This window comes from Phyllostomus discolor, chromosome 12 (genome assembly GCF_004126475.2).
Source record: "Phyllostomus discolor isolate MPI-MPIP mPhyDis1 chromosome 12, mPhyDis1.pri.v3, whole genome shotgun sequence".
NCBI classification, from domain to species: domain Eukaryota; kingdom Metazoa; phylum Chordata; class Mammalia; order Chiroptera; family Phyllostomidae; genus Phyllostomus; species Phyllostomus discolor.
This window is the reverse complement of record NC_040914.2, coordinates 73,462,499-73,579,400: the sequence shown is the minus strand read 5'-3', so window position 1 is coordinate 73,579,400 and position 116,902 is coordinate 73,462,499. Positions and strand designations below refer to the sequence as shown.

Genomic DNA, 116,902 nt, shown 5'->3' with positions numbered 1-116,902 from the left:
AAGACACCCGAATGTCCCATTGGATTTAATCTCTCCACTTTTGAGAGAAACTTGGGTGATCTTTCAAAGTAAGTTTCTCAGTATCTGTCATTTCCCATGCATTTTGGGCTGGACAATTTAAAGATTATGGAGAAACACCTGAATGGGATCTGACGGAAACACTTCTCATCTAAAGATGCTGGATGTGCTTTAAAGACTTGGAAGCAGGTCAGGGTACCAACGACAGCACTGCCTGGCCTCTCTCCCGATTCCCGTGAGAGGCACTCGGGAACGGAGGGCCTTGTTGCTGAGAGAGTGCGAGACTGACCCACAGGAGACACTTGAATAACTTTAAATAATAAAGAGCTAGGACAGCAAACTCACAATTATTAACAACCACACCTAAAGCAAAACCGAAAGAAACTAAGTAAACAACTAGAATAGGAACAGAACCACAGAAATAGAGGGCACATGGGGGGGCTAGCAGTAGGGGTGGGAGGAGGAGAGAGGGGGAAAAGGTATAGAGAATAAGTAGCATAGAATGTAGGTTGAAAATAGGGGGAGGGCAAGGATAGTACGGGAAATGTAGAAGCTAAAGAACTCATAAGTATGACACATGGACATGGACTAAAGGGGGGGAACGTGGGTGGGAGAGGGGGCACAGGGTGGAGGGGAGTGAAGGGGGAAATGGGACAACTGTAATAGCATAATCAATAAAATATATTAAAAAAAAAAAAAAGAGCCACTTGATCCTGCTGGGTGCCAATGACCCACACCAGTTCCGGAGGCCGAGTACACACTCAGGACCGAGAAGCCATGCCCAGCGGAAGAGGCAGGACAGGGCTCACTGCATGACAGCCCTGAGCTCAGTGCAGCGCTTCAGAACAGGGTTTCACTTCACCTTCAGCCGGGTTACTGCTGGGGTGGGCTGCTTCCTCCAAAGTTAGTTCGGCTTCCAAGCACCACATCTTCCGTAAGAATCGTACGTAATTCTAATGAGAAACTAACTGTAACACGACTGGTAAGCCGGGCAAGTGAATCGGAGTAGGGTAACAACAGAATGAGCAGGGTAAGGGACAGGAGGACGGTGATTTAAAAGCGAGCTCTGAGCGTAGAGGTGGGGGAGAGAGGGCTGGCAGTGGCAGGTACGGGGTACGACTGGAACACCGGGTGGGAAGGGGAAGAGCTCAGGAGACAGACTCGGACCGTGTACAGCTGCCTCTCTGGGGGTCCAAGGACATTTCTATGAATCGTCTGCATGGGGCCCAGTGGCACAAGAGCCACTGGGGGTGGCCTGACCCGAGTGTGCCTGCATCTCCTCCCCACCTCTTCTGTCTAGGAAGGCTTCCTTTCCACAACCCGAGGGCGGCGTCCCGTGCTGCTGAGATGCCCCAGCGGCACACAATGAAAAGGTGCTAGAGATGGAAACAACACAGGGAGACTTGATCTCCCGTCCCACTAGCTGAAGACTCAGACAAACCCGCTTACCCAAATCACCATAGCTGTAACTATAGGAACATTAAACGAGCATAGCCCGAGTCTCTCCAGGCAGATCCAGGGGCCTGAGTTCTGGTCGAGGGGAAAGGTGCTTGCAGTCAAAGAAACACTAAGCACAGTGTTAAACCAACTTTGTGATTTTTATTGATGGGCGACAACTTTATATCCTAGGTATCACTAAACTGTGTACAACTGGAGACGTGGCATTGTAGAAGAGCAGGCAGAAGTGAACAGAGCGGACTTGAGGAAAGATCGATCTTCGTTATTTTGCCCGTGTTTCACTATGTGTACACAGAAGCATGAATGCAATTTGAAATCTTTTACTGGCAATAAAGTTACAATCACCCATCGACGTGACTAACACCTTAACTCCGAATATTTGATCTGTAATGTGTACGTAAGCAGTTTCTCATCACACAATTATTAAAATGTATTTTTAGGAACCAGCAACTGATTTTTTGTGTTTATTTTTGTTTTGAAGAACTGTTTCTTCTCTGACAACTGGCTCATTTTTATCATTTATCAAAAACTAAAGGGTGGGGGAGGAAAGTGTGATGGACTAAAAAATTCATTTTTTAAGGAAAGATAAAATTCATTTTCACAAATTTACAAGTGTTGCTGGTGCAGAATTTATTCTAAGCAATCAGACTAGGAATCAAATACAAGTTCTCCTTCTTACTCAGGAATCACCATTATTTCAGAATTATGGATTTTTGTGTATTTTCTTAAATCAAGCGAGAGTCTGTTTCGACCAAATGATTTTGATTTGGAAGTTGGAAGTCAACATACACTATGTTGCGCACGAACTGCAAGGCATCTCCTTTTCACCGGAGCCCGTTTCTGCCAGAGGGAGGGGGCTCTCTCCAGAGCGCCACCGGAGAGAGGGAGGGAGTCAGTGGGAGTGGTGCTCTACAAGCGGGCGTGGGCACACAGCGCAGCGGCGGTCACAGCAGGTCCACTCGGCGGTAATAGAGGAGGTAGGCTGTGCGGTCTGCAGTGGGCTTCACCACCTGGTACTGGTTGATCACCTTGACCGTCTGGTCGTCGATGCGTAGCCAGCCGTTCAGACCGATCTGGAAGACGTCTGTAGTGTAATGACCACCCGTCGCACTGCTGCCGTGATGGTAGACCACTGGAAGAGAGGGGAGGGGACCCAGTGAGACAGGCACCCGTCTGACGACCTCCAAAACCCCGTCCTTCTTGTGAAACGCTGCACCAGGACAGGTGGGAGAGGGAAATGTAAGCACACAAAGCAACTTACTCAAACACAAAGCCTTAAACAATTTACAAAAAGTTACATGTATACACCTGAATAACATATTTAAGTGTTCAACACGTCACCAACAATGAAGCCAATGCCTGCTGAAGAGGCCGCGCCATTTCTCAGCCCGCCGACAAGGGCCATCACCCATCTGAACGCTCACTGCTTGAGAGAGAAGCCTGGGAACCAGAGCACAGACGACACTCGTCCGACCAACAGCGGCAGCAACTAACCGTCACCTGAAACTCATGCAGACGCCTGATCTAGCCACGTCCACTTGGAGACTGTTCTAAAGAGAGTATCTGAGTCTTAGACAAAGACTTTATGACAATGAAAAAAATGAACAAAACCTAAATACGCACTAGAGAATGACTAGTGAATGGTATTAAATAAAATGCATTCTCATTGAAGTTCTTGTTTGTGATGTAGAAATAGGCTACACTACATGCAAAAATGAGAATTCTAGGTTTCCTGTGAATTGTCTGCTACGATGACTCACAGTACCCACCCCAGAGGGGACGCAAGGGCTGCCGGCCAGGCCGTCTGAGTGTGCGCCTGTGGACAGCCCTGGCCCTGGCCGGCCTCGGGTAATCAGACAGGCCGCACAGGACAGCAAGACTGTAGGACTATCAGGTGAGACACCAACAACGGCACCAACACAGGGTCACGGCCTAACCACATGCAGGCCCAGTGACCGAGGCTGCCCCTGGGCAGGGAAGACACCGACGCCAAATCTGGTTTGGGGTGCTCGTCCTGGGTCTCCACCGCCACAACCTACCTGACTGGGGCAAGAGCTCTTTAACAGTGACGGAGTCAGTAGGATTTAAAGGACATGTGGGCTTAACTGATTTGTATTTTCTATTAAGACACTCCCACTCTAAAAATTCAGAACAGAATAGCAGGCTACATGCACTCAGGTTTCCTAAGCAGCAGGCTGGTAACTACCATGTCCACATGTCACAGACAGCTGGCCGGCCGCCTGGCAGGAACCAAACTGAGAACAGCCTTTCTTTTAAAAAGCTCGTCCATTTTACTCTTTCTTTGGTCCCACAATCAGAAATTTTTCAAAGTACCTCTTTACTTACATGTTATAGAAACTTCTGACTAATCCTGTGACCTTACTTCTGAGATCAGAAGGCTCAGGATGAGGATTCAGGAATGTAGGCAAGAGGACGCAGGTGCGAATCCTGGGCCATGGTGGGTGGGTGGGTGGCGCATGCACTCTCACTGGGGCCACTTGACCAGGAGACAAGGAATTCCTAAACCTTGGCCTTGACCATCAACCTTCCCCTACACAGGCCCCAAGGGAAACAGCTTACAGGCAGATGGCAAAGAAATACTTCATCACCCACTGAGACCTCGGTGCCAAACCCCAGAGAGCCAGACTGGACCCCGGGGACTCCTCTGGCAGCAGGGGTAGGCTGCAGAGCCCGCGTGTCAGCTGAGGCCTCAGGGCCTCCATCCCAAGGCAGGGCGAGGAAAGGCTGGAGACACCCATGAGGGCAAGGTGCCCACTGCCACCCTGTCTGGGCCCCAGCAGGCTGGGGCGGGGCTCTGATCAGCTGCCTTGGGGGAGAGGAGAAAGTCGAAGGGAATAGTGCCTGGTGGGGAGAAGGAGCCAACTGGGCCGAACACCTGCTAGCGCAGCACAGGGCCCCACCACTGACCCGGGGCCAGTCCAACATTTGACACCGTGGGGGCGGGCTGAGGGCAGAGGAGTTTAAAGCCCTGCTCGGCAGGTCAGAGTGGTGAATGAGCCTCTTAGGTAAAAGTTTCAGCTTATTCTTTTATAAAATGGGGACGCCGCCACTTACCTTTCAGGACAGTTGTCGAGAATAAATGAGTTATAGAAAAAGTAACAAAAAGACTAATATACATGTGAGGATCAAGTAGTGTTATTTTAAATCACAACCAGGCTCACGAAATGCAACACAAAAGGGTTAATAGAGAAGCTGGAAAATTTCAACAAAAACAGCCACAAAAGCAAACACAACTATTGGAAACAATAATTACCAAGAGACACGAAGCCCCCCCAGGCCTAGGAGACTCGGGCTATGTGAAAGGGAAAGACTGAAGGAAGGCCTGGAAGACAGGCTGGCCCTGCAGGAAGCTCCAGGCCGGGAGATCAGGGGTTTTAGGGCCCTGGCTCCATGACAGGCTGTGCCAGGGCCCCCCGCCCCCCATGGGGGGTTCCTGTGACTGACTGAGGAGCGTGTGAGGGCAGGCCACCCTCTTATGCACACGTGGCAATGCCATATGGAAGATGACACAGCGGGACGCCAGTTTGGGACTCGGCCTAGTTGGGTAGCTCCACGCCACAGCCATCCCTAGCACCCTGTACCACAGACACCAAAACGGCAGTGAGAAAAGGTCATGTCCTCTCATCGCCAGCCCGGCAACCGAAACCCACTCCTGTCTCAGAGACAGAAGCAACCGTGTCCAATGATGTCTTACGTTGAGTTCAGCTTAGACCTGAGAGGACATTCTGTCAAATTCCAAGCACCGAATTTCAGCTGAAAGACACATTTTCAAATGATATTCTGACTTACAAAGTCCACTGTGACACCAATAGTGAAATCTACTGTCTACGTTAAGTGGTATTACAGCAAAATTGTGCCTGGGTAGAAACTCTTTTATTATTGCTTTAATAGGGTAACAGTGTAAAACTTTACTTACCTGCAAATAGTCTATAGGTTCTGTGGCATTTAAAATTCTTATTTTTAACTCCTGGAGAAAGCAGTTCTGAAAAACAAAATATCAACAGCTCCAATCTACAAAAGCACTAACAGAAAGGCTCAGAATCACAGAAGCCAAGGGGTCACAGCAGTCTCCACTCACGGAAATCAGCTGGCGGACCCGAAAACGTAACAAAACTCCATCCCTCTATCTGCATAAAAAATGACCCATGAGGAAATTAGCTGGGCAGTGTAGTAACAGACATAACAGGCAACCAATCCATTAAAGAAATATGGGCAATACACTGAACCTATTAAACTCATGCTAGAAACCCTTTAAAAGCAAAAGGGTTTGCTTTTTTGGGGGGGCGGGGGGAGTTGCCCACCTAAAGGCAAAAAAAAAAAAAAAAGTCCTGGAAAACCTAAGAATTAAAAGGTTTTCATGTGAGTCAGACCACAAACCTTCTCTCACGCGGCAGTGAAACGGTCCCCCCACGGGGCACTAGTCTACCGCCCACAGCCCCCGGTGCAGAGGCACCGCTCGGACGCCAGGGAGCTCAGCTGGGGATGACCAGCTCCTTCCCTAGAAAGCACTCGAGGTGGCAGCTGATATAAAAATACAGATAATGAAGACAGTAAAACTAAATTATGACACACACGCAATGCATGTAACAAGAAAAGCTATGCGAATAAAATCAGTGTAGAAACCAGACAGGTCAGTCCATCTAGATAGTTAATTTGAGGATGAGGGAAGATGCAAGAACGGGTCCAAGGATGCCTGTTGGACCATTTGCAAGCTGTTTTCTGGAAGCCATGAGAATGGGACAGATGACCCAGCATGGTTCTCAGCTGCAGCCTTTCCCTTGTTCTGGTCCCAAGACAGGATCAGAGAAACACGCCTGTGAGTGAAGCAGCTCAGGGTGTGAGTGGGGAAGGACATGACCCGGTGCAGGAGTCCCACCTACCAACCGAAGGGGGCAACTCCCGAGAGCGGAGCTGAAGAGCCAGTGTCTGAATCCTACGCAGAAGGACGTAGAACATCGCTGGGGTGCAGGAGAAGCCGATCATGAACAGAGGGCAGCCACCCACCAGTTCCCACGTCACCTGGCCCAGAGGGCAAGGAGTGTGGGCACCGTGCCGTGAGGAGGGAAGGAAGAGGAAAATGACAGGGACCCAGGGGCTGTGTGAGACCTAGAGACACTGTCTGTCCCCTGTCCTGTTTCCTGACAGCCTGATCTTTTGAAAATCACCTAACCTGTTCCAAGCTTCAGTGTCACATGATACAGTTTTTCACAAATTCTGAAGCTTTCAAGGAATGCTTCCTTCAAGCTGTACTTTCGGCAGGACCACGTCCAGTTGGTGCTGTGGCCGGAGTGCACTGACGCTGCTGAGCCCAGCACAACTGACGGAGGCTTGTGGCTGACACGCGCCACCAGTCTGCCCCACGTGCTCCTGCAGCCAGGTCCGACGAACCCCGCGGTGGCCTGCGGGGAAGTCTCAGCTCCCTGGGAGATGTCTACTTAACCAGGCTGGCCCACACCGTTGTTAATGTGTCGTGTAAGAAAAATTACTTTGTACCATTAATCTATAAATTCTTTATAGAAAAATGACACTCATTTTGCCCTGGCTGGCGTGGCTCAGTGGATTGAGCGCGGACTGGGAACCAAAGTGTCCCAGGTTCGATTCCCAGCCAGGGTACATGCCTGGTTTGCAGGCCATAACCCCCAGCAACCGCACATTGATGTTTCTCTCTCTCTGTCTATCTCCCTCCCTTTCCCTCTAAAAATAAACAAATAAAATCTTTAAAAAAATTTATTCTTAAAAAAAAAATGACACTCATTTTAATGGATAAAACTAATTTTTCTAATCTAGTAAAATTTTATGGTTTGTTTTTTTCGAAGCCATTTTAATGAGAATTTTAATAGAAAAGGTCTATTAAGAGTCAATAAATTTGCAACAAAGAAGTCATCAAAAAATTCGTCCTGACATTCTAAAGACATGCTCGTGTGTCAAGCTCCCTGACGTCCAGGTGTACTGTCACCGTTAATGGCTTCTGCCTTATGGATTTATTACCTTTACTAATTTCCAGGTCCACAGGATACTCAATGTTTTTGATAAGCTTCTGACAGCCGCCGGTCTTCTCGTAGACAAAGCGTTTCAGGTGCAGCACGAGGACAGGAGGCAGTTTTTCCAGGGTCACTCTGCGGCTGATCTCAACCTGAGACGCAAGCACACAGGACACGCTGGCGCCGCACTCGGGCAGCAGAGCCTGCGCCGCCTCCCGCCCCGGCCTCGGTGGGGAGCGGGCTCCTCACGGGACGCTGCAGTGCCTCTCACCCTCACGGGGGCCTCGCGACCTCCGGAACAGCTTAGAAAGCTCCGGCGGTCTTCTCAGAAAAGGGCCCATGTCACCACTGCAGGGGGTACCTGGGCCCCTCTGTGAGCTCACGTTAAGAACCTCTGCTCTGTAGCACTAAGGACAAACTAACATAACTGCAAAAAAGCTAACTCAGTAGTACCTTGAGTTATATATTTATTAGCTTGTTTTTAATAACTTATAGTATTGATAAAACTGAGGCCAATGTGTTTCTTGAATTGGATGCTTTAAGTAATGCTAAAACTATTCATTCTAACCATTAATTTGATATACTCTTTCACAGATCTAATGAATGCTTTTTATTAAAATACAGCTTCACAAACATCACTTAATTCCTTTAATGCTCTCTGAACTTGTAAACTCCTTGATGCTTCCTGTATTTATACAGAGAACACTGTGGGTAGGAATAGTTGTTAAAGCAACCATCTGAAAGATAGCAGGATGCAGGAAGTGCTGGGAAAGCTTTTGGAGACTGTATGTGTACGTGGCTGAAGGCATCCTAGGGCCAGACTTTCAGAAAGCAAACTCCGTGGTTATCATTTCTTCGGTCTGGTGAGTCTGCAGACCCCTGCACGCCTACCTGCCCACCTGGACTAAGACCCCAGGTGTGAAAACCACCTTCTGTCTACCTGTGTGCCCATCGGGTCTTCGTATTCTAGTGTCTCTGTGTCTAACAGGAACTTGTGAGTGAATGAAAGTGTGACTACAGCTCAAGAGTTAAAACCAGGGGGGATGACTCCGGCTTCCTCACCTGTGAGTCAAAGAAGCTGGACTAAGGTATCTCTGGGATGCTTCTCAGTGTAGTGACCTAGGATTCTGACCTTAAACTTCAAGCACTTCTCTAGGTGGCTAATCTGAAATTCTTAAATGTGTTTACCAACTGGGTTTCCAGGCAAACTGAGGCACACTTTCTTATCACTCAATAAAAGCAGAGCTTTTCTATATACTAATGTTTTGTATAGTCATATTTTCCAATGGACCATAATCCTGTTTTCCACAGAAAAAAATACATTTGTTCTAAAAATATAATAAAATTAAATTCAGTATTTTAAAAAATAAATTAAAAAAAACCCCACACCCCAGGAAACGTGCTCTTTGCTCTTCCCAGACATCACAAGCTGTCCCAAACGCTCCTCCCTCGCACAGCTGCCCAGTGTGCTCACTCTTATCTGACAGCCACACGGCACCCTGGTCCCGGAGCTGGGACAGTCAGTCTTGTTCTTTTTCATGCTCAAGGCTCCACCAAAACGCCACTTCTTTCTTGAATCTTCCTCTAAACCGGCTATCTAGAATAAATCTTCTTTCCTTACCACTATGAGAACAAGCCAACAATCCCCTCTACTCCAACTCGCACTTCCTGCTCCACCCCTCCCCGAACTCCCAAGTGTCAGTGCAGCAGAAGCAAAAGAGGCGATAACAGACGTCACGTAGAGCTTTCGGGGCAGCCCAGGGTCAGCCAGGGCAGCCCGGGGTCAGCCGCGGCAACAGGAGGAGGAGGCAGACCCACACAACTGACTCAGAGGAAAGCAGGAAGAGTGGCACGGTGGCTGGGACGAGCGAGTCCGCCTTTGGAGTCACGGCTGCCACAGAACAAGCCAACTGGACAGTCCCCACAGCCACGTTCACAACCCTGCCACACAAACCAAGCTCCCTGCAACAGGTATCCACTATCTTTCTCTTCCTTTAAGTTCCACCACCAGAATCTTCTTAGCTTTCTCACGAAGCCAACTGCCAAATTTCTGTTATTGGCTCCTACCACTTTTATATTTTAAACAAAACTGCCTATGAGAAGTGATCAGAAAATATGGTGGAAGGTTAGGCATAACTTCTGCAAATCTGCCAACAGGCTGGCTTGACCAATCGAAGCAGGAGACCCCTGATGAACTGAAGACCCCAGAGGAGCACCTGCTGCTTCTGTCCTTCACTCAGGGCACCAGCTGCAAGGCAAGGGCACGTCCACCTCAGCCATGCAAGGGGCTGACAGGTGCTCTGCGCTGGGACGTCTTTCTTCACCCCGCAGGCACGACACACCACAAGGGGGGGCTCCAAACATACCAGAATGTATTTATTAAAACACTGCGTATGACTGTACTTACTCTTACATGTTTAACCTTTGGTCACCTTCAAAGTACGCTCCATTTGATGCAACACACCAATAGAGACTTTTTTCCATTGCTCAAAACAGTTTCTGGATTTGTCAATTTGGATGTTTAATGCTTCTGCCATTTTTTGTTTCACTTCTTCCACAACGGCAAAACATTTCCGTTTGAGAACTTTTTTTTCCGGAGAAACAAAAAAGGGATGCGAGGAGCGTAAGATCCACTGAAGAGGAGAGTGGGGCGTGGGGGTTACGCCAGCGCGGGTAGGTGTGCTTGCAAATCACCCACCATGAAACGGGCAGATGCGCTGAGTCTCCACTGAAGCCCAAAACACCCTCACACAACGCCAGCTGGTACACAGACATAGATGGGTTCCTGAACACTCACCTAGAGGGGAAGCCTGTACTACAAGAGGCCCGCCCTCTAGAAGATAATTTTGGTTGGTTTTGGGTCCCTCTCGTATTATTTAAATCAAGCTTCAGAGGAACACTAGAAACTGTTCAAAAAAAATCCCTACCCATAACTAGCCTGCACTCATCTCCCAACACACGTTTATGAATTCACTGCCACGATTTAGGATATACAATGGAGAAAACACCCTCAACTGTATGGGCGGAAACTGGCATAAGCTGGCACATCTGGACAGCTGGGAACTAATAAGCTCTCGAAAAGCAGACTCTTATCCATCTCCCTGACTAAGCTGACAAGTACACCACGCTAAGCTATCATCTGCTTCTCGATGCCTGAAGACGGATTTTTATCTTTATCAAATCAAAGAGCAACAGGCACCAGAACAATTACTTCCAGTATTTCAGTATCCTTGAAGATCTACAATCAAATGCAAAAACAGATGTGCTATGAACCTCTTTTCTGTTCTAACCTCATGACACTATGCTCTATGATATCTGGAATGGAAACGAGCCGTTAGGACTGACAGAACTGATTTTGTGGTATCACAGTTAGATTGCCAGACACGCAAATGTAGCTCAGGATAAATAATCTGCAAGAGCATTACCTTGTGCTACATGATTCAGAGCTAAAGGGAGCTGTTACAATCATCTGTTTAGACCATTTCATCAAAACATGTGAAAACTCAAGAGTCCAAAAAACTTAAACAACTGATTTAAGAGGCAGAACTCGAATCCACTTGTCCTCATTCCAGACTCTGTGTCCTCCCACCACACCCGAGTGCCCCGGGAGAAAGGTTCGAGACCAACCACGAATATACCTCTTGTTTGGTTTTCGTGGTGTAACCTTGGACGGATTCTCTCGCCACCAAGCTTTCCAGTGCGTCCTGGACTGTACGTATCTTGTCAGACTGGATATCCAACTGCAACGTGAAAAATGGCTGCAAAGTGGCAGATTCTTTTGAACTCTGCTGGTAAACCACAGATCTAAGAATTGAACACAAAAACAAAAATTGAAGAGACCACCCCTTCCCACTTTCTCTTAAGATTACCCAACAAGAGAAGAGGAATAAACACTGAAAATGAGACTGATACCATTTTCAGAAGATCAGAGAAAACAGAAAAGCCAAAAACATACTGAATTTAAAAATAGTTCTGCTGAATGCCACCTCCTAAGTATTTCTTGCAACTAGGTACAGCGGTTGATAATTCCCCAGTTCAGTGCTCTGAAGAAAACATATTTCGCCTTCAAATTCCTCCACCTCCACTCCACATTTAATGCACCAGTTAATAAATGTGACGATCTTGCCATAGTTTCAAAATGCTGACACTTTTCATTTTCTCAAGGTATCATAGCCTGCTCTAATAAAACAGAGGAAACCTCAAGATAAACAGAATATTTTTAATGGCATTTTCCTCTATAAAAATGACTTACAAAGAAGAGGAGCAGGGTGCGTATAATAAAAAACAAGTTAACATTCCAGGAAACAGGGCTACCTCCCTCAAGAAGGAGGCTGCCAATTCAACCTTGTTTTCTTAGCTGGTTTTTCATTTCATTTTTCTTTTTCTAAGTTTTTCTGAGTAAAAATTGTGTGTTCGGCCCATCTCTCACTTAGCCTCAGCAAGGAAACGTTTCCAAGAGTTCAACAAGGGATTCTATTTCTGCAGCCTAAGTGACCTAGTTTATAAACGGAATAAAACGGGTGTGGCCAGATATTCAGACTTTTCAGAGCAGATGCACGAAGAACGAGCTAAAAGCTTTTCTGCTGAGGGTTTAACTTTCATACGCTGTTTTCCCAACACCACCTTAGGAGGGATCTCCACGCTCCTTTTAAGTGTCAAGACTTGAGACGGACAACTACTCCCTTGGTTCCGAAGAGGAATGGTGGGAAAACCACTAATTAAACCTGGTGAAGAAATCATGAAGTGGTCCTCGTGGCTCAAAGGGCCTGATTTTATCAAAAGTGTCCCAGGGGGAAAAGGTGGAGAAAGATTCTGGTTTTTCTGGGAAAACTGAAAAGCCACCAGCAGAGGAAGAATTTTGGAAGAAAATCTTTCAACTGGTCTGAATAAAGAACCATACTTACGACAGCTACTGTACAAAGAAAAGGAGTTCCCAAAGTATAAGAAGCAACTCCTCTTTCCTTTACCATTTTCCAAACAGATGTATGGACAACAATCTCAACAAAAAGAGCCCACAGAGCCTGAGGCCACAAGGGACCATGGCAGAGCCAATTCAGGCCAAGTTAGAAAGGTCCCAAAGTGGATTCTGGCTTCTCCCAGTGGTCACTCTTGGACAACTGTGGTACCTTTGGGCATGCTGGCCATCAGTGGCATTGCAATGCTGACACTGTACCTGGGCAAAACTACGGTGCTCTCACTACATCCACTTGTTCTGTTCCCTCATCACCCCCTCCCATCCCTGGGTGCCCGAGAACGCTAACATCAGGCTGCTGGTCGGAGGAGAGCTCAGAGCACATTCGGCCTCCTCTCGCTGCTTCCTGCTCCCAGCTCGGCCCGACCCAAGGAGCCATACCTGGCAAAAACAAGTCACAACAGCAGCGATCGGAGGCTGAGCGTTCCCAGAGCACCACTGACCACAGGCTGACACAGAGACTCCAGAACAGAGAGGGGCCCTGGGAGTAACTCACAACGGAGGGCACACGATGACTTGTTCAAGGTCACATGGTGGCACGACTGGCTTCTAAATCCAGTCCTACAGCATCACTGACTAGCTTGCAAGGCAGTCCGGGCAGATTTCCTGAGGTTTTAATTAGCCTGTTGAGAGGTGCTCAACCCGTTGTTTCAGAGCAGGGAAGGATGGAACTAACCCTGGTTGCCTTGAAAGGGTGTTAGTTCCTGTGGATACACAGCACTCGGGACAGTGGGAGGCTGAGGTCTCACTGAAATGTGAGAGGCTCTGCTGAGAGGCCTTCAGAGAGGAACTGTGCTGTACTGAGGTCCTTTCACACTTGGGGAGTAAACCTCCCTGGAGATGGCATGAGTCTTAGTGAATTCCGCACCCCAATGGCACCAAATGGCTCTAATGTAAATAAATAAACCTTGGTGAGTACATGAAAAGCAGCTGGGCTAAGGGAACTGGGGCAGAGGAGGTGCCAGGTACTCCAGCCTAGGTGGCATGACCTCTGGGCAAAAGTCTCTCTCCTATATTCCCTTAACTTTCTGACTTGGTCCTAGTGCCTAAAATCCTCCCAGTCAGATACCTGGATTTCTTCTCATAACAAACATGTATTTCAGTTAACTTGTCTTTCCCTCCCTACCTAGCTGCGAACAGCAGAACTAAGGGAATGTCAGTGCTGATGGGGAAGCATGGAACTCACAGTGGCAGCCAGGCCCCTGGGGACAGCGCCCTCCACCCTCCACAGAGAGGCCACGGCTCGTGCTGTGAAAGCAGTGGGGACTGGCAAGGGAAGGCCTGGAAGTCCCAGAAAAGAGAGGGCACGGAGGTGCAAAGGTAAACCACCGAGCCAAAATTTTTAGGACAAGTCTTACATCCTCCCCCTTTAGCAAAATTTCAAAACCCTGAGAAAGGCAAACATGAAATTATTTCAGAAAAGCATAAACCTGATGTGTCCCCCGAAAATGCCGGTGATTGGAGTCTGAACGAAGTCTGCCTGGCGCGTGACTGAAGTCTTATTTCTGGGGCCCACTTGCTCCCACTCGTCCTCGCTTCCTTCGCCTGGTTCCTCCTGCTCTTCCTCGTTCTCCAAGTGGCTTTTGGGTCCATTGGAAACAGTAAGCTCTGAAAAGTAGACAGTCTGCTTAGGTTACTATTTACAACAAGAACAGCAAAAAATTAAAATATTAAAGTTAAAAAAAGAGAAAGTTCTACATGCATTACCTACACAGACCGGTCACTTATAGTTCGAAGACAAAACCAGGGTGTGTTCTACAGCGAGGGCAAACAGTGTGTGTGACTACCGAACCCCCGCTCGCTCACACAGCTTTACAAGCATTCTCGGGACAAGCGGGGAAACTTGAAGACGGACTAGAAAGTAGATATTATAGTGTAGTTACAGTTACTTTTCTAAATTTGCTAAGGATGCCAGACATGGAGAAAAATTCTCTTATCCTCAGGAGATGTACGCTTTAGCACTTAGGGGCGAACTCAACTGCTATCTGCAACTTAATGTTGAAGCATTCAGGAAAAACACGCACACACGCTCTGTGCGCGTGTGGAGAGAATGACGACACGTTAACAACCTCAGAATCCGGCAGTGACAGAGGCAGTCACTAAACTGTTTTTTCAGTTTGATCCCTTTCCTAATTAAAAATTGAAAGAAAAAAAGCAGAGATTTTTTTCAAATATATCCAATTTATCCAAATACACATATATGGATAAGCTTATCAGATTTGCCCAAATAAAACATTCTCAGTGGTACATGATGTGCAATGTAAAAATAACCAGTTATCTTAATGAGTACGGGATTTTGAAGGGCAAATGACGGGGGGAGGGGGGACTCCAGGGGAGAGAAGCAATTTAATATACGAGTATATAACATTTATTTAAAAATAATTCTTAAGAAAGTGTTCTCACACATTTTTGTAGCAAATAAGGCATAACCTACTTTCATTATTCGGCGAGAGAAGTTTCTTTAGGTTCAACATCTCCTCATGAAGCCCATTCAGAATAAAGCCCAAGTATTCCTCAGCATCTTCTTGTCGACCCTGAAAAGGTCAAACGCGATCACATTAACGTTAAGCACTTACTATCTAAGACCAGTGAGGAATGTGACACCCGCATATTCAAGCTATGTGCCTCTTAAATGGTCAACACATTTTCATATAAAGTGTTTCCCCCCCAAAACATGCTGAGTTTTTCTTTGGGCAGCTGAGACTGGGGGAGGGAGAGGGTGGAAGGAAGGAGGGGTACACTAAACACTTATCTTCAAGTGACAGAGCTAATAACAATTTTGATTATGCTTTTCTGTATTTCTGAAATCTTTTACAATAAATATACATTATCTTTATAAAAAAGTTATTTCAGAGTTGCTTTTTTTTTTTGTTAAATGAAACAGAAGACCAAGCCGTGATTGTGGAGGGCCACCTCGCTGCACAGCCCCAGGGTTCACACTAGCACCAGGGCCGTGAAAGTAGCAGCCCCAGATGTCCCCTTCAGCTCAGGGGCCCGAGGAGCAGCTAAAGCCTGTGAGTATGATGACAGCAGAGCCCCTCCTGATCGCAGCCACTACCCCCGGCCCAATCGCCCCACTCTGCCTCAAGGCAGTAGAGTACAGTGGTTAAGGAGCTGACTCTGAAACCATGCTCTGCCATTCATTAGCTGTGTGACCTTGAACAAGGACTTCACTTTTCTCAAATTTAACAAGGAGAGACTAATCCCACTTTACTCACAGGGTTAAGTCAATACATAAAAGAACTTGTAACAGTACTTGGTGCACACTGAATGATACGTGAGTTGGCTCTGATTATGACGATTACCACCATCCTCTTCCAATTCATCCAAGCTCCTGACTGTACAACAAGCCTAAATCTACCGAACACATCACCAACCACAGCACTTAAAGCAGAGAGCAAGCACTGAGTGAGCAAAGGTAAGGCACAAAATGGAACAAAAGGCAACACTTTCTACTGGCTACGACAGAGAAGTCCCAAACCTTTTCAGACAGGCTCGACTTGATGACTGTCAGAAGTCTATAAATATATGTGGGTTCAAAGGCAGCTCCAGGGCGGATATCCCTCACGATTTTATCCCCAAGAGCTGCAGTGGAAAGAGGACACAGATTTTTGTAACAAAAAGGACGTCTGAAAATGACAAAAATCAAAGTCATCCAAACTCCCTCCCACGCCCACCCATTGCTGAAAATAGCATAGGTATAGTAATCTACATTTAAAAAAAAATTTTCCCCCAATGAGGTTGAATTTATCAAATTCAGTCATTTGACCTCCCAACTCACAATACGTAGTAGCATCAGAAGACCTCACTTCCACTCACCTTGTCTGGGTTTTGGAGGTACTGGCATATTAGTAAACTCATTCATTAGCCGAACACTAAACATGGGAGAAGAAATGATTAGTCGTGCACTGTTTCAAAAACATGCTTTTACTAAAAAGCCTTGATGGCTAAGTAAAATATTAATTAGTATGAAGAGAGCAGATTTTAGGCAACCAATGCCATAACAGCTAGTGAGTTCCTAAATCTTTTCTACATAAAATTTTGGTAAATTGTAAGTGATAAACTGGTAAACACTGAAATTTAATTCCCTGGATCTAAGAAAATAAACAATGTTTCAACTGCATTTCTAGTTAACTTCTATGCAAAATCAAATACTAAATTAAAAAAACAGTACTACAGAACTCACTTGCAGGAAATTAAGAACTCTGCTAAACTACATGAGTTCCGATGATCGGAGGGGGAAACCCACTCCCTCACCACACTTTTAAGCACCTTACTTACAAGCTGTCTATCATGGGCGTGGACGTACAAGGTCTTTGCACTTTTGAATACAGAGGAATGAACTTCATCAGGTGATACATCGGAGGGCAAGCAACCAGTGCCTGCAGTGTCTGCACATCAGCAGGAAGGAAATGTAAAGGAAATCAAACGGGCGTGTAAATTTCCAAAAGGCACATCAAGCACGAGAACATACAAAATGAAGAAAGCCAAGGACACTGAACAACTTAGCTATGTCAGTGCAAAAAGGAATGAACCAAATAATCACCGGGGTGACTGCCTTCTGATACCCACATAAGGGTTTACTCTGCAATCAGCAGTTTACAGACAAGAACGGGACTCAGTCAAGATAACCAAATCAATGAAAACATAATTTCCTGTTGTAAATGGTCACTCTGCCCTATTATTCGGGACCACTCTACTGAGATTAAAATTTGCCTGATTCTGCCATTACCAGGTCAGCAAATCTTTTTTTTTGGGGGGGTGGGTACATTGGGAATAACACTTTTATAAGCAAGGTAGGCAGACTAAGTAAGGAACCAAGATTCTGGAACCAAAACTGAGGGGAGATGGCCCACGAGAGCTGCAGTGAGCCGGCGTGGGGACGGCGTCTAAGGATACGGCATTAATGTAGCACCAGTTTCCTTTGTTGATCAGTCCGCGGGGTTGCAGCGATACCGGTTTATGTATTAGTGTTACATTCTCCAGTAACTCTGGAAGAGTAAAGAAGCATATTTAAGAAGTTAATAACATCTAGTGAATAACATCATTTTTCCACTTTTTTCGGAGAGAGTATGTCAAGCCCTGCCAATACAGCACATATCCAAAGAAAAAGGCTTCTTTTAACATACAATGTTAAAGCTTCATTCTATTCAACATTATGTACGCTATTTAAGAATTAAATCTTCTTATCCTCAGCTGAGGATATGTTTTCACTGATTCCAGAGAAAGAGGAAGTGGGGGGAGAGAAACATCAATGTGAGAAACATCAATAGGTCGCCTGCCGTACGCACCCTGACCAGGGATCAAACCTGTAACCCAGGTATGTGCCCTGACATACCTATAACCCAGGTATGTGCCCTGAATTGAACCCTCAACTTTTTGGTGTATGGGACAACGCTCCAACCAACTGAACCTCCTGGCCAGGGTAATGATCGAAATTTTTAAAAAATTATTTCCCCTCAAGCACCAATATTTATTTGTCTTCTTGTGGGAATATACCTAGGGAGCATGAATAAGAAACAGAAAAGCTTAGAAAACAGTATGTCAGTATCAGAGAACAGATTTAAGAGATACAGACTTTTCCCTCAAACGCTGGCAGCAGGGCAGGCCTCGGTAACAGCGTGGCCCCCAAGACCCTTGCTACATAGATGTTTCCACACAAAACCTGACCCTCTCTCACGAAGTAGGTGCTGAATGCCCAGCACCTACTTCGGTGCCCAAAACATCACCGTGGGTGCTCGATGACTGTTCAAGTGGGTGACACTCCTTTTTGGGACCACTAGCTGCTACCAGCTAAATTGGATTTTTCATCAGGAGTTGAGTTTAGGGGTGGTTTCGGACACTGGGATTCCTTAATTCCAGCTAAAAACAAGCTTCCTATCCTCAGAATCACCCTTGGACATCACTCTTCTTCACAGTCGTAAGATAGCTGTAAATGCCATCTTTATACAATGCTTCAGTGACTTAAAAATAAGTGCTTTAAGTATTTTTTTTTCCAGAAATGTCCTGTTATGAGACTTATAACAGTGACAGCTACAATTTATGGACACCTTCTACACTTAGCGAGCGCTTTACAATGTACAGATGTTAACTGGCCATACTCAACCCTCAGCAACCCAGGAGTACCACCACTGCCCCCTCCCCCCAGTACGGAAACTGAGGCTCGCACAGGTTAAAGAGCTGCCTGTGATTACACAGGAGCAAGGTTGCACAGCCAGCACCTGAAATGCATGGTCTGTGTGTGGCCAACAGCCTCCCTTACTCTAAACTGTGCGTGAGGAAAGCACGTGGTGAGCATACGTTTGATGGTAGCGTCCATCGAAGTTATCAGTCACACAAAAGAAGCCTTTTCTAAAGCACAGTTGGACTGGCAGGTCCCACGCTTAAGCATTAAACGAAGGAATTAATTTGCAAAGTTCTAATGTCAACACACACTCAGTCATTCCCTCCTGTCAAGAGTAAATGCCCTCTCCCCCCTAAAATTATGCACAGGGCATAATTTTCCCACTTATAAGAAGTAAAACATTACAGGCTCAATGGGATCTGTTCAGTTAGACTGAGCTTGCAAAACTCCTCTGACCTCTCATGCTACAAGGAACAGTACCTGGCCTTCAGTGAGTACCAGACCAGTTACAGGGCTCACCACAAGCTCCATGCAACCATGTCCAGCACAGACAGTACTGGTCATGTGGCAGACGCTGTGCTAGGAGCTTTGTCTGTATTACTCATGATCATCCTCACAACCCTGTCAGACAGACCCCAGTACCATTCCTGTTTTACAGGTGTGAAAATGAAGTCCAAAGAGATAGGTAATTAATACAGGTCACATAACTGAGCTGACACGCAAACCTGGGTCGACCTGACTCCAGAGGCTAGGCTCTTTCTTCTCAGTAGACAACAGGTTCCATTTTAAAATCCTTTTACTCTAAGGCTTCAGATGCTAACTTTGCTCCACAGGTTTAAGATCTTCTACTTACGGTGCATTTTTACATATCTTTGAGTCACGTTATCACAACAGTCCCTAATTTCCAATGTGCGCCAGTTATTTGACATAAACACTACAAAAAAATGCATTTTCAAATACACACCAATCCCAAGTGAGTACCCAGCCATGATACCTCTAACGCTTTGCCAGAGATTATTTTTACATCTAGAACCTATTAAGTTTTTACAGGAATGTAAACCTCAAAATCAACTGTCTTCCAACACCACAACCTCTATTATACACAGCACTGCCATTGGTAGAGCCCTGCCTAGGCACCAGCTCCCCAAGGCACAGAGAAGACTAAGAGGTGGCCCCACTGCAGGAGAGCTTTCAGACGGTGAAGAAGGGACATCACAGGGCAAGCGAAGCTGAAAGGTCAGGGGAAGGGATGCTCCGCCCAATCCAAGGACTGGAGAAACCCTCAGGCAGCCAGGGGCCGAGGACAACAGATGGCAGCTGATACCAGAAGAACTTCTCCAGCTGGAGTAATGGTGCCTTCTACCCAGAGAAGAACTACAACAGGAAGAGTGGGTTATCTTTTGTTTTGTGCTGTGATGAGATAATGTGTTTACTTTTCAGAGGTGCTGATAAGGGGCAACCAGTTGACCCCAGTCAACAGTATACTTGTACTCACAGACCTGCGAGTAACATAGCTATACGTAACATCCCCACGGGCCCCTGCAATCTGGGGCTGGGGCTGAGACTGCATTCTGGCAGCACACACAGCAGCACACCTGAGAGACAGGCTGAGAGGAATCTGCAACAGTGGTCCAGATGCACGGGGCAGGCTGAATTGGTAATGGGGGCGGACGCAGGTTTCAGGGTCTTGAGGGCACAGGAGGCCAAGGCTTCTGGGGCAGGTTTGGGGTAAAGGCCCAAGGGGGAGGTGTGAAAGGGTCTTGATGACATTAATTCCTGTTCAATACAGACACTGGAGGAAATGGAAAGAAAATGGCCAGGAACAGGCATACAAGATCTATCTAAAACATCCCTTCCACGTTAACTGTTTTAACTGACAAAAAAAAAAAAAACCCCAAAGTTTATAGATGATCAATAGTACTTTAAATTCATATCTTGTTAAAAATCATTTATGTCAAGGCTAACTCCACTCTCAAAGGGGAAGCAGGTGCAAAAACATCAAGAATTAACTGCTGTAAGCTCCACTGAAAAGCATCTACTTTAATGTTCGTAACTAAGCTACATGCCCAGAATAATCTGCACACTTGCAGGATGGAACACTCAAACTTTATGGAATCAAGAGAATAAATCCAGCTTAAAATTGACTGTTAGCTGACTTCTTTCTGACATTCAGCTGGGAAACAGCCTGTGTTGGTTGGACAGAAACCTTTAGTTTCTACATCAACCCTTCCCTTGAATCAATGCCAGCTTCTGGCTATTACTGTTAGTTTGCTTATTTTCAAGGAGCTGGCAGGTAAAAAAAAAAAAAAAAAAAAAAAAAAAAAGGGCAGTTTCGCTGTTGGTTTTACACAATATGAAGTCTCTCAGCATCACCTAGTGGTTTGTTCAGTAACTGCAAGTAAAGAACATTCCAAGTAGACATGTCTGTCTACAAAATTAAAAAGGCAAAAACTCTGAAATGTAATGTAGAAACAGAAGATTTATTGGCGATTGTACAAAACTAGCTTCTTTTCAAGTCTTTAACATTCTTTGAAACGGCCTTCTGGTACAATATTTACAAATGTAGATTAGTAAGTCTTTTCAGACTTAAGAAATAGAGACACTGAACAATCTTATTTCCTTAATGATTATGCTGTTATTCTAGAAAAATCTTGTCTGCTGTGGCAAGTCTTCCATAGGCTAAAATGCAGAATCACTACCCTCAAAGTAAGACTAACGACTGGAAACGTCTCCCCTGAAGACATCTAGGAGGTGCACAGAGTGTATCTCCTCCACAGAAGACACCATCACAATCTGCCTTGTATTGGGTGCGCAGCGCCTTCCCCAGACAGGGAGCTCCTTACAGACGACACCCTCGCACCCTCACACCGCTGACTTCTCAGCTGAGTCTTCCCCTCCTCTGGTAACAGGTCTTCACAGCCTGTCCCTAGCCAGATAACGCCGTCCCTACTGGCTGCATCGAGTCTCTTCCTCGCCTCCTTTCTCCACACCCCCCGCAAATGATTACTTCTCTCTTTCTGCTAAGAGCTGCCATCTGTTCCTTTCCTATCTTATTCCATAAACAGCCCTCAAGGCAAGGCCAAGTGTTACTCACTGACCTAGATAGTGAATGGCACACTCTAAGTGCGTATCAGACAGTGACACAGGATGAACTGAACATCTGGATCCCAAAGCTGTTGCTTATGCTAAAGGACTGCATTCCAATTAGACAGAAATGACCCAGTGAACTTTAAAGGTCATTCTAGCACATAGTTCAGAAAGCCTCCAGACGCGCCCCTGTGGAAAAGCAGACAAGGGCAAGAGTCCAGGAAGACAAACCAGACACTCGGGTTCACACCCTGGCTCCACCACTTTATTCGTTTCGTGCCCTGGAGCAGATGACTGCCCCTCACCTGCACCAGAGACTGCACCAGAGACTGCACCGCGGTCGGCTCTGGGGAGGCTGCTGCGTGACACTGTAACTCGGGCACGGAAAGCTCCTTGCAGACACCCCACAATCGTTGTTAGAAAACAAAGAGCTAATACTAATTTATGGAAGAGTTTTAGAGAACCAACAATTTTCAGTACTCCAAGAAATGTTAATTCCTTAAAATTAAATTTTGTCAGTAAATATTAAAAAGTCCCACTTCAAAAGGACTGAAAGATCCTAAGAAATTAATTATCTTACTGTCTAGGATTTTCTCTTAAAACCAAATTCAGACAATTTAAAGGTTTGTTTTTGTAACATAATGTACAGTGAGCCTTTCCCCCCACCCAATAATTCCAATAATCACAAGCTGACTCTGGGCCGGACACTGGCTTCTGATGAGGTTCGTCGGCGCACTGCTGCTCTTCTCCCTCCGAGGAAAGCAGCACAGGTGCCGAGACCACTGTAATTCCTGCAGTCATCCGTCACTGTTACTGAATCCTGTTAAAATGAATGAATCCTGCTGCTGTAATCTGAAAGTCAATTATTTGCGACTTGCAGACAAGCCAGTATGAATACCGCTTTTAACTTTTTCATGTAACTCTTGGCTGTCTTTAATTAAGTTCTGTTTATAACAATATCACCATTTCCATGACTATTTTATTCCGAGCCTAAGGTTCAATAAGCACTATAATTACAGAAGTGAAAAGAATCAAAATCAGAAAGGATAGCCATAAAGGAGAGAAGGCAGGGTTACTCCCTGAGGATGAAACTTTAAATCTGACATGTGGTCAAAAGTCAGCATTGTTGGTAATTTATTTCCCCTTCTTTTAGGGCAAACAATCACAAGTTTACTGTAATAACAAACTTTTCCCTTTTCAATTCATCACTGTTGGTGTGATTTTACTACTTAGATCCATTCAGAGAGCAACTTTAGGAAGATGGCTTCCCCAATCCACCTCCCCTCCACCCAGGATTTGCTGGGTCTCCCCAAAACAATGTTATTGGGGTGGTACAAAGTGCCAGAAAGACTCCGTATCACATAAAAGATGAGAAATTGAAACTGATGGCTTCATTTTTGTAATAGCTCAAACACCAAATGGCTGGATGAAAGTTTAACTCCATGAAATCTCACATAACAAAAATTAAGTGATTAATATTCCTTCTTGTATTTTAAGACACACACAGTAGCTGCCATGTTACAACATACCATTCAAATGAAATCATTTATAATCTCAATGGCAATAACAGCACTGTAAATTTTTAAGTTGATGTAAGCTATGCTTATTCCTATACACATTTTACACATCAAATTTTGTTTTCCTACAATTAGGATTTAGAGGTCATACTACCATTTAAAAATCCATGAAAATGCAAGTTGCAGAACTTTCATTGATTCTTAAAGCTCAACAGCTGGTCCATGACTGACATTCTGGTATGTTGTGCTGACCTGCTTCTCTGTCATCTTCCTAATGATCCAGAACATTCTCCAACTGTTTTTCTTTTCCTCATTACATCACTTTGGAAGAACATACTATTTTGGTCACCTCATCACGTGGAGGACAGCAAAGCAACCCAAATGTACCATTATTCACTGATTACAGACCAACTTATGTTTTATTGAGTGAGGGGGTTTCAGTTTAGTTCTATAAAATAGAGACATGTTATAAATACCAGCAAGGACATACACATACTGAATCAGATATGGATTGAACTCTCAATCCACAAGGGTGGATTCTTGCCAACAGGCGCTACACCTCTTTTTAGCTTAGGGCATGCTACATTATCACTACTTTGGAGAATTTGAAGAGAAAATGCAAAATTGAGAAATCATTTCCCAAGCTGGAGGAGGGAGTATAAAAATGATTTATAAACCCCCAAAACAAAGATCAACAATAAGCTAAATTTTTGTTTACATTTCAACTAAATATGGGCACAGGAATTCATTTTCCTGAGTAGATCCAACTTGTAACGATTATGTTGTTCTCTCCATTAATGGTATTTCCTCTGAAGTGTTCTACCCTTCCATTGCTCTTTTTTTTTTTTAATCCTCACCTGAGGATATTTTTTTAAAATTGATTTTTAGGGAAAGAGAAAGAGAGAGAGAAACGCTGTTGTGAGACAAACATGGATCAGTTGCCATACATACCCTAACAGGGACCAAACCCACAACCTAGGCATGTGCCCTGACTGGGGATCGAACCCACAACCTTTTGGTGTACAGGACAACCCTTCAACCAACTGACCCACCTGGCCAGGGCTTCCATCTCCTTCTTAAACAGAATTTATACTTAAGAAGAAACAGCCAATGGAACACAATGTTGACAAATAATATACACTGTGAAGACGGCCCTGCCACCAAGAAGCTGAAAGCAGAAATCACTAATGCAATGTGTAAACAGTTTACAAGCAATCAAGAGCTGGTCATATTTCACTTCAAAATGCCTTATATGTGATTCGTATTCCATCACAGTTCATTTGTTGTCCTAATTTGTATCTCACTTGTGGTTACACAAAGATCAGTTGGCATTTTAAGTAGAGATTTACCGCAGGGCCGGTGATCTAGAAACTCGAACCTCCAAACAGCTGACAATGCCTGCACGGCTCCCTTCTCCCTCTTCCCCAAGAGCTAGCAAGTGTAATGATAAACAAAGAAACTGCTCTCTCAGTAGAACCAGTGAGACGCTGATGAAGGGCAAATGCTATAATAACCAAAATCGGTATCTTTTAATGGAGCTAGAATTTCAGTGACATGCTGCTTAAAATAAGTGGGCCTATGCCAAAAAGTATGCCCACTGAAGGGCAGTTTGTGGTAGTAGATCTGACATAATAAATTGAATATATCTTTATCATTTTTATGAAGCAAATCATAAAAATATGGAGAATTTGACAAAGAGAAAATAATTCCAACAATACTTTACCTAAACTCCGTATGATTCCAAGCGTTGTTCAGTGTGACTACTCTCACTGCATTATCTTACAGAAAGTGATATGAAAACTGTCAGCAACTACATCCTGTACTTCTGATGCTCCACAAACAGTCCCAAAAGAATAAAGTATTTTATGAGGAACTAAACTTCTGCTCAGATCATTTACTCATCTTTGTAACTGGCCTACTCAAAATAGGATTAAGAAAATAAACGTGTGGGGAGGATGAGGGAACACACTACATCAATTCAAAACTAATGACTTGGACTGGGGCCATGCTCTCCACTAGCACCGGTGACTAAGATCCCCCGAGTTCGTGTTTCACAAAGCAGGTTAACACCAGATCAAGCGGGTTAACTAGACTTTAACACAGGTGGAACAAAGCAAACTATGTATCAAACCATATTTAAAGTCATACAGCTAGAATGTTTTAAAACATTTAAAATGAAACTTTCTTATTGTAAATAAAGATTGAGAGAATTTCCCAGGAATAGAGGTTTTCCTTTGTGAAGTAATTTTTAGGGACAAAGGTTTAATTACATTACCTTCAAGACTTTCAACTCAGACTGTACATTTTTGAAAGCATCCCACCATGCATCTCTCATAGGTTAAAATAAGCTTTTAACTTAATGATTTATACAGAGACTTATAACTGTCTTATCCTGACTGTAACAGCATTCCTTGAGATGAATAGAATATATTCCAGAAGTCATAATAAAAAAATCACCTGGCTCTTAAAAATAGGTATGAAGCCCAGGATGATTGGCCTACCAATTACCTTCTCATTTTAAGAGAACTCCAGGTACCAAAAGTATTCAAAATAAGGTATTTTGTATATGGAATAAAATGCTCACTTAAAAAAAAAAGATTGCTTGCCGTCATCTTATTGCCATCAAAAGAATGTTTTCTATTTTATGGAATTCTGACCATTCATAAAAAAGAATATTTACAGTTGACGGAATTCTAACCATTCATAAAAGGTTATGGATTTTACAGCTTGCTACTGCATTTGCCCTCATCTGGGTAATGCTGTCAGGTGTTCCAAAATGTTAAATCAGAAAATGTCACATAAAGCCTACAGACAGCTTATTTTAATTCAGCTAATGGGGTAAGAATCCGAGGAGTAGGCTGCTAAACTTGTACAATGAAGCCTGAAGAAATGGCTGACTTCTTAGATACATATAAACATACTTGCTCCTCTATATTTCTGACTTTCTACTTCAACTTAAAAACAACTGCAAATTATGCAGCTTTATATTTTTATTGTGAATTAGTTCTACTTTTGAGTTTAGCACTTCGAAATAAAACATTGGAGTCAAACTGTTCCAGTTTTTCTTTTTGTGCCAAGAGCTGACCTTGACGTGCTAAAACTAAGTAAATCCATTTACTCAATCCAAAACAGGCATTAAAAAGAAAAACCCCAAATTCTTTCTTATATCTTAAGAAATATAGGAAAGAAACAGTGCAGAGTGAGGTCAAATCAGGGATTATCACACCAAAGTTGTACAATGGGTGTAACACACACAGGACAAGTCCATTATACAGTCACAACGGAGCAGAACTGATCAAAATGCAAGAAATAGAAATGTTGTTTGTCAATAGAAAAGAACTGGTAACAGACATAAAATTTGCACTTAACACAGAGGCATGACAACCCCCTCCCATTTTGCTTATATATTATTTTGCTTTTAGGACATTTAAGGCACAGGCATTCTTCAGAAATTTCTATTAACACACAGGTAATCTACTATTGCTTTGGGTAACAATCTATCACCACAGTTTATAAGCCCAGACTGTCTCAAACTTCTCACTCAACAGGTGATGAGATCTGCTCCCCTCTTCACTTTTGACCTGTATCTTTTGAACTATACCTGCAATCTTTATGGCTACGGGATCCTCTGAAACTGGAACAAGCCCTTCCTTGACTTCAGCCTGCTTTTCAGAGACCAGGGGAGACGTGGCAGGAGGGGAATACTTAGTTTCCACAGAAGCCACGGGCGAGGAGGAAGAGGGCTTAGAATCATGGAAAAGACTGGCCCATGACTTAGGCTGACTGACGGGAGTGGGGCCAGCCACAGAGGCCGGGGCATCGGCAGGAGGGGAAGTGCTCTCGGCTTTAGCTGGGTCCGAGTCCGTGCTTTCCACAGTGTGCGGCTCCACCCCATTGGCAGCTGAGCCCTCACACAAGGATTCAAGTATCTGTCCATTAGCAACTCCAAGGTTTTCAGTAGTATCAGTCCCAACATAAGGGTGGGCCACAGCTGTCCTCAACAGGCTGTCCCTGCCAGCCTCTGCAGGGAAGCAGGACTGTTCAAAGTCAGGCCCCTGGCAGCCCTCGGGCTGCCCTGCAGTCCTAACGTTGCTGTCCAGGGCTTGGGGGGAAGAGCCACCAGGCACATCGTCACTGACGAAGTCCATGGAGTCCTGAGGGCTGCTACAAGTCCTGGGTGTCCCCAGCAAGGGCATATCGCCCGTCAACTCTACATCCTCTGTGCCCACACTGTTCAGGACTACGGGATTGGCATGGCCATTGACCAGGGCTTCTGTAGAAATACTACCCTCGCTGCCATCTTTCAAGTAACTATAATATCCAGGGGGACGTTTTTTCTTCTTTTTACGCTCCCTTTGTCCAAGACCACCTGAGACGCCATCATTTTCCAAAATTTCCGCCTCCGCATTGGAACTGCCGTCCAGATCAAGGGCAGAGCCTGGGTACTGGCAGTCAACGGAGCTGCAGTTCGCTTCTTTGTCTATGTCATCAGGGGTGTTTTTGGAAGCTGTGCAACTAAGAAAAAATTCAGGGGCCTGAGGATTCAATGTGCTTGAAATACTGTAGTTGGGAGTTCTCTGCAATGTGTCACTGGGTTCAATCACTTCATTAACGCCGAACTCAATTCTCTGATATTCTTGTCCTATTTAGAAAAAAAAGTCAGTAAATATCCCATTAGTTAAGAATACAGTTATATAAACTATGAAAGTATCAATAATTATTCATTTTTCTCTTTGAAAAATAAAACATTAAAGTTTTCTAATTAACAAAGCTGACATTTTATTTCTGTGCTGAATAAATAATTTCCTAATATAACTATAAAACTGTATTTAATTTGGGGATTTAAAAAAAAAAGCCTGTATTTATATTCTACTCTCAGGGTAGCTAAAATGGAGACTTTCAGAAGGTAGAATTAAAACAAAATTACAATAAAAAGCAAATTAATATTTTGCCTGCCTGAAAACACCTGTCAATTAAATCTGACATTACTAGCTTACTTTTATGCCCAAGAGTAGGGCACAGGTTTTTCAGACAATTAAAAGAAAATCACAATGACAAACTGAGAGACTTAACCATTGCTCTATGTTATGGCTTCTCTAGTTAGTGTAATTTTAGTGTAATTTAGTGATTCAAAAAGTATAAACAACACCAAGAATTAACCTTCCACATAAAAGTATACTTCAGAAGCACTTCCTCCCAGCTGAGGACAATCTAGGTATTCCATCCATTCTAAGATGTGCATTTTTTCATATTTCTGACACTAGGTTGAGTTTTAGAATCCACTGTGTCCTTCAACAGACACCAAGCATCAATGTCAGCTTCTAACTAATACAACAAAGTTATAAATTTTGAAGTTAAGAAAAGAACACATGCATTATAATTCATTTTTAGTGCATAAGTGAAAATTTCTCCAAGTCTATCATAAAAGGCCAACTTTTTTTCAAGGCATGTATTTCAAGAAAAAAATCACAATACCAAAAGAATCGTGTTCCATTACAGAGAACTACCATAGATATATTTTACCTCAGAAGTCTTTTTATAAGCAGAAAAAAACAGCCCCAGAGAGAAGCCAATTAATTGTGTGCAAGTTAGTGGGAGGGCAAGGGCCTAGTCTAATCCTTCATTGCTTTGACAAAACACCCCTTCCTTGGGGTTGGGTCAGGTAGGGGAGGGACCTGCATAACAACAAAAAGTTCCTATTACACCTACCAGCTAGTTTACATGTAAAGCCACCAAGAGATCAATTTGAATCCTTTGGCCTCTGAGCACTGATTTTTTTTGTTTTTGTTGTTTCCTTATTTTAAAAAGAATCCCCCAAGAACAGTTACTTTCTCTATTATTACACCTAAAGGTGAACTGTGTGCAATGCTATTATATGAACTGAAACCGACGTATCTAAAGAAGTGAAGAACATTCCCCACATGGAGGCTACCCTTTGCAGACTGTGGTGTACCTTGTGAAGTAACATTAAAATCCAGTATGCATTGTGTCATGCAGCCTGCATGAGATTTTGATTATTTCCAATAGACACAGTGCCTTCCATATATCAACTGTTAATTGTACCACACTGTAAAACATTCTAGAATGTGATATGATGTTAATGGAACTATTCCAATATGCTACGGCTATTACCAAACACGTACCCAGTATAGCATCTGATGACACCACTGGGAGGCAGACTCCTACCCAGAACAGTTCCTTTTCTTACCCAGGAACACTTGTCATGGACACACGTGTCTACTGTGCTGCAAGGCAGAGAGGTCAGCCCAAAGCCCAATCTGTCAGGCTGGGAGACTGGTGCAAGTCCTGAAAACTCATGCTCTGAAGAACCCAATCAATGTAGTAGTACATAGGGAAATCAATGCTCAGGTCAGACAGGCACTGCCTTTGTTGGAAGAAGGAAAACCAGCTCAAATAAAACAATTATATCTTTGCACGGCATTTCCCAAAGTCTGCTCACTGCAGCACTGGCAGTGCAGCCTCCAATCTCTAGCCTACGCCACTGGGAAGATGGTGGGGCCATTAAATGAAATAAAGGAAACATGTAACAAGAAAGGAAAAATAATGAAATACTTTAAAGCACTGAGTAGACATCTGCAGCATGCTCACTATGTACACAAGTACATGGGCACAGAGAACTCTCCTGACCAGATAAAAAAGCTACTCCAGAGGCTGGGCAGCAGGGCGAGAGCCTTTAGGCCCCTCTAGCTTCACTTATTTATGCCCAACCTAAGCCATCATTAGAACTGCTCTTTCCCTTATGATTTCCTATATCACTGTTTCTCATAAAACTGCTAATAATTTTCGATACACTTTCTAATTTTATTATAAAGAGTTTGAGTAATCGTCTCAAGTTTTACATTTAAACCTAAACTATAATTAAAACCCCTTTCACAGGTCTGACCGTGTTAACACAAGGAACCAAATCCCAGACTCTCAAAGACCTAGCTTTTAGTTTTTCCATGGGCAGCAAGTGCCTTTGATATGCCTCAAACTGGAAAAAAATAATGATCTAGACAGATCTGACCGACTAATGGTGGCCTGCAGCAATCAAAGGCCCCTGCTGTTATTTAAACACTGGGCACTTAAATAACATGAAGTCATTGCATCTCAGCAAGCACCATCTCCAGGAACCAGGCCATCGTCTGTGACATAGATTAAAAAAAAAAAAATGTAACAAGGCAAGAGGTAAAGAGGTTACCTGAATTCCCAAGAGCATTAGTGAGGACGGGGTCATAAATGCAAAACTGCAGGAACAACAGATTCAAGCTGCCACCTAGCTGTGCAAAGAGCACACCTCAGATTCGCAGGCCCTGGGCCTAGCAGCCTCAGCCCCCAGACTGGAAGTTTACTTCAAAACTCTGACAAAAAGCATTGGCTGTGAGGAACACACCTGTGCGCTGAGAGTTGTTAAAGAAAACAAAGAACTGAACATCACTTCCTTAACTAAACCTTGAATGTCTGACACTATGAAGCACAGAATAAACTTTAATCCATTAGTCAAAGTGGTTCAGTGATTAAATCTACTATAGTTTACAGCCCAAACATCAAGCTGTAAGGGAATGTTATTCAAAAAGTACAACCGACCAGGAAAACACTGTTTGCAGGTGCCCTGCCCACCCAGCACATATGACCAGATGAAGGAGAGAAGCAGCTCACCATCGGGTAGCTCATCGGTAGCCTGTGTGCCACACAGAACAGTTCCATTGTATGGAGGAAGCTGCAAAGGGAATCAAAAGAATATTAATTCAGAAAATGGTAAAACCCAACATGTGCTACTTTATTAAAACAACATTTCATTAAAACTCTTTATCCGTGTAACTTCTCATGAAATTTCTACTAAAATAACACACATGGAGAGACAGTAAAATTAAATCTTCATTTAAGAAAAACTACCACAGGGATGCTTTTAAATATAGTTATTAAACAGATCCAAAAATGAGGCAAAAAAAAAAAAAAAAACTCTAATTGGCATGTAAATCAGCTGCAATAAAATGCTTATGACATATACTTTGCTTCACAGGATGTTAGTGACTCCCCATAAACCCCACAGCCACCTGGCTTTGTCCACCAGTAAAGATGACTCTTGGTGACCACCTGCACTCTGTGCTCATAATCAGTACAAGTCAGCACAGCCAGCAGAGGCCAGGACCCGGCCCATGAGCAGAGAGTGGAAAAAGCCCACTGGGAAGGAAAAGTCTGGGAATTGTGGCTCCCTTTTTAATACAATACCTTAAATAACAAAATTAAGGACTAGAAATCCCATTCCTTGTTTGGAAGAGATCAAGCAAAATGGCAAGTGTCTGACCTCTGTAAAAAGCAGAAAGGCATAATAAATACATCCAAGTTTTCTCCTTCCTAGCTATTCCATAATAGTTAAGAGTTGGAAATATTTAAAATGGGTATGTTTCAGATCAAGTTTAGGATGGGAAGGGAAGGGAAGCAGACAAATAATAGTCACCTGAAGGCAACAGTAGAACAAAAACCAGTATTTTTCAAAGTCTGCTCACTGCAGCACTGGCAGTACAATGGCCCCATGACTGCGTGGGGTCCCCAAGTCTGCAACATTCAGAGGTACCAGGTAATTCCCATGTCAACTATTATTAAGAATTTCTGCTTAAGTGGCTTCCTCAGCTGATTTCTCCAATTAACTCTTAGCAAGTCGATTCAATAATCAGAGATAAAAGCTTTTCATTCCAAGTAACCAAGTTCTCTCTCCAGAGAATTAATGACAAATAAGAAGCTATGCAGTGCTATTCAAAAGCAACTGACCGCATTCAGGACTTGAGAGCTGCACATATTTCCACCATGCAGGGGCACCCCAGTATTCTTCACACTGTCACAAAAGGAGAAAGCATTTTGTGTGTGGAGATGAACTACACTGGCCTTGCACATGAAGTGCAAAAACCACTCATTCCACACAGCACTCAAACACTCACACGGGGTGCTCCAGCATTTACCACTGGCGCAGACATATGAAGCAGAAAGGTGCATCTGAGGCAGCCACAAATTGCGGTCATGTCCCTCTGCAGTCAGAGTAGTTTAGCAGACTCCCATACACAGAATGCCTTCCCAAAATTTTCTATCAATGACACTGGGGTGCCCCCTGGTGATAGAAATCTATACAATTTTAAGGCACTAAAAGTTTTGGGGTGTTTTTAACTTCCCCATATTTCAAAATCTACTTAAGTGGTAGAAGCAAGGATCTGAAAAGAGACCACCCAGCAGTCTCCTTGGCAAAACTGCCATTTTCTGTTAGTGTGTTTAACACACTTATTTTGATATACTAATCTGGTAAGAGTGTAACTGTGGGAATTAATGTATGCTGGAATGAGTTCTGGCCCAGAGGAAGTGTGAGTGAGTGAGTAATCATCTTCTTCTTCTTCCTTTTTTTTTTCCCCTCTAGAGGCATATGTCACCTTAAATTGAACAAAACTTCTACCACTCCTAAGAAGCACTTTAGTCTATGGTAATTGGGTGTAATAAATACACAGCAGAATAAATTGTATTTATTGTTTAAAGTTTCCTATTTATGCAGCTATTTATAAGAATGCAAAATAGAAAGACCAAAGCAAGAACTTAAAATCACACACAAAGGTCAACCAAAAAATGTAAAAAACTGTAATCTAGTTATGTTAGACACAGTTAAATCACCTCATTCTGAAATACTGCTAACAGTCTTGTTAAGACTTGGGACCTTTGCCTTGGCCAGTGTGGCTCAGTTGGTTGGAGCATTGTCCAGTAAGACTGAAAGTTTGCAGGTTTGATTCCCAATCAGGGCACATACCCAGACTGCAGGTTTGATTCCGTAGCAGGGGTGCCTGCCTACAAGAAGGCAATCAATTGATGTTTCCTCTCTCTCTAAAACCAACAAAAATATGTCCTTGGGTAAGAATTTTAAAAAGAAATTGTTGGGACCTTTGATGTTTTAAAATCTTTTTAGTGCTGTCATAATTTGGTATCTCAAAGACCTTCGCAAACCCTAAATCTCTCCTCTGAAATCCCCAAACCACTGAGAATAACTGTCTTAATTCTGTCACTACACCACACACACACACACACACACACACCTGTGCATGTACTATGCTATCCTGGACTTGTTATTCAGTAGCAGGCTGTCTCCAATGATGAGAACCAGGGAGGTTTCCAGAACAATTTTCATTGTTTCCCTGTTTTTAACACCAATAACATGATAAAAGCCATGCTTTTATTGGGATTCAAAACACAGTTATGCATAAGTTGACTGAATTTTAAAGTTGGAGAAATTCATTTTTAAATCACCCTGGCTTCTAAACTAGAACACAGCTTTAGAAAAGATAGCAATTACCTTTTAAAAATGTATATAGGCATGCCTCACTTTATCGCACTTCATTTTACAAATGCTCTTTACAGAGAATTCAAAGAAAATACACCAACACCGAGGCAAGACCCTCCACCAACAAAAAAGATTATTACCTGTTGAAGTCTCAGATGCCGGTTAGCAGTTTTTAGCAATATAGTATTTTTAATTAAGGTATGTCCATTTTTTTAGACAATACTATTGCATACTTAACAGACTAGTACAAATTTTTATATGCAGTGGGAAATACCAAAATCTGTGAGACTCACTTTTTACTACAATATTTGCTTTGTGGTAGTGGTCTGAAAAGGAACCTGCAATATCTCCCAGGAATGTCTTAAAGATACACGAGCTCCATTTGTTTCTTCTGATTTTGTTAAATTACTGACCATCCTATCTTGCCAGCGACCAGAGCTTTCAAACAAGCAAACTAAAAGAGACAAAACCTCTCAGCTGAAAGGAATGATGCTTTTGTAGACAGTGTTTTTATATGTAAACATTTATGTTTTTTAGAAATTGTTTATATTTTTATAAAACTTTTTATAGTTTTCATTTCTCAAATTTTTGTGTTTCAGTTCTTGGCCCCAAGTAAAAGGGGGAAAATGCTTTATCCAGTTCTTAGCAGCCACAAAAAATACATGAGGAATAGTGTGAGATTCTAATTTATGCCACATGGTAGGAACAATGCAGGTAGGAGATGCAATTTTTTTACCTACAAGGTAAGAAGCCAAATGACTTTGCAGAAGTGAGATAACATCACTCACACACCCACCAGTCCAATCACACATCACCACATTAAACAGTCTGTGTTCTACATATTACTATAATCCAAACACCCAAATTGTAATAACTGAGGACAGGAACTTAGCCCTATCACATTATTTAGTCTGTACTTCCCTTTTGAGAGATACTGGACCACATGTAATTTTGATAGACAACACCTTTCATACCCTACCCTCATCCTCAACGTCGGTTTGACTCCCACTAAGGGCACATGCCTGGGTTGCAGGCCAGGTCCCCAGGAGAGGGTGTGTAAAGTGTATGGTGCTGACAGAGAGAAACCAACAGGCGCACAGAACAGGAGACGCAGAACCAACCAAGCACGTATGAAGATGCGACCTGACAGGGCGGTACTGCACTTGCGGGCCGAGTCCTCAGTAATGGTGCTGGGACAACTTCTACTGCCCACTTCACACATATGTAAAAACCAATACTTCAATTTCAGTTGCATTACATACTAAAGTAAAAACAAAAACCTGAAGACTTTTAGAAGAAAAAAAAGTCTTTATTACCTTAGGGAAGGGAAAAATTTCTTAAAGATATTTTTTTAAAACCAAAAATCCACAAACTATGAGGAAAAAAGTCAACACATTTGACATTAAAGTGAAAAGTGTACTCCCCTTACCCAGGGAAAAGTAAAAATACATCATATGTGAAGTTTAAAAGCCCTCATGCTAGGAAAAGATACCTTTAATATGCAAAACCAAAGATTATTAATCATTAAATTAATAAGAAAAAGACAAATCACTTGATAAAAAACAGGACAAGGGACAGAGATCAGGTAACTCACAGGATTGGAAATACATATTGCTAACAAACAGCACTCAATTTTTCCCCATCTGGGAAACGGCAATTAAAACAATGACCATCTCTTTATAACCCATGAGATTAACAAAAATTTTAAGTATGCCTATACTAAGAATTAGCAAGGTTTTTTTTTTTGTTTGTTTTTAAATGAGATAGAGAAAACGCAGATGCACTGCTGACGGGAAGGCAGACTGTGAAAACCACTGAGCAGATCAGCAGTCTCTAGTAAATCCACAGGTGTTTATCCCCTGCACAATCCAGCAGTTCCACTCCTAGAACATATCCTGGAATAGATCCTGGAGAAACCCACAGGAGCAAGAGAAGCCATGACAAATATGTTTTTTGCAACATTTCTGTAATAGTGGGAGAACTAAGACCTAAATGGTCCTCAATAGTAAAAAGGATAAATTGTGGTATGTTTAATCAATGGTATTAAGCAATTGAAATCAAAGAACAAAATGCAACAGTACAGGTAAATCTAAAGGACATTAGCTTAAGATAAACTACAAAACGATGAATATAGTATGAAACCATTTTGACATTTCATATCAAACAATACAATATGCTATCTATTGATACACACATATAATAAAAGGTGAAAACCACAGTCAGAAAACAATACTTAGCAATTTCAGCAGTCATTGCTTCTGGGGAAGGGGAAATGAAATGCAAAAGGGTGATGTATAATGGAAGTTTCAACTGTATCTGCAATGTTTTGCTATTTATAAACATAGTTGAGTGTTAGTATTAGCCAAGTCTGGCTGGTGGATTCAGACGTTCTCACATTAGTCTCTGAGCTTTTCTGTACAATGGAATTCCTTGTCAAAGAGCATAAATTAAAAAATCAAAATTAAAACATAAACATTAACTCTATTTATATACATACTCAATAAAACAAAGTTCTGTCTTACCTCAACTGAAGAGCGAGGAGTCACAAAGAACTGATTGAATTCATCAGGGCTAAAATCTCCAAAAATATACTGGAAAAAAAGAGAGAATCAATGATCACATAAACTATACATATTAATACTTTCAGGAAAAAACACCACATATTAAAATAATCACATGAAATATCTGGGTTAGAATCCCCACAACCCTTCCCTAATTAAATAAATCAAAGGTCTGCAAGGTGAGATTTCTAGGTGTTGTATTTTCCAATAACAAATAAGAAAATACTATTTAGCTTTCTCTACAAAACTGTCAAAGAACACTCTGAAATTGTTAAAGCTTATTTTGAAACAGGGCAAAGCAGGTTTGTACACCAAACTCATAAGCAGATTTCTGCTTACAGGAGGGTTTTTTGACTAACAAACATTTCCAGTTGTTCCGTTTACCTTTCTGCTGACTCATGCCACTACTTCCATTTCAGTTTTCTCTGCCATACATACTAAAGAGAAGCAGAAAATGCGGTTCAAATGGAAAGATAAATCCAAAAGAGGAAAATACTAATGATCTTAATGATCTTTAAAAATATGTAATTTTTATCTTAAAAATACACTGAAACCTGATGAACAGATAAACATATTACTTGATAGACATAAACCTAGTTGTGAACCCTAACTGCACAGAATTCTGAATATGACTTTCTGGAAAAACAACTGGTTAAACTACATGGAAGCAAGTTTAACAAGTGCCTGGCAATTCATACTCTCCCTCCAGGCTTCCAGAAATAAGTCCCTGACAAGAATCATTGACTACATTTCTACAAAAGAGAATCCCTCGCTAATTATTTATTCATTTAATCAATTAACTATTTAGCAACTACTAAGTGCTATGCACCATGATCGGTCCTAAGAATAAAGATGGTAGACAGAGTTGTGGTTCCTCTGCTAAAATGAAGCTGACAGTCTAGTAACCTGCAGGGGAATTTACAAGCACGTAATTCAAAAATAACCAGTAACTAAATATCACACGAATGGACGTTACCCATTATTACTGCAAATGTGAATAAGTTAACAACTTACTCTCACAACCTATTGATAAGAATGCACTGACATTCCGGGGGAAAACATTTCTGGATAGCTCTTTTGCAGAAGCTACCAAAATTGTAAATATACATTAAAAAACAAAAACATCTCGACATAGTATTTACATATACATGCCGAAGTCCACAAAGAAACCGTGCACTGAATGTAATGCTGTGAAGCTTTTCCTTTCCAACCAGGGCCCAGCAGGATGGCTGCCACAAGGGGCGCGGGGGGCAGATGGTGAGAAGAAGGGTCATTCTGCCATGAACAAGGTAGTTATCAGAGAATACATCGATGTTCACAAGTGCATCCATGGACTACGTTTCAACAAGTGTGACTCTTGGACACTTAGATCCAGAAATTTGCCATGAAGGAGATGGAAACTCCAAATGTGCCCACTGACAGTAGGCTCAATAAGCTGCCTAGTCCAAAGGGATAAGGATGCCCCATACTATACCCAGTGTGGCTGTCCAGAAAACATAATGAAGATGAAGAGCCACTGTATGAGCTCTGTAAACTGGTTTACCTACATACCTGTCACCGCTTTCAAAAAATCTACAGTTAATGTAGATTAGAACTGCTGATTGTTAAACAAAATTAACTAGGGGAAAAAGTAATGGTGAAAATAAGCAGAGTCACACAACGATTTAGAAATACTTCATTGTGAGCTCAGTGAGCTCTGAGGGTCTTTATCATCTTCAACACTGGGAAAAAGCTTATGTTGATTTCACTCAGGCAAGAGAAAGGTATCTTTGTGTGAAAATAAGGAAAAGAAAGGTGGAGGTGAGATGTAGGTAAAGAAACGATACTGCTGACTGCTATTCCTTTATAGTCCTACTACAGAGATCTTTAACTCTAAATACAAGCCTCAAAATTTGCTCAGGAGAAAATAGAAACACAAGCCACAGACCGGGAAAAAGTACTCTTCTTTTCTCACATCAATGTTTCTCTTTCTCTGTTTCCCCTCCTTTCCCTCTCTCTAAAAATAAATGAAATTATTTAAAAAAAAAAAAAAAAAGTCCTGACCGGTGTGGCTCAGTTGTTGGGCATTGTCCTGCAAACTATAAAAAGTCACCAGTTCGATTCCCAGTCAGGACACATGCCCGGGTTCCAGGTTCAGTCCCTGGTCAGGACACTTACAAGAGGCAACTGGTTTATGTTTCTCTCTCACTTTGATGTTTTTCTCCCTCTTCTCACTTTTCTCCTATCTAAAAATAAATAAATAAAATCCTAAAAATAAAATATTCCCAAGAATACTAACTGCTCATGCGGTGGAGCAACTGGACCGCTCTTCATGGCTGATACAGATGCAGAACGGTAGTCCCTTTGGAAGAGAGCTTGGCAGTTTCTTATAAAGTTACTAACTGCCAGGTTCTTCCCCAAGAGGAATGAAGAACTATGTCCATTTTTTAAAAAAATCCTTTATATTGATATTCACAGCAGCTCTATTCATAACCGCCAAAAACTATGAACAACACAAATGTCCACCAAGAGATGGATGTGGTACATCTATTCAATGAAATCACTACTCAATGGCTGTCAAAAGGATCGTGCTAAGTGAAAGCAGCCACACTTAAAATGCTACATGTTGTATGACTGCATTTGCATAATATTCTAGGGTAACACTATACAGACAGAAAGCAGATCAATGGCTGCCAAGGTCTGGGGAAAGACTGATTACAGAGGGGCACAAGGGAACTTTTTGGATTGATGAAAACATCCATCATAGGAAAAGCCTGGTGGAAAAACAATGACCTTTCTAACTGCCAAGAAAACACACACTCATTAAAATACTCATGATTTCAGTCCTCACATATGAATGGACACCAAAGTGAAGAAAAATCACCAGCAATAGAAATAATAAACATGAGGGGGAAAGCCCTGACCAGGCGGCTCAGTGGGTTGGAGCATCATCTCACACACCAAAATGTTGTGCATCCAATTTTCAGGCAGGGCACACACCTAGGTTGCAGATTCGATCAGAGTGTGTACGAGAGGCAACCCATCGATGTCTGTCTGTTTCTCCTCCCTTCCTCTCTCTCTCAAAGCAGTTAAAAAAAAATCCTCAAAGGAGGATTTTAAAAAAGTGATGGGAGAAATGAGTAAACCTAGCAAACACAAGAAACAGAACTTTTTAAAAAATCTGTATTCTTAAAGACATTATGGCAGATCAAACAAACACAGACTGCCAGAGAAAAGACCTACTAGAAAATAGAAAGTGTTGGAAATCAGAAAATTACTAACTTTAAACTACTAAATTTAAAAAGTCAACTAAGAATCACTCAAGTAGAATTGCACTGGTTTATTTAATATAAAGAGTAGAGATATTATGGTAAAGAGCTCCATTTTATCTTCCCTTATGAATAAGAACCCTGTGTACTTTAAGTCAGAATGTGGGAAAGACACATAAGGATGTTCTACAGGATAGCTAGGTTATTTTCTTTAGGCAAATTTTCTTCCTAGAAAACTGAAAATAAAAATGAAATGCTCATGTATCAAACTTCTAAGCACACCTTCTTATTTGAGTTCATATACAATCTAAAGTCTTTTTAGAAGAGTGATCTTGTCAATCCAGTAAGAGAACTAAAATTCCAAATAGTCTAATAAACGTGTCAGGGAAGATGGAGAAGAGGGTGAAGGAGGAGCAGAGGAAGAAACATGAGCCCAAGCTCCTGGCGCGCACAGACTTCCTGCACTAGCCGGCTGGGAGCAACCTCCCGGCCGACAGAACACTTAGAAAGGTTCCAGGGAAAGACTTTTCCCCCCGCATCACTTGCAATTGTACTATTTTTTACTTAATTCTTTATTTTTAAAGTATTATTTGAAAAAGTTTGCTACAGATTCTAAATGTACTTTTATTACAACTTCTATCAATAATTTCTCCACAGTTACATACCTTTAATCTGATTAAAAATTCACTGGGGGAGAAATGAGGAAGCATTTCATGTATGGGTAGTGAGAAATCTTGAAGATACTGTTAAATAAAGGAAGTATTTTGGGGGTAAAAAAGAGAGGAAGAAATAGCTACTGGTGTTTGCATAAAGAGATAGTGGGAAAAGAACCACAAAGGGAATGTAACCGTTACCTACATGGAGCTGCAGGGAAACCAAGCAAAGGTAGTGAAGAAGGGGTGAGTTCTTAGAGCAGGGGCGTCACACTCATTTTCACCAGGGGCCACATCAGCCTCACAGTTGCCTTCCAAGGGCCGAATGCAATTTTAGGACTGTATAAATGTAACTACTCTTTAAAAGTTCATTGAGAGCTCAGCGCTGCCACTGGGTAGAAACAAGATGCCCGGATGGATAAAACAAGGTGGAGGGCCAGATTTGGCCCGCAGGCCTTGTGTTTGCCACCTGTGCCTTAGTGTACATCTTTTCAGAGTTTTTAGTTCTGAATCACGTAAATACCTTATCTAGTCAAAAATTAAGCGTAAAAAGTCACCCTGGCCAGTGTGGCTCAGTATGTTGGAGCGTTGTCCCATAACCAAAAGGTTGCGGGTTCAATTCCCAGTCAGGGCACATACCTAGGTTGAGGGTTGATCCCTGTCCTGGGCATAGGCAACCTCAGTCCGGGTGCCGATACCAGTCTGGGTGTGTACAGGAGGCAACCAATCGATGCTTCTCTCTCTCTCCCTTCCTCTCCTTCTAAAAGCAATAAAAAAAAAGTCCTCAGGTGAGGATAAAAAAATTAATTGTAAAAAGTAAATGAACAAAAATCATTGTACAACTATACATATATACCCATTTTGCAGAGAAGTTGTTAAGTTTGCATCTGTGTTATCTTCAAGAACTGACTGACAAAAAATTAGAACTTGATGAAAATATTTATTACAAAAAAGACACCATAAACAACTGTTAACTACCAATTATGCGATGCTAAAATATTTTAACACTTGACAAATGGCTAAACCGGAGCTGTTTTAAACTCCAATGTAATTTCTTTTAACCTTGGCTCATGTAACAATAAACAAATCTATCAAAATATATATGAATCACATCCTCTTGTCACAGATTTATTTTCAATCCTTAAAATGCACAAGTTTATGAAAGTGAGCAGTTATTCTTCACCAATATAAGATACAGTTATTTCAATTTTATGACTGAGATAACAGGGGACTGAGAAGAAGCTGGTACCAATGGTCATCAGCATCTCTGCAAGGTGTTCACCACCTTGAGGAGTTTTGGTTGGGATTTCTACTTCCTGGAAGAGTGAGTATTCCCCACATGTCCATGGAAGAAATGAGGGATAAGGAGGTACTATTGTACTGTTTTTATTATTTTGTAACCTTTGTAAATTTGAAATTATTTCCAAAAAACAAGTTTTTAAAGCTAAAGCTGTAAACCGTTAAGAAAAACCTTTTACTCTCTCTCTTTTATGTAAGAGTGAAACATTCTACTTCTTCTAGAGGATTAACATATCTTATCAATTTTTAGTTTAAAAATATTGTTTGGGTAAAAAAAAAGATTCTGTGCTTGACCTCACAGGATTTATAGTCAGTGGGAAAAAAAAAATGCCACTGACCACAAGAATTACTTTGCCCTATAAGAGCCGAGTGAGATGAAACATATGACGGTTGCCATATTTTGCCCAAATGAGGGAAAAATAAGGGTGTGCATCATACACGAGTATGGCTGCATACCATGGTTATAATAATCCTGTGTAGAATGCACACAAAACATGTGCTTCTGTGTCATTAATACACAGGAGCACATTATACATGGAAAAATATGGTAAATTCGCATGGGAGATTAAACAATAGGAATTACAAGTATTGGGTTGACCAAAAAGTCTGTTTGGTTTTTTCTGTATGACAGCTCTCTAGTAGCACTTAGTTGTCTTTAACTTCATTCGAAACAATTTTGTTAGATTGTACTGTGATAGCTGTTATAACAGCTGTCTAACAAATGTAAACATCAGTGTGCATTTTTAAAAAAAATCTATCAAAATTGGTGAATTTTTGTGTAGCCATTTTAATATTGGAAGATGGAAGAAAATATGCAACATTTTTGGCACATTATGCTTTGTTATTTTAAAACGCAACTGAAACACATACAAATTCTGTGCAGCATATGGAGAAGGAGAAGGCACTGTGACTGATCAGATGTGTCAAAAGTGGTTTGCGAAGTTTTGTGCTGGAGATTTCTTGCTGGACGATGCTCCACGATGGGTAGACCAATTGAGGCTGACAGTGATCAAATCAAGACATTAATTGAAAACAACATTATACCACACAGGAGATAGCCAACACACTCAAAATATCCAAATCAATAAAATTATTGGTGAAAATGAAAAATGTGTCTTTTATTTCACAGAAAAAAATAAACTACCTTTTTGGCCAACCCAATAAATACATGCCTTTCCAAAGCCTGGTGGAGGGCTCAGCACACACAGATGATCAGTAAATGGGTGCTATGAGGATAGAACAAAACAAAGTGCCTGAAGTTCATTCCTCAGTCTGCCACAACGCCTTACAAAAATATTCATGTCGTTAATAACCCTACTCTTCTTCAAATACACAAGAAAGGCAAAGCTGGAAACTGACCTAGGTTTTAAGCAACCCTGCCAATGCCAGATGAAAAATGGAGTCAAGAAAGGTACATCAAGAGCTCCTTTCCCAGCTGCTTTGATGACGCCCACAGGAAAGGCCTGCAGTCAGGGAAACACACCACGAGGCCTTCCGACCTCCCCATACCCCTTACGGAAGCGAGCCTGAGCGGTAGAGTGGCTTTTCACCACCAGCAGGAACAAAGCTCAGTTCCCCCTCATCTGCAACTGACCCCAGCTCAGCCTTTCAGAACTCCCACTGTTCTTGTGTCTGATTATTCTCTCTGATCCTTTCTAGGAAGGACATGAAATATATACATGCAAGAAATACTTCAGGAAAAGGGGGGCATGCCCACAACACAGTTGGGATGGAAACAAGACACTGCAGTGAAGCACAGCCTCTGGGCGGAGCTGTGCTGGGTTTGTCTTCTGGAGGAGATCAGAGGCCAGAGTGTCAGAGGGCCTGGGTTAGTAAACCCTGGGGAAAGGGCTGGACAAAACTGTAAATACCAGTGTTTGTGCTAGAGGAAACGCAAAGATTTTCAGCCCAAAGAAGGTGAGAAGGAGGAGAGGTGTTTCTAGGCCCCCTGCAGGTTCCCCATAGATGGAAGGGCCACAGAAAACACCACTTTAGAGCACAGCACCAGGGGGCACTGGCGCATAGCATGCTGAGTCTTCAAACTTCCAAAACTTTGTGTCTAGAAGCAACAATACATTTGCAGGGTGCCACCAAATCAATGACCTCTGCTTTCAAAAGGACTCATGGAAACAGGAGAGCAGCCTCTAAGGTAAAAATGACAATGCAAAGGCAGTGATCAATACACTTTGCTGCATGTGCATTGTATGTACATTGCATGTTCCACGGTGGTCGGACAACTATGACCTCATATCCAGGAACAACTCCGTGTACAGACCTAAAGCCAAGCCTCACTGGGTGAGATGACAAAACCAAGTCACAGCTAAAAAGAAGCCAAGGAGAAACACAAAGCTGTCTCCTCCCTGGTTTCCCCACCCAAGGAAACGGAATTTGGGATATGAGAAACATTAAGGACTAGTAAACTGTTCTAAGTAATAAAAACCTTAAATTAATCTCATCTCTAAAATGAGGTTGCACTAGGCAACCTCCAAAGTTCTTCCCAGTTCCAAAAGGATCTCCTGGACCTAACAATGACTAAGAAACACAGGTTTAGAAATATTCTCAGACAAATTACAGGCTACCACATGGATCCCCCCCGGAAAACATGATGCTGAGTAAAAGAAGCCAGCCTCAAAGGGTCACAAGTTTGTATGATTCCATTCATATGAAACGTCCACAGGAGGCAAATCCCTAGAGACAGGTAGTAGATTGTGGTTGCCAGGGACGGGGGAAAGAGGGGAAATGGGGGGAGGGGCAGCACACTGCTAATAGGTATGAGGTTTTTGTAATGAAATGTTTCAAAACCGCACAACTCTTGTTATTTAAATGGATGAATTTTATGGTATGTGAATTATATGTCAATAAAATAAATGAAGTAAAAAATCAGGTCAATACTTGCATAAAAAACCATTTTAATTTCTTTACTAAATTCTATTGATCATGGTCCCATACTTAACAGATAACTAAACCTATCTACCGAACAATCACAGGGAGCTTTCAACTTTGGAAAATGTCTGAGTGGACATCTGAGGATAACACTGTGTAAACACTCAATGCACAGCAGAAATTTCGTTGATTTAACAATGTGCATTGAGCACCAACTATCCACAGTGAACTGTGCTACTTTATGAGAATAAACTGTGAATTAGACAAACACAGGGTTCAGGACACAGTGACATTTATAGTTTTGTACAGTGCAAGTGGACTGCAAGTTGCAATAACTGTTACAAATGGCAAAAAAAAAAAAAAAAAAAAGACAAAAGAAAGAGGGAGGCAGAGAAAGGCTTGTTCCTTGACTTGGGCTGTAGCAGAATTCTGCTTTACTCTCCTGGGGCACAGGGGTCCTGAAAATGGATAGACTGTGTAACAAGCCACTGCTACAAACAGCGTTTCTTCTTCTCAGGATTCAAAACTCAAAGTACTGCAAGTTAATGTCTATTTTTGTATAGTCTATGTAACTCATTCTGACTATTAAGGTCCTATCAAAAGGTAATCCTCTCCAGGTAGGTGGAAAAGGGTATGAGAGGGATACATGCTAATGGAAAAAATAAATAAATATAAAAAATTTTAAAAATACCCTCTCACCTTTCAAAGTAGGAATTTTAATAGGTTTGCTAGATATACGTTAGGTGCTTCATGGAGATTCTGAGCTAAACCTTGTTTTGATAGGCTACATTTCCAAATCGGAAAACATGATTCATTTAACAGAACACTAATTTTACCAACTGCCCACATCTGCATGAATTACATTACACAATGGCAGTTAAATTTTAACTTGATTTGCTCTAAACTAGTACTAAACAGCAAGATAAAAGACACAGCCCAATTACTCAATAACTTGCTATATAGAAATTTTATCACCTGGAACACAGCTGATAAATTAGGGAATGAATTCAGTGCAGGTTATCTGGTGCAGCCCTAGTGAAAGTTCAAGATTCCACCTATTTTCACATAGACATCTCGGTACTAATCAGGGGAGGGAAGGGAGGTGGGGAGAAGTGAGGGGAGGGGAGGGGAGAGAAGGGGAGGAAAGAAAAAGCAGAAGTCACTACAAAAGAACCTGAAAAAGTATGACCCTTGAACAACAGGGGTTCAAACTGCACAGGTCTACTTAACTTGATTTCTTTCCAATAAATACCTGTGCTGTTTTTGATCCGTGGCTGGGAGTCCTCAGACACTGAGGGCTGAGGCAACTTAAATTTTGGGGAGTCAAAAGTTATATGTGATTTTTGTCCTGGCTGATGTGATTCAGTGGATTGAGTGCCGGCTTGCAAAACAAGGGGTCACAGGTTCAATTCCCAGTCCAGGGCACATGCCTGGGTTGTGGACCAGGTTCCCCAGTCAGCGGCATTCAACAGACAACCAATGGATTTCTCTCTCACACACTGATCTTTCTCTCCCTGTCTTTCTCCCTGCTTTCCCCTCTCTCTAAGAAGTAAATAAATAAAAATCTTAAAAAAGTTATACACCACTTCTGACAATGGGAGTCAGAGCTCTAACCGCTGTGCTGTTCAAGGATCAACTGTAGTTCTATCTTTGAGGGGGCCAGGGATGAATGAGATGCCAGGTTGCAGGGGGGCACAAGGGAAACTTTGGGGAACTTCTGGGAGTGATGGAAATGGTAGAAACGATTATCTTGCCTGTGGAGGTGATGACAAAAATATATACATTTGTTAAATTCATCAAACGTTATGCATTTGAAATGGGTGAAATTCACTGTACATATACTATGTACGCCTCCAAAACAGGAACCAAGTTAAAGTCATTTTTATCACTAGCAGTTAACGCAGTACTCAGCACATAGTAGGTGTTTAAAATAGCTTTGCTCAACAAGTGAATTCAGGAAAATGAAAAGAGAAAAGCCACAACAAATAAAGTTCTCAGGATAAGAAACGATAATGTCCACATACAACAAAAATTTAACAGGACCGCCCTGACTGGTGTTTATTGTTTTTAACAATTACCCAAGAAGTTCCAGCCAGGAGTATGATTTTCATCTTTAAATACAATCTTTACATATAATCAAGATATAACACCTGACTTTTAAATATAATATTTAAATATCATCAGGGAAACTGAATTACGCTTTATAGAAAGCTTTACCTATTTTGATCACACAGTCTCCCTAACTAAGGAAAAGTCAACTTTTAAAATTTTAAATCTACGAGGAAAAAAAGGTGGCAGGAGGGGGCGGGTGGGCAAAGCAGATCATGGATGTGATCAGAAAGTATCGGGGCTGCTTAGACTTTTAAAAACCCATTTCTGCCCTAACAGCACAGCTCAGTTGGTGGAACATCTGTCGGGGTACACGCCTGGGCTGCAGTCCCGGTCCCCAGTGGGAGCCTGTGAGAGGCAACAGATCGATGTTTCTCTCCCGCTCTCCCTCCCTTCCCTCTCTCTAAAAATAAATAGGAAAGCATTTTCTTGCCCTCTCTTTTGTGGTTAAACTTAAAAAAAAAAAAAAAAAAAGACTGTATTTCATTAAGAACTACCTATTTGCACTTAGATTCACTTTTCTGTCATAAACATGGACTCATATCCTGGTGGACAAAAAATTATTTCCTTTTAAATTGGTGCACAATAGAGTGACAATACCAAGTATTGATGAGGGTGTGGAAAAAGGGGGAATCCTCATGCACGGCTGGTGCCATGTAAAATGATATAGCTGCCTCGGAAAAGTCTGGCAGTTTCTTGTAAAATAAAACATACTGTATGGTCCAAAAAGCCCACTTCTAGTTATCTTACCCATGAGAAATGAAAACATATGTCCACACAAAGACCTGTCCGTGAATGTAGTCAACCATTTCATTCACAGTAGTCAAATACTGGAATAATAAATGTCCACCAAGAGGTGAAGAGATACACAAATTGTGATGTGTCCCTATAATGGAATACTACTCAGCACTGAAAAGGAATAACTCTTACATACAACACGGATGAAATTAAAAAATGTGATGCCGAGAACAAGAAGCAAGATAGAAGAGTACACTGTATACGTCCACAGAAACGAAATTTTAGAAAGGAAAACAGCCTATAGTGACAAAAACCAGATTAGTAATTGCTTGGGTACAGGTGGGGATTCATGGCAAAGGGGCATAAGGGAACTTTTTGGGCAACTGAAACAGTCTGTATCTTGAATGTTGTGGTAATTACCCTGGTGTATACATTTGTCAAAAATCGACTGCAAACTTAAAATGGGTACATTTAATTAAATTATACCACAATACAGTTGATTTTTAAATTCATGCACAAATTAATTAACTGATGCACAACTATAAATAAGAGGGATGAAGCTGTACTCCAAAAATAGCCCTCGAAGGCCAAGGGCCATAGTAGTAATCTTCCACTTACGTAAGTAAAAGAGTATTCTTTAAAAGTATGAACACCCCCCCCCCCCAAAAAAGAAAAAAAAAAGTATGAACACCCACACTTTGGGTTTTGTTTTGTTTTGTTTTGTTTTAAGATTTCTGGTTCCTCAGTCCAAACACCCTTATGAGTGGTGCACAGCAAACACCCCCTAAACCACTGAGCACGGCGGTACCTGCGTTTCGTTCCGTTATAACTGTAAGGTGCCTGCCCGCACTGAAGCCTCTGTGCCATCATCCCCCGGTTACCACCTTGGACTGCTGGCCCCTGGCTCAGCCTCTATAACTGCCCTGACCACCTACTCGAACCCCACACTACACACAGACAACGACTGCCAACAACAATGAACCAAAATTCTGGCATTTCATTAAACAGAGTGCTACACAGGCAAAAACCTGAAAGTGCAACTCTTCTACAGGATTTTTCACTCAATGAAATATGCTGGAACCAAACCAACAAAAGCTTGGCTACTAAAGCCACCTACCAGAAAGGAAAGTGCATCACTAAATCAGAGCTTCCTCTTAAAAGACATTCAGGAAAAAAGAAGTGAGACTACATAAATGATTTTCTTCTAATTTGCTAGTCATTGTCAATGGTCTCTTCAAATACCTTAGAAAATCTATAGTACTAGTTAACAAGTACTTATGTTAGCTAGTATATAAACCCTGTCCTTCCAATTTTAAGGAGGAAATACAGAATGTTTCCCTTAATGAGTTGCTTCGGTTGTTAATGAAAACCAAAGTTACTTAGAACTGGTAGAAGCAGTAAAAGCTACAAAATTACTACCTGCTTAAAATAAAGCAGCGTAAAAGGGGTGCTGACAGCTAAGGATCTGCCCCGTCCACTGAGGAAGCAGTGTTTTAAATTAACAGTAATTATTTTCCCATATTACTTAGCAAAATATATCCCCCACTGTGCACCCAAATAATTAATGAATTAAAACCATTCATCTTTCAGTTTACTATGTTGTACTTTAATTAGCTCTAAGAGAATCAACCCACAATCAAAAACTTTAAAAATGGATCCATACACCTAAAATTAATACAAAATAATACTGAATGTAAACTGTAATTGGAAAAAAAATTAAAGAAAAATAAATAAAATTAAAAATGGGTCAAAAAATGCCAAACAATACTGTTTTCAGTATGCATAAAATACAGCTTGTGGCCCTGGCTGGTGTGGCTCTGTAGATTGAGCGCTGGCCCACGAACCAAAGCATCACTGGTTCAATTACCAGTCAGGGCACGTGCCTGGGCTGAGGGCCAGGTCCCCAGTGGGGGGTGTGCAGGAGGCAACCACACATTGATGTTTCTCTTCCTCTCTGCCACCCTTCCCCTCTGTCTAAAAATAAATAAATAAAAGCTTTAAAAAAATAGAGCTTGTGAATATTCTGCAGTACTTAAAAATAATACTGTAGAGAAACATTTAATTATGAAGAATATTCACAATACAAGGTGGTAAACACTTTACAAAATAACATAAGCCAATTTATTAACAAAGAAAATGCATTACTACAAATCCATTGCAATGAAGCTGCCTAGCTCCCCATGCATCCTGGTTATCCCAAAGCTTTCATTTCCTCTACCTGCTGCCACTGCCTGAGAGTTGAAGACCTTCTGCAGTTCTCAACTGGATCACTGCAGGTGCCTAACTGGTCTTCCTGCTTGGAGTCTCACCCTTTGGCCTCCAAACCAAAACCACATGAGGCCACCACAGAGCTTTCTCTAAAATGTGAATCTGATTATTTTGGTCCCTAGGAACAGCCTTTCAAGGCGCACAGGACCTCTTAAGGATAAAAGGCTCAAGCAGAGCATGCAAAAGCCTTAAGGACTTGGCTCCTTCCTTCTACCCTTCCAGACTCATCTGCCACATTCCCCCATACAGCCCTGTGCTGCAGCTGTCTCCATGCACTTCCACGCCACTGTGTACATGGGATCTCTTGTACTGAGTGCCTTCTCTCTGGCCCCTGCTGGCTGAGTGCTCCTCCCATGAGTCCCACGTTTGCAAACTATTTTCCTAAAAAAGCTACTGAGTTACTTGCTCTGGATTTAACAGATTAGCCTCTTCCACATTCAACTGTGGACTTCATGAATAGATAAACTGTGTTATACCTTTCATTAATTTAGTCATCAATAAATATTTACTGAACACTTACGTTCTAGGCCTTGGGAATGTATCAGCCAAAAAAAACATACAAATCTTTGCCCTAACTAAACTTACCTTCTGGTAAGGGAAACAGAAAATAGGTAAAATAACTATGTGAGAATAGTAGACACACAGGGTATCAGAAGGTGTAAGTGCTTTGGAGACAAAGCATGGCAAGAAGATGGCAAGAGGGAAGCAGGTTGTAACTTTAGAAAGTGGGCAGTAAAGCAGCCATCCCTGAGAAAATGTCGACAGAGTGATCGAAAACCACGAGATGCAAGCTGCTCGTGGGCAGAGGAAAGCAGCATGTCTAGAGCAGAGGGTCTCAGGCAGACATGACTTGTTCCTACTCATTTTGTATGCAGAGTGCATGACACATTGCTGAGTCCCCCCCAAAAACTAGAGGAATAAATGATGACAGTGGCTGGGATATCTAAGGTGATAAAGGTAGCAAATATCAAAAATAATGGAGGCAAGCCAACTGTAAAGTTCTCTTTCCAAGTTCATCGCTGACACACAGTTAGGCCCTACCTGAAAGCTGACGTCTCTGTGGCTCTCAAATTTGGGGGATACGGGCATATGCTCTGGCCGGATCAACAAAAGATCACTGCTGTGGCCCACCAACTGGGCATGGGAAAGCTATGGTGAAAGCGTTTTATTTGTATCAGTAATATCCTCTGATCTCGGGACTATTATTTCTTAAATAATGGCTCAAGGAATGAAACCAAACAAATCATCTGATACACAAGTCAGTCACCTGAATTTAAGAAACTATGTAACAGGGATAAAGAGAGCTATGAAAAACCTTACAGGAAGCTTAGAGATCATCCATGTTTTCTTAATGCAAAACCCATAATCAATCTGAATACTTCATGAGCAGCAGCCTAGCTCTTCTATGGAGAGCAAACCTATCCCTTATGGTTCTGTATGCTGTGGTCCTGTTCTTCACTGCCAGAACCAGAAACGCCAAAACAAACCCACACGCAGTCCTGAACCCACTGACAACCAGCTGTTCTCTTTATTTCCTTCAACTGGTCCCTCCTTCAATTAACTTATCCATTCAACACACAATTAAGGCAAGATGCTGTGCTGAGAGGTGGGGGCAATGGAGAACCACACCACATGATACTCAAAAAAACCTTCCTGAGCCAATCAGATCACTCCCAGGCCCCTGAACTGCTACTGGAGAGCACCTGCCAAGCTCTAGTTAGGCACCCATTTGCGTGGTGCTCCCCTTCGCCAAGCAGGGCCATGTCTTCCTTCCACCACTCTGGGCACAGGGCCCACACAGGCCCGGCAGGACGGAGGCCTCCTCCACCCGCCGACTGACCGTAGGAGAAAAGACGGAGTACCAACAGAACGAAGTCCACAGGGCCCTCAAAGCTCACCATGCACACCACACACACGGGATTCCTTTCCTTTTTCATACAGAAGTGATGAACTAATTAACAGAGCTGACTCAAATCTATCACCCAAGAAGAAATCAACGGCAAAGAAACAAAATAGCAATGTACTTTACTTTCTGTCCACCTTAAAAAGAAAAAAAAACTCATTTGTTTAACAACTGTGTCCAGTCTAGTCACTACTAGAATACTGCTACAGTATCATTGTATGTCAAGTTCAAGTTCAAGGTAAGCTTCCAGCCAAAACTGAAGAGCATGCTTTTTTAAGATTTTTTTAATGCTATTTCATCTCTTTCTCACTAAACAGAACTCTAGTCACATATGAAAAAGAAAGTTTAAGCTCTTGGCACTTAACTCACACTGTAGCTGCGGCATGGAAAAGCCACAAGTTCAGTAAGAACCAAGATGGAAACAAGAGTAATTATTTTAGCACCAGTTTATGAAAAATTGGAGGCAAGAATTTCTTAAGCTGATAAATCCATGACCAGCAACCAAAAAAAGGAGCAAAAACTTCTGATGTCAAATTGGCTGGCTGCGTGCATACATCCCTGAAGAGATTTTGACCACAACCAGGCTTCAAAAAGAATCAGAAAGTCAGTTCCAAGTCTCTGGGACACCAGAGAGTCCTGGTGAAAATGGGCTGTGGTGAATCTGTGCTGCTCCCATACTGTCCATTAAGGTCCTGCTTCATAACATGGAGCACAGCAGTCATCAGCAGAGCATCTCGTGGCTTTGGGAAACATTGTGTAGCTTCCTGTAATTGTGCTTTACAACTCCAACACAGGCCCTAGCATACAGCAAGAGGTGAATTAATGTTTGATGAAAGGGGACTGATCATTTAGTCAATGAACTTCAACAAACGGAAATCTCACTGTAAAGACCCAATATGGTGGATCTTAAAAACTTACAGGTTTTTCAGCTGCTTCTGTTTCTACAGTTCATGCCACTCAATGCCAAAATTTGATAATGTTACCTCTCAGAGTGACTGGTGTGGCTCAGTTGGTTGGAGCATCATCCCGTAACCGAAGGGTCTCGGGTTCAATTCCCGGTCAGGGCACATACCTGGGTTTCGGGTTTGGTCCCTGGGTCCAGGCACGTATGGGAAGCAACCCATCGATGTTTCTCTCTCACATCGATGTTTCTCTTGCTCCCTTTCTCTTTCCCTTCCTCCCTCTCTAAAAGCAATAAAAAAAATGTCCTCAGTTGAGGATAAAATTTTTTTTAATTTTGTCCAAAATATGATCTCATTAATCCCATTCATGGGAAAGTGATCAACAGATTATGTGAAAAAGGCTATAAACAAAACCACATGGAGTCTCTGAAACTTGAGTATGGCTAAGATAACCTATGGAAGTCATCAAACACACAGACCTGGGACCTGGTCACAAGAATCCCTACTCAACATGTGGAGAAGGCCATGACCAAGGATCATAACTTAAATACTATCATATAAAATGATCCCAAATGTCTAAAATTTACTACAAAAGACACTGAAGGGAAGCATTTCAAAATACAAGGGTGAGCAAGTTACAGTTATGAGTACACGGAACAACTTATTCTTGTATTATTATTTATTTACATTATTTGTCTTATTATTATTGTGCCATTCCTTTGAGTTAATAAAGCTACTGTAATAATGATAACCTGCACGTCTTTCTCCATACTAACTATAAACCTACTTTTGCCCACACTTGTACTAACAGTCATCTCAGAGTCGTGGGATATACTAGGTTATACATTTTTCCTATTTTCTTATTTTCTAGGCACATAATCAAGAAACAAATACTTGTTTTTAAAGATGGCTCCTCTAAAAAAATAAAGGAAATAATGTCCCCAAATGATCTTCCCTAAAGACTTTATCCAATTACCACTGATGACATTCAAGGGCTATATGTCTTGCATTAATCTGCCTCAGAGGTCCCCAAAAGAATGCCCTACCCTTCCCCCTCAAAGTTTTGGGGTTTAAGATGCTTGAGGTGCTGAGATGAGCAAAGAATACACTCCCAGATCTGGAGGAGAGCACAAAGAGTGATAACCCTGACAAGCCACAACTGCCCTGTACAATCATCTCATTCAGCAATGTTAATACAGCATGGTACTACCCACTTACCAAACCGTGTGGTTTCCCAGACACCCACCTCTTTACAAGATCAAACACAGTCTTTGGCTTAGACTATCAAGGTCCTTCACCTCTCCTCCGATTCCTGCCCATCACTTCACTCTGTACATCCATCAGCCACAATTCTATTCCAGTTCCCAAACATGCTGCAGGTTTTTAGACTGTTCCTTCCCATGTTCTTCCCAACATTCCCTTGTCCTCACGCCTCCCTCTAAATGTCACCTTTCTAGAAAACACATGTTCCCAGCTTCTCCTGACACTCAGTCTTCCTTCCCAATCCATCTTACATCTAAATATCTCTTGGACTGTGCCATATCTACCTACTACACACTCCCTAGTCAAAAGTCCAAGAACCCTCCCACCTCCAGCGCTGAGCTCAAGGCACGTGGGCTTTCTCTGATTCCATAAATGCTCCAAACTCCCTCCAGTCACAGGGCCACTGCACATGCTGTCCCCACTGTTTCATGCTCTCAGCTACGGCACCAATTCTGAGGGAACCTTTCTTTGACTTCCCCAGGCCATGCCCACAGACTGTTCCCTTCCTTCCAGACACATTTCTCAGTTTGGAGTAACAGATGCATTACTGTGACTGTCTGATTAGCAACAGTCTCCTCACTAGACAGCAAGCTCGCTGGTGGGAGGGATAACGACTGCTTTTGCTCCTGACTCCAATCCTCAGTGCCTGGTACACAGGAGCCACAAAATAACTATTTGCTGAATGAATGAATGTTTTTCATTACGTTGTTCACATCTCTGTTGCAGGAATTACCACCCTGAAACAGGACTCACCTGTCTCTCCCCACTACTCTGAACTTCTAAAGCACAGGAATTCTCTTTTCAGCTCCACATTGCTAATGTCCAGCCACCAAATATCTTTGAACAATCATGAAAGATACAAAGGCCTTTATATGTACTTTTCAGTAAGTGTCTGATGTCCTACAAATTCATTCCAAATGAAAAAGAAAGCTACCCTTAGAAGACCTAATTTTGCATTTTATTAGAAGTGGATGGTTGAATGTGGTTGTCTCTGGGGAGGTGGACCTGAAGTGGGGTGTGGGGTGAGAGTGCTTTCTTTTTACCTATTGCAGTATTTTGATAAAAACAAAGGGGGGGGATATACCACCAGATTTTGGAGAAGATACGGGATCAAACAGCCATGTTAATTGCCCAATTCCCCAATATTCACTCAGGCTGGTGACCTACCAACCTCTCCAACCAACAAAAGGTTTCTCCTCTCAGTAATTTTCTCTAGTGAAAAAGTGACTGATAGACAGTAATTTGAATTTGAATCAGACCTCTTTTACAATAGAAAAACGGGAAAGCATGACTGCTATAATTAAGGAGCTGAATGTCTTCAAAATATCATTTCTTTTAAAGAAAAAATCATTTGGACATTTTCTTTGGAGAAATTTCTTACTCAGGAATTTCTTACTCAGAAATTTCTACAGCACTTCCACAGTCCTCGGTATACTGGGTCCCAATGAACCACTTTAACTTCCAGTATATTTGCTCCATTCCCATGCAAAATTGGGTAAAAATAAGAAAACTTACTGTATTTGCATAGATGCCTTCAGTATTTTTTAAAACAAGACTTGCTCCAAAAAGTTCAGCTCAGTTAGAATAGACTGTATTACAATACAATAAAACAGCAACCCCAAAAATGCCCAAGAGAAAAAAGCACAGAAATATATATCAAACTGAAGATTAAGGATCTGAAAGGAAGAGAATGATGTATACTTTTTGACTACTTCTGTATTGTTTTCATGTCTTAGAAATGGCATGTCTTTATTTCGTATTTAGACACAAGAACTTATATCAAAATGTACTCCACACAATATTTAGTAATTAATTAGTACCACATTAGTAACACTTGGAAATAGTAACGTATTACTTCTTTAAACATTTTAATCTTTTTAAAAAAGATTTTATTTATTTAATTTCAGAGAGAAGGGAAGGGAAGGAGAGAGGGAGGGAAACATCAGTTGCCACTGGCATGCCCCTACTGAGGACCTGGCCTGCAACCCAGGCATGTGCCCTGACTGGAAATCAACCTGGTGACCCTTTGGTTCACAGGTCTGCCCTCAATCCACTGAACTATACCAGCCAGGGCTAAACATTTAAATTTTTATTTCTTTCATTTGTTCACCATAAACTTTCACTGAGGGCTTACTATGGGAAGTCACAAGACAAAACGTTATCCTTTTAACAATCAATTCTAGAAAAGCAGTTTGGCAAAGTAAAAAAGGCAAAGAATTTGGAAGTCCATAGGCCTTCCAAATTACTCACTGAAAAGCCATGTGACAAAGTGACAACCTTTCTGAGTCTTACTTTACTTGTATGAAATGGTAATAACAATGTTAGAGTTGCTGGAAGGATCAAACCAGCCATGGCCACTTTTATAACCATACAGTTTTTACACTGCACAACATTCTCCACGTGTCAACTACTGTAATGCTTAATGTCTTATAATAAAAATGTTCTTCCTTGTCCAATTATCAGATCTACCCAGAAGGTCTACTCCAGGTCTCAAATAAACATACACATCTTGGTAGCCATTGAATGGGAATTTCTATTTAAAATATCAACAGAAGTCTTTTGTTTGTTTTACCACACTGGGCAAGAATCTCCCAAAATTCTAGAATTAAACTTCATTTTCAAATTCTCTTCTATTTCCCCAAAGCCTGCACAATGTCCTATCAAAAGGAAAAAGATTGGTATTTTCAGAAATAGGGAGAGTATACATTTTAATGAGGTAAGATGAAAGTCTCTCAAGAGAGGCATTGCTTCCCTCATCTAGAGTTACAAACTGTCTAAACAGGAGAAATGCAAAAGAAAAAGAACACTAGAAATCCTAGTGTTCTTTTACAGTGTTCTCTTGACAGTTATCAGAACACCAAATAAATTCACAAGTTAATTGGTCATGACTAAATTTGCACGAATGTAACAAAAATTTAAATGTACTGCTTACATCCAGGGCAAAGGACACTATGCTTATGCGAAAACAATTATCACAGACAGTAACACCTCCTTAGACCAAAGGCACATCAAATCTTCCCGTGCAGAACCATATATCCAGTGCTCCTGGGCAGCTCCAGTTCACAAGGCCTGTGGCTTGCAAAATGTAATCAACCTTGTATACTGACACCCGGCTTTATTCAACACATTAAAACATAAAAATAGGTATTTTTGACACGTATTTGCAATAATGGTAAACTTCCATTTTTGCCAACAGTGAGGAGAGTAAGTTGAGGAAATAGTCCGAAAAGCCCTCCCCACTACTTCCAGCGCAACCAGTGGATCTCAGCTGAGGACTACAGCTGGGGTGGGGGGTGGGGGCTACACTGTGCATGGCACTCCCTGCCCCAGCCAGCCGTCCAGTGACAGGGGCAGTCTCAATTTCTGTTTTTTTCCTACATTCAGTCTCTTTACAGCCAGGCATACACGATATGTCTAACATTATTTGATTAATATTTAAACATGTATTTTTTTCACAGTAGCTCCACTGAGAATATAAGTTTGGAGCTATCACGTTGAATTTTTCGATACTTTTAAGACGGCTCTGCCAGGAGAGAGGAAGGGCACACCCTTTATGCATCCAGTAAACACAGATGAAAGGAGCAGAATAGCAGGGCCTCCAGTCCGTCTATTAGGATGCACTTTCATTTCTAGTGCACTGGTTGTGAGACACTTGAATATGAGAGGGCAGGCTTAGGAGATGGCCCTCGAGCTAATACTAAAAAAATAAATTGAGAAGTGATCTGAAGAACAATAACCAATAAAGCTGCAGACAAACACCACAAGAGCAGTCATTCCAAGTACGTGGACACCTGGTGGCGGGCACTGACCCAACACTCTATGTGTATACTGTCACCTAACAATTCTCAAGTGAGCCAGAAAGAAAAAACCTAGGAATACACACTTTAATTCTCTGCATTTCCTTTCTCTCACAGCCCCAAACCATGCTTCACTTACCTCCTATTCACAGGAGGGGGCAACCACAGTATAGCACGTTTTAAGACAGGGAGCAGAATGGAGTTAACTGGCTGACAGCTTCTGGTTTCTCAGGTCCTTTGCCAAAAATTGGGTCGTGGCTGAGGAGCTTTCAAGTAGAAAGTAGCCAGCTTTTGAAAAGTCTGTATTTTGAAGATTCCAAGTCTAGGTTTCTGATAGATTCTACAATTTCTGATTCTTGAAACAAATACTATGAACATATCCCATGAGCTACCTTTATTATGCCTACACAAATTTTTAATCCAGCCTGTATGGTGAGAAATGGTCACAGAAAGACTTTTTGGGAAATCACTTCAACAAACAGGAAAACTGCAGTCCAAGCACATGTAAGTCTTTGGAAATGAACATTTACACTGCTGAAGTAGCACTAAAGTGACAAACGACAGTAATCCAATGGCCTAAGGCCAGTAAATTCCATTGCAAACACATTTTGTTTTGTGCCAAAGTGATTCTTGCATGTGTGGCAGTAAATACAAATGCAACAGTCTAATTACAAGCTCAAAAGCAAAATTGTTCCTGTTTTTCATACTTAATATATTTTCGGTAAGAAGTGTCCTCAGCAGCCACCTTTAATGTGCCACTTGAAAAACCAGATCCATTATTAGCAAGTACTTACATGTCTGAAATCTGTAAAAACAAAAAATAACCCTGATGTAACTAATTCGAGTAGAGATGATACAACTTTTTTCCAATTACCTGAATACTATATTCTGAGCAATGTACAAAGTAAATGCGCCACTAGGCTTGGCATCAGATAATCATTAAGATTTGTGCCCTGGCCAGTGCGGCTCAGTTAGATGGAGTGTCATCCTATCCCAGGTCAGGGCGCATATGGGAGGAAACCAATCAATGCTTCTCTTCCTCTCCCTCCCTCCCTTTCCCTCTCTCTAAGATCAATGAGCATGTCCTTGGGTGAGGATTTAAAAAAAAAAAAAAATCATTAGGCTTTGTAATCCTTTCCTCCTCTAACTTTTCCTACAGGAACACTAGTAAATCATATCAGGTCCACATTTTTTTTTAAAAAAAAAGCAAGCCCTGGAACATATATCCTAACCTCTGCTCTAGAGAGGAATTTAGACCGAGGCAGGTCCACTTATTATTCACTGTACTCAGTACCCTCTGGTCCCAATGAGATGGGCTCCAGAGCATGAGGGTGAAGCCCTGGATTCAGCTCATCTGCACTGCTGGTCTGCAGAAACCAGAGGCAATAACCATTCACTCATAAACTTTAAATAGCACAATTAGTCTTAGGACATGTTTCAATAATTTGCTGTCACTATGCAAAGGAAACAAAGTATCTCCGACCATCCTGTATTCAAATAATTTTATTTACTTCAGTTACTCACTATGTGAGACTCCAATAAAAATGTGTCTTTTGAGCCCTGGCTGGTGTGGCTCAGTGGATTGAGGGCTGGCCTGTGAGCCAACAGGTCACTGGTTCAATTCCCGGTCTAGGGCACATGCCTGGGTTGCAGGCCAGGTCCCCAGTAGGGGGTGTGCCAGTGGCAACCACACACTTATGTTTCTCTCCCTCCCCTTCCCTCTGTCTAAAAATAGATAAAGTTTTTTTTTAAATGTCTCTTTTGAGACATTTTTGAGAATTACTAACACAACTGCCATATATAAAGATATTCAACAACAATGCAGTGACACTCCACCATATGCTGAAAACTGGATCCAAGAAGTTCCGTAGTTCAAAATGTGCAGGCCCTACTATTTCAAGGTAATGAAAAGACTGGGGTGAGGCTGCTGCAGAAGAGCAAGACAATAGCAGCCATATAATATCGAATCAGGGTACAGGGAACATTATTGTGGGGATTTCACTATAAATAACTGCAATGATCACAAAATGTCTTCCAGTTTAAGGCAGAGCTGGTCTGTTCAAATAAATTGCCCCAAATAATTTAATCAGAACCCTTGTAACAACAAATACTCATAAACTAAAGATGTACTTACATTTTGACTGTCAAAGCACATTAAAATATTGAAAGCTATTGGCATTAGAAATGTTCCTGAGTTTTGCATGTTTCACTGTTTCCTGTCAATCCCGGAAACAGGATTCAATCAACAGTAGGGAAATAAGATATAACCTACACAGAGTCTTAAAACTGTAACCTTAATTGGTTGTCATTCCCAATAGTAAACAAGCAATATGCATATTATGGCACTTGGCACAGGGTAAGTGTTCAATCAATATTTGTTGAATTAATGAATGAATGGCTCTTGAGGCTGAAAGAGCCTTAGGACAGCAGATAACTGAATAAAACAAACTTATTAAATTGCTCAACCTGACTCAAGTACAACCCAATCATTAAACCCTATTACATCTAACCTCATTACTATATTTTTTAAAAAATTGAGAAACCATACTATTCCTTTGCCAACCACTCCATGCAACAACTTAGTATCCTTTAAACCATACTTTAAAAGAGTAACCCCAAAGTGCTGCTACCTTTTATGTTCAGCTAACTTTTATCACTTCAACTTTATAAAGATGAGTATAGGCCATAGTGTTGTATAAAACATGAATACAGTAGGAGGACAGCGAATAAAAATAAAATTACAACAATTAAATTTACATATTATCATTGCTAATTAATATTCCAGTCAATTTTGCATTGATTGGTGCTTCTAATAATGAAAGTGAATTGTGCCTAAACATACTTTTTCATTTCAAAATCACTATGAATATTCTATTACACAATGACCCTGTATTGGTTCATGCTTATTTTTTAAAGCTATTTACATGAATATTTTAAGTTGAGGAAAAGAGAAATACCAAATCTCTTAAAATATTTTAATTACACATTTCTAAAACTTATTCAAATACGAAGCCCCTTTTCTGTGCAAAGGACTACACTAAATACTTAAAAGCAGACAACACATGAACAAAAGTTAAAGTGGCAAACTTCTAGTGCAAACTCAAGTACCAAAAGTTTAATGAAACTGAAATTCCCTGTAAAGATCTAATTTAAAAAAAATTAGGTTTCGCATTTTAAATTCCACAACACGCAATAATTAAAAGTTATTAAAATCGACTTCATTTCCAAAAGGGCAACAGAAACCAACAGATTAACAAAGGGTTAGGATTTACTGGCCACCGGTTTACCAACTAACTCCTTTGTTTCATTTCCCCGTATTTAATACAAAAACACACTGAGATGGTGTAAAAATGCAATAATTTCTACGGATTAGATGTCAACAAATCAGAGGTCTACAACAAGTTTGACAAATAATATCGCATATCGATTTTTACCCAGAGTATCTGTAATGGGGGTGGGGGGATAATACGAGCTAAACTCTACATATACATCTGTCTAAAATCGAAAGGTGCTTTCTATTTTCTTTCACTACGGAATTATTATAAACGTCCCCTAAACTTTAGATACTGTTGTAACAGGGTCTGTTAGTGTCAGCCAGGCTGAGATGGATTCGTGCAAAAGATGTCACATGCAAGTAAAAGTACAGTCCTGGCCGCTTGCTTCGAGTTTTCTTTGCAACAGTAACCTAAGGCTGCTCCTTAATGACTTGAATCTAAAAACCAGAAAACCAGCAAGCCCGCAGTGGTCAATCAGGCTGAGACAGCACCCTTTGCGGGCACGGGGAAAACAGGGCAACCCCAAATCTTGGTGGGTCGCTCCGGGCAGAGGCCATGGGAGTGCTTGAATGGATCTGCTGCCCCGGGGACTTCCCGAAGACCCCGGGCTGAATCTACGGACCGCACGGGCACGATTTCCACAGTCGGCACTGTCCAGCCCGGAGATTAACCCCTTCACTCCCCCCTACGCCCTCTCCGAGCTGTCCCGGCAGCCCTCTCTCCGCTGCTCCGTCGAGGCGAAGGAGCGGCGAGCTCTGGCGCGGGGCGGACCGCGGCTCGGGCAGGCGACGCGCGGAGACGGCGGCAGGCTCGGGGCCTAGTCCCGGGCAGCGTGTCCCGGCGCCCTCCCCCACTCCCACACGCTCGCTCAGGGCCGGGGTGCGGGAGCTCGCCCGCCTCCCGCCCTGGTGCCCACCTGCCCGTGGCTTGGGGCCCCTTCCCGCCAAGGGCACGGGCCGGCAGCTACCTGTGGGCCGCGGAGGGCCATGGCGGCCCGTTTCAATGAACCTCGTCGCTCGCCCGACTCCTCACGCTGCTTCCCCCGCTGCCGCCATCTTCTCGCCCGCACTTACACACTCGCATCGGCCGCCGCGCCTGCGCACTGGTGGCACACCGCGGGGCGCGGGTAGGCCGGGCGCGCCGGGCGCGCGCTGCGCACGCGCGTCCGACAGGTGGGCGTGCGCGGCGGGAGCTGGTCCCGGGTGGACTCTGAGCCCACGGTGCTTGGTCGGCTGTGTGTCTGCGGGGAGTGGACGAAGAGCCGCCCGAGCGCTGCTGCAGTGCCAGAAAGGGAAAGGACGGGAGACAGAGATAAAAACGTCAAAGCGCCTTGTGGCCCGGGCTTCTCACCTAGCCGGAGGCCACCTAGTGATGGGCGGGACTCGGGACGTCTGGTGCCGGGGAGCCGTAGCTTGAGGTCTGCCCCGGCCTCCCGAACCCCAGGCTCTCCCTAAGCCAAGGTCTCGGAAGTTAGCGGGGAAGATCTGGTGGAGTCCCCTGCTTTATGGAGATCACATTTCCATCCATTGGTTCACTTACTCACTTTTCATTCATTCCACAGACATTGACAGCCTACTCTGTGCCATGCCCTTTACACGGCAATCGGAGGATATTAAAAAACAAACTTATGCACTTGGGGCCTGGAGAAGAGAAGCACACCCAGTGTTAACCTATTACACGCATACTGCGTATATCCAGACAGACCAGCTTTGGGATCAGTGGTTCAAGAAAGTGAGCCCCCTTTCTGACTATGCAGTTTACCATCTGGTTTGGCCCCTCTTCTAGCCAAGTGATTTCAAGCAAGCTACTTCTCTTTCCTAAGCCATTGGTTTCCTCACCTATGAATGAGACTAATAAATGTCTTAGATATCTGTGAGGATCGAATTAGGATGAGTGTGAGTAGACTGGCTAAGAGAGCCAGCCCTCAATGAAAATTAACTACTGTGATTATTAATAACCATTATGAACGAACATGTACAGAGAGCCTACTATTGCCAGGCCCTGTGCAAAGCCTCAGAAAGATCTATTCCTACACTGGTAAGACATGTAGCCTGGTCTTTTTAAAAAATGGGTTGCTGTGCTCGCTTCAGCAGCATGTATACCAAAAAATGGGTTGCCATGAAAAATGTAAGTTGGGGGAGAGATTGTTCTAAAATAAAATAGCTAAAAAGACATATTCAAATACAATGTGTGGCCCTCAAATGGATCCTTGTGTGTGTGTGTGTGTGTGTGTGTGTGTGTTTTAGCCAGTAAATATTTTTCGACAACTGCAGAAATTTGAGCTAGTGTGGATATAGTTGATTTTAGTGAATTATTGGTAATTTTCCTAGTGTAATAATAGTATGTGCTCATGTGAGAGAATGTTCTTGTTGCTATGCTATGCATCTGAAGAACTTAGGGTGAGTGTCACAGCGCCTATGAGTTACTGTTTTTAATGGCTCAACAAAAAACCACATAAATACAAATGTACATGAACAGAAAGCAAATAATGCAAAATTTTAACAACTGTTGGATCTAAGGGATACTATCAACTTTGCTGTGTGTTTGAAATTTTTATAACAGAAAGCTGGGGAAACTGAATATAATATTGTATCCATGTCATGGTTACAACCACAAAAACATTACGTCTGTACATGGATAAGCACTGGGAGGGATCTGAAAGCCCACCGGTGACTTATGGTGGTTGGTACCTGATTTTTAGCATAACAGTGCTTCGATCAAAAATAAACATTGTGATAAATAAGACCGAGTTCTAACTTTTAAATTACTAACAGATATTAACACATGGTTTCAATACAAGGAGATAAATGCATTTAAAAGGAAGATACGAACAAGACTGTGGGCTCTGCAGTGCTGAGCAGGCCCTGGTGCTTCCAACGGGTCTAGGAACAGTAGAGGAATCCAGAGTCAAGAGACGTAAATTAAAATCCTGACTCCCCCACTCACTGACTGAGTGAACTTCATCAGGTTACTTGACCTTTCTGTGACTATATTGTAGAAGGAGATATGGTAGGCAAAATAATGGCACAGTACCCCCTACACCCCCAAAACATCCACATCTGAATCCCAGGAATTTGTGAATATGTTAACGGACATGTCAAAAGGGTCTTTGCAAGTATAATTAAATTAAAGATGTGGGGATGGGAAAATTATCTTTGGATTATCTCTTGGGCCCCATGTATACACAAAGTCCTTATAAGAGGGAGACAGGAGAGTCAGACAATGAGACAAAAAGATGACAGCAGAAGCAGATGGGAGAGAGAGTAAGAGAGAGAAAGGGAGAAGGAGGAGAGAGGGAGGGGGAGGAGAAAGAACAAAATGAAAATGCTTTGCTTCTGGCTTTGTAGATGGAGGTAGGGTCCGTGAGCAAGAAATGCAAGCAGCCTCCAGAAACTAGAAAAGGCAATGAAACAGAAAGAACGTAGTGAATCTTGGGGCCTAAAGATCTGTAAAATAAATAATTTGTGTTGGTTTAAGGCGGGAAATTTGTGATTGTTACAGTAGCCATAGGAAATTAATACAGGGGGTAATACCACCTACTTTGCAAGCATGTTGCCAGGAGGCTAGAGCACGTGGAATATTGTGCCTGCCACTTTTAACCACCATTTAACAAATGCTGAGAGATTTTTTATTATAGCCCAGGGAAGGTATAAGATTTCCCCAAAAAGGTAACATTTGAGCTAAGTCCTGATGAGTTTGTCTTTGTCAGGAGGGATTCATCTAAATCTAGGGGTGCATGATCTGACAAGCAGGAGTTAATTCCCAGCCCCAAACAGGCAGAACATTTCAATTAGGCCTGTCCTACATGGACAATTCTTCTCTGGAACTCTGATAGTACAGAGGAATACCACTCACTGTGTAACCTTGGGCCCCTACCTAACCTCTTTGGACCTCTTTTTCCTCATCTGTAAATTAATACCTGGCAGAGATGTAATGAAAACAAATTTATGTAATAACAAGATAACATTATGTAAATCACTTAGCAAGCTGTTGAGCATACAACAAGAGCTCACTAAATGGTAGAAATGATCATTATTATTCCCAGACTCCTTGGGAAGGAAGGTGATATTTGCACAGGAAGGGCTCAGAGCATTTGACAAAAGTTATTGTCCATGATGACATTCAAACTTTCAAACAAAAATTAGAATTCTTGGAAAATCACTTTCACTATTGTGATCTGGGCAGCTTCCCAACACTGAAAACTTTTCTGATGAGGTTGGTGGTGATAGTAACAAAATAATTTTTTTAACAATAACAAATCATGCAATGTTTCAACATTTGGAAAATCTTCATAACTTAGTGAATCAATATTTTCCAAATGACCCATCTGGGATGTTATAAAATCATGTGTAAGTAAAAGATGCATTCAAAATACAAGATAGACCAATGCACTTTGATCAAACAAGGTACAAAAAGTTCATTGACATGATTTTACATTCCACTTGGCAATTTTCCTTTAAGAAATTTGTCTTCTTTTGGCAGAGCAACAAAGGGAAACATCCACAATGACCTAAAGAGGCCACTCCTTTTGAGGAATAAACTTAAAAAAAAAAACACCTCCCTCCCTCCTTTCCCAACTATATTATCTGTGGGAAGCTGGATTTCTTCACCTGTTTCAAGTAAAACAACATATTACAACAGACTGGATTCAGTAGCCAATAGGAGGAACCATCTGTTTTCCAGACATTCAAGAGCTTTACCAAAATAATAATAATAATAATAACAATAACAACAACAATGGATGCCACACTTCTCACCAAATTTTTGTTTTGGAAAATAGTTATTTTTCATTAAAATATGTTTTATATGTTAATATATAGAATGAATTTATGATTAATAAATTATCATACATATTCTTAAATGTCTCAGTTTTCCTTCCTAAATGGTAAATAGCAAGAGATATCTCACAAAAACAAAACCTTTCATGGGGGCAGTCAGGAATAATTTTGAAAAATATCAAGAGGCCCCAGACCAAGTAGTTTGAGAGTGACAGCTCTAAGGCTCCAGGCAGGCTCGCAGCCGGACTCTGCAGGTGCCTTTCCACCTGCCTGGAACTTCTGTCCCCTCCCTGGCTCAGGTCTCTGATGGCCCTCTCCTCCGGAAGCACTTCCTTGACTGCTCTATCTGTGATGGCCACCCACCACCTTCCCTCCCGTTATCTGCTTTACTTTTCTCTGCAGAATGTGTCACTAGCTGATGGGCTGCAGTGTGGTTGCCTTACGTGGGCATTGCCTGTCTCCTCCACCAGACTCTAAGCTCCATGAAGCCAGGAGCTTGGCCCTTTTCACTGATATTTTTCCAGCACTTTTGACAGTTCCAGACATTTGGCAGCTGCTCAGTAAAGAGTTGTTGAATGAATGAATGTATGAACAAATGACCTCCCTGAATACTCACAAAACCCAGTCAGGTGGAGACTATTGGTTTCCACATCATAGGGCTGAGGAAACTGAAAGAAGATCACCTAAATCATGATTTGCCTGAAATTGCATCTCTTATAAGTGAGGCAGCAGATTAGGGTTTTAAATATTTTATTTATTTATTTATTTATTTATTTAGAGGGGAAGGAGGGAAAAGGTGAGGGAGAGAAATAGCACACTCCCAATGGGGGACCTGGCCTGCAAGCCATGCATGTGCTCTGACCAGGAATCGAACTGAGCCACACCAGCCAGGGCCAGGTTGAGATGTTAAAAATAAGTTTGCCAAATGTTGAAGTTGGGATCCTACTTGGAAATTGAGTCAAACCAAGTACCATAAAAAGACATCTTTTAAAGCAATCTTGGAGTCTAGATAAGGCCTGGAGGATAGCAAGGAATTTTTTACCTGTAAGTGTGTTAGATGTGCTAGTAGCATTGTGGTTATGCTAGAAAATACTGTTTCTTGTTTTAAGAAATGTATGCTGAAATACATAAAGGTAAAATGACATGCTGTATGGAATTTGCTTTAAAATATTTGAGGAAAAAAACAGGAGCCCTGGCTGGCATAGCTCAGTGGATTGAGTGCGGGCTGCGAACCAAGGTGTCGCAGGTTCAATTCCCAGTCAGGCCACATACCTGGGTTGCAGGCCACAGCCCCCAGCAACTGCACATTGATGTTTCTCTCTCTCTTTCTCCCTCCCTTCCCTCCTAAAAATAAATAAATAAAATCTTTAAAAAAAAACAGGAAATAAAGATAGGTGAAGTGAATGTGGGAAGATCTCGACAACCATTGAATCTGCCATATGGGGGTGTCAGTCCAAGTCCTCTGAGAAGCCACTTCTTTCCACCTGGGCAGGAAATGGAGAGGCAGCAGGTGGAGCCTTAAAGTGGGGCACAGGGCTGTCCCCTGTGGAAGACGAGGCAAGGAAGGAGGGCTGGATAAGAAGAGTCTTCAGATACATACAGCACAGTCTTTAAAAGTTTCGGCATGGCTGTCTGGGGGTCCTTGAGCCAAACTTACCCATCAGAGAAGTCCTGTGTTTCTCAGGAAAGGTTCTGCTGGATGAGGGTTCTGTGGCTGCTGTAACACATGACCACAAACTGGGGGGCTGGGGCAGAGGGCTTAAGACAATGCACACTTATTCTCTCATAGCTCTAGAGGCCAAAGGTCTGAAATCAAGGTGTCAGCGGCTTCTGGAAGCTCTGAGGGAGAACCTATTCCATGCCTATCTCCAGCATCTGGGGTTATTTGCGGTCCATAGCATTTGTCAGCTTGTAGCTTCACCACTCTGATCTCTGCCTCCATTGTCGCATGGACTTCTTCCCTGTGTGGCTCTGTCTCTGGGTCATGTAATAAAAACAACAAGGAGGGTTTTTTCATCCAGAGCAGAATCAAATCTCCAGCTGCAGCTGCCCCGTCGAGCCCCTAATTATGGCTTGCTCTGCAGGGCATGTTATCTGAAAAGTGTTTATCGATGAGCAGCCACATCAGACTCCGGCCAGCAGTGTGCCCTGGGAGGGAAGGGCGCAGGTGGGGGAGTACAGATCGCTGCCTCTCCTGTCGCCCTCCCTGAGATGCTGCCGCTCTCTGAACAGTGAGTCGTGTGGGCTCGCTTGCCCTTTTATTTCTTCCTGTTCTCTTTTTTATTTTTGGTGGCAGAACTCATGGAGCTGAAGTCTCTTCTTAAGTCAAATGTCTTCACAAGGCAGCGCCTCACTGATACACTGCACTTATCCCCTTGCGTCTGCCCTCCCCAGGGTCTGGCACTGACCCCAGGCGGCTCAGCAGCATGCAGATGTGACCATCTCAGAGGACGCAGGCCCGGGAGAACAACTGCCAGAGAACGGGAATAAAGAAAGTGAAGGAAGTACCATGGGGTTTTTTAAGACATTTTTAACCTGGCTGGCATAGCTCAGTGGATTGAGCACGGGCTGCAAACCAAAGTGTCCCAGGTTCGATTCCCAGTCAGGGTACAAGCCTGGGTTGCAGGCCATGACCCCCAGCAACTGCACATTGATGTTTCTCTCTCTCTCTCTCTATCTCCCTCCCTTCCCTCTCTGAAAATAAATAAATAAAATCTTAAAAAAAATAAAATATATTAAAAAAAATTTTTTAAATTTTACTTTTCATTGAGCACAGGCTGGGAACCAAAGTGTCCCAGGTTCGATTCCCAGCTAGGGTACATTCCTGGGTTGCAGGTCATAACCCCCAGCAACCGCACATTGATGTTTCTCTCTCTCTCTCTCTGTCTCTCTCTCTCTCTCTCTCTCCCCCTCTCTCTCTCTCTCCCTCCCTCCCTTCCCTCTCTAAAAATAAATACAATCTTTAAAAAAATTTTACTTTTCAATTTCAGTTGACGTTCAATATTATATTAATTTCAGGTGCACAGCCTAGTGATTATACATTTATATACATCATGAAGTGATTACTCCAATAAGTTTAGAGCCTATCTGACACCACACAAAATTATTAGAATACTGTTGACTATCCTCCCTGTGCTGTACTTGACATGTCTATTTCCACAACTGTCAGTTGAGAAGTACCTTGGGTCTTGATTTCTTTCATTCTTAATTCTGACTGCAAGTCACTCTGAGACCTTGGCAGACTCACTGATTTTCTGTCATTCGGCTTCTATATAGTGAGGAGAATCCAGTGCGCCCTGCCTGCCACACAGGGGAGACACCAAGACCAAGTGGGATGATGGATGTGACAGCAATTTAAACAACATAAAATGATTCATTGACTGCAATGCATTCACATTGTTAATGAGTTATAATGACAACATCGCTCCTTAATGCCCTTTCATTTTTCTTGATCTAGTCACCCCTACCAACCCTTCTTTTTCCCATTCATCCAAGAATTTCTTCTTTTTCACTGATGTTCATTTAATGTAGGTTTCTCTTTTGTGCCAGACAGCTCAGGGTGGGGGTGGGGTGGGAGCAGAAAGCATTCTTTTAATCATCTTTAGCCTATAAAAACAGGTATCTTTGCTATTCTAAAAGCAAGATTGATTATTATAACAAAATCAGGAGATTTTGAAGAAAAAAATAATCCATGGCTCCAGCACCCTGGCAGGAACATGATTATTTGAATCCCCACCCCCAAGCTTGTTAACACAGATGCGACTAGAATTGGCAAAATTGACTTTGAAGTCTGAGAGATCCACACTCAATTCTCAGCTTCCATGCACAGCAGCTGGCGAACCTGGGCAAGTCCAGTGCTGGAAGCCTTGGTTTCCTCATAACCTCCCCTCGGGGTCTCCTAGTGCCTTGAGAGCCAGACAACGCATGGCCAGACCTGAGGATGATGCTGTAGTAGTTTGGTGTGACGTTGAAGACCATTTGGTGTCCCCATTTGGGATAATTGTGTGCATTGGCATGGAAACCAGTGGTGGTGAGGTGGGAATGTGGTGAGGCTGAAGAAGCACAAAAAGACAGGAGGACATGGCTAATTAAGAGCCTGTAACTGAATCCCAAACTGGAAATAACTTGCAGACTCCTGGATACAGCCATGCCTGAAACCAAAGAAAATTCACAGATGTCCCAATGAAGTCATCCTGAATAGGATGCTGCAGAGGAAATGGTTAACAGGGAAAGAAGAAGATTTTGAGATAATGGAATTTGTCAGCTGACGTGAAAGGCGAGAGAGAGGCAATGTTAACCTAATGCCATATTTCTTCTGATTTGTCGAACTGGGTAGATGGGACGGTTCAGGAGGGGGTGTTTAACTACACGCAGAACCTCCCTGGTTGCTCTCAATCTGATGACAGAGAGAAGCAGAGCTGAGAGAATGGCAGTGCTCATTATTCTCTTCATTTGCACCAACACAGCTCTGTGAACATCACAGCAGAGCTTACAGACACAGCTCTGCCAGCAATGCAGCATGGCGATTCAGATCCTGCTCCTGAATTCAATGCTCCCAGGCTTGATTCTAGCTTTGCCCCCTTAACGCGTGACTTAATTTTTCTCAGTCTGTTTCTGCATCTGTCATCTGGTGGTAACAAGACAAACCTCTGGCACAGCAGCAAGGTATGCACACTGAGACATCAAACACAAAGTGCGTTGCACGATGCCTATACGTGGTAAGTGTTTTGTCAGGGGTGAGCGTGATGACGGTCATTCTGGGACCCCCAAACAGACAGATAGTTTTTGACTAACTGGCTTGTGATGTGGATTGTTTCTTTCCAATTTAAGATGCTTTCTTTTAATGGAAGTTTGAAAAATAATAAAAGTGTAATTACCATTTGATAGGTAATTACTATGCTGTGTGAACTCTACAATTAAATAAAAGTAATTTGCATAGAAGGTGATGTTGCTATTGATACATTAGTTATGCAGTAATTTCGAATTTAACTTCATCGGCAGGTTCTGGGGATGGTGGCCTTCCAGGAGAGGGAGAGGGACACCTCACCACCTGTCACAGGCTGCCCTCATTAGTACCATGAACACAAACAAATTGGATGAAGAGTCAGAGGCAGGAGATGGAGGCACATCCTACTTTTAAAAATCCAGTTTGTTTAAATTTTTCCCAACCATAAAGGCAGTAGAGGCTCAGTGTGGTAAAGCAAAAAAGAAAGAAGAAAAATCTCAAAAACTCAGTTCTCCTCAAAGACAAACACGGTTGGGTTTTTGGTGTATAGTCTCCAAGCATAGACAAGGTCTGTCTGGAAAAAGTCCAACAATTGTTAATGTAACAAGAATGGTTTGCAAGACATCCATGTAACCCGGCAGCCAAGGCTAGTGAACTAGAATGCGCATATCTGAACAATGATGACTTCACTGTACTAGTCAGTAGGGGCGGTAGAGGCTGTTGAGTGAATATGTGCGCTGTGTGGCCATCACATTCAAAATGACTGAGCGAGTAGAGCAATGAATCTGCATCAAATTTTGTGTTAAGCTTGAACATTCCTCTGCAGAAACTACTGGGATGATTCAGAAGGCCACAGCTATGGGCAAATGGTGACTTCATCACGACAACGCGCCCACTCATGCATCATGTTTACTGCAGAGATTTTTGGCAAAACATCAAATCACCCAGGTGACTCAGTCCCCTCTGCAGCCCAGATCTGGTGCCCTGTGGCTTCTGGCTTTTCCCAAAACTAAAATCATCTTTGAAAAGGAAGAGATCTCAGATTGTCAATGAGAGTCAGGAAAATATGACGGGGCAGCTGATGGTGATTGAGAGAACTGTGTGAGGTCCCAAGATATCTACTTGGAAGGGGACTGAGTCATCATTGTCCTATGTACACTGTTTCTTGTACCTTGTATCTTCTTCAATAAATGTCTCCATTTTTCATAGTACATGACTGGATGCCTTCTGGACAGACCTCGTAAACATTTAATGCTGAGAATTTCGTTTGGTTCAATGTTGCATATAAAACTGCCAAGGCAGTGTCTGGCACTAAGTTGCATGCTTAGGAATTGAGAGTGTTATTATTATTGATTCTACATTCTGGATTTTTCTATAACATTAATACCAGTGTTTTTCCATTTTATTAAACAGAAAAACTCATAAACAATATTTGTGTGACTGTGTCATATTCTGTCCTGTGCATGTTTCATGTACATAAATTGTTTCTAATTGTTTATTTTTAAGAATGTTAACGAACATCTTTGTGCATAAGGTCTTCTTCGCATTTGAGGTTATCACATTGTATTAGTCAGGGTTCTCCAGATAAACAGAGCTAATAGGATATAAGTATATACTGATACATTATAAGAAATTAGCTCATGTGCCCTGGCTGGTATGGCTCAGTGGACTGAACACTGGCCTGCAAACCAAGGGGTTGCTGGTTCGATTCCCAATCAGGGCACATGCCTGGGTTGAGGGCCAGGCCCTCAGTGGAGAACGTGTGAGAGGCAACCACACATTGATTTTTTTTCCCTCTTTTTCCCTCCCTTCCCTTCTCTGAAAATAAGTAAATAAAATCTTTAAAAAGAAACGAAATTAGCTCATGTGATTAGGGAGGCGGAGAAGCCCCACTATGTGTCATCTGCAAGCTGGAGACCCAGGAGAGCCAAGCGTACGTTCCAGTCCGAGCCTGAAGGCCTCATTCCAGGGGAGCCTATGGCCTAAGTTCCGTCTGAGAGCAGACCGAAGTGGTGAATGTATATCCTGACCCTGTGGGCAGAAAAGGCAAACTCACACCTGGAATATTGTTGATTCCAGTTCAGATGAATTGCTGCTGAGCCTTCTGGGATGGGAGGGGTCTAAGGTAACCAATCAGCCACCATGTGTTAGATGGGTGTCCTTGATGGATGGTGCCATATTGGCAGCTCAGCATTGGCCTTTGTCACTGGCAGTGGCAGCAGCTAGATGAGCCTTGGTGAGTGGGGCCCACTCACAGTCCCTGTCCCTGCCACCATAACTACTCTATTTGTGTGCCCATGTGCCAGTACTGGGGTGGCCGAGGACAAATTAGCTAGCATCTACTGGTGAAGACTTTCTGCTTACTTAGTTGTTTAATGCCTCTTGGGTTGTGAGTGCTCTCTAGTGACCATTACACGTGATACAAAGACCTGTACACTCTGTGCCCACGTGCATACACCCACCCACATGCCTAGTCAAGCCGGCTGCCACTGCCCATGACTCTGTACACATTCTTATCTCAGCCTACTCTTCTTTCTCCATAAAGTGATGAGCAGCTGTATCTGCCAAACTCTGCCTCTTGGGAGGAGTTCCCCTGAATGCTGTCTTTCAGAGCCTGGCTCTTGTGGTGACTCCCAGAGTCTGTTCTCTTGTGGATGCCCTATTAGTCAGGGTTCTCTATAGAAAGAAAGCCAATAGGGGGTGTGTGTGTGTGTGTGTGTGTGTGTGTGTGTGAGAGAGAGAGAGAGACAGAGAGAGACAGAGACAGAGACAGAGACAGAGAGACAGAGATTTTAAGGAACTGCCTCATGCTATTATAGAGCCTGGCAAGCCCAAAATTCATAGGGTGGGCCAACAGGCAGGGGACCCCAGGAAGAGATGATGTGGTTCAAGTATGAAGGCCATTTGCTGGAGAATTCCCTCTTGCTCAGGGAAGTTTACTCTTTGTTCTATTAAGGCCTTCACCTGATTAACTGAGGCCCACCCACATAATAGAGGGCAATCTGCTTTACGCAAAACCCACCAATTTAAATGTTAATCTCATCCAAAAAACAGTTTCACAGAAACACCCAGGGTATTGTTTGACCAAAAGTCTGGGCACTGTGGCCCAGCCAAGTTAACACATGAAATTAACCATCACAGATGCGTTAACCAAATCAGGAATCTTGATCTGCAAATTTGGAAGCCAGACCTTAAAACATAGTAACCATATCAAACCACTTTTCTTCACGGGGAACATATCCCCTAAAATCAGCTGACCATCTTACTTGATGTCACCGCGGCATCTTTCCCTGTGGGCGATGGGATAACCATTGTTATCTTTGACTGTCAGGGTTGATAGGATACAGGGATCTTTTAGCTTCCCTTTTCCCAAATGGCACTGTGTCTCACACTGTCTCTGTAGTTATTCATAGAAGGAGACAGGGAGGGACCAGGGACAAACAAGCTCGGGAGATGTAAATTTAAGCAAACTTCGACAGTTACCTTTGGCGAGGCTTTCCAAGGTTGTAATATACACGTGTGTACCCTCATGTAAATCTCCAGAAGGGAGGACACTGCGTACAGAGTTCCCCAAACGTTTCCTGACCAGAACTCCTGTAGGAAGCTGCTTAGCAGATGAAGGCTATGCAGGTCACACCCTGAGGGACACCAGTTGTCTCCAACCATCTCATTCCACAGCTTAAGAAACAGATTGAAGATGTGAGTGCCCTGCCCAGGTGGCACACAGCAAAGCCAAGGCTAAAATCCTTGTTCCCGACCCATAGCCCATGCTCTGTCCACGTCACAGAATTGTGATCCGGTCCCCGTTCTGAAAACAGGACACACTGAGAGAAGGTTTCGTCAAGGCAGTTGGGTATGAACACGGACTGGAATCCAGGTCTCTTAAATCTCAGTCTGGAACCAAAAAGACCCACAGCATCAGCACACTTCGCAGTTCAGAACTGCGTATAGGAATTACATATTTTCAGCGCCTTTAGATGACTGAAGGCGTGGAGCCGAGACTCCCAGGGAGGATGAATCACTGCTGTGGCTTGCCTGGTAAAAATGATTCCATTGAGCAGAGCATGAAGTTGCCCAACCAGCGGACGCTGGGGACAATTCAAAGGGTTGGGTCACGCCTTGAGGCTTCCTGCCCTGTCAACAGGAAGTCCACAGACATGGTTCACTTTCTCTGAGAAGCAGCAGGTGTGCGGCCCTGCAGAGATGGCTCCAAGGCCTTTCCTAGTCTTTTCAGGCTAGAAGTTTCAGCTTCCCCCTGGATTGGGTTGTGCTTAGCCAGAGAGAAGCCTGTAGTTCAGGTTTTGGTCAATGCCAACTGCAAACCCGGCACAGCTGTTTGGCAGACTCCTAGCCCAGGAAGGCCTGTGGGCAGAGGAAGAAGAACCCCCTAGTGAGCAGTGGTCCTTGATGGAGCATGCTTTACACTCACCAGGGGGCTCCTGAAAGCACATATTGCTTGGGGATGATTCAGCAGATCTGGGCGAGGCCTGCAAATCTGCTTGTCTGCCACGTTCCCTGTGGTGCTTATGCTGCTGTTTCTGGGACCACCTTTTAGGACCATTGCTCTAGGGTACCCCTGCAGGATCCCCTGCGGTCTGCACGCACAGAATTGCCCCTGGAAGGGGCCCAAATTTTTGCCCCCAGTTTTAGAAACCAAACAGGGAGATCCTGGCTCTCAGAGAATGGGGCGAATTATTGCTGTAATATTTTAGATAACTTTATTGAGGTATAATTCATATAACATACAGCTCACCCATTCAAAGTGTACAACTCCATGACTTTTTGTATAGTCACAGGTATGCACACCTGTCACCACAGTCAAGGTTAGGACATATTCATCATCACGAAGAGAAGCCCCATACCCATTAGCTACTGCTCCCCACCCCTCCTTATCCCTACCCCAGCCCTAAGCAACCACTATTCTACTCTGTGTTCCTATAAATTTGCCTATTCTGGCTGTTGCGTGTAAATGGAAGTGTACAGTAGGCGGCTCTGTGTGTCTGGCGTCTTTGACTTAGTGCAGTGTCCTCCAGGTTAGCCCGTGTCATCATATGTGTCTGTGCTTCATTCCTGTGTGTGGCTGAGCAATGGTCCATTGTAGGAATGGACCACACTTTGTTCCTCCATGCATCCATTGCTGAGCTTTTATTTTTGTAGTGAATAACGACCTGGCTATTTGTTAAATTTCACAGAACTGCACACACACAGAGTATACTTCACTGTATGCTAATTTTTAGAAAAAGGACATAGGCAGCTTTCACTTCCTGTGTCTTTGACCATTGTCTCGGGTTGCTCTGAGCTGCCAATTGAGAAGCCCTCAGGCTTCTCTGAGACTGCCGCGCGGGGAAGGCCAGGTGTCCACTCGGCCCCTGCGGGGGCCAGCATTCCCCCACCACAGCAGGCCTCTGAGCAAAGCTGTACTGCTGAGAGACCCCGGCCGGGGCAGTAGAATCTCCACCTCACCCTAACTGGGTCCCACCTCCTTAGTTAAATTGTTGTTGTTTTAAGCCACCGAGTCTGGGTGTAGTGTGTGACTGGGGCAGCTGTGGCGTGTTGCCTAGAGAGATTCATCAGGAAAGTCCCCGTCCCTGGCTGGCTTCATCCAGGGGCAGATGGAGGCAGAGGCCTGCTGATGCCTCCTGACAACGGGGTCCGCCCCACCCTCCACCCCACCCTTTCCCCTCACCACCCGCTCTTCGCTGCAGACAGCACTTGCCTTGAAAGATGGGAATCAGGTCCCTTCCCTCCTCAAATTGTCCCCAGCTCTCATTTTTCACCACTTTCTTATCCAGTGACTTTTGTTCCTCTCGCCTGCTATGCACACTCCCCAAAGACTTTTTTTAAAGCTTGTTGAGATACAGCTCACATATATAAAACTCATCCATTGAAAGTGTGCAGCTGGATGGGTTTCAGTCCGTTTGCATCACCTGCATCCCTACTTGCCCTGTGTCTGCAGGTCTCCCACGAGGGGTCAGCCCACAGGCGGGCACCTTGCTGCCTCGTTCCCCAGCGCATCCCCAGCATCTACAGCAGTGCCTGCCTGGCACACAGAGCAGACACTTGGTGAATATGTGTCACCTTCATAAACAGAAAGTTGGCAAGCTCCATGGAGAAGGTGATAGAGAGCTGGCTTTAATTCAAGGATATGGGCCTTGGGACAAGGGCCTTGGCCTCAGCCAACATGTGTGAGGCCTTTGTCTGTTCGGGGCTCTGTAGAGATGGGTTTCAGTCCTCTCTGCAGACCCAAGCCCCCTGCAGACTTGCCTGTCTTGTACCTGCTGCCTCTCTGCCACCTGAGTTAGGGGACAGCAATCCTGGCTGATGGTTAAGGATGAGTGCAAGTTAAGGACTCCCCCAGTTAACCTCACATATTTGCATCCTATAGGGGGCCTTCTGGGGACACCATAACCCACATGGGGACTTTAAACGGTGGTCATTTCCCAGTAGCTTACAGACAGGGATCTGAGCTGGCAGACTTGTATTAAAATCCAGCTCCCCGCAGAGCAGGTGCCTCTGGTGTCTGATACAGTCACGGCCACAGCCACAGCCACAGCCACAGCAGCAGTTCAGGGCAGGCTCAGCTGGCTGGACAGCACCATCATTCTGCCCCAAGGCCACTCAGACACTGAACAGCTGGCTGGGCACAGAGCAGCCCCGGAGCGGGGGCGCCTGGGCTTCTGGGAGAGCCGTGTCCAGGGAGGCAGGGGCCAGTAAATGCTTCCCCTCCTTCCTCTGGCAGACGACACAGGAACACACTGGCTGCCCCCATGTGTTGACACTCCTCCAGCAAGAGGTGCCATCTGTCTCCCCCACCCTAAACTTGGGGTACCTGTGTGATGGCCCCAAGGACTGGAATGCAGCAAGCACTGCGTGACTCCCCTGGGCCGTGTTAGAAGAAGCCGTGTGGCTGCTGCCAATCACACCTGCAACACTCGCTCTGGGAGAGGAGCTTACAAGTTTGGGTGAGGCCACCATGTGAGACCAAAGGAGTCGGGCGGGGTGGGGGCGGGGTGGGGGCAGACGGAGGGAGAGGGATTGGGAGTGAGGGACAGAGGGACCCTGAGGGGCCCCAGCTGTTTCCGAGCCCCACTCAGGCGTCATCTTGCCGTGAGCCGCCAGGAGCCGCAGCTATGCTGGAGCCGGGGGTGAGAACTGCTTAGCTGACCCAGTGAACCCTCAGATTTGTCAGCAAAAATAATTGAATATTAGGGTTTTAAGCCATTACTTGGGGATGGCTTATTATTTGGCAATAGATAAAGCACATTCGTATCAGCTTTTCCTTCTTCCATGTCTCTCTCTGGTTTTCTGGGGACCACCTTCCCCCCCCGCCCAAACCACCTGCCTTCAAGTCTTTGTCTAAGGTACTGCATTCAAGGGAACCTGGAGCAACTGTAGCATGGACCAGCTGGGTAGGTAAGCTCATTCAGCTTGGGTAAGATCATTTACCCTAGCCTTGCATTCATCATCCCGAAAACGGGAAAAGTATCATTTCTTTTAAAAAAATCATTTATTTATTTAGTTTTAGAGAGAGGGGAAGGGAGGAAGAGAGGGAGAGAAACATCAGTCAATTGCCTCTCCTATGCGCCTGGCCCAGGGACCAAACCCACAACTCAGGCAGGTGCCCTGACCAGGAATTGAACCTGCGATCTTTCTTTGCGTGTCGATGCTCAGCCAACTGAGCCATACCAGCCAGGGTGAAAAGTATCATTTCTAACCTAAGGTTCTTCTGAGGTTGAAATGAAAGAATCCCAGTGACTTTAGCATCTGGCAGCCAATGTCCCATTTGGAGCAGCTCACTGGCTCAGATGCAAATTTGAACCCAGTTTCCAGGTGTAACGGGCACAGCAGGTACCGTGCACCATCCTCCTGGGGCTGAACTGCTGGAGGTGCCCAGTTGTGACTGGGCTGGTCTGCTGGCCTTGGAAAACCAAAACAGGGTAGGCTGCCCTCTTCTTCCTGGGCCCCAAGGGAAGTAAAGTGAACTCTGTTCTTATAGAGATGATATTATATCCTTCTCATAAAGATAATAAATTGCTTGTCATAAACTATGTTTCCCTGGCTTCTGGTTTTCTTTTCTTCTCAAATTACCCCCACTGACACAAATTTGAGCAAACAGTTTCATTTCAGGTCAAAGGACTAGTGCTGCAATCAAGGATCTGAATTAAATTCCTGGCAAAATACAGTAATTAGAAGCACAATGAAAGCAGAATCAAAATGTCCCAGCATCCCACAACACTAAGAGGCAGTCTGGTTAATTTCCAAATTATATTTGGTCTCAACATGCAAGGGGTTCTTTTTTATTTGGGCAGAGAAAATAGGACTAAAGATCATTACAATAACCACACAAGACTAGGAATGTAATTATAAAATAAGCCATACCCTAACAGGCAAATCATTTTAATGTGTTTCAAGAATTGAGTACTCTGTATAGAATTAAAGAAAAAAAACATGCAGGAAATTAATTAAAAAGAAATAAGACACAGAAAAGCTCTGAGTGTCATAAAGTTACAAATACAAAGGCAGCAAATTAAAAAACAAAAACACAATTACAGATTTTGGTAACATTAGTAGCCAGAACATACCCAATGAATTACTTCTCAAATATCTTACTAATTTTGACAGAAGGCTGGTGGTGATGATTAACTTCAATCTATCCAAAGGACTTTATTCATCCTTCAATTGCAAGGAAACCTGTAAAGATGGCTTTAGGTAACTTTGAAAGGGTGGAGTTCTTTTTCTCAAAGAAAACTGACCTGCAAGGTTCTCCCCGCTGCCCTCCCCCCACCCCCCACCAGATTTGCACATTCATTCAACTCTTTTAACTAAGGCAACCAAAAACCAATTTGAGATCCCCAGAACATCATTAGAAGCCACCAATTATATCCATGTTAGGAAAAAAAAAAAAGAAAGAAATGAACAGCCTCCAACGCTGAGGGCAATACTTCTATAAAGTGCAGGATGGCTCATTCTTACAGATTTTGTGGACTTTGAATTAAAATTTCTTTAAAATAGGGTGGACGAGATTGGATCTGGACCCCAGCCATGCCCTGGGTTGAGAAATGACCCGTATGAGAAAGGTGATCTATGAATCTGTCCTCAGGCATCTTTTCAACTCTGCGTGCACTGCTGAGGTAGGAGCTTTGGAAGAAGTGCGGGACATCTATTTAGGGAGAATGCCACTTCTTGGCAAGTCAGTGTCCTCTTGCTCAGCTGGGAGCCCAAGACAGTCATGGTCATACTCAGGGGCCATGTGTGACCTTACAAAATTCAAGAGTTGTATCAGATCACAGCCACAGAGGAGAGCAAGATCCCAGACAAAGCCACATGGCAATATGCCAGCACTGACCACAGGACATTTGCTGTCTAGTGCAAGCTCAAGGGGGAGCAGGTAGGGGTGAGGTGGAAAACCCCGGCAGGCAACCTACAAAACGGTTATTAGCAAATGGTATCAAAAAGTATCAAAACATTTCAAAAAACTTTAAAAACTGCCAGGCTTGGCAAATGCACTCGGCAGGATCTCCAAGTACCTACGGAGCTGCCCTGTACTACAAAGGTTTGTCCTAAACTGCAAGACACCACGCCCTCCCCTCTGAAGACACTCAGAATCTGCAGGGACAGCGGGGATGTCCAGGCCACAGCTGGAACTGCCTGTCCAGGTTAGGGACCAGCAGTTTGAGAGTCTAGCCCAAAACTCCAAGAGCTAACGGGCCTGTGAGGTGCTGCTCAGGCTGGAGCTGGCCAAGCGCATGCCATGGAGGACCAGGGCAGAGAGAGGCTAGTAACTCTATAAGGGGGTGGGGGGACCCTCTCCCATCCAACATTGCTCACATTACCAAAATGTCCTTCACTCCTGGAGGTGGAGCCAGGTGCTTTGAACCACAGGTGAACTCACCTGAACTCACAGAGTGAGACCCTGGACCTCAGGGGAGGGACTCCACCCTCTTTTGGCATTTGGGTTCCCACCTTAAACTGAACACCCCTCAGGACTGGCTTCTGGGGTCTGCACTAAGTCACACTGAGGCCAGGTCGCCTTACCTGTCAGGGGCAGGGGCGGAACATTCAGTTTATAACACACACATGAAGTTCTCTGATCAGCTCAAGATCTAGAAGTCCTACCGGGTGGTCTATCTAAAAGGGCAGAATGTTAAAAATATTGACTGAGCCATCCGTGCAAGCAAGTTGCTGAGACAGCAGAGAGCCCACCGTGAGGGGTACGGGTTTCTCCAGCTTTTCTATCCCCGTCCATTACTCCATCTATGTCTTAAGCAATCAGGATTCTAACTGAGGATCAAACTCAAAACCTACAACTAATACGAAGTTAAAACTCTAGTACGTTAAAAGTGAGGGGAAAAAAAAACACCTGGATAAAAGTCCACCATCCTTATTTTGAAAGACTAAAAAACAAAACAAAACAACTGATCCAGATATTCTCAAAGTTCAGCTTGAAGCATCGACAGTTGGATGGGACGAGAGTGAATGCTGCTGTTTTTGTCTCTAGATGGTGGCCTGCAAGAATCCGGGTCTTTGTCACTTCGGTTGGAAACAACACCTTCAAGATTATGCAGTTCAAACGGCCATTGGCCTGAGCACACCCCCAAGCTCTGCCAAACGGAGTGAAAAGCCATTTTCTTCCATCCTTAGTTGGGCTGCACAGTGGAGTGATTTCCATCTGGAAACATGGACAACGAAAACCAGCACGGGGCCCGCCACGTAGCGTTCCCATGCCCAGGCTCATGGTCACGCTGCTCTTTTCCACTGACCCCGATGAGCTTGAAAATCTTTCTTAGTGTAAGTGGAGCCACCACCAACCATTTGATGTTGGTCCACGAGAGTCCACTTTTAAAGAAATGTCCCTTCAACCTCAATGTCAGCTTCTAAGCCACGTAGGTTACAAACTGCCTTTAGAGCAGAACGAGAGACATCGAAAAATACTCGGTGCAGGACACTGTGAGTGACGAAGGCACAAGTCAGAAAAGAGGCCAGAGGCCTGCATCCTGGGACACGTTCTGGCAGTCAGAAACGCAGCTGGCTTAAGCTAAAAACTGACAGCTGCCCTCTCCCCAAGGTCAAAGTCAGGTGTCTCCACGAAGCACAAACAGTCTTTCTATGAGTTCTTCCCCACCTGCCTCAGGGTTCTGGTTGACCACCACTTGGTTTATGACTTGGGCTAAGCAGGGGAGAAAAGACCATATTTTTTATGCCTTGTAGAGTGTTTTCAAGCAATGAAACCACTCCTGGAATAGGAAGGTGCTAAGCTACCCCAAAGTTGGTAGAAGTTCTGCAAAGCGTGTTTCGTGGAGGGCTGAGCCTAGGTACGGGACAAAAAAGGGTTTCAGGCTCAGTGAAGTCTGGAGGTGCTGGTTGATGGCAGGTTAGCAGTTAATGCAGGACTTCTCAGAGCCTTTACTACACAGAAGGGTTGTCAAGCCACAAGAGTGTAGTTTTTTGGTTGGTTTGTATGCATACCTTGTAGAACTTCTCAACAGTTTGTAAGCCTCCAGAGACTCCCACATACAAGGACTTAGCTAACTACGCAGGCTGCTTGCCCAACTAGCAATGGAGGGCACTGAGTGGGTACTGGAGGTTTTAAATGCCCAGTCACTCTCAGATCTCCTGGTTGTTCTCAAAATCACAGTAAACCTTGAAAGCAAGGAAAGGAAGTGCAGTAGAGGCAAAAAAATTAAATAAAGGAAACTGAGATCCATAGTCTAATATCAATGTTAACCACACACCTTCAAATTTTCCCCTCTCTGCAGTCAGATCGCTGCCAAGGTACAGATCATTAATGCTTCCTCTGGCTTGTGATTAAACCTGATCACATGCCTCTCCTCCCATCACGTTATATTTGTTACACAGCATCTTGGGCATTAGTCTCCAACTCTTCTTAAAGGGCATATACTCTGGCTGTTCTAGTGACTGCAGAAACCCAGGCACGGCGGTCACACATCTCAAAAGGAGGTGCCGAATATTTTAACAGCTTATGTAGACTGACACAGCTTAAACTCTGGGAGGAGCCTGGCCACGATGTCATCCAGCTCTGTCACTTAATGAGTGAGGAGACAGCTCAAGGCTTGTTCCAGAATTTGCCCAGCAGCACAAAACTGCTTGTACTTAGCAGCAGACAGCTGGGACCAGGGTCTGCCCCTTGAGTGGGTGAGTTGGGGAGACACTCAACCTTCTGAGGGATTAACGTGCGTTCACCCATGTAAAAGCCGCCGATGCCTCTAGGAGCCAGAGTCACAGAGGACAATGGCAAATTCAAGGGCGCTCCCTTTTCCTTTCCTGACAAATGAATGTAGACTGAGGGGCTCAGCACATCAGAAACAGTGAGTGCCAGGAAAAAGTTTTAAAAAGGGCAAATTACAGAATATTTATAAAGAGCTTCATGCCTTTTTCCCCCCTTCCTCCCTGTTTACCTATACCCTTTCAGCATTCAGGAAGAGTACCGACCAGGAAAACAGAGTATTCAGAAACAAGTTACCTGACGCCCCCCAGGTGAGAAGTTCCAAGACTCACTTGTTGTCTGTCGCTTCTCTACCCTCTCGGGGTCCCTGTGTCCCCACTCATAAAAATGACTACACTTGACCTTGCCAGTGATTCCCAAACAATGCTCAGTCATTCCAGGAACTGGTTAAAATAGTTTCCAGCCACTCCCCCCAACCACTCCTGGTAGTTTTAGACCCAATTATTCTGAGGCAGGGCCCAGGAATTTACATTTTTAAAAGATCAGCCAGGTTTGGGGAGGCAGAGACCAGAGGACCTGAAATGTCCCACCAAAGCCTCCAGTTTCACTCCAAAAATTTCCTCGTAACCCCTGCCCTAGCTACTCTCAGGGGGACGGCTGGGAGAACCCCCAGAGACTTGTACTGTGGGGAGAAGCCCTGAGCAGACATAAGGGGATATTTCCTGCCTGGGCCCAGGTTTAATTATTCAAGCAAGATAATATGTAAAGTTACGTAGAATATTTAATTGGTTACGGTGATATCATAGAAATACCAAGAATCATAAAAGTAAAAAAAAGCTGCTAAGTGGTGCATAATGGTTCCAGGGTTCTAGGAAGTTGCTGCTGGTCTACAGACACTCGGGAGGTGGCGGTGGGGACACAGCCCCAGCAGGCACGGGAGGGGTCACTGGCCCCGGTCCTGGTGCCTCTTGGTCTTGCCCTTCTTCTTCTTGTCCTCCAGCCGAGGCTTCAGGGCGCAGACGCAGGCAGACACCCCGGCAATGGCCTTGGGCAGGTCAGTGCCTTTGCTCCACTTGTCCTTCTCGCGGTCGTACACCTGGACCGTCTTGGAGAAGGCCGTGTTCTCCCAGCTGTAGCCGCCCAGGATGTAAATGCGGCCCTGCCACACGGCCACGCCGGACTCGCTGTTGGCGTGCAGCAGCGGGGCCACTCGGGTCCACTGGTTGCACTGCGGGCTGTAGGCCTCGACACTCAGCACGTCGAAGCGCTCCATGGACTCCACACTGTCGTCGCTGCCCCCGATGCAGTAGATGCGGTCCTCCAGGCTGCACATGCTGTGCCAGCCCCGCGCGGTGGTCATGGGCCGGCGCTCCTCCCACACGTCCGTCCGGTGGTCGTAGCACAGCAGGTTCTTGCGGTAGGGGCCGATCTGGTAGTCGTGGCCCCCCGAGATGTACACGAAGTCTTTGTAGATGGTGCCCGCGTGGCCATATGTGAACCTGTGGAGAGATGGACGGATGGGTGGACGGAGACAATGAGGGGTGCCGTGCCGCCCTGGGCTGGGCCTCCATTGCCAAGGCCTCAGTCTTTTCCTCTGCAAAAGGGGACAACCCGTCCTCTCAGGGGCCCGTGAGGATTTGAGGGGATAACACAGGGGCAGGCACCCTGTGATTACTCTGTGGATGGCAGCCGTCACGGCACAGGGAGTGGCAGAGCAGGGCGGGTAAACAGACAGCTTTGCAGTCAGACTGCCTGGGAGAGAATTCCCAGCTGTGCCCCCTCTCCACTTCCCCTCTGAGAAATGGGCACTAACTACAGACTGCTGGCCTTCTGGTAAGGGCCGAACACAGCAACAGCACGCCGTGGAGGGGACACACGCACCTGATCAACTACATAACAAACGGGGAAGGAAACAAAGTGCCAACCTTCAGGCACTCTGGAGGAGTCGAGATCACAGGGACAGAAAAGTGTCAGCGGCGGCCAGCAGCTCGGGGGAAGGGGAGGGACGAGGGAGTGGAGCACAAGGCATCTCAGGGCAGGGAAGCTCTTCTGTGCGGCTCTACAGGGGCGGTGGCCTGTGCCGTGCACTCGGGAAGTGACCAGACTCAGACACTAAGGGGTGTGTCTCAACAGCAGAGCCGACACTTGCACTCGAATGGCCTGGAACAGGAGCCCCAACCCGTCACCACCATGCCTCCTGCCTCTCATGGTCTACCCAGCTATTGACAAGCAAGGACATTCTCCCTGGAATTAGAGGCCAGAAAATCCAGAAAGTGAGGTGGACTGAATTGTAACCCCAAAGTCATCACCTTTGAAGTCTGCCACAAAATCCCCAATCACCTGGGCAAGCCGGCCACGTAGGACCAGGAGTCGGTCTTGGGACTGTAAGTCTCTACTGACGAGAGAGCTCCATTCTCATTCCGGCCACCGACGGCCACCAGCATGTCTTCGATGGAGGCAAGGTAGAAATCCACACGGCGCTGGTTCATGGAGGCCACCTGTGAAGGCACGACACCTGTACCTTCCCTTCCCCAAACCCCGGGCAGCGTCCACATCTAGCATCGCTTCCCACCCGTGTCCTGTGGAACACTCAAGGCCAGGAAGGGGAGGCAGCGACCAAGTGAGTTTGGGGAAAGGGAGTCAAACGTCCAGAAAGAAGGTTCTTTTAAGAGGCACTTCTCGGAGTTCCCAAGGACCCCTGAGACACTGCAAATCCCCAAGAAGGGTTTGGAGGACACAGCTCCCCAAACTTGGTTGGCCATGTGTCCAGCCTCGTGTACTTGAATTCTGTAGGACACGCAGTTCACAATTGCTAATTTAGTGATTCCCTGAAATAAAAGTTCACTTTTCCTCTTGCCACTCCCATCAGACAGTTTTTAAATTAATGCTGATCACCATCCGTGTTAACAGGCAAAAAGTGGCACTCAAGAGGAAATTAACAAGCGGAAGGCCCACCCTTTTTTTTTTTTTTTAATAATCCAAGCAGAACACACAAATCAACACAGTCCCATGGAGCCCATGCATTCAGGCTGCCATGGCTACGAAGCTTCCGAGGGCGGGCTCCAAAGCTGGGAGCCTCTTTCTTGTGGCAGCACTTACACCTTGGTGGGTGGGTTTAGATTTCTGAGAATTAAATCAAAAGATCACCAGAGTCCATTCTGAGTTCTGAGCTCAGAAAAACACCAAGGTAAGTAAAATCACTGAGGTGCAGGTATCAAGACTGAGACCGGCTTCAATGGATGTGGCCTGGAGAGGTGTTCGTGGAACAAAAGAACACCTTCCCTCCACCAGGCACTTGCCAATCCACGTGAGCTACTACCCCTGACACTGGAGGGTCAATGTCCCTCCGCCCATTCCAGAGGGAGAAGCTGAAATTTGCAGAGGGCAAGGGACAAGTCTGAACTTCCCAGCTAAAGGGAAGTAGCCAATCATTTGGCTACGATTTAGCCAAACTGGGATGTGAACTCAGGTCTGACGCCAAGACCTGTGCTCTTCCCGGAGTTAGCCGCCACACCTGCCCGAGGTGTGAGCCCTCACGACCTACTTAAACCAGCTCCAAACCCTTTTGAAAGTGGAGCTTGGCTGAGATTCTGAGCCACAGGGAAGAGTGTTTGAACTATGGGTCAACTCTCTAGATCGGTACTATCTGATAAGGTTGCCACCAGCCTCCTGTGGCCATGTACACGCAAATGTAAATGAGTTAAAGTGAAATCCAATAGAAAGTTCAGTTCTTCAGTCCCACTGGCTACATTTCAAGAGCCCAGTTGCCACAAATTGTTTGTGGCTACTACATCAGATACTGCAGATGTAGAATGTTTCTACTGGTGCAGAAAGTTGTAGGCTGACCCTGCAAAAGGTCAGCCCTCATGCGGGCACAGGGGAGGGTAGGAACTAGGTGGCTCATCATCACTTTATCGTCACACTTTATTCAGAAGCGGGAACTGGTCAAGGCCAGAGAGAAGGGAGGGGAAGTCAAGGCTAGGTTAGAGAGATCGAAAGTCCTCAAGAGTAAAGAAAGAATCTGGCTTTAATCTCACCTTGATCCACTGTTTACAGCGGGGGTCATACCTATAAAGAAGATTGGACGCTGCGTCCCCTCCATTGTCCCTCGAGAAGCTGCCACCAGCGATGAAGATGAACCCCCCCAGCACGGCAACACAGTGGTGGCTCCGCCGGGCTGGGAGGGGTGTCTCCTTGACCCACTGCTCGCTCTTGGCATCCAGGTAACAGGTGTCGTCACTGAGCTCCAGACACCGTTCGGAGACCTCGCCGCCCACAAACAGCAGGCACTCCTCGTTGGTGCGGAGCGCCGTGCGCTTGGTCTGCATGACCGGCTGGGCTGCCAGGCTGTTGTGGTAGCGCACGGCCTCCTCGATGAAGCCTTCACAGTTGGCCTCCCGGGGCAGCAGTGAGCACACAGCTGGCTTGACTCGGTGCAACAGGTCGTTCTTGGGGATGAGCGGGAAGTGGATGTGCTCCAGCACCTGGTAGGCGTGGGCCTCGCGCTCTGGCTGCTGCGTCAGCCACTGCAGGGCGGCCTGCAGCAGGTCATGCTCGCATTCCCGCTGCACCTCGCTGCTGCTCAGGTAGATGCACAGCTTCTGCATGGAGATGTTCTGCAGGAAGTCAGGTGTGAAGGACAGCGTGCCGAAGTGGCTCAGGATAAAGCCATCAATGAAGGCATCCAGCCGCTTGAGGCTGTAGATGGAGGCCAGCTCCTGCAGATACAGGTAGTTGTCCTCGCTCACCTCCTGCTCCAGGTACTCACAGCAGAAATCCACCACAGTCCAGATCTGCAGCAGGTGGGCCGTCTCCAGGATGTAATCAATGTTGCCGCCGTCCAACGCCAACTCTCCGCCATACAAGAAGTCCACCACGGCCTTGAGGCCAATGTAGGAGGCACCAATCAGCTCCACCTCCTTCTGGAAGGCCTCACGCATGCCCAGGGTGAACATGGAATTGAAGTAGTCGCTGCACACAGCCAGCAGGTTGCGGTGAGCTGGCACGCGCTGCTCGTCGGCCACCAGGACAATGTCACAGAAGAGGCCATGTAGACGCTGCTCATTCAGCCGCTGCAGCACTGTCGTCGAGTGCTCAGCCCAGCGGTACACCTGTGGAAGAACACCTGATTGCACCTGGGCCCAAAGGGAGGAGGCACACCAATTGCAACCCACCCACAGCTGCAGGAGTCCATCTGGGGGACACGACCAGCATTTTAAATACAGTGCACTGAAGGAGAACGAGGAACAAGAGTGCTTTGCAGGAAATAGTGTGTGTGTATATTATACATGTCCTTCCTTCCTTCTTCTCCTTCTTTAGAGTGAAAATTCCTAAAACCAACCTTCCTTCCTTCTTTCCTCTCTTCCTCATTTCTCTCTTTTCCTTCTTTATAAATAAGATTCCTAGAAGTTTTCTTTCTTTCTTCCTTCCCTCCCTCCCTTTCTTCCTGTGGGTCATGAGCAAACAGATTGGAAACATGCTGTCCTGTCAGGATGGAGAAGTGGCTCCAGACGTAGCCCCTAGAGTCAGACAGAATCATGGTTTGCACTCAGCCCTGCCCCTTCTAGCTGTGTGCTCTTGGTCGGGCCACGAGGAGGCTCTGAGCCTCCATTTCCTCATCTCACAAGTGAGGGTGAGGGGGAGTCACCACTTGGGATTGGGGGGAGGGGAGGCGAGGAGAGGGAGTTGTCAATGAGACAGTCATGGCAAAGAGCCTGCTCGAGGGAAGCTGTTGTGATTGTCAGCCCCCACTGAGGCTCTGTGCCGAAGGAAGACAGCTTTCTCTGTGCCTTAGAAAGGCACACGGTCATGCTAGAGAGACCCCCATTTCTAGTGATCCAAACTAAGGTGCTCTGGAGATCCTACTTCCAGAAACACGGCTTCACTGCCCATTGCCATGGTTAAAGAAACACAATGCATGTAAAATGTAAAAACACTACTGTATTTTCCCGAGGGCTTATATGCACCCTGCACTGTGCTGTGCACTTGACCTGCACTCTCATTCGAGCATCACAAAAACCCTCCAAGGGAACGTCTATTATTACAATGCCCATTTTCCGGATGAGGGAAAATGAGGTCAGAGAGACTGAGGAACTTGCCCAAGGCCCCACAGTGACTGCGGCAGGGCTGAGATTGGAACCTAGGTCTGATTCCAGAGCCCAAACCTGTAATTGCTACGCTACCCTGGAATTAAAAAATCAATTAATATGACTAATATGGATTAACTCCATAAATTTAAGTTAGGAGGCATTTACTGGGTGCTATATGCTTGGCATGTGCTTTTGAGGATACAAAAATGCGTCAGGCCTAGACAATCGTTTCAAAATCCATGGAGGACTAATTATGCTTTTGGCTTTCAGGATACCGAGCATTTCCTTATTTCCTCACTATAAAAACAACAAGAAAATTCGATATAGAGAAGAACAGGCCATTCAGGAATATCAACTAGGGAGCTGGTCGATTAGAAGGCAAGTGAGGCGAAGGGCTGGCTGGGCACTAAGCCTGACAAGGGGAGATGGTGGGAGAAAGGAATACGGGCGGAGGGCTTAGTGGCTGTGAGCAGCTGTGTGACTGGCTTACAAGCTGCCGAATTCTTACAGGTTACTTGTCCACATGTGTCCTAGGGCAGTGGGTCTCATTTCTTTCTTCCCCTCCAAATCCGCTCCTTACTGCTTCCGATACATCTGCAGCTGAGGTCCTTCATTTCCCTGTGGCTCCGCCTCATCTGGCTAATTCCAACATCAATTGCTCCATCTGCATTACGGGAGCGGACGATGACCTCACGCTCTGATGAGGACACCAGACAGATAACGCCTGAGGCTTCCTCCCCAGCCAAGTTTGGAGAGCCAGACTCGACTGCTTTTCTGTTACAGGGTGGTTTCTCCTCGGTCCGATACATGGATAACTCCGTTTATTCTGCTTGGTAGCAGAGAAAGCCAGGCTACCCTGGTTTTGGCTTCTAATTAAGCAGAAATGGCCTGGGCTCCAACACACGCTGGCTTGGGGCCCCTCTCGGGTATGGATTGAAGAAAGGAAATTAAAAAGCACTGCAGCAGTGGGCTGTCCTAGAAAAAAGCTCAGTGTCCAGAAAGAAGTGAGTGAGGGGCATCAGGTGGGCTGTCTGCCCACCCTGGGCCCCTGGTTGTCTCTAAGCTGATGGGGTGCTGGGACTCCACACTGAAATAGGGATATGCATGACCCCAGGCTGCTGTATAAAAAGAGAAACAGCCCCAAGGGGCAGGGATCAGGGAAAGCCCTGGATGACAGCTGCCAAGGGGAACCATCTGCTCCAGTGAGCCAGGGCAGGGAAAAGGGCAGGGATGCTTCTAAAGCTGGGTCTCCGTGCTAACTAGGCACACTTAATTCTGTACCTGGGTCTCGATTACAGCCCGTTTCTGATTATTTTAACGTGGCTGCAGAGATGAGAACTTTCCAAAAACAGACAAATACGATCTCCCAATTTTAAAAGGACATCAATAACAGATGTTCCTTTTACAGCAGCATTTCGCACAGTTTCAGAGCCCCCAGCATTCTCTGATGGCATTAACCCTATTTGCTCCTTCACTTCCTAGGTCAGTGACTTTATCAAAGGCAAGGCAAGGTGGGTGAACACAGGTACTCGGGAGCTAACAATGGACAGATGCAGCAGGAAGGGGGGATTTCGTATTAAAAAAGCACTTGGCATCTAAATGGATCAACACATTTTAGAGTAGGTAAAAGGACAGGGGTGGTCACACAACAGGACACTCTGCTGCATTGAGAAGGGACAATCGACCACTACACACAGCAACTGGGGCGAGTCTCAGATCATAACGCAGAGTGAAAGGAGCCAGGCACACAGGAGCCCCTGTCTTCTGACTCATTTACACAAAGTTCAAGGGCGAGCAGACCTGCAGTGTGGGAAGTTGGGAGAGTGGCAATGTACAGACTGGAGGGGTATGGCAATTATTATTATTATTTTTATTTTTATTCTGGGTACAGGCTACATGAGTGTGTTGATGGCTAGAAAATCAAGGTACGCTTATAGTTAGGAACATAAATACAGTCAACCAAGAGAACCCTGCTTCTAAAAGCTTCGATTCAGAAAGACAGCAACTCAGAATCTGGCTTTCAGGAACAAAGATTCCTAGCGCTATCAAACTTAGAAAGCTACACTGTCTCCTCAGCCAAGCTCTGAAACAAAGCCCCTTTGAGACAGCAGCGAGACCTTCCTGGGTTTTCACAGTAGATAAAGCCAGGCTTGGCAGCGCCTTCTCAGTGAGTGCAAATGGAAATAGGAGACCGTTTCTCCAGAGAACCAGCCTCTTCTGAAAATTACACCCTGTTTTTCTTTTATGCACATCTGTAGAACCTCTTCCATTTTTTCTCAAATCGATAGTCTGCTCACAACTCCCTTTATCTAATGAGGTCTTTCTCAACCTTCTTTTTCAGTCTTTTAAGGTATTTTTTTCTAATAGCCCCCATGAATTATTCACACCACATATATTCTGTTTACCTATGCATGTATTATATGCATAGCGTGCTTTAATCATAACAAGCAAAATTCTTTCCATATCCCAAGAAGCAATTCCACTACCTTGGGGGAAATATCGGTCTCCCTAAAAATGATGATCTAAGATAACCATAAAATTTAACCTCCAAAAGAAGAAAAGATGGTGTTATTGATATGTATAAAGAGGCAGGTGTAAGCGAGAACTGTCCTGAAGGTTGGTCCCCCAACCCTTGCTTATAGCAGCTGTGGGGGTGGGGGCTGCTGCCAGGCCCTGCAGGAGTTTGTTGAAGGTATGGATTCCCAGGTGCAGCTCTCGGATTTTAGCTGAGCAGGTCCGGGGTGGGGCCAGATACGCATTTCTAGTGAGACACCTTCCCCCTCACCTTTTCTCAGCATGATTTTGATACAGCCAGTGTAACACAGTTGGTAGCCCAGCCCTGGGAAGCCACCCTCATGCACTCCTGGGACCTCAGAAAGTCACAATAGGGGAAGATCCTGAGACCTTAACATCCACGTGTGCAATGTTCTGCCCCCTGCTGTAAGGTCGACACTGGCTTCTCAATGGACTTGCCCTTGGAGCTCTTGAGCCCCCAGAGGGGAATGGCAATCCCAGGTGTTCATCCTGCCCCACCCACCTCAGGGGTGAGGTGAAGAATGAATGAGGTCAGTCGTGTCTCTAACATCCCTCACACTCCCAGCTCTCTGATTTTATGGTTCCCCCACTCCTGGCTCGTGCTGCTTCTAAGGAGATTACCACCACCACCAAGAACAAAAAACTAGTGTGTCCGCTCAGAATGAGCTCATCAGAATAACGCCCCACTTCCTAGGCACTCTGCACAGGTGGTGAGCAACCATCCACAGACCTTTGAGGATTCGCTGATCTTGTAGGGTCGAGACACTCTTGTCTGCCGGCTTCCCTCCATCATAAAAGAGGTCACAGTCCTACAACAAGAACAGGATTTCTGAGCACACAGTGATAGTAACGACTCTAGGTCATTCATTAATTTCTGGCTCTGCTGGACAATAGCGACGACAAAGGTGAAAGCAGTCACACGGAAGACAAGGGCAAGGAAGCAGTATACTATCAATATAAGCAACTCTGATGCTGTGAGCTGGAAATATCAGGTTATTAGAATTAGAACATTTAACAAAGGTTCCTTTGGCATCTAAAATCCAACAAAACCATGTCTTCAGCTAAACTACCTCCTACAAATACCTACCTTCTGATGCCTGATCTCACAAAGGCCTTCGGCTAGACCAAGGCTATAATGACAAGAGTTATCATTTCAGGGCCCAGACAATGACCCTGGAACCAAGCTGTGGGATTTATTTACATGTGCTGTCTCATTTAACCCCCACAACTACTTGGCCAGGCTGATGTCACGTGTCCCATTTTACAGATGAGGTTACTGAGTTAAAGGTCACAAAGCTAGTAAATGGCTAGGAACCAAACCTGAGCCCTTCTTTGTGATGCTCTACTGAATGTGACCCAGTCTTTGAGAGTGTCATACTTCTAAAATATGATGAAGTTAAGGATGTGGTGCAGTGATGACACGTAAAACATGTCCTAGACAAAGGTACTGGTTTAAGCGCTTTCTTAAGCACTTAAGAGTGTAGGGTACTGAATCTCGACAACAGCCCCATGAGGCCAGCACTATTGTTTCTCAGCTTGTAGAGGAGGAAACTGAGAGCAGTGAGGGGAAGTAACTAGACAGCGTCACACAGGAAGGAGCTGGCAGAGTTGGGATTCCAACCCAGAGTGGCTTCCATGCACTTAACCACTAGGCTATTCTGCCTGGCCATAAAAAATTGAAAGACAGAAAGAAAAGACAGAAAGGAAAGAAACGAAAGAAAAAGGAAGGACGAACAAATGCACGCCAGCCTGCAGGCAGGAAGCCTTCTGGGCCTTTGCCCTGCCTGGAACATTCAGGGTAAACAAGCATGTTAACCTCTCTCAACCTCACGGTCAAGTCTATGAAATGGGCTGGTGTGCCAGGTGATGTTAAGGTTTCTGCAAGCTTTGCAATGCCAAGCAACTCACTGACAGCACAGAGCCAGGCTCTGGGGGACTTTGGGGAAAGGGGGGGCCACACAGAGGTAGGGCTAGGCCAGCAATGCGGGCACAAGTTACATACTGGGACTGAGGGTTTAAAGAGGATTTCTTCCCCTGCTATCTAGGTTGAGAAGAGTCCATTTGTTACCTACTGAACAAACAGCCTTTGCTAATAAAAAAAAATGTAACAAAAAGTCACCATTGTCTCAAGATAATTGCTGACACAGGGGCTACAGTGTTCCCAAAAGAGTAACTTCGGGTACAGTCCATGCTGTCCAGCTGCCTGGGGGAAGGAAGAGATTAGACTTCTCCTGACAAATTAGCCACTTTGTGACAATGGCCAGCTACACCCACCCCTGTCCTTTCTGACAGACCGTCAGCAGCTTGGGGGCTCAGAGAGAGAAGGGAAGGAAACCACATTCGCCCCTGACTTCCTGGATTCACCTTCATCCTCTGAGGCAGCTGGCCCCATCATTTCAGACACCTAGGCTCCGGTGGAGGAGGGGCTCACCCAAGGTCAGACCACAGAAAGCTGCAGGTCCCTCTCTCCACCACTCCAGGCAGACAGCCAAGGCTCCGTTCGCCCTGAGTGCTAAAAGCTTTCTTTTCTAGGCCAAGATTTCTAGAGAGAGTTTCCCCTTGTGTAGGTTCCCTTTTGTCTCCGGGCAAGTGGGTTGGGGCCGATTTCTACAAGTGTTGGGTGTCCGCTGCCTTCGTGCTTCCTGGAAGCAGACGAGGGGGATCAAGGCCATCCACACGGCCAGCAACGATCCCCAGTTGTGCATAAAAGATCTTCTCGTAAACACGGGGACAGAGGGCACGTCCGGACGGGAGGGCCCCCAGGGAACCTCTTCTCTAATCTCTCTTACCCGGGTTTCGACCCTGAACCTGCCCGTCCTCGGCGCTCGGGTAAACACGGCGTTGTGGAGATGGACGCGGCTGCCCGCCAGCACTCACCCGTCACCGGCAGGGTCCCCGGGGACGCTGCTGTGGCTCGTTCGGACCCGGCACCCCCTGGCGGAACTGCCGGCACAACGGCCGCCCAGGCAGGCTCGAGCCGGCTACCAGGAGGCGGAGAAGGCGGAGTCGGGACGCAACCCGGGCCGGCGCCCGCGGCGGGACGCGGGGACACTCACCTGGGCCGCGGGGGGCCGGCCGCACAGGCCGCACCTGTCCCACCTACGGGGGTGGCGGTGCCCCTCCCCCGGCTCCCCGCGCGCCGCTGCACACCCTCCCCCAGCACAAAGGGAGGCCGCGGGTGGGCCGGACGGGGGGTTGCACTCGCGGGGGCTGGGGTCGTCCCCAAGCAGGCCCGCCCCCCGCCCCCCGACGGCGCGCGGCGCCCGGTCGGTGCCGCGCGGGAGGCGCGTTGGCGGAGGCCCACCTGGGAGGCGCGCTACGGGCGCGGCGCCGAGACCCCCGGCGGCGGGGCCGGGCTGGCGGGGTGGCGGGGCGCGGGCACGGGAGCCCCGGGGCCGAACCGGTGCGCAGCCATGGCTCCGCCAGGAAGTGCGAGGCCGAGGGCGGAGGCGCGCGCGGCCAATGGCGGCGGCCGGGAGGAGGTGGGCTCAGGCGGCGCCGAGGCGGGGCCTGCGCCCGGGGCGGGCGGCGTGCGCCGGGCTGGGGGGCTGGTCCCCGCTCGGTCCGCGGCCCCCCGGACTGCCACAGTCACACTGCCTGCTCTATGTCACCCACGGTGCCAGGCGTGGGGACACGGCGTGGACGAGACAGGGAAGGTCCCGGCCCCGGGGAACCGATGAGTGTCCAGGAGCGGAGTGCTGGGAAGGGAACGTCGTGATGGCATCTCCGCTCTCACCTGATTTCAGTCTTAGCTGGAAAGTCCCCTGCGTTCACCCTAGGGTGAGGCCTTTGCTGACCTTTCTATTCAGTCACATTCTCTCTCTTCACCCTTCCAGCCTTACACCTTTAGCGCCTACCATCACCTAATATTCTCAATCATTTTCTTTTGCTTTGGCTCATTGTCTGTCTCCCCCAGCAGAAACCCTCCAGGGCCGGGTCTCTCTGGCTGGGCTCAGCCAGGGGCCTGGCTCACGGTAGGCGCTCAGTGAATATCTGTGGAATGAATGAAGTTAACCATCACCAGTCAACCTGCCCTTTTGTGAAACGGCTCCTGCTACAGCATAGATGAGCCTTGAAACAATATGCTTAATGAAAGAAGCCGGATGGATACAAAAGGACACACATGACATGATTCCATGTGTATGAACTGTCCAGAACAGGCAAATCCATAGAGACAGAAAGTAGATTAAGCGGTTGCCAGGGACTGGGGGAGAGGGGGCAGGGAATGGGTGTGTGTGTGGCTGTTAAGAATAAGGGATTTCTTTAGAGGGTGATGAAAATGTTCTGAAATTAGACAGTTATTGATTATCACACAACTCTGAATACACTGAAAACCACTCCATGTTATATGGGACTTATATCTCGATAAAGCTGTAACAAAACCCAAACCTCTCTCTTCCTGTTTTTCTGTGTGTTGTCTTCTGAAAGGGTCTAGAGCATCTTTTCAGGGCCACAGAAAGCATGGCTAGATGCAGCCAATGGAGGTGGGCCAGAAATGAAAAAAAAAAGGTAGGAAGTCAGTGTGACTAGGAACATCAAGGCCTTTCTTTGTTCTTTCTCTTCTAGACACAACACTCACCTTGGCCCCCTCCATCAGATGGGTCCCAGCAAGGCACCACGGAGCCCCTCAGCAGGCTGGCCTGGCACTGTCCCCACCCTGTCCCTAGCACCTCTCACCAGAGGCTGCCGCCGGTGCAAAGCAGGACTATAACAAAGATTTGTGCGATGGTGGCAGGATTGTGTGTCTCTAGGACACAGGAGGGGTGGGTTGGCCAGGGGTAAGTTCCATCGATTTCTTCTGAGTGAGCTTTGCCTCTGAGCCTCAGTGGCTTCATCTGTGAGCAGGGCCTTCCCATTCCTAGCTCAGTCTGTTGCCCATCCACATCCTGCACCTTTCTGAAAAGTGTTACATTTATGGGATTTTTTTTACTTTGTATGTCTGGGATTGGTACTAAATATTAATTTGTTCAACCCTGACCAGTGTGGCTCACTTGGCTGGGTGTCACCCGAAAAGCAAAGGGTCATCAGTTTGGTTCCTAGTCAGAGCACATGCCAGGGTTGTGGGCCAGATCCCCTGCTGGGGCGTGTACAAGGGGCAACCAATCAGTGTCTCTCCCACACATCGATGTTTCTATCCCTTTCGTTCTCCCTCCCTTCCTTTCTCTCTAAGAATAAATAACATCCAAAAACAAATTTGTTTAGAAACAAATGTATAGGGGAAAATATATATATATATTAAACTAAAGGGAGTGAGCCCTGGGATCACCTAGAGGATCTTTTAAATGATGGTGTCACTGCCCCCATCTCTCTCCCCACTTTTTAAAAAAGATTTTATTTATTTATATATTTTTAGAGAAAGTGGGAAGGAGGAAGAGAAACATCAGTGTGTGGTTGTCTCTTGCAGGCCCCCCACCGGGGACCTGGCCCACAACCCAGGCATGTGCCCTGACTGGGAATCAAACTAGCAACCCTTTGATTTGCAGGCAGGCACCCATTCCACTGCGCCACACCAGCCTGGGCTCTCTCCACTTTTCTATGAGGACAAATACATGTTCACCCATCAGTACTTCATTCAGGAATCATCTGTACTCTGAAGCCTTACTTGCCCATCTTTGTCCCTTCCTTGACCCCTCTCCACTGCAAACAAATCAAATCCCACATCTTGCTCTATGCCTGTGTCTTGATACACAAATCTCTATTAAATAAATTCATGTACTCCTTCACTTATTAGTTCATTCAGCAGACTTCTAGGGACTTTTTGCTATCTGTCAGGCATGGTGGTAGCTGCCAGGGAGAGAAAGAAGACACTTTCAGGGATCTCTGGGAAGGAGGCAAGCAAGTAAATGAGCAAATTATGGTTGGTCTTGCGTTAGAGTTATATTCAGTGTTTGGGTGGGATGTATGCTTTTATAGTTATAGTTAACGATTCCCTAGCAATGGAGAGATATAAATGTGAATATATATCTGTATATATGGATCTATCTATATCTATCTGTCTAGAGAGATTTAGCTATAGATATTTTAAGAGTCTATAGCTTGGCATTGATAACTATCTCCCAGATGTTGGGTTCTTCATGAATGAGAAGATGCACAACCTTGGCGGGAAGCCTGCAGTAAGGGCCTGGGACAAACTGAGGAATCCACACATGACCTTGACCTGAAAAACATGCAGACTTGGCTAACCCGACTTCATCCTGTTTTCCCCAATACCACTTAGTGAACCACCCTTTCACTTTCTTTTCTTTAATTAGCATTTTCCCTCAAGTTAAAAAAGTAATACATCTTTGGTTGAGAAATACATAAGAATCCAAAAGGAAAAATAAATCATGTAATAAACCATGCACTTTTGCACTATCCAAAAGTAATAATTGGCAATATTGCTGTCTCTTCATCTTTTCCCCTTGTTTACTATGATAACACCTACATGTAATGTGCTAGACTGCTCTAAGCTCCCTGCGCATATTCACTCATTTAATCTCCTTGACCCTTTGAGGAAGGTACTATTAATTTCCCTGTTTACAGATGTGGAAACTGAGGTCCAGGGAAGTTACATCACTTGCCCGAGATCACAGAGCTCATAAAGAGCAGAGCTGGGCTTTGAACCTGGGCAGCTGGCTCCACATTCTGCTGGCTTCACCTTGCTCTCTACACTGTGGTGCCTCTGCACAAGGATAGAAGGGATGCACGCTCCATGCAGAGAACTTGGAAAACACAGACATGTTCAAAAGGGAAGAAAATCACCCACCTGAGGAGACCAGCTGTCATTATTTAAGTGTAAATCAGCCCAGTATTTTCCCCATGCATATGTATTCTCCATGCATCCATGACAATGAAGTCATGCAGTGTGGGCCTTTTGGTTACTGCTTTTTTATCCCTTTTGCAATATCATGAGTTTTTCTCATGTCAATAGGTTCTCTTCTACGATATGATTGTGATAGTGCATCTGACCCCTGGATTTGGTCATGCATTCATCCCCCCTCATCGTTGGGCACCCAACTGGTTTCATACCATAAATAATGCCAGGGGAACATTCTTCCACATGCACCTTTGCACATGTGTCTGATGGTGAAGTGGGCTTGTGGGTCCGAGGAATACATATCTGTAAGGCTCTGACCTCCCCCGACCCCCAAAGGCCATACTAGTAGGAACTCCCTGACAGTGGCTTAGTACCCTGTCACTTCTGAGGTGGGCACCATCAGATAAACCAGGGCCAGCTATAGAATTTGCAGGGTTGAGTACAAAATGAAAATGGAGGTCCCCTTGTTCATAAAGCAGGAAGAAACCTTTTTTCTTTCTTCCACTCTGTCTCTCTCAGCCTGTCATGGTGCGTTTTATTTGCTGTTTCATGTCATGCTCCCTGTGGTATGGGGATGCTTGTGGGACTCATGTAGACCCTCAAAGGCACCTGGGGCCCCAAGCCTTCCTGCGCCTGCACCCAGGCCCCCTCTGGGTGACTCTGATCACAGGGTGGGGACAGAGGCACAACTGGCCAATAACCATCCTGGTGAGGTGGAGGGGCGAGGAGAGATGCGATCCCACGTGAAGCAAGGCTCCAAGCCCTTAGCACATGCTGTACAGTCCCATCAGGCTTTGCTTACACAACAAATTCAAAAGATGGAATCATTAAAGATTTTAAGTCAACAGTCACAGAACATTAAACCCCAACTGTGGGGACTTTCTGAGTGTGGGGTTCTGTGTGACTGACCTTAGGTGGTTCAATTGGAACCATCACCAAAGCAGAACGTGTGAGGCTCATGTTATTTTCACTGTCAATACATCAATTCAAAAAACAAATGTCATACCTTTGTAAAGAAGCATGTCATCTGGACACACAGAATGGCACAAAAAAGGGTGTGGGAGGGGGTTAGGCAAGCTAGCCATAAGTTAATTGTGGGTAACACATAGGCCATGTGCAAACACTCTCTTGATCACTTGTGGAGTCCTTGATGTGACCTAAAGGGTCCATGCTATTATCCCCATTTTACAGATGAGGAAACAGGTTTTGAACAATTGGATGGCACACTAAATATCACACAGCTGATAAGTGCGGCATAAGGAACCCAGGCCACTCTATGCCAGCATACAAACAGCTAACCAGTTACCTAGTATGCTGGCACGTTAACCGAAGGGCTGCGAGCTGCTTTTGTTTTTTCAGGTCATCTAGTTGGCTCTGACCTGCCAGGTGCCCAGGTGGTGGCAGCTGGCCATCTAGTTGGCTCTGACCTGCCTGGTGCCCAGGTGGCGGCAGCTGGTACTAAGGTGGCAGGAGAGATTGAGCGAGCTGCCAGCAAGGCTCCTGTGACCAACAGAGGCTGGGCCATGAGAATTGCTACTTTGCAGTTATACCCTTCCCTCTCCCCAGGGAGTTTTGTGGATCCCAATTCTCCTGGAGGGGAAGGGAGGGAGAAGGAGATGGGGCCTGTTCTCTAAACACTCCGTTCTTCACACCAAACATTGTCCTTGGCTCAGCTTCCCTCCCAAAGGCTGAGTAATCTAGAAAAATTGCAGCCTTGTGAAAAAAAAAAAAAAAGGCAGGCCTAGGAGCCAACCCGTAACACGTCCGTAAGCGGAATTCTTGGCCTGCTCATTCTTGTAAGTTTGTAACTGTTTAGACTAGAGGACAAGAAGCAACAGATGCCTTGGGAGAATCAGACCAGCCAATGGGCAGAACCACAGTGGGAGTCTGGGCCCCGTCCTTGGGTCCCTAATCTCAAATGAAATAACAAACGTCTCCCTCAGTTGGCAATTGTCAATTCCTCCTTCTTTCTTCTCCCCAATACTTTCCTCCCAAGTCCTGTCTGGATTTGAGCCCTGGCCTGGCCATGTGAAGTAGACCAACTACACAGCTTTGTTGTGCCTCAGTTTCCCTATCCCCAAATGGGGCAGCATTTGTTCCTCCCTCATGGTGTTGGTAGAGAGTTAAATGACTTAATGCACGATGACATTTCTGACAGTGCCTGGTGCATAAAACTCCGTAAACATGAGTTTTTGCTGATGCTGCCCGACACATTTCCAATTAAAAAGCTGTCCTTTGGCTTAAGCCTTTGCTTCCTGTTATAATAGAAATCATTTGGAAATGGACCCTTCTCTTTGTTTTTGTTTTAAGATTTTATTTATTTATTTATTTATTTTTTAGACAGATGGGAAGGGAGGAAGAAGGAGAGGGAGAGAAACATCAATGTGTGGGTACCTCTCATACACCTCCTACCGGGGACCTGGTCTGCAACCCAGGATGTGCCCTGACCGGGAATTGAACCAGTGACCCTTAGGTTCACAGGCCTGCACTCAATCCACTGAGCCACAATAGTCAGGGCATGGACCCTTTCCTATTTGTGACTCATACTTCAGTGTTCATCAGCTTCAGGCACCTGATCTTCCTCAAGGTTGTGTGGTGACTGGAGGGAGAAGAAGACACCAGCCCCGAGACAGAGGCTCAGAGAAGGAGAGAGGGGAAGCAGGTACCAGGTATAGGATGCACAAGAGGTTTTCTGTACATCATGGTGTGACCTGGAGCTGTCTGTGTCTTAGAGCCCGCCGGGCCAGAACCACTTGTCCCTTCCTACTGAGGTCCCTAACTAAGCTGGCAGCGCCCACAGGCTCACTCCTCCATGGCATGCCAGGCTGACCACGTGCTGCTCCTTTTGCCAGCTGTTACAATGAAGTGCTTGGGATTTCAAGGTTGCAAATTCGGCTGGGGTCCAAGGCCAGCAGGTAACCCTATCCTCCTCTGGAACTTCTAATCTCTCATGTGTAAAACTAGATGAGAAAGATAAAAGCCTTCCCAGAATTTTGTGGCTGGGAGAGCACTAATGCACTCACCTGTGGGGTCTTACATTGGTTACACCCCTGCACTACCCGATGCGATTATCACTTAAGATGTCTCCGTGGAGAACCTGGTCAGTGCACTCTCTCAACCCCACATTTAGTGTCAGCCCAGGGCACTCAAGTCCTCGGGCTCAAGAACTGTGTTGTGCCCTACAGTCACCACTAGCAGCATGGCCATTTCAATTCCAATTAGTCAAGATTCCTTAAAATTAAAAATTCAGTTTTTTAATAATCCAAACCACGTTTCAAGTCCCTAGTAGCCACATGAGCTAGTGGCTGTCATACTGGACTGCAGAGGTCACGGAAAAGTTCTAGCAGAGACTCTGTCCTAGAGCAGCACCTGCTAGCTGCATGACCTTGAGCAAATTACTGACCTCTCTGGGCCTCAGTTTGCTCATCTGCAAAATGGGAGTTAATCTAGTCAACAGCACATACTTGAGTGTGCCAGGTACTCGTGTAGGTGCTGGGGGTAAGGCACTAAACAGCACAGGTAAATAAAGTCAAACAGCACAGGTAAATAAAGTCACAGCCCCCATAGAACTGGTGTTTTAAAGGAGGGACAAAGACAACACTTATCTCCTAGAGTTAGTTTGAGAATTAAATAAAATAGAGTAGGAAAAGCATTTAACATGGTGCCTAGCACAATTTGATTGTTTAATAGATGTTAGCTGCTGTTATTACTAGTAATGTGCCCAACTCCCTTCTCCCATTGCCCTACTACCTGCCATAGTAAACACGAAACATTCATGCCCCCACTTCCAATCCCATATCTATGACAGACATAGCTAATCAATCACAGCACACTTTCCCACAGAGCCCAGAAGTACCTGTGAGATTCTAAGACCAGAGCAACAGGCAGCACTCTCAGACACATCCTCTCAGAACTCATGATCACCCTCTTCCACATTACCTCTGAGTTTTCCTGCTAACTTTCTAGCACCCACCATCCTGGATGCTGGGACCCCTGGGTCCTGTGGAAGCTCAGACTCCAGGCCCAGGTCTGCCCCTCCTTAGGGGAAGAGCACATGTCTGGTCAGTACCTTGTCAGTTGAGCAGCTGGTCCTGCTCTGACCTCGTGCCAGCAACTGGCTTCTTGCTTCGCTGCCTGCTGGAGCGGAGTCTGGTTGTATTCTCACCAGGGCTCCTGGAGTCTCGAATGCTGTCCCTCTCCGTTATTCAAGAAAAAATGAATTGTGTTGAGGCTGGGCAAACAAGTTCTGGCCAAAAAGGGCGGAGTGAAACCTAGCTGCGCATCTGAAGTGGGAGAGACGGACACGTGAAACGCAATTGCAATACGGAGAGATAAGGGGCCGGGTGGAAGCCGGCCCTTGGCTGTGGGCCCCCAGGGGAGGAAGGCACACTGCGTCCCTGGGAGTCCACTTCACGGAGGGGCAGCCCTTCCTGGGTACCTTCTCCACCATCGGCACCCAGACCCTTCGGAAGGTCTGTCCTTCCCTTCCTCTCCCATGCTGCGAGGATTGACTTGAATGGCCTGACTTGACTCAGCAGAGCTGTCCTCTCTCTGGATCTCATATCATTTGGTTTTTGGCAATGACACATGGTGTAAATGGTCTGAGTTCAACACTTGCTTCTGCCATTTACTGGCTGTGTGACCTTGGGCAAATTACCTAGCCTCTCTGAGCCTAGCTTTCCCCCTTTGTGAAGTACGGTTTATAGTACAGCCTACCTCGAGGGGTTGCAGGGAAGCTCTAGTGAGATATTGCATGGAGAGGGTTTAGCGTGGTGCCCGGGGTGCTGCAGTCGGTGCCTGACACTGGCTCACTGCTTCTGAGAGATTTTGGATTCTCTTGCACTCTGTTGCCATGGTCAATTCTATGAACTGAAAAATTTTTCAAGCACTAAACTTTTCTGGCACCCTTGTGATAAAGCTTATCTGCTCAGGACATATAACTACGGGGGCAGAGTCTGAGCAGTGTTTGGAAGGATAAGTGGGAGATCAGCCGGCAGAGGAGAGAGGACAGGGGAACACAGACAGAGGGAACAGCACGTGCAAACGCTAGGAAGAGATCAGGCTGGCTGGAATACGGGTGCTTGCAGGGAGCAGTGAGAAATGGGGTCACCAGGGAGGTCGTGGACTCCGTGAGGACAGAAACCCTTCAGCACTGAGCTGTATGCCTGGGACGGCGTGGCTGTATTTTAAATTCGACAAGTGCACCGTGAACTTTGGGAAGATGCAGGCCATTTGCTCTAATTCTTTGTTACACTCAATATTTAAAGTATTTGTTGTCTATGTCAAAATTTCAGCAGCTTTGAGGCTCCTTTTTCTATAACCCACAATCCGTGAGCTGTCTGAGCCCCGTGCAGATCCCCACCCTCTGTGAATATTGGCACCTCCTGCCCTGGAATGTCTGACAGGTTTCAGCCTCCTCTGGTGCAGGGCAGCCTGTAGCCAAGGGCTGACCAGTATCAGGGTATCACGGTCTGGCTCTCTTGCCTTGAGGTAGAGGGGGCAATTTTGTGTCTCTATCCACGTTCCAGAGCCCCTTCTAGGATTAAGTGAAGATGACCCCTTAGCCAGGCTCTCTGCCCTGTCCTGTTCCTCAGCTCCTAAGAGCTCCCAGTAAACCCCCGCCAGCGAATCCAGGTCTCAGGGGCAGTTTCTCAGACACCTGACCTAAGACACCACAGACGAACAAGTGATTAAAGGGGCGGGGCTGTGGGTGACAAATCTCGTTTTTGTCCTTCCTATAAAACAACAATCTACCCCTACCAGTCCTCCCCACCCCAGCCTGGGTTCCCCCAGAAATAGACCCTCAGGCTAGGATTCAAGTTCAAGGAGTTAATTTGGAAAGTGCAGGAAACACTGACTGAGAAGAGGAAGACAGCAAAGTGAAGGGGTCCTAAGGGTGCAGACGAAGCCAGCCACTTCTGAGGGCGACTGGAGCTTTAGACACAGGGAACTCTGGGGAACAGTAAAAAACACACCACTTAGAGCCCTCCCACGCAAGGGGTAGGGCTGACAGGGTACATAGACGTCCTTTCTGGCTGGCGGCTGCTCAGCAGAGTTCATCAGCTCGCTCTTCCTGCTTCCTGGGCCAGTAGGCAGAGCGTGTTCTGGGAATCTGGGATAAAGCCCTCCACCCTGAGCTGCAGATACTGGCAGCTGGAGAGGTAAGCCCTGAGGAATATGGATGGACCCCTGACAGCATCTGCTGCACTTTCCATTAGGGAACTATTCCTCCCCAAAGTCCTTTCCAAAAGCTTCTATTGAAGCTGTCAGTCTGAGAACCCCACACGACCCACCCACAAGTGTGGGCATATGACGCACATCTAGCCAAACATAGTAGCTGATTCCTTGGCTACAGGGATTGGCTCAAGGGGTGGACATGTTATTTAAGCAGAGCCAATCAGAATCCTTAACTGGGATTTTTTATACACTTGCTGGGGAGAGTTCTCTCTTCTCTCTGTCACTAAATGGGTAGGATATAAGCTCAAAGTTCCTTGCATGGAAGGAGCTCATTTATGATAGAAATGAATTCGGCTAGCATGTAGACAAGCAGAACTGAGAGATGAGAGAGACGGAGGGAGAGGATGACAATGATGATGTTGGTCCCCTGGTCCCATTGTACCTCTGATTTACATGTGCTAGCAAATTCCCCATCTTCCTCCCATTCTAAACTATTGGCTTAGCTGGTATGATTTCTTTTTTCCTCGCTAGCAACAAGTGAATCCTAACTATTGCAGAGCCTGTTCATGTTCTAATCCCTCAGACTCAGAAGTGGAGGCACTTCAGGGATGAAGACATTTGTTGACCAAAAATCTTGCTTGGATGAAGAGTCTGAGCACTCGAGGCCAGGCCATTCCTATGCTATTTGTTCCCAGAAGGCTGAGCTCAACTGGAAAGCTTCATATTTTTCTTTTCCAGGTTACATAACACATATGATCCCAGGAAGTAGGAATGCAGGATGGGGGTGGGAAACAGGGAGTCAGAGGTTGCTGGGCTGGGGACATACCAAGTTGCCCAATGCTGGGGTGGCTGTGTGGCCGGTCCCGTGAAACTTCCTGGGGAGCCCAAGAAATTCATCTCAAAACGGTCCACCCAGGAGATGAAAACGGACACATTTGTTTATCATTTCCTGCATCCCTGAGGGTTACCTGTAGCCCATGGGGGTCAACCCCATGGCCAAGTTCTGGGTGTGTGTGTGTGAGTCCCTAGAAGGCTCTGTGGCACCGCACACCATGATGCCTGAGAAGTCCCGGGACCAAAGGCAAGATGTACGTGCTCCTGGCTGGGCACCCCCATTATTTTGCTTTTGAGCAGAATAGCTGAGGCCTGTGCAGACTTGCTAGCTGTGCGGTATAACAAGAGTGAAGGGCATGGAGGATCTGAAGGGACTGCTCCTCACTAAATGACCGTTTTTCACCTAAGAGATTGAAGACCACTCACCAAAACTTTCTTGAATCAGACTGAAAACTGGAGAGTTGTTTTTGCTACTCCTTGTTGAACTCCAATCTCTTGCAAAGTCCCTTTTCTGGTCTAGGTGTCACCTCCTGGGAGTCAAGAGGTTTGGCAGGGCTGAGTCTGCCTATAGGTTCCCTGGCCCTGCCCACTCCTGGCCCCCTTGGCGGGCTGGCACCAATACTGCCCTTGCTGGCATGGCCTCCCTCTGCCCCCACCACTTCTTAACATTGCAAAGGAGATTTGAATTTTTTAAAAAATTGAATTCTGACCTTCTCCATTATACCACCCAATGGAAAGCTGGGTGGGCTGGTTATTTCCCACGTACTTGCTCCCCAGATCAATTTTCCGTCTGCTCTGCATCCTGGAAGTCTGACTTTGATGGATGGCCTCACCTGGGCTCCCTCCCTTATGGCTGCCTGTTGACGAGACGATGCTCCGACAAACTGAGCCATGCAGCCATGGCTTATTTAAGTTTTAATTCATTGTATTTATTAAATTCAGTGGAGTGTTCTCTGTTAATTAACTTAAACAAGATTTCTTTATCCACTGCACGCTGCTGATATAGGTCCCTTAAAGCCAAAGAGATGCTTACTTTAACAAATATTACAGACAAGTATGCATTTTTATTTGCATACTGTCCATATTAAGTTCCTCTCCGTGGGCCTATAATAATTTCCCTTCTCCAGCATGGAATAAACATCTCAGGAAAAAAATCTTATATAAGCCTGAATGTATATTTTAAATGTTCTAGGGAAAAGTACTGTTTAAAGGACTTCTGTGGTAGATTTTCTTTTTGGTTTGTTTATAGTAAAACCAAGAACCAAGATTTTTATATTTTATGTTTTATATATTGTGTTTGCTTGAAGTCAGGCAGATCTGCAAACACGTTGCTGTCTGTGAGGAATCGACAGCCTGTGAAAGGGAACTGAGAGAGTTTTTACAAAGCAAGCTGGAAAGGTTAGTGGACGGTACAAGATCCTCTGTGTTACCCAAACCCCTCCGACATGTCGAAAGTGGAAACTAATTCAGAACACCAACGGTCACTAGATGAAGAATTCACCCTCTTGCTGGTCGGGTAGCTCAGTTGGTTAGAGCATCATCCTGCTACACCAAGGTTACAGACCGGATCCCTGGTCAGGCTCATGCAAGAAGCAACCAATGAATGCGGTAAATAAGTGGAACAACAAGTGGATGTTTCTCTCTCTCTCGTTCTCTCTCTTTTTCTCGCTCTCTCAAAAATCAGTAAATAAAAATTAAAACAAAAAATTAACTCGTGATTCCTTTGCTGTGACGAGAACTCACTACCGCACAGAGGAGCCATCAGAAAGAGCTTCTTTATGTTGACGCCAATTCTGTCTTCTTATGACAGTTGGCTTTGCTCTGCTCTCAGGGGTCCATATAAGAGACTCTCATGGGCTGCAAGAGAGAGCCCCTTCCAAGTGGAGGGGCAGTTCTGTCGTCACTGCAGTTTCTCTCCTGCGGGACAGTCTGCGTCTGTGCTTGTCGCCTCCTCCCGGACCGAGCACTGCCCCAGCTGGCCGGGGTCCTCCTTGAAGCATGACCGCCAGCCACATGGGAACACAGCTCTCAAAGTGTGGTCTGACCAGCTCTCACGGGAGAGCTTTTTCTTTTCCTTTTCCCATTTCTCCCCTAAGTTCTCAGCACAGTGCTGCTCTAGAGCCTCCTGGATCTGTTTCTCCCTCTTGCCCTCCTCTACTCCGAATCACGGTGGGGGTGGGTGCAGGGAGGGGAGGGGCTCTTCCTGCAGGCTGCATTCCCCAGGCTCCCTGGTCAGTGGCTTCTTGTCACTGGGTTTGGCCAAGGAGACACACTGGTGGGAGATTGGAGGTAGGAGGGAAATACCCACCCCCATGAGAGCAAATCTCCAGCAGCCGCACCTACTCTGCTCCAGCTTCCCCTGGGTGTCCCCAGCTCAGGACTCTAGTCTCCCTCCGCCATCTCTCTGTCTCTCCATCCCACAGCTGGTCACCAGTCTCTGCTGCGGCAAACTTCTGGGGACTTCACCAACCTGCTCATCTTCTCCCTGGTGCAGCCAATACCCTGCATTCAATTACTCCTGCTTATATACTCGACTAACTACATATACTTACATAGTTTTTTTTTTTTTCCCCAGTAGGCTCCAGTGCAGTGTGCTACTTCTAGTAACGCAGTTGGAGACTGCCTACAGATCTGGGGGCTGGCACTGAAATACTGGCTGCTGTTGGTTAGATCCTTTCACACACATTTTCCACATGGGCTTCCACCATTGTAGCTATTTCATGGAAGAGGAAACGAGGCTCAGGAAAGGTAGTACCGGCAGAGCCAGGATTTGGGTAAGCTGCAGTCCAAATCCACCACCAGGAGACCGCACTGCCCTGCTCGGCGACTTGGGACCACACTGCCCTTACCCACCGGCAGCTGAAACTCCAGGCTACATTAGCCCTTCCAGTGTCTTCTGGCTGTACGCCTGGAGCCCAAGCAGAGTTCCCTCCGAGAGACTCATCATTCCCGAGACCGACCACTCAGGAGCTCTGTTTTACGCTCTCAGTCAGCGACGCAGCATCTTCGTTTTTCAAAGATTCCTGGGAGCCTCTTTTCAGAGATTTGACGATCAGGGAGCGCTGCGCTGATGCTATAAATATCACCTTCTATAAATACCCATTTCGTGTAAGGCACCTGCTTCAGAGTGACAACCACCTTGCTGAGAACAGCAAGTCTCAGGGTTATGTTTTATTCCCATCTCTAATTACAGCTGAGGTGGGACTTCTTTTCTGGTTTCTTTTCAATTTATAGCCCCAAGGAAAATGTGGAAACCAGGACACTGACCTTAACATTTCGGTAAGGTCTTTGCAATGAAAAAATAAAGCCTATGTAAAAAATGATGGTTTTAAAAAGCCAGTACCGATTTTTCTAGTCGTCTCAGAGCACACATAGCTGAGCTCCTCTGGTCCAATGTCATGGCTCCAAACTCTGTTTCTTGGTGGGGTGGTGGTGGGGGGAGTGGGGCGTGGGGAAGCTGAGACCCCTGAGCTCAGGCTGCCTGGGTTCAGGTAGTATCTGTGCAGTGTTCTAGCTGTGCAGCACTGGGAGACAGCTTCACCGCTTGACACCTCAGTTCCTTCACTTATGTCAAGGGGTGGTGGCAGTGTCTCCTCGGGCTGAGGTGAGAATTATCTGTAGTGGCAGTGGCACAGCACACAGCATGGCGCCCAGCACCTAGATCACAATCCATAGAGAGACGGTGCTCTTACTAATACTGTATGGTCTAGTTACTATACAATGCACATGACACAAATTATTATTACTAGTAATAATACAATACTATCTTGCTTCCATATATATTATTCAACTTGCCCACCTGGTCAGGTGGTGGGACTCAAAAGAGGCAATAATACCAGGGAACTCAGGTGCTTATGCATACTAGTCTCTGTCCATTGTTCATTTCCCGGGTCACCAGCAGGTTTAAATGTTTACTGTGGACTTCTCTCTGCCCCCCACTTGTACACACCCCTCTTCTCCCCTGGCTGATGTACAGAGGTGGTCCTGGCTTGCATGATGCTGATCATTCCCTCTTTCCTGAGATACTGTCTCCTTCCTTTCTGGAAAGTTCAACTCAATCTACTTTGTAGACTTCTTTTCCTTTAAGTGCTGGTGATCCCTTGGGCCTTTGGGCCTGTGTCATAGGCCTTTTTCTCCCTAAGCGTCCTTCCTCGGCCATACCAAACATCCCTGGCCGAATCACCAGCTGCAGACCACGGCTTCCAGATCTGCGTCTCTGACCCAGTCTCTGTCCTCTGTCCATCTCCACTCTGATGTTCCCCCAGTAGTTCAAATGCCACCTGTCCCAAACTGAACTCATCTCCTTCACCCACTCAGATGATCAGGCCCCAAACCCAGGAGTCTTCCTTTGTTCTTTTCAAAAACTCCCATTAAACATTTTTTTAAGTGTACAGTTCAGTGGCTTTTCAAATTTTTATAAATGTGTGCAACCATTACCCTTTTCTCATTGCAGATTATTTTTAACAACCCCCAAAGGAGCCCCGTGCTCATTGTCAGTCACTGCACGTTCCCCTTCCCCAGGCCCTGGCCACCACTCATCTACTTGCTGTTTGTACGGACTTGCTTCTCTGAACCCTGCAGTATGTGGTCTTCTGCACCTGGCTTCTTTCACTTAGCATAGTGTTTTCATGGTGCATCGATGGTGTAGAATGAATCCTTGCTTTTTATGGCTGAATAATACAATATTCCATTATATGGATAGACCGCATTTTGCATATCCATTATCAGTCAATTGACATTTAGGTCTTTACTTTGGGTTATTATGAATAATACTACCATATACATTCCAACGTAAGTTTTTATGTAGGTGTATGTTTTCATTTTCCTTGGGTATATTTATAAAACTGGAATTATTGGATCATATGATATCTCTATGTTTATTATGAGGAACTGCCAAACTGTTTTCCATAGCAGATACACCATTTTACATTCCCACCAGCAGGGTATGAAAATTCCAGTTTCTCCATATCTTCACCGGCGCTTGCTATTGTCATTTTAATTGTATAGGGTGTCTTAGCGGGTGTGACGTGATATCTCATTGTGGTTGTGATTTGCATTGCCCTAATGACTAGTCTCGTTGGCCATATTTTCACATACTTATTGGCCATTTGTATATCTTCTTTGGAGAAATGTCTATCCAACTCCTTTGCCTATTTTTAAATTGGGTTACTTCCTTTTTATTGTCGAGTTGTAAGAGGTTTTAAGAATATATTTCTGGATACTAGATCTTTATCAGATATAACCAGCAGTCCCCAACCTTTCTGGCACCAGGGACTGGTTTCATGGAAGAAAGTTTTTCCAGGGACTGGGAGTGGGGAGGTGGTCGGAGATGGAGCTCAGGTGGTACCTGTTCCTACGGGCCTTGGACTAGTACCAGTCTACGGCCCAGGGGTTGGGGATCCCTCAGATATATGATTTGTACTTACTTTTACCATTCTATGTACTTTCTAATTTCTCAGTGGTGCCCTTTAAATCACAAGATGTTTCCTTTTGCTGAAGTCCAATTTATCTAATTTTTTTCCTCTGTTACTTCTGCTTTTTGTGTCACATCTAAGAAATATATCTGTGATCCATTTTGAGTTAATTTTCATATACAGTGTGAGGTAGGGGCCAGCTTCATTCTTCTGCATGTGTCATACAGTTGTGCCAGCACCATTTATTGAAAGGATTATTCTTATCCCATGAGATTATCTTGGCACCCTTGCCAAAGATCAATTGACCATAAGAGTAAGAGTTTATTTCTGGACTCTCAATTGTATTCCATCCATCTATGTGCCTGTCTTTTTGTGAGTATCATCTTCCTTGACTCTTCTCTCTCCCTCACTCCACATCCGGGCATGAACTGGGACCCTGTCCGGAACGGGTGCTGTGTGGTTGGAGATAGCTAAACTATTGTGAGTGAGATGAATGTCATTCTTGCGCTCATGGACCTGGCATTGTTTTGGAAGTGGATCGCAATATATAAGCCACCTTTTTCATTTGTCTCTGAGTAAAGAGACAAATGAAAAAGGTGGCTTTGGATAGTAACATCTGCTGTGGAAAACAAAAGAAGCTTGTGTGATGGAGAGTGGTTGTTGGAGGCTACAGAGTCAGCTGCTTTACATTGGGATGCTAGGGAAGACCACCCTGAAGGGGAACATTCGAGGTCCGAATGGGAAGTCAGACACGCAGAGACTGGGGTAGGGTGTGCCAAGAAGAAGGGCGGAATTTGCCTGAAGATGAAACGGCTAAAAGTCTGATTAACACGTGCCTGAATTCCACTTGGCTCTGGGCTTCTCAGTCATGGAGCCATTACTCTCCCTTGAATGTTGTTTAAGTCTATTTGTTTTTTTAAGTTGTATTTTATTGATTATGCTATTACAGTTGTCCTAATTTTGCCCCCTTTGCTCCCTTCCATCCAGCATCCCCCACTCCCTCAGGCAATACCCTCACCTTTCTTCATGGTCATGGGTCATGGGTATAAGTTCTTTGGCTTCTTCATTTCCTATACTGTACTTTACACCCCCATGGCCATTCTGTAACTATCTATTTATACTTCTTAATACCCTCACCTCTCACCCATTCTCCCACCCCCCTCCCATCTCTTTATCTTTAGCCTTTGGAATTTTAATCATGATATGTCTTGGGGTGGGCCTCTTTATGTTCATTGCTTGGGACTCTCTGTGCTTCCTGGACTTGTCTGTCTCTTTCCTTCACCAAATTAGCGACATTTCCTTTCACTAATTTTTCCAAAATAGATTTCCATTTCCTTGCTCTTTCTCTTCTCCTTCATAGCCATCCCTATGAAGTGAATGTTAGATTGCTTAAAGATGTCCTATAGGCTGCTTACACTATCTCTGATTTTTTTGGATTCTCTTTTCTTCTTCTTGTTCTGATTGGTTGTCTTTTGCTTCCTTATGATCAAGTCAAATCATTGACTTGATCCTCGGCTTCATCCCCTCCACTGTTGGTTCCCTGTAAATTGTTCTTTATTTTGATTAGTGTATCTTTCATTTCGGACTGGATCATTTTTTATGCTGTTAAGGTCTTCCCAAGTTCCTTGAGCATCCTTATAACTAAAGTTTTGAACTCTGCATCTGATAGACTGCTTCTCTCCATTTTATTTAGCCTTTTTCTAGAGTTTTGGTCTGTCCTTTAATTTGGGTCATGTTTCTTTATCTCCTTGTTTTGGCAGCTTCCCTGTGTTTATTTCTATGCATTAGGTAGAGCTGCTTTGATTCTGTGTCTTTGTAACGTGGCCTAATGTAGTAGGTGTCCTATAGGGTCCAATGGCACATCCTCTCCTATCATGCAAGCCGGGTACTTGAGGTACACCCTTTGTGTGGGCTGAGCACACCCTCCTCTTGTAGTTGAGCCTTGGTTGCTGTTGGCATATCAATGGGAGGGATTTGCCCAGGTCAGTCAGCTACAAGGACCGGCTGTGACCACTGACCACCAACCTTTGCCTTCTGTGGAGGATTAGCTGTGTAGGGGCAGGGTGGTGGTGTTCCGACATGGTCTGCAGCTGTCCACTGGGTGCTCTGGGCCTGGGGTTTCCCAGGTAGTGCAGGCCAAGGTCAGTCCCCAACTGTGTTTTGACTGCTCACCCGACTGCCTGAGTTATAAACAAGTCTGAGATAATTATTACTTGTGCTGGGCCTGGAGATTTCCAGCCAAACCCAAGCTATGAATCCAGGCTGCTAATTCCAGTCCTGGGACTCACTGAGACCAGCTGCTGCTTGTTTGAGAGGATTTAGAAAGTTTCCCTGGCTGGTGTGGCTCAGTAGATTGAGTATCAGCCTGAAAACCACAGGTTTGATCCTAGTCAGGGCACATGCCTGGGTTGCAGGTGGGGACCACACATTGGTGTTTCTCTCCTTCTTCTCCCTCCCTTCCCCTCTGTCTAAAAAAATAAAATAAATAAAATCTTTTTTGAAAAAAGGGTTTAGGAAGTTGTAAAGCATCAGCCAAGAACAGCCATTCATATGGAAAAGCAGCTTGGGTCGGCCTATAAGTTGGGAAGGAGACTCTGGGCATCTCACACAGTGTTAGCCAGGTTGATGGAGACTCAGATAGGGCACCAGTGTGCCAGCTCTGTGGGGTAAGAGCTCAGAAAAATGACACTGACCTCTGCTTGCCTTGATGCCAGGCACCTTAGCCTCCCTCTGCATGCCACTGGTGCTCCTCAGGCTGCCTCCCCAGTGCCAGGGCCCAGAGAGAGTGAGTCAGAGTAGGTGAGTCTGTGTGTGGGTTCTTGAAAAGGGACTGCTTGGTGCTCCAGCAGTTTCTTCCCCCAACTTAACCCCTGCTGACTTTTGTAGCCAGAAGTTGTGGGGACTTATCTTCCTGGCACTGGAACCCTGGAGTGGAGGGCCTGGTGTGAGCCTGGGATTCCTCACTCCTGAGATATCCCTCCCAAATTGTTATCCGCCACGTGTGGATTTGGGACCAGCCCATTGTGCATCTGTGCCACTCCTACCAGTCTGGATGGATGTGGTTTCTTTAATTCTATAGTTGTCAGACTTCCATTCAACTTGATTGCTGTCAGTTCTGAGTGATGGTTGTTCTATATTTTAGTTTTAATTTTGTTGTGGTTGCATGAAGGGGTGAGCCATGTCTGCCTAGGCCACCATCTTGACCAGAGGTAATTTAAGTCTATATGAATCCAATGTTCTGTTTTTAACAACCTATAGTATCCACATGGAAGTAACTGCTTATCTCCCTTACTAGACTGTAAGCCCTAAGCAGGCAGCAAGAGTTTTCGTTTAGTTCAAATTTGCAAGCAAGCATCTCTTACATGACACTTTCATTGCCCAAGTATAATAATCAAGACATTTCCAAGAGATTCAGGTCATTTGCGTCTCTTAGATTATTGGAAGTCTTGTCACTTTTGTGCTAAGACTCCTGCATGGCCATTAGAGCAGAGCCGAGAACCAGCAGCCCCCTGTGGATGTCAGTTTTGAAGAAGAAACTGGCACCCAGAGACAGTGGAGCAGAGAGGATCACCCACTCCAGAAAAAATTTTCTTACAAGATGAATTCTCAGATGATTTACAGTATATGTCTGCCCCCTACAGGCAAGTGAGTTTGTGAGCCTCTTGGATGCATCATAGGCCCAGTGCCAGAAATGAATGAACGAACGAACGAACGAACGAATACATAAATTTATACCACTCTCTCAATCCTTAATGCAGTACATAGCACATAGTGTATGTCAAATATTTTTATTCCTTTTTAAAAAGAAATGAATTGAATTAGATTGATTTATATATTGTGTGGATCTGAATTTAAACAAATATTTACACCTAGCATTTATTTCTGGTGCGCAGTTAATTTTTCTGCCTTAACTAGGACTCCAGGGTGCTCACAATCAGGGTTCTCTATAAAGCCAACTCTTTACATTTTGAATCCAGCAGAGGGCGACAGCAACAAGGAACAGAAGGAGAACAGCAGTTACCACTGGAATACATTCAAGGTCTTCCTCCAGGAATGTCAGGATTGGGCCACTTTTTTCTTTTTGTTTGCTTGTTATTTAATATTTTAATAGACAGTGCATTTATATGGTTCAAAAATAATAAAGACAAAATAAAATAAAATAAGATGAAATAAGATAAGATAAGATAAGATAAAATAAAATAAGGTGAAAACTCCCTCCTACCCCTCTCTCCCTAACCTCCCCCACAGGTACAACTGTTATTTTTCTCATGTGTGCTCCTCCAGAAGTTTTTATGCACATGCAAGCAAAAATAAATATCTATTCATACCTTTTTCCACTTTATCCAAAAGGTAGTGACAATAAAAGTGTTCTGAATGTACTGTTCTGTATCTCGCTTTTCTTTATTCATGATGTATCTTTTTAAAAAAGATTTTATTTATTTATTTATTTATTGGTAGAGAGAGAGGAAGAGGGAGAAAGAGAGGGAGAGAAATATTAATGTGTGAGAGATACATTGATCAATTGCCTCTTGCACGCCCGCAACTGGGGACCTGTCCAACAACCTGGGCACATGCCCTGACTGGGAATTGGATGGTGACCTTTTGGTTCATAGGCCAGTGCTCAATCCACTGAGCCACACCAGCCAGGGCTTGTGAGGTATGTTGTAGAATGTTCCATAGAGAGATATTTCTCTTTCTCTCCATCATTACCTCCTTCACAGCTGTATAATTCTCCATGGCATACTTTTATTATTTTCTATGCAACCAGCCCCTTACTGATGGGTATGACATTCAGGTTATTCCTAATCTTCTGCTACTACAAATAAAACTCAGTGATTAACATTGAATATATTTTGCATACACGCACACACACACACACACACGAGTGTATCTATAGCAGTGGCCATCAACCCCAGCTGCACATGAGAATCACCTAGGGGGCCCTTAAAAATCCCAGCACCCAGGCCATGCCTCAGATCAATTACTTCAGAATCTCTAAGAGGGGGACAAGGGCATCCTGGTGTTTCCAGTGTCCAGCCAGGAATGGGCATCACTTACCCTGTAGGGGAAATTGATTGGTCAAGAGCACATAGATTGGTAAATTTTCTAGACACTGCCAAATGGTTTTCAGAGGCGGTTGTGCCAACTTCCACTCTTACCTGCTACGTACTCACGTAAGGCCTGGGTCTTCATGGTCTCACCAACAAAGCAGGCTCGTCACACTTTGATTTCTGCCAACCCACTTATTTTTTTAAAAGTATCTCAGTCCTGCTTTAATTTGCATTTCTGTTAATTAGGGTTAATATTAAGCATCTTCTTCTTTTGGTTGGCTTCTCTCTATGTCAGCAAGACTAATTCATTGTGATTTGAGTTGCAAATACTTTTCACTGTTTTGTCTTTTGTTTTTACACTTTACACATGAGGTAGTATTTTTTTTGCCCTTGAGGGAAACTTTAAAAAAAATATTTGAAATGTATCCATCTTTCGGTATGACTCCTGAATTTTGATCATGGTTCCAAGGTCTTTTTCCTTTTCAGACTTATAATGGAAGCTTCCCGTGTTTTCTTCTGGAACTTTTGTGGTTTCCCTGATTTACACTTGAATCTTGGATCCTTTTGGAGTTTGTCCTGATCAATGGTGTGATGTATGAATCCATTTTTGTTTTTCTTTCCAATGGCCAGTTGTCCCATTACCTTTATCAAGGAGTCAGGTAGGAGCTGCTTTGGGCTACCTGACATTGGAATTTTTTCGTTTTTGTCTTTTAATTATAGTGTGGGGGTTCAGAACAAGTCACCCCAAAGTTACCTCTGTGGTGCGCTGATTGTTTTGAACTAAAGGCAACTGTAGCCTCGGGCTCAAGAAAAACTTCTGCCCCTCCCTTAACTACCTAGAAGAACTTGAATTAAGGGCCTTAAACCATTATCAGAGATGACCTTTTCTGACCTATCTATATGGCAGGACAAACCTCTATTTGCCAAGAATCTGCTCTTCTTAGCACCCTTCAATAATGCTTTGAAGCCTCCAAGGCACCTTACCTCATCCCTAGCTCAGAATGCCCTATATACCCATGTTCTCTTGCTGTCTCTGAACCTGTTGTGTGCGGGGTCCACGCATATGTATGTATTAAATTTGCCTATTTCTCTTGCTAAACTGTCTGATGTCTATTTGGTTATTAGACCAGCCAAAAGAATCTTCAGGGTAGAGGAAAGTTTGGTCCTCGCCCACAAATAGTGACACCTGTGCCTACTTTCCTGGAAATGCGCTTCCACCTACCCATTGATGATTGATTGATTGATTGATTGATATGTTTGTTTGCCACTGAGAAATTTATTATGAACTGGACCTCATCCCTGACCTTTTGGGTTTCTATTTAGGGTTTATTTTAATTACTTAATCAACATCAATGACCTTTTGCCGAATATCTAATATATTTGTTTACACATATTTCAACTAAACCATAAACAATGTCAGTGCTTGTATTATTCCCTCCAGGAAAGTAATCTCAGAGTTTCTGAGGCTTGCCCAAGGACCCATAGTTAGAGAGTGGCAGTGCCTGATGCAATTCAAGAGTCTGGTCTCCAGGGCTGACCCCTTTACCTGTTTTGACATTGTAATTGGTCTTTGTGGAATGACTGGGTGAGGGAATGAATGAGTGAGTCAGTGAGGAAATGAAGACAGAATGAGTCAGCTCTTGCACTCAAAGGAACCCAAAGGGGGAGATAAGACCTGAATGCAAATAACCAGAATACAAAGTAAACAGTGATCCCACCAGCGTTTTGGGTGGGATCCAAAAGCAATCCACTTTCTATCCCCTCCTATTTAAAATACTTAATTCTTCCCAATTCCTCCCCACCTAGAAATCTCGGAGCCAAACACTAGTGAGGGGATGGGGCTGTCTCCTTTGGTCTGATGCATTAAGTCACCCACTTGGAGGTTCCCTGTGGAGCTGTGGAGCTCTGCAGCTTGGGGGCGGGGCG

At 44.7% G+C, this 116,902-nt stretch overlaps 2 protein-coding genes across 9 annotated transcripts; both read right to left on the bottom strand.

Annotated features, from left to right (window-relative positions):
* Positions 1-1,597: 1,597 nt before the first annotated feature.
* On the bottom strand, positions 1,598-61,502 carry USP10 (ubiquitin specific peptidase 10). 5 transcript variants are annotated; one of them, XM_036012296.1, is made up of 16 exons: positions 61,360-61,472; positions 36,439-36,491; positions 36,016-36,084; positions 31,951-32,014; positions 30,838-30,898; positions 26,780-27,820; positions 17,350-17,441; positions 16,732-16,841; positions 16,270-16,325; positions 15,932-16,035; positions 14,885-14,984; positions 13,881-14,058; positions 11,117-11,282; positions 7,486-7,630; positions 5,414-5,479; positions 1,598-2,608 (listed from the first exon to the last, which is right to left on the bottom strand). In XM_036012296.1, the coding sequence occupies exons 4-16, from the start codon at positions 31,975-31,977 to the stop codon at positions 2,421-2,423; spliced, it is 2,334 nt and encodes a 777-aa protein (XP_035868189.1). In that variant the 5' UTR covers positions 31,978-32,014; positions 36,016-36,084; positions 36,439-36,491; positions 61,360-61,472; the 3' UTR covers positions 1,598-2,420. The 5 variants fall into 5 exon arrangements, with proteins under 5 accessions (XP_035868189.1, XP_028357495.1, XP_035868190.1 ...); XM_028501694.2 differs by lacking the exon at positions 36,439-36,491 and having other exon boundaries at positions 61,360-61,480; XM_036012297.1 differs by lacking the exons at positions 36,439-36,491; positions 61,360-61,472 and adding an exon at positions 40,595-40,614.
* A 17,240-nt stretch (positions 61,503-78,742) lies between these two features.
* KLHL36 (kelch like family member 36) lies at positions 78,743-101,716 on the bottom strand. 4 transcript variants are annotated; one of them, XM_036012292.1, is made up of 6 exons: positions 94,009-94,130; positions 93,582-93,685; positions 91,435-91,513; positions 86,118-87,191; positions 84,421-84,578; positions 79,901-83,579 (listed from the first exon to the last, which is right to left on the bottom strand). In XM_036012292.1, exons 3-6 carry the CDS (start codon positions 91,495-91,497, stop codon positions 83,024-83,026), a joined length of 1,851 nt encoding a protein of 616 aa, XP_035868185.1. In that variant the 5' UTR covers positions 91,498-91,513; positions 93,582-93,685; positions 94,009-94,130; the 3' UTR covers positions 79,901-83,023. The 4 variants fall into 4 exon arrangements, with proteins under 4 accessions (XP_028390577.1, XP_035868185.1, XP_035868186.1 ...); XM_028534776.2 differs by lacking the exons at positions 93,582-93,685; positions 94,009-94,130 and adding an exon at positions 101,570-101,716 and having other exon boundaries at positions 78,743-83,579; XM_036012293.1 differs by lacking the exon at positions 93,582-93,685 and having other exon boundaries at positions 94,009-94,140.
* Between the last annotated feature and the right edge of the window lie 15,186 nt (positions 101,717-116,902).

What these genes read in the sequence shown, in the direction of transcription:
- USP10 (XM_036012295.1), bottom strand. Translation starts at nt 61,380, where the DNA reads ATGGCCCTCCGCGGCCCACAGGTAGCTGCCGGCCCGTGCCCTTGGCGG. An exon ending in CTCCTCGCTCTTCAGTTGAG is followed by an intron (nt 30,899 to 36,015) that starts GTAAGACAGAAC and finishes TTCCCTTTGCAG; the next exon opens with CTTCCTCCATACAATGGAAC. An exon ending in AGTCGAGCCTGTCTGAAAAG is followed by an intron (nt 14,985 to 15,931) that starts GTTTGGGACTTC and finishes TGACCTTTTCAG; the next exon opens with GGTCGACAAGAAGATGCTGA.
- KLHL36 (XM_028534776.2), bottom strand. Translation starts at nt 91,497, where the DNA reads ATGATGGAGGGAAGCCGGCAGACAAGAGTGTCTCGACCCTACAAGATC. An exon ending in AGATCAGCGAATCCTCAAAG is followed by an intron (nt 87,192 to 91,434) that starts GTCTGTGGATGG and finishes GTTCTTCCACAG; the next exon opens with GTGTACCGCTGGGCTGAGCA. An exon ending in GCTGTAAACAGTGGATCAAG is followed by an intron (nt 84,579 to 86,117) that starts GTGAGATTAAAG and finishes GTGCCTTCACAG; the next exon opens with GTGGCCTCCATGAACCAGCG.